The 121,896-nt window shown below is 41.7% G+C and overlaps 2 protein-coding genes and 2 long non-coding RNA genes across 6 annotated transcripts; 2 read left to right on the top strand and 2 right to left on the bottom strand.

Annotated features, from left to right (window-relative positions):
• Positions 1 to 6,764: 6,764 nt before the first annotated feature.
• kdm5c (lysine (K)-specific demethylase 5C) lies at positions 6,765 to 57,736 on the top strand. Of its 2 annotated transcripts, XM_034172980.1 has the most exons (29): positions 6,765 to 7,099; positions 12,991 to 13,138; positions 20,675 to 20,752; positions 20,837 to 20,959; positions 21,097 to 21,267; positions 21,454 to 21,588; positions 37,529 to 37,585; positions 40,772 to 40,895; positions 41,397 to 41,665; positions 42,766 to 42,924; positions 43,030 to 43,149; positions 43,235 to 43,393; positions 43,484 to 43,665; positions 43,773 to 43,935; positions 44,020 to 44,139; positions 44,465 to 44,659; positions 44,833 to 45,014; positions 45,165 to 45,289; positions 46,146 to 46,293; positions 46,368 to 46,458; positions 46,582 to 46,964; positions 47,047 to 47,185; positions 47,346 to 47,525; positions 47,658 to 47,786; positions 47,876 to 48,613; positions 51,537 to 51,579; positions 51,668 to 51,867; positions 56,598 to 56,786; positions 56,874 to 57,736. In XM_034172980.1, coding segments are annotated over exons 1-29 (4,761 nt in total). In that variant the 5' UTR covers positions 6,765 to 7,097; the 3' UTR covers positions 56,883 to 57,736. The 2 variants fall into 2 exon arrangements, with proteins under 2 accessions (XP_034028871.1, XP_034028872.1); XM_034172981.1 differs by lacking the exon at positions 37,529 to 37,585.
• A 366-nt stretch (positions 57,737 to 58,102) lies between these two features.
• LOC117512768 lies at positions 58,103 to 59,098 on the bottom strand. Its single transcript, XR_004561378.1, has 2 exons — positions 59,060 to 59,098; positions 58,103 to 59,012 (listed from the first exon to the last, which is right to left on the bottom strand). It is a non-coding gene; the product is annotated as an uncharacterized LOC117512768 (long non-coding RNA).
• A 1,777-nt stretch (positions 59,099 to 60,875) lies between these two features.
• Positions 60,876 to 103,205, bottom strand: LOC117512766 (PDZ domain-containing protein 4-like). 2 transcript variants are annotated; one of them, XM_034172982.1, is made up of 8 exons: positions 101,415 to 103,205; positions 76,052 to 76,105; positions 75,475 to 75,779; positions 73,596 to 73,683; positions 73,422 to 73,520; positions 73,270 to 73,332; positions 64,784 to 64,885; positions 60,876 to 63,066 (listed from the first exon to the last, which is right to left on the bottom strand). In XM_034172982.1, exons 1-8 carry the CDS (start codon positions 101,472 to 101,474, stop codon positions 61,060 to 61,062), a joined length of 2,778 nt encoding a protein of 925 aa, XP_034028873.1. In that variant the 5' UTR covers positions 101,475 to 103,205; the 3' UTR covers positions 60,876 to 61,059. The 2 variants fall into 2 exon arrangements, with proteins under 2 accessions (XP_034028873.1, XP_034028874.1); XM_034172983.1 differs by lacking the exon at positions 76,052 to 76,105 and having other exon boundaries at positions 101,415 to 103,204.
• On the top strand, positions 64,150 to 92,212 carry LOC117512767. The gene is made up of 3 exons (XR_004561377.1): positions 64,150 to 64,443; positions 88,271 to 88,276; positions 92,201 to 92,212. It is a non-coding gene; the product is annotated as an uncharacterized LOC117512767 (long non-coding RNA).
• Positions 103,206 to 121,896: the final 18,691 nt, after the last annotated feature.

Below are 121,896 nucleotides of genomic sequence, written 5' to 3'. Positions count from 1 at the left end.
TCTTTAGCCAGAGGCTAGGAGAAGGTCACTCTGATGTAAAACCTACAGCCTGGTGGTCACCACAGCTGTCTCAGCTTGTCTGTGCCACTGTGGAGTGCCACCTTGCCTAAAGAGTGGAATTGGTGTGCGCGAGCTGATCCCCACTTTAAGCAATAAGCGCAGGTGGGAAGGAAAGCCCTGCAGCGATGGGAAGAGGCGACAACAGCAGGTGCATGATGGCACTGGGAGCTGCAGTCTCGATCCTGCATGCAGGCGGCTCAGGAACTATGGTCATTTGATTGCTGACCCGAGACAACAGCATCATCCGGCAGGGCCCTGGGTGACCAAGCAGCCCTGTTTAGGGATAGCCCTGCTTGCTCCACATGGAGACAGACCTAGAAAAGGTGGTCTAAACATGGCTTGTCTCACTAGACCCAGTTGGTTCACCGCTGCCAACAGGCATCACTACACACGGTGCGAAAAGAAAAACAAAGAACCTGAAAATTGCGTGCTGGAATGTACGCAAAATGATGGACTCAGACAATAGCGATCGTCCTCGAAGATGCTCAGCCTTAGTCGCCAAAGAGCTAGCAAGGCTTGACATAGACATTGCTGCACTCAGCGAGGTGCGCTTTGCAGACCAAGGGTCACTCACCGAGAAAGGCACAGGCTACACACTGTTCTGGTCAGGGAAGGCTAAAGAAGATCGTCGACTCTCAAGGGTCAGGTTCATGATTAAGAGCGCCATAGCACATAGGTTACACAGTTTGCCAGTTGGACATTCTGACCGACTCATGTCACTCCGGCTCCCCATCAACAACAAGGATTTTGCCACTATTGTTAGTGTGTATGCCCCAACCATGCAGAGTTAAGGAGGCTTTCTATAGCGATCTGCACAACCTTCTACAGCGCATCGACACCCAGGACAAGCTCCTCATCATGGGAGATTTCAACGCCAGAGTGGGCCGCGACTCTGATGTATGGAAGGACATGCTAGGGAAACATGGCATAGGCAACTGTAACGACAATGGCCACCTGCTGCTGGAGTTCTGCTCTGCACATGACTTGACGATCACCAACAGCCTGTTCCAACAGAAAGAGAGATTCAAAGCAACCTGGAGACACCCACGCTCCAAACACTGGCACCTTCTGGACGACGTTCTGACGCGACAGCGTGATAGAAGAGACGTACTACATACAAGGGTGATGCCTAGCGTTGATTGCTATACGGAGCATCGCTTGGTCCGTTCCAAGATTGCTTTCACTTTCAAGCCCCCTCCTAAGAAGAAAGGTCCACAGTTTAAGAAGCTACAAGTCCACAAGCTGCACGACATAGACACAAAAAAGGAGTTCCAGGCCAAACTAGAGGAGAGACTGGGTGGAGAAGAAGGCCTGCCTGACGATCCTGAACAACAGTGGATGAGATTAAAGACCATCCTTCAGGAGACGGCAGCAGAAGTAGTGGGCTTCTCAGCCAGGAAAAATAAAGACTGGTTTGATGAGTCTGATGCACAGATCCAGGAACTACTAGAAAAGAAACGTGCATGCCACAAGACTCTTTTAGCTAAACCTGATGACCACTCTGCCAAGACAGCTTACAGAAATGCCTGCTCCACACTGCAAAGCAAGCTCCGCATACTGCAGAACGACTGGTGGCTAGCTTTTGCGGAGAAGACACAACAACATGCCGATGCCGGAGACATGCGCTTCTTTTATGAAGCCCTTAAGACCATCCATGGGCCAGCACATCAAGTGCAAGCACCCCTGCGCTCCTCAGACGGCTCCACCCTTCTGACGGACAAGGAAACCATTATGCAGCGTTGGTCAGAACACTTTGAAAACCTCTTCAGTGACAAGCGCACTGTGCAAGAGTCATCAATCGAGAAGATTCCCCAGGTGGAGGTGAAATGGGAACTTGATGACCCCCCAACACTTGAAGAGATCCGAAAGGCCACCACGCAGCTGAATCCAGGGACGTCTCCTGGCATAGATGGCATCCCAGCAGAGGTTTTGATTTGATAATTTATTTAGTCCCCATGGGGGCAATTCAGGTGCAGTCAGCAGTAAAAATTACATTACATTCATAAAACCACATCATACAAATTCATAAAAAACATAAAAAGATAAAAACACAGCAGAATAAATATACAAAACAAGAGCCCAGAAATAAGGTGCGAGTCAGTGTAAACTTAAGTGCAACAGTGAGTCCTTAGGTGTTATTTAGGAAATCAATGGCTGTGGGAATAAAAGAGTTTTTTAGTCTGTTGGTTCTGCATCTGGGCATTACCAGGCGTCTGCCCGAGGGCAGAAACTTAAATTGTGGGTGCAGAGGGTGTGCAGAATCAGCCATAATTTTCCTGGCTTTTGACACAACACTTGTTTTAAAAAGGTCCATAATGTCCGTGCACTGAGTTCCCATAATTTTACCACATTCCTTGACAATGTTACAAAGACGGTTGCGATTCTTAAGGTTCAATAGGTTAAGCCAACACAGGAAGGAAAAAGTTAACACAGACTCCACAAAGCAACTGTAGAACATTTTCATGAAGACACCATCTACATTATAATTCCTACGTTTTCGCAGAAAGTGCATTCTCTGATGAGCCTTACTGCACACTGCATTAACCTGCAATTCAAAGGATAATTTATTGTCAATTTGGGTGCCCAGATACTTATAATTCTCAACAATATCTATGGGCTTCCCATCAATGGACATATGATTCAGAACAGGTGGTGTTTTCCTGAAATCAATGTGCATTTCTTTGGTTTTATCCACATTTATATGTAGAAAAGATGAATGGCACCACTCTAAAAAGTCCAGCAAGACCAAACTGTGGTCTGTGGAGTCATCACCGTGCAAAAGGGACAGGATGACTGAATCATCTGCATATTTTATGATGTGATGATTATCATGTTGGCTTTGACAGAGATTAGTATAAAAAACAAACAACAAAGGAGATAAAATGCAGCCCTGAGGGACTCCAGTGGATGATACAACAGCATCGGAGAGAGTTTCATTAACTCTGACTCTCTGCGATCTGTTTGTTAAAAAGTCAATAATCCATAAGATTAGGCCAACATCAATATTCATGTCTCTTAATCGCTCTGCCAATACATATGGTTGTATGCAGTTAAAAGCAGAGGAGAAATCAATAAACAACATCCGAATAAAGGTATTTGCACCTTCAAGATGCTGCAAAGCCAGATTGAGTAAAGTGGAGATCGCATCATCCACGCCCCTTCCAGATCTGTATGCGAACTGAAGTGGGTCTAACACTCCCTGTGTTTGTCTTAAAAGCTCCTCTTTAACAATTTTCTCAAAAGTCTTCATAACAAGAGATGTTAATGCTATAGGCCTGTAGTCGTTCAGTTCTTTAGGTGACTTGTTTTTTGGTATTGGAACAATTGTTGAGGATTTCCAAAGGGACGGCACTGTGCAGAGTTCCACTGAACAAGAAAAGATGTGGCAGAATATATCAGCCAATTGCTCTGCACAGTTTTTTAGTACCCTTCCCCCAATACCATCAGGCCCTGAACTTGTCCTTCCTTTCCTTAACACTTTTAAGGTGCTTAAGGACCACACCTCCATCAATGGGTAAGTTAATGTTGCTGGGCTCATCATTCTGAAGGACACACAATTTGTGATTAAAATTTAGGACATTAAATCGATTATAAAAAGTATTCAATTCATTTGCAAAGACCACATCTGAAGGAAACAGGTTAGTGCTCAGAACACCAGAGCTTGATTTTGATTCCATACCTAACATAGATTTCATTCCATTCCAAGATGAACGAAGATTTCCTGAGGTAAAAAGGCTTTGCACTTTGTTCTTATGGTCCAAGGTGTACCAAAATGGAGGTGAGGCAGTCCTCGACAAGCTTCAGATTCCCTTCTCCAGTTGCTGGGAAAAGGGAATGGTTCCACATGACCTTCGGGATGCGGTCATTGTCTCCCTGTACAAGAACAAGGGCGACAAGTCCGACTATTCTAATTACCGGGGCATCACTCTCCTCTCAATAGCAGGTAATATTTTGGCTCGAGTGCTGCTCAACAGGCTTACCCCTACCATAGCGCATGAAAATACTCCTGAGAGTCAGTGCGGATTTTGGGCCAACAGGGGAACCACCGACATGATCTTTGTCCTGAGACAGATCCAGGAGAAGTGCAGAGAACAGAACATGGCCCTTTATGCAGCCTTCATAGACCTAACCAAGGCTTTTGACACGGTCAGTCGTGAGGGTTTGTGGAAGATTCTTGCACGCCTTGGCTGCCCTCCAAAGCTCCTCACCATCATCCGCCAGCTGCATGAAGGCCAGATGGGACAAGTGAAGTACAACGAGACTCTGTCCGGCAGCTTCCCCATCTCAAATGGCGTCAAACAAGGTTTCATCCTCGCGCCCACTCTGTTCTCCATCTTCTTCAGCATGATGCTTCGTGAGGCCAAAGAAGACTTGACAGACGGCATCTATATCCGGTTCAGAACCGACAGAAGTCTGTTTAACTTGCGGCGCCTTCTGTCCCACACTAAGATCACAGAACAGCTAATCATGGAGCTGCTCTTCGCAGATGACTGCGCCCTCGTCGCCCATACGGAGCAAGCCTTGCAGCACATTGTCAACTGTTTTGCTGAAGCAGCAAGAGCCTTTGGCCTCACCATCAGCCTGAGAAAGACAGAAGTGCTATATCAACTGGTCCCCCCATACAGCATATACCCCACCCCAAATCAACATCGAGAGTACCAGCCTGAATGCAGTAGAGCACTTCACGTATCTCGGTAGTGTTATCTCAAATGATGCATCTGTTGCCAAGGACCTAGACAGTCGCCTTGCCAAGGCCAGCAGTTCTTTTGGTCGACTCTCTAAGAAAGTCTGGCAGAATCATGCACTGCGCCTTTCCACAAAAGTGCAGGTCTACAGAGCCATTGTGGTCTCTACCCTCCTGTATGGAGCTGAAACCTGGGTTCTGTATCGCCAGCAGATCAGATTACTGGAACGCTTTCATCAGAGTTGTCTCCGAAACATCTTCGGGATCAAGTGGCAGGACTACGTCTCAAATGAGGACATCCTTACCAGAGCCAAATTGCCCAGCATGGAGTCTATTATACTCAAAGAACAGCTTCGTTGGGCAGGTCACGTAGCCAGGATGGATGATACACGCATGCCGAAATTAATTCTATTTGGCGAGCTCAAGGAAGGGAGACAAAACCAAGGGGCCCCCAAAAAGCGCTATAAGGATCAGCTGAAGAAACAGCTCTCCCTTGCAGGCATTCAGCATCAGTCATGGCAGCATCTAGCTACAGATAGACTCAGCTGGCGTTCCAGCATCAAATCCGCCAGCCTGAAGTTTGAGGCAGAAAGAAGTGAGGCCTCACGCCAGAAGCGTCAAAGACAGAAAGAGCGGGCAGCAGCACAAGCCCAGCCTACTCAAGTGTTCATTTGCCCCAAGTGTAAACAGGTCTTGTGCATCCCGCATCGGACTTTCCAGCCACCAGAGGGCTTGTAGAAAATAAACTAAAAAAAAAAAAAAGAAAAAAAAAAGGCCTTCCCACTATCCTTGCAAGCGAGGAAACTGCCAACAACAATCACGCCATAAAACAAATTAAAACTTTTTTTAGGGAGTGATACACTAATTTAAATAACTTTAAGCTGTGCATCACTCCATAAAAATGTTTACATTTTTTATGGAGTGATACAGGCTCCAGAAAAAACGTTTTGTGAACAAGCAAGAAAATAATCTGTGGGATTGTTCCAACATAACTACAAGCAAAGTTATGAAGCTTGGCATTTTGAAGCCTATAATCCAACCCAACCACTCACTTATGGTGTCAAGTTGTTTCATAATTTAGACATCAAAAACACCTACAGGTAAATTTTTAACAAGATCTAAGAAACTTCAACATGTTCACCACAACAGTAGCATAAAGCATTGCAATCTTCAGAATAAGGATACATTAATTTATCAGTACATTTTACCCAGCTTCTTAGCTCAGTGGAGTTAGATGTTACAAGCACTCCAGATGAGGTTCATGTTGGGCCAGCTAGCGTGCCCATTAGCATCAGTCTACAAACGCCAACAAAATTTCCTGTATATTTGTTTTGTTGATTGTTTTGTCAGTTGTGTCTGTAGCATGGCCCATCAGAGAGTCACCCCTTTGAGTCTGGTCTGCTTGAGGTTTCTTCCTCAAATCATCAGAGGGAGTTTTTCCCTTACCACTGTTGCCTGTGTGCTTAATTGCTCTGGGGGTTGGTAAAGTTCGATCCTACTTGTGTGAAATGCCTTGAGGCAACTTTGTTGTGATTTGGTGCTATATAAATGAAATAAATTAAATTAATTAAATGAAATTCTTTTTAGGGTCTTCTCCTTTCTCTGCAGTGTCTCCAGGCAGCGTCTCTACATCTGGAATTGGTCACCGGGCACTAGACTGTGGCTGCCCACTGCTTCTAGTGGGTGGATTGTGTCGAAATGTAATTAGGATGGGTTAAATGCAGAGGACAAATTTCGTTGTATATACTCGTATATGTGTGTACAATGACAATAAAGGCTCTTCTTCTTCTTTGATTTTTCGATTTCAAAACTCACAGCTGTTTTATGAAGGTAATTTACTGTAAATACCTAGCCAATCTGAATTGTTATTTTTTTTTGTATTTAATTATTCTTACATCGTTCATAAAACACGTTTTTGGTTACTTTTTCTGGTACTACTTTCAGTGGGTTGGGTGGAGGGTGGAACGTGCGCGGAGGCGACACCGTGTAAAGATCTGAGGCTGTTCGTCTGTCGCGAAGAAGAAAAAAAAAATAAAAATAAGATGGCGTCTCGTCAAGAAAGATAGGATGGCCCGAAGACATTGGCGATGTTGGTCATTAAAAATGATTGATAACGATACAACCGATTAAATTCGAGACTGTCGTTTACTGTTAAAACTAACTCTTCAATCAGTGCTTCCGAACGTATGTGTTTGACAGAGCGCAGTTTGTGAACGAGTGAGGGTGAAACGGCCAACTTTGCTAGCGACAGTAGCTAGCCAACTGGACCGAACACAAGTAGCCGACGTTAGTGAGGAAGGAGAGCGGCTGCCAGCCCACTCACAGCCCCCGGGACGTCGGGTTAGTCACGGGAATGTGAAGATACACTAGCAGCTCAACAGTTAGGTGCAAGTGACATTTATTTTTGAGGATTTACAGTTTCGGTAAATAAGCTAGCTGCGTGGAGACTGCAGTGTGGAGGTTAGCTTGTCTTACTTTACGTTGCCAGCACTAGTTAGCTTACAGCTAGATAACATTTGTTAGTTAACGTGACCGTGGGAGGCGATGGGACGAAAGCCGAGGCCTCGAAGCTAATGTTAACTATAAGCGTTATGATTACTTAACCATGATGTTAGCCTAATAGATTTAATGACTACTCGTTATAAAACAGAAATGACACCTGGTTAAGTAATTGTAAAGGTGTGTATTTTTATTGCTCATCTCATGGTACGAGATGGCAGTTGAGGTCACGTACACACGGTTTGTCCCAACTTGACAAGCTTCTTAGTTGTTGGATCGCGGTGGGGTAAAATTGCAAAGCAACGTTAAGCAGATGCAAAATTCTAATGTTGTTTTTGTCTGGAAATCGATGAATTGGCCCGTAAATCCATGTCGCCCTGCCCACCTGCGATTAGTGATGCTGTTGTGGCCTCCACGCCATTGTTTGTTTGAAGGCCCTGGATCATCTTGCTTGTTATTCAAGTCCTGCATCAACTTGTATTTGTTATTACTGTAATTATTGGAAACTTCTACCATGTTATATTTGTACAGTTTGCACAAACCAGTGCTTAGTTGTCAAGCGAATATAGACAATTTATTACATATTTACTTAAATACTTTGGTCAGGCAGTCATGTTACTTACAGCTGGAGTAGACCGTGGGATTTGTTTTTTTGTGTGTGATATTGGGGGAGGGGTTGTGAAAGCGTACAAGAACCCTTTCCTGTTTTTCCTTCGGTCTCTTGCTTAAAATGCCCCGTGTTAATGTTATATGAAGTCTTCAGAAGAGTTCACATAGTCAAAGCTGACATTGTGATGACACAATGCCTTACAAGGCAGGAAGTATTGAGCTGGCATAAGTAAACAAATGCACTGAGGTATTTGCAATGTAGCCAACATGTTAGGTTAAGACTGTTTGAAAGTCTACAACTCTTGTTAATTTCACAGGGGTCTGTGTTTGTATGTTTGCTGAGAATCAGGTCCACTATGTCCAGTTTTATTGTTTTAAGAAAAATTGACTTGAAATTTTGCCGTCAGATGGCCAACATAAAAAGTTGGGTTATCACAAGTCCAACTGATACTTGAAACACCAGCTACAGTGGCTTGCAAAAGTATTCAGCCCTTTGGTATTTCACACATTTTAATTTGTTTATGGCATTTCAGATACAAAAAGTAAATCAGTCTTCTCAATATAAAAAATTTAAAATTATCTTCCTTAGACTCAAACTGAAACTAAATCTCTACAACTTGATATAAATGTAATTAAAAAATATAAAAGCCAAGATGATGGGTTGCATAAGTAATCAGCCCCTTTGGTATAATACCTGTAAATAATCAGTTTAATTGCCACTTTTCTTCAGACAAGTCAGGGGATAGATACATGAACATTTCCAAGTCACTGAATATGTCATGAACTTGATTTACATCCGTTATGAAGAAATACAAACAGTATGGCACTCTGGTAAATCTGTGTGGCTTAGACAGTTCTCAAAAACTGAGTGACTGTACAAGAAGGAGAAGAGTGAGGAAAGTCACCAAGACACCCAGACAACCCAGAAGAAGTTATAGGCTTCTGTGGCTGTGATTGGAGAAATTGTGCATAGTGCATGTTTTGCATTTTGTATCTCCAGTTATACAGCTTCATGATGAAGTGGTATAGAGGAGGATTTTCTTTCACCAAAACATCAAATCTAGGCTTCATATCAAATGTACCTTTTGGCAAATTGTAGCTCAAACTTCAGGTCTTAATAAAATCCTCCTCTGTACCACTTCACCATGAAGCTGTATAACTGGTGATACAAAATGCTAAACATGCCAATCCCTAACCCATCATCTTGACTTTTATATTTTTAATTCATTTATATCAAGTTGTAGAGATTTAGTTTCAGAAACATGCATCATGAAAATAGTAAAGCTGAAGAAGTAGGACCTTTCAAAAGTTAACATGACTTTAATGATTTAGGCCAGACAGCAAAGTCACAAATTGATCTCATTGAATCAGTCTTAAACACCAGTGATGGTCAATAGCGTATTTGGCACAATATCAATAAAACATTTCCCAAAGACATCATTTCAGAATGAAAATAAATGTTAATTTTTTTTATTTTATTTTATTTAAGTAGCTTAGTCCCATTGAGATCGAGATCTCTTTTACAGGGGAAACCTGGCCAAGAGGGCAGGAGGATGGTTACATTAAAAATAATACAGAATAAAATGAACAATATTTAACACTGGGCACAGACCCTTCTGACATGAAACCAAATCCCTTTCAAGATACAGAACTTGTTTCTGTGTGAAATCAGGATCCTTTTATGCTAGGACTGACAACATAGAACTATAATGATTCTACATAATGATTAATGTAATCTAATTAATAGAACCAGTTCATTTTCAGCAGGTTTTAGGTGTCCTTAATTTTTATGGAATTCCTCCAGACCAGGGGTCTTCCGTCCTGCTCCTAGGGTGTGTCGAGTCAGCTCTGGGGAAAAAGCACTGGTACCATGCTTCGTCACATCCATGAAACCACGGAACCACACTGGGTCCTGGATGAAAGACAACCGGGCACACCTGCCATGCATATTTTTCATCTTTCACTGTTCTAATGCTGTGTGTCAGCGCACATGGAACTTATTCAACTTCTGACTTGGAAAAAGTCCTTTGGAATGACATTTGAAATTTATCTTCTGACCGGGAAACTTGGGATATAGTCATATAGCCTGTCTTTTGAGAGGCATCACCAGTATAGTTGCTGTCTATTTTGAAGTACTCTAACTGCAGTGAAACTGATTGTGTTCTTGTCTCAAAATGTTAATGTGACTTATGTGACTCTTCTTATGGCCTCGGACAGTGGACTCATCTCTGTGCTTGTTCTGTTAGACCTCAGTGCTGCTTTTGATACTGTTGACCATAAAATTTTATTACAGAGATTAGAGCATGCCATAGGTATTAAAGGCACTGCGCTGCGGTGGTTTGAATCATATTTGTCTAATAGATTACAATTTGTTCATGTAAATGGGGAATCTTCTTCACAGACTAAAGTTAATTATGGAGTTCCACAAGGTTCTGTGCTAGGACCAATTTTATTCACTTTATATATGCTTCCCTTAGGCAGTATTATTAGACGGTATTGCTTAAATTTTCATTGTTACGCAGATGATACCCAGCTTTATCTATCCATGAAGCCAGAGGACACACACCAATTAGCTAAACTGCAGGATTGTCTTACAGACATAAAGACATGGATGACCTCTAATTTCCTGCTTTTAAACTCAGATAAAACTGAAGTTATTGTTCTTGGCCCCACAAATCTTAGAAACATGGTGTCTAACCAGATCCTTACTCTGGATGGCATTACCCTGACCTCTAGTAATACTGTGAGAAATCTTGGAGTCATTTTTGATCAGGATATGTCATTCAAAGCGCATATTAAACAAATATGTAGGACTGCTTTTTTGCATTTACGCAATATCTCTAAAATCAGAAAGGTCTTGTCTCAGAGTGATGCTGAAAAACTAATTCATGCATTTATTTCCTCTAGGCTGGACTATTGTAATTCATTATTATCAGGTTGTCCTAAAAGTTCCCTAAAAAGCCTTCAGTTAATTCAAAATGCTGCAGCTAGAGTGCTGACGGGGACTAGAAGGAGAGAGCATATCTCACCCATATTGGCCTCTCTTCATTGGCTTCCTGTTAATTCTAGAATAGAATTTAAAATTCTTCTTCTTACTTATAAGGTTTTGAATAATCAGGTCCCATCTTATCTTAGGGACCTCGTAGTACCATATCACCCCAATAGAGCACTTCGCTCTCAGACTGCAGGCTTACTTGTAGTTCCTAGGGTTTGTAAGAGTAGAATGGGAGGCAGAGCCTTCAGCTTTCAGGCTCCTCTCCTGTGGAACCAGCTCCCAATTCAGATCAGGGAGACAGACACCCTCTCTACTTTTAAGATTAGGCTTAAAACTTTCCTTTTTGCTAAAGCTTATAGTTAGGGCTGGATCAGGTGACCCTGAACCATCCCTTAGTTATGCTGCTATAGACGTAGACTGCTGGGGGGTTCCCATGATGCACTGTTTCTTTCTCTTTTTGCTCTGTATGCACCACTCTGCATTTAATCATTAGTGATCGATCTCTGCTCCCCTCCACAGCATGTCTTTTTCCTGGTTCTCTCCCTCAGCCCCAACCAGTCCCAGCAGAAGACTGCCCCTCCCTGAGCCTGGTTCTGCTGGAGGTTTCTTCCTGTTAAAAGGGAGTTTTTCCTTCCCACTGTAGCCAAGTGCTTGCTCACAGGGGGTCGTTTTGACCGTTGGGTTTTTACATCATTATTGTATGGCCTTGCCTTACAATATAAAGCGCCTTGGGGCAACTGTTTGTTGTGATTTGGCGCTATATAAAAAAAAAATTGATTGAATTGATTGACTTATAGTGCATTCACAATGGGGATGTGACAAGAAGTTTTAGCAGTTGACTATGACTAGCTAACTAGCTAGTCGACTTTTTTTTTTATTAGTCGCCTAGTCGAAAGCCATTTATTAAGTTCATTTAACCCTTAAAAGAATAGACCTGTTGGAGCTAGCACTACTCCCTTCACTCAGTGAAGAAAGTGTGTGAACCTTGGCAGGTGACTTAGTCAGCTCAAACAGGTAGTCTGCTCAGTCAGGGCAGGTTAAAAAAAAAAATCAATTTTTTTCTAAAAAGCCATGATTTTTATTTTTTCAATTTAAATCGATTTTGGTCATTCTTATTTATTTCACTCTTCTAAATGAAACTATACAAATAATATAATTAGTTATAATCTTTATTGACATGTTTAAACATAAAGGTGCACATACAACATGTACAAGTACCATTACTTAATGGTACTGATTTCATATTTCAGTGGTGTTTTGAGTACTGATTTCTAAAAAAAAAAGACTTTTTTAGATTTTTTTTTTTTTTTTTTTTTGGACAGTGATTTAAGTCAGCTGATTTAAAACATACCAGCCCTGCCCAGTGGGGTTGTTGACCCACATCCCACCTGCTAAGCCCACTCATCTAAACTGACTTCTGTTTGGATTATTACAACTCCAGCAAAAAAAAAAAAAAAAGACATCTGCAGCTTCTTTTTACCTTTATGTTAATATATTGAGGTGCACATGCACACTGGCTGTGCTGCACTTCTGCACTTTGTTCTTGCCTCAGTAATTAAAACAGGAACATGCGTCGTCATAATGGTGAAACTCTGTGGCACTGTTAATTTGCTGACACTCCAAACTGCAGTACGCGCAACGTCTGTTCTCATCATGTGCGCGCAGCTTTTCCTTTTCCTTTTTAGTTTCAGCAGCTCAGCATGTGCACTCCACCAAAATGTTCTGTCCAGTGCACATTGAAATGAAAATAGTGGTGATTATTTTCGGTGACTAGCCATAATACTAGTTAAATAATATATTTGGAATCTCTCTTTGCCCTTTACGAAACAGAATTGGTTTGTTTTTAGTGGAGCCTTTAACATGCTTACAGACATAAAAGTGAAGATTTTCTGTAATGACAAAACAAGCGCTCCATCCGTAACTGTTTAGTTCTTTTAGATTATGACGTTAACTGTTAAGATGAAGCCAGAACTTTTGCTAAATGGTTCTTATCCTGTGGTGTGTCATATATAGGGCTTCTCTCTTTGTTTAAGCACGCAGAATTACCTAAATTGTGAGCAGATGCTGGATAGTACTTTGTGTCCCATGCTGGTTTCACAGTAATTTATTTATTGTTTTGCATTGTCAAACCTTCTGGTTTCAGGGCAATGGAAACGGAAGAGTTTGTACCCCCTCCGGAGTGTCCAGTATTTGAGCCATCGTGGGAGGAATTTTATGACCCCCTGGGCTACATTGCCAAAATTCGTCCAATTGCAGAGAAGTCTGGAATATGCAAAATTCGGCCTCCACCGGTAAATACAAGCTAATTCTTAGACTAGGTATAAATAATATCTGTATTAATGATGAGTTTATGTTTTAAAAATTTTGAATAGAAATTTCTACAACCACGTTACTTGTAGTTCTATAGTACCACAATAATGGAGCTTAGTGGACACAAGCAGTTTTATTTACAAGCAATACAAAGAACACTGAAGGTAAAGTTGTAACTTCAAAGTTTTGTGTTTTTTGCTTGCTGTGGACTTTAGTAGTTTGATTCAGGTACAGTGCCATGCAAAAGTATTCACCCTCTTCGGGTTTTGCACATTTTAATTTGTTTATGCCGTTTCAAACACACACAGTAATTCTGGCTTCTCTATATTAAAATTTCTAAAATTATCTTATTTAAAGTCAAACTGAAAGCAGATCTCTACATCTTGATATAACTTAAATAAAAATATAAAAAAAAGTGTGCTGGATTGCACAAGTAATGGCAGAAGTGGGTGAATACTTTTGCAAGGCACTGTAAATGCAGTTTCAAACTTGGCACAGAGTGGTATTACATCATCTTCACTGGTATTTTTACAACCCCAAAGCAGAAAACAATAGGATGGGATGGAAAATGCAAATTTATTTAATAAAACACAGTAGTTCTTGCATTTACTTTGACTTGTACTTCATTGGAGGCAATATGAACCAAATATATTTTTTGTTTTGTATGGTCAACTTTATTCCATTTGTTAATATACATTTGTTTCTGAAATTAAGGCCTGCAACATATATATATATATATATATATATATATATATATATATATATATACACACACACACATACAGTAGTGTTCAGAATAATAGTAGTGCTATGTTCTTGCCAGCAGTAGTGCATGGGTGGGTAGAGAGAGTTCCCATGAGATAAAAAAGCTTTTCAACCTACCAACCCTGGTTCTCAAGAACAGGCACCTAAGTGGCTCGACTTTACTCTTTTCTACTCTTCTGTTTTACTCTTCCCTTTTAGATATTTAGATATACCTTAGTACTAGCATAGTTCCACCTTAGAATTGGAATATAATATACAGTAGTGTTCAAAATAATAGTAGTGCTATGTGACTAAAAAGATTAATCCAGGTTTTGAGTATATTTCTTATTGTTATATGGGAAACAAGGTACCAGTAGATTCTCAAGCATTCATGATATGCACACTCGTAAGGCTATGAAATTGGGCTATTAGTAAAAAAAAAAAGTAGAAAAGGGGGTGTTCACAATAATAGTAGTGTGGCATTCAGTCAGTGAGTTCGTCAATTTTGTGGAACAAACAGGTGTGATTCAGGTGTCCCCTATTTAAGGATGAAGCCAGCACCTGTTGAACATGCTTTTCTCTTTGAAAGCCTGAGGAAAATGGGACGTTCAAGACATTGTTCAGAAGAACAGCATAGTTTGATTAAAAAGTTGAATGGAGAATGGAGAGACTCTATCGGCTTTGCTCAAAAAGTAAATGAGTCCACCCACCACTTTAATCATATTTTAGATCTTGTTCTGACTTATGGTATGGAAATAGAAGACTTAACAGTATTCCCTGAAAACTCCCTTTTGTCTGATCATTTTTTAATAACATTTACATTTACCCTGATGGACTACCCTGCAGTGGGGAATAAGTTTCATTACACTAGAAGTCTTTCAGAAAGCGCTGTAACTAGGTTTAAGGATATGATTCCTTCTTTATGTTCTCTAATGTCATATACCAACACAGAGCAGAGTAGCTACCTAAACTCTGTAAGGGAGTTAGAGTATCTTGTCAATAGTTTTACATCCTCATTGAAGACAACTTTGGATGCTGTAGCTCCTCTGAAAAAGAGAGCTTTAAATCAGAAGTGTCTGACTCCGTGGTATAACTCACAAACTCGTAGCTTAAAGCAGATAACCCATAAGTTGGAGAGGAAATGGCGTCTCACTAATTTAGAAGATCTTCACTTAGCCTGGAAAAAGAGTTTGTTGCTCTATAAGAAAGCCCTTCGTGAAGCTAGGACATCTTTCTACTCATCACTAATTGAAGAAAATAAGAACAACCCCAGGTTTCTTTTCAGCACTGTAGCCAGGCTGACAAAGAGTCAGAGCTCTATTGAGCTGAGTATTCCATTAACTTTAACTAGTAATGACTTCATGACTTTCTTTACTAACAAAATTTTGACTATTAGAGAAAAAATTACTCATAACCATCCCAAAGATGTATCGTTATCTTTGGCTGCTTTCAGTGATGCCGGTATTTGGTTAGACTCTTTCTCTCCGATTGTTCTGTCTGAGTTATTTTCATTAGTTACTTCATCCAAACCATCAACATGCTTATTAGACCCCATTCCTGCCAGGCTGCTCAAGGAAGTCCTACCATTATTTAATGCTTCAATCTTAAATATGATCAATCTATCTTTGTTAGTTGGTTATGTACCACAGGCCTTTAAGGTGGCAGTAATTAAACCATTACTTAAAAAGCCATCACCTGACCCAGCTATCTTAGCTAATTATAGGCCAATCTCCAACCTTCCTTTTCTCTCAAAGATTCTTGAGAGGGTAGTTGTAAAACAGCTAACTGATCACCTGCAGAGGAATGGTCTATTTGAAGAGTTTCAGTCAGGTTTTAGAATTCATCATAGTACAGAAACAGCATTAGTGAAGGTTACAAATGATCTTCTTATGGCTTCGGACAGTGGACTTATCTCTGTGCTTGTTCTGTTGGACCTCAGTGCTGCTTTTGATACTGTTGACCATAAAATTTTATTACAGAGATTAGAGCATGTCATAGGTATTAAAGGCATTGCGCTGCGGTGGTTTGAATCATATTTGTCTAATAGATTACAGTTTGTTCATGTAAATGGGGAATCTTCTTCACAGACTAAAGTTAATTATGGAGTTCCACAAGGTTCTGTGCTAGGACCAATTTTATTCACTTTATACATGCTTCCCTTGGGCAGTATTATTAGACGGTATTGCTTAAATTTTCATTGTTACGCAGATGATACCCAGCTTTATCTATCCATGAAGCCAGAGGATACGCACCAATTAGCTAAACTGCAGGATTGTTTTACAGACATAAAGACATGGATGACCTCTAATTTCCTGCTTTTAAACTCAGATAAAACTGAAGTTATTGTACTTGGCCCCACAAATCTTAGAAGCATGGTGTCTAACCAGATCGTTACTCTGGATGGCATTTCCCTGATCTCTAGTAATACTGTGAGAAATCTTGGAGTTATTTTTGATCAGGATATGTCATTCAAAGCGCATATTAAACAAATATGTAGGACTGCCTTTTTGCATTTACGCAATATCTCTAAAATCAGAAAGGTCTTGTCTCAAGAGTGATGCTGAAAAACTAATTCATGCATTTGTTTCCTCTAGGCTGGACTATTGTAATTCATTATTATCAGGTTGTCCTAAAAGTTCCCTAAAAAGCCTTCAGTTGGTTCAGAATGCTGCAGCTAGAGTACTGACGGGGACTAGCAGGAGAGAGCATATCTCACCCGTGTTGGCCTCCCTTCATTGGCTTCCTGTTAATGCTAGAATAGAATTTAAAATTCTTCTTCTTACTTATAAGGTTTTGAATAATCAGGTCCCATCTTATCTTAGGGACCTCGTAGTACCATATTACCCCATTAGAGCGCTTCGCTGTCAGACTGCGGGCTTACTTGTAGTTCCTAGGGTTTGTAAGAGTAGAATGGGAGGCAGAGCCTTCAGCTTTCAGGCTCCTCTCCTGTGGAACCAGCTCCCAATTCAGATCAGGGAGACAGATACCCTCTCTACTTTTAAGATTAGGCTTAAAACTTTCCTTTTCGCTAAGGCTTATAGTTAGGGCTGGATCGGGTGACCCTGGACCATCCCTTGGTTATGTTGCTTTAGACGTAGACTGTGTTTCATAATTATTGTATGGCCTTGCCTTGCAATGTGGAGCGCCTTGGGGCAACTGTTTGTTGTGATTTGTGATTTACAAGAAAAAAGTTGATTGATTGATTGATTGAGAGGGGAAAACTTATACGCAGGTGCAAAAAATTATAGGCTGTTCATCTACAATGATCTCCAATTAGGGATGGGTATTGATAAGATTTTATCTATCGATGCCATTATCGATTCTGCTTATCGATCCGATTCCTTATCAATTCCCTTATTGATACCTCTTGTGAATTTTGTACTAAAAGTAGGGATGAAAGTGGTGAAAAACAAAAAAAAGCTGAAACCCAAAATTACCCCCCAACACCACCTGCACGAAAATGTTTCAATTCTAGAAGCTCTGAAATGCAAACTGGGACTATTACAGATGATAAACTGGAGTGAGTGCGGCATCCATTTAGGTGAGAAAAAAAACAACAACTTTCCTTATTCAGATTCATTCCAGTAGTATTCTGTCTTAGGGGGAAATCACTGAAGAAATTAACAAATTGAAAATATGGTTTGCCCGAAACAAACTGTCATTAAACTTAAATAAGACAGGGATGAAATGGAGGTGTGAGAGTCACTAGGTGTTCATAGGAAGCACTTATTTATTTCTGTATGTATTTATTTATTTATGTATGTTCATTGTTAGTTGCTTTTATATTTTCTGTTGTGTTTCTATTCAGGTTCTTTTTGTCTCTTTCTGTAAAATTGTATATAATAATCATTAGATTATTAATATATAAACAAAAATAAATTTAAGAAATATTACAATTTGAAAACAAATGCACCCGAATGTGATGACAGAGGCAACTGCTTAATGTTAACTTTTAACATTGAAAATGCCATAGACATGCTAACGCGTTAGCATCGCTCCTGTTTTTAAGTTATAAAATACATCTATCAACTGTTTAAGAAGACCATAACAGGTCGGTTTAACATAGAAAAGGTAAATATTACTCACAGAGATATGCTCTTTAGGGTTTTAGCGGGGGAAAATTAAGCGAAAGAAAGAAAGAATAAACGAAGCAATAGATCGAAGCATTGCTTCAATCTGTGAACCACTGCTTCAATTGGTTTAAGGTTCAAAGCAAAGCCGCGCTGCAGAAAAGTTGATTATGGACCCGCTGCAGGGTCTGTAATCAATGTAGAGAAATTATCATTTTCCTGACAAACACCCCCCAAAACAACGGCCACTCTGATGGCCCGATAACAGAATCGCTAAGCACAAAGCTTATTGATGTCGGTGGATCGAATCATTTCTTAACGATACCTGAAAGGAACCGGTTCTCGATACCCATCCCTATCTCCAATGCTTTAAAATGGACAAAAAAACCATAGATGCGTGGAAGAAAACGGAAAACAACCATCAAAATGGATAGAAGAATAACCAGAATGGCAAAGGCTCACCCATTGATCAGCTCCAGGATGATCAAAGACAGTCTGGAGTTACCTGTAAGTGCTGTGACAGTTAAAAGACGGCTGTGTGAAGCTAATTTATTTGCAAGAATCCCCCGCAAAGTCCCTCTGTTAAAGACGTCTAGAAGAGGTTACAATTTGCCAAAGAACACATCAACTGGCCTAAAGAGAAATGGAGGAATATTTTGTGGACTGATGAGAGTAAAATTGTTCTTTTTGAGTCCAGGGGCCGCAGACAGTTTGTGTGACGACCCCAAAACTCTGAATTCAAGCCACAATTCACAGTGAAGACAGTGAAGCATGGTGGTGCAAGCATCATGATATGGGCATGTTTCTCCTGCTATGGTGTTGGGCCTATATATCGCATACCAGGTATTATGGGTCAGTTTGGATATGTCAGAATACTTGGAAGAGGTCATGTTGCCTTATGCTGAAGAGGACATGCCCTTGAAATGGGTGTTTCAACAAGACAATGACCCCAAGCACACTAGTAACCGAGCAAAATCTTGGTTCCAAACCAACAAAATTAATGCCTCACAGATGTGAAGAAATCATGAAAAACTGTGGTTATACAACTAAATACTAGTTTAGTGATTCACAGGATTGCTAAAAAAGCAGTTTGAACATAATAGTTTTGAGTTTGTAGCGTCAACAGCAGATGCTACTATTATTGTGAACACCCCCTTTTCTACTTTTTTTTTACTAATAGCCCAATTTCATAGCCTTAAGAGAGACACAGTGCAAATTAGGGTTAATGATGAGGTACTAATAACCTTATTACTGATAGTAATGAGGTTAAATAAGTAAATTAACACATAATGTTATTCCAAACAGGTGATGTGAATCAGTAACATTTTGTTATTGTTTCATGGCATTTTCTAAAGCACAAATAAACACTGCCACACTGCAACACAAGTTTCTTCCTTTTCTTGTCTTCATGTTGCCAATCGGATGTGTTTAAACAGTACTACCAATCGTGGGCTTGTGGGGCTGGAACACCCTAAGTTTTGCCCTACTGTGGCTACTGCCAAGGTCTCTGTTGTTGTTGTTGTTATTATTAATTTAGTTTAGAAAGTTAATTTACTAAAAAAAAAAAAATACTTTTTCCTGTAATGTAATTGCATGTGTGTAATTCTCACAATATTTTTTTTTGGCCCAGTGTCGACGACCGAATGGTCCCCCCTAAAAATTGGTCCAGCCTGCCGTCACTGCGCATGTGTCATTTCGGATCATCAGCAGCGTTATTTCTGTGCGTTTGCAGTGATTCACAGGTTATCACCTTGTTTCTGCTTAAAACTGCACTCCAGTCATCATCTATCTGAAGGACATATCTGAAGGTTGTACAACAATCATTTCCACATAAAATCAGCATTATTTTATAATAAAAGACGGGACCGATCAGCGCCACAATAGCACGTCTGTGTCTGACGTACTGCTGTGGCACCTATGTCATTTCACAGCGTCGGTAGTGATTCACAGATTATCGCCTTGTTTCTGCATAAATGGCCTCATTTCTGCTTAAAACTGACTTTAGAATGATTTAAGAGGTTTTAATTTGTCATCTGCTGGTTAATAATCACATTATTCCCTTTGATCACGTTGGGTGTAGAGAGTCAGACTCAGTCTTAGACGCATGCGTAGTGAAGGCAGGGTGGACCAATTTGTAGGGGGCATCATTCGGTTGGCGACGCCGGGGCTCTCCATCTGGGTTGATTTGACACTTCAAAGGAAAGAATTTGGACACCTCTGCATTTAAGGGAAAACAGACTATTAAAAAAATCTCTCACAATAAATAAATGCACAATAAATGTTTAATTTCCCTCTGTAATAATATTGTTAATAACAATTTATTCATAGAGCATTTTAACAACATGCATACATGATGCACAACATCGGTAATGTAAAAAAAAATGGCTCAGAAGTATGTTGACGTATTTTGTGAAACATGTCCTAGTTAACATTACAGTATTAGCTGTCATGCACTTGTCATGCAGATGCTTTACCCTTTCAGAAGCACTTATATTGAAATTTGAATACAAACTAATATACAGTTGTGGTCCGTTCTTCCATGATACAAATTTTAGGTTGTACTGCCAGCTGCTGAGGGATGTATATGCAGTGATAAGTCTGGAATACCTGTGTCTGGGTGTGGACCTAGTTGACAATTTGATGTGGCTTCTAGGTTTACAAATATAACCACAGGGCCTTTTTTTTTCCTTTTTTTCTAAATAGGACTGGCAGCCACCGTTTTCAGTGGAGCTGGATAGCTTCCGCTTCACACCCCGCATCCAGAGGCTTAATGAGCTAGAGGTATGTTCTTTACTCCATGTATTTGTACTGTTGATAAATAATTGAATTCATCAGTGATCATGATTGTTGTCCATCTTAATCTAGGCAGAGACTAGAGTGAAGCTTAATTACTTGGACCGCATTGCTAGGTTTTGGGAGATCCAGGGTTCCTCTTTGAAAATTCCACATATTGAAAGACGCATCCTTGATCTTTTCAGTCTGTCCAAGGTACTGTTTCCTGTATAAAATTTCAGTGAACATTTTTTCATTGAAACTGTGTTAAGCAAGTTTGGTATGCATTGAGGTTTTATGTATTTATTGTTCTGTTTTACTAAAACCATCACAAAATTGTTTCTTTTGTGCAGATTGTGACAGATGAAGGAGGTTTTGAAATGATCTGTAAGGAGCGGCGCTGGGCTCGTGTGGCCCAGAGGCTTGGCTACCCTGCTGGCAAGAACATAGGTTCCCTTCTGCGTTCACACTATGAGAGGATTGTTTACCCCTTTGAAATGTTCCAGTCTGGTGCCAGCCTGCCGGTAACATTACATACAGACTGCCATTGTCTTGAGCAATTAGTCGATTTCATTGAAAGGGCCTTAATGGACACTTTGATGTTTAATCTTAATTTATGCAAGTGGTACAAAAAATAACACATTTTTGTTGGAAATTGGGAGGAGGCATGTTCAGTTTTTGAAGTAAATGTCTGTTTTCTTCATTTCTAGCATTATAAGCCAAAGCACTATGATGGTGAGGATGTAGATAAGGAATACAAACCCCACTCCATTCCCCTGCGTCAGTCTGTCCAACCATCTAAAGTGAGCAGTTATGGGCGCAGAGCCAACCGCTGCCAGCCTGACGTGAGTGAAATGACCCTTTTTATTTGTCATTTATTAACTTTGCAAACCTCTGTCACCAGATCATTAGAGTGAACTTGGTTGTACTGTAGTTCCTCAGATTAAATGGTTTTTATTGTCAGAATATCTGCTTGCTTTTTTTTTTTTTTGATTTGCCAGGAACAAGTCATGGCATTTAGCTTGTCATGATTTTTTTAAATTTGTTCTGAGGGTACATGAACAGCCTCCAGGAGAATGGGAAGAGTTTCTGAAATAAGTATAAAGATTAGATTAGCTAGAACTTTATTGATCCCTTGGGAAGACTTCCTCAGGGAAATTGAGGTTCCAGCAGCATTGTATAGCAGCACACATAAGATGTTAGAAACAAAAAAGCTCCACATTTTTTTGCTACGAATAATTTTGTAAATATACAGTATATGAAATATGAAAGTGAAAAAAGTATCAAAATCTGAAATTTATTTTGAACAATGTTTCTGGATTTGTAAATAATGTGACGATAGATAATATTGATAATTTGATAGAGGTCATGGTTGCTGTTATGATAGGTTTACTTCAAGTTGATGTATTTAATTTTAAGGTATGCAACTAAAAAAAGGTTGGCAAACAGTGGGGTAGTGTTATAGCACAATTCTGTCTTCAAACATGGCTAAATTTGAGTAAAACAGCATTGGGGCATATGGCTGGTCTGTAATAGAATCTAACTTGTGTAAAATGTTGGATACAGCTGATCTGTGAGGATGTTGTTTCAGTTGTGGCACTGTATAGTGTTGTAAAATGTTATTGTGAGTGTGAATTCACTGTTTGACATTAAAGCCCCTTTCACACGGGCCCACTTCGAGTTGCATTGTGCGGCGTCATGACAACGCCATGTGGATATGCAACCTAGTGCGGACACGATGTAGCTCAACACCAGAGCACCATGACGGACGCAAAGGACGAAGCGAATCGGACGCCAAAAATTAAACATGTTTAATTTTTTCTGCATCGAGCACAGGACGCAGAAAGGAAATGGTTTCAACGCAAGTCAGGGCAAAGCAACGGTACTCAACGTCACTGGAAGCCACACACTCACAATACAACATTACCTAATGCCAATTTATGATTCCTGCTATGGTCCGTTGTTCTCGAAGTATAAATCACGCAGGATTGTTTTCATACCCTGTACACAATGCAGTAAAACTACACGCTCAAAGAGCTGCAGCTCCTTGCGCTTAAATTCTCTCACAATTGTGTTTAAATAAAGTCCATAAAAGTCTTGCTCACAGACTGATTGCCAGAGACAGGACATGTCCACATCAAGTATAACTCCAGACATCTCCACATTTACTCACGGATGGTTCATTCACGCGTGCACGCAGCTCACGGTCAAAGGAGGAAAGATAAACTATAACAGAAATCAGAGCGCAGACCTGCAGACCTGCAGCCCTGCACAAGAACAAATATGAACTAGAAGAGAAATCAGAGTGCACAGTCTGGCTGCAGCCAAACTGCTTGCAGGTTCTACTCTGCGTTCTCACCTCTTCTCTGCCCCCCTGCTGCGTGCGCCAGACATTCCTGTGTCATCGTGACACCACATGAAGCAACTTGAAGCAGACCCGGTGTGAAAAGGGCTTAAGTCACAGAGGAGCAATGATGGCTCACTTGTAAATCAGGTTGTCCACCAAAGAGTTGGTGAGTTCCAGCTTCTGTTGCGGCTGAGTGTGAAAGTGTCATTTGGGCACATTGCCCCCATCAACTACACACAAAAGAAAGTGCAAAAATCCAGTGAAAGCAGACATTCGACTCTGGATCAAAAAGTCCTTAAGTACCTGCCGTGTCTTTAGGCTCTGTTTTCATATTGTATCTGTACACAAAGATTCTGTTATCAAACTATCAAACTCATTCTCTCTCTCTCACTCACTCACTCACTCACTCTCCCACACACACACACACACACACACACTTCCACCGTTCATTCAAGTTTGGTTTGCAGAGGGCTGGAGCTCACCCCAGCAGTCACAGGGTGTGGGGCACAGTACTCCCTGGACAGGTTGCCAGTCTGTCGCAGGGCTACATATAAACAAACACATCCAGACCCGCACGCACACCTACAGACAGTTTAAAGTTTCCATTTCACCTAACCTGCATGACTGTGGATGTGGGAGGAAGCCGGAGCACCCGGAGAGAACCCATGCAAACACATGGAGAACATGCAAACTCCATACAGAAAGGCCACAGGTGGGAATCGATCTCATAACCTTCTTGCTGTGAGGCACCATTGTGAGCCACTAAGCCACCGTGCTGCCCCAAACACATTCTGTTTTCCATTCAGCTGCTCCCGTTTTGTTCAGGGTTACAGCCAGAGCTGCATTGATATTTGGTACAAGTTTTACGCCGGATGCCCTTCCTGACGCAACTCCAGTGTAACCTGGAGAAACACACACAGCCGCTGGTGTTCCAAAGAGGTCTCCCATCCAAGTCACAAACATATTCTGATTAGTTCAATTATAACATGTTTATATATGAGAGCTGTGAAAACTCAGCGGATCCAAGGAATTCCGCGGATTTCATCATGGGAAGGAGGGGGTGTTAGTGTCGTACTATGTAATTGTGATCATCTCTGGGTTTTTAAAATGCCTTTCACAAAGCGTTCTTTTTTTTCAGACATCATGCAAGTTTTATGAGTTCGTGGATACTGATCTGTATAACAGATACAAATCTGTCCTCTGATCCGAGGAAGTCCGCAGAGAAAAATCCTTCTCTCAAAGCGTGGCTGTTGCGACAGTTGTCTTAAAGTGGGACGAGTTGGTTGCTACAGCGATGCTGTATAGCTGCTCCAAGCTAAATGTAGCATGTGGACATGGTATTCTTTAAGAGCCATCAAGTTTTTAAAAGAAGAATTTTGCAGCATGTCTGTGTCACGGAGCAACGTCAGAGAGAGGGAAGATGGCGATAAACACAGTTTGAAAAAGTTTAATAAGGACAAGAATCCTTGGAATTTGTGCTGGGTTTAATTTAAAGTTTGTTGTCATGAATGCAGATAAAAGAAAAGGGAAACGATCACTGCATCTTGTGCCCTGAAGAAACATGGGTTTCTTCAGCTAATAATGCTACAATATAGTTTTAGAGAGACAAAAAGAACCTGATTAAAACAACAGAAAATATAAAACCACCTAACAATGAACATAAATAAATATATATAATAAATAGATATAAATGTTTCCTGTGATCACCTAGTGACTCTTACACCTCCACTTCATTCCTGTCTTAAGTTTAATGACAATTTGTTTGTCAAACCATATGTTCAGTTTGCTAATTTCTTCAGTGATTTCCCCCAGAACTATCTGCCAAGCTAGAAAACTGCTGCATCCAAGTAAGAGCAGAATACTATTGGAATGATTTTGAATAAGAAATGTTGGGTTTTTTTCTCAACAAAATGGATGCTGCACTCACTGCAGTTTGTCTAGTATAGCCCCAGATTGCATTTCAGAGCTTCTAAAATTCAAGAATTTTTGGGTGGGTGGTGGGGGTAATTTTTTGTTACAGATTTATCTGTTTTTCACCACTTTCATCACTGAATATGTGAATTATGAGTCACTTCTGTGTAGATTAAAGTCACTAACTGGGACTCTTGTCTTGTTGCGAGAAAAAAATGAGAATCGTCCTCCGTTCTGTTCACACAGCTCTAAACACTGCATGACTCTCTGTAGAGTCAAGTTAGAATGATAGAGTCCAATCGGAATTAATAACTTCAAAGCGAAATGCCATTAAAATCAATTGACACCTTTTTCCAAATGTTGTAATACAAACAAACTGCAATCAATCAAAACGTTTTTTCCTCCCAAAACGAGATGTCCTGTGCTGACGTGCAGCAGCCGGCTGATCTCAGCTTAGAGGTATGGAGAGACATTCATGCCAAAATGTCTGAAAGGAAATGCTTTTGACAGTGACAAAAACTACAGATTTTATTTATTTTATTTATGTCCAGAGATCAAGTATCCAGTGACCAATTTAAAATGTTGACATAGAAAACCTGAAAAGCCTACTTTTAGTACACAGAAAATTCACCTGAGGTATCAATAAGGGAATCGAAAAGGAATTGGCTCGATAAGCAGAATCGATAATGGCATCGATATCGATAAAATTTTATCAATACCCATCCCTGTCCATGACCAGAGATCTCAACAGCTGCTGCTGTGTGGAGACACGTCCTCCTGTCTGTTCAGCGAACAGACCAAAGTGTCACACTCTGTTTCTGTGTTATATGATCATTCATTTAGTTATTTGGCATGTAATTGTCAAGCCCCGTAGGGCTTGGTGCCCGGTTGTGGTACCCCAGTCACACTCGCCCTGCAAACTGTGAATCGGTTCTCCCTCTTGGAATTGCCTGATGTGAATTCTCTGAGCCCACAAGTGACTTCCACTCTTGTCTCCAGGCCGAAACACCGGATTTTAGTGATAGGGGATTCTATCACCCGCAAAGTCAGGTTACAGATGCCGGCTGACGTTAAATGTATTCCTGGGACCAGAGCTCCCGACATTACATCCCATCTTAGGGTGCTGACGCTGCAGAACGGAAGACAGACTAAGGAACATGACATGAGATGTAGTCACATAGTTATTCACGTCGGCACCAATGATGTCAGGATGAAGCACTCGGAGGTCGCAACAATTGACATAGAGAGGACTTGTGACCTTGCCAGAAAGATTTGTTAGCATCAATTAATAGTCTCTGGTCCCATCCCCTCCCGGGGTATTGATGAGGCATTTAGCAGGCTCACATCATTAAATAGGTGGCTGGTGCAATTTTGTAGACAGCAAGGCTTTAGCTTTATTGATAACTGGCCTTCGTTCTGGGGCCGCCGTTGCTTGCTGATGCTGGACAGCCTCCACCCTACTGGGGCTGCCATCTTGTCTGCGAACATAGATAGAGCTCTACAGGGAGGGTAACATTAGGAATCTACAGCAGGCCACGGAGCAGGTGATGAGAGACCCTGCAAGGCTTTTAACAGATGTGGGTGTGGAATCCATTATCTTAGCGGGGAAATTAGTACAGAAAATCCACTATAGTGATAGGAAATTCAACAAGTTGAGACTGTGGCCTGCTTCCGTAGATGTGTCCATAAAAATCATAGAGGGATATGCTTTGAAAACTTAATACCCATTACTACATTGTATGATGTTGAGATTGAGGATGGCCCAGTGGTTGTTCCAGCAATAGCAAAGATTTCGTGTCTGCTCCCTACAACGCGCGTGGAATGTCAAACCTTAACCTACTTCTAGGCATCTTATATATGCTACTCTGGAACCACCCCTAAATCCAAACAGTTCAACTGTCAACCCCACTGATGTCCTTATTCTGGGTCTCATTAACATAAGATCATTGTCCTCAAAATCACTGTTGATTAATGATCTAATTATTGATCATCACTTAGATATGATTGGGTTATGTGAAACCTGGCTTAAACCAACACCTGTCCTCCTGTTAAATGAGGCCTGCCCACCAGCATATACATTTAGTCACGTCCCTCGTGATGCGAAGCAAGGCGGGGGTGTTGCTCTTATTTATAAATCTAGGTTTAGTTTATTAGCTGTTAGGGGTCACAAATATCGCTCGTTTGAGCATCTGATTCTCCGCTCTGCTCAGGATATTATGCATTGCCAAGGTCAGAAGAATAATCAGCCTATATACTTTGTCACTGTATATAGGCTTCCTGGCCCATACTCTGAATTTTTAGATGAATTTGGTGCGTTCATCTCTAACTTGTCAACTAGTGCAGATAACATTCTGATCATTGGTGACTTTAACATTCATATAAATAAGCCTTCTGATCCCCTCTGTGAATCATTTATAGAAATTGTGGCTGCATTAGGATTTCAGCAATGCATTTGGGACTCGACGCACATTAGTGGAAATACCCTGGATTTGGTTCTCGCACTTGGTATTACTGTCACGAATTTTGACATCAATGGATCAGTGGTCTCTGATCACTCACTTATTAAGTTTACAGTTTCGCTGCCGTGTTTAGTGGAACAACAACCTTTATATATCACTACGGCAATGCATCAACTCCTCAACTAAGACTGAACTCGAAGCTAGACTGCCTGATGTCTTAGCTTCACATTTGGCTAATACCCAATCTGTAGACAGACTTGTGGATAGTTTAAACTCAGTGCTCAAAACTACACTCGACATGATTGCACCACCTGTGTTAAAACCACGCTCCCCCAAATCACAGTCACCTTGGTTCAGTGATTACCTGCGTGACCTCAAGCATAAGGCAAGAGGTCTAGAACGGAAATGGTGCCATTCAAAATTAGAAGTATTCCACCTTGCATGGCATGATGCTATCTTAGACTGTAAGCATGCATTATTGGCTACAAAGCAGACCTATTACTCTGATTTGATCAACAAAAACGAGCATAACTCAAAGTTCTTGTTCGACACGGTGGCAACACAAATTCATGGACAACCACCTGTAGTTCGCTCTCCTTTTACAGCACAAGATTTCCTGGATTACTTTGAGAAGAAAATAGAAGACATTAGGTTAAACATATCCCAGCATGCCTTAACCCAGCCTCTACGCCCTGCTATTGAGGTGGGCGCCATTACTGAGGTGTTACCTAGATTTACAGAATTTGATAGTATCTCACTAGGCATGCTGACTAAGCTCATAACCTCAACAAAAAGCACAACCTGTTTATTTGATCCTATACCAACAAAACTCTTTAAGGACCTGTGCCCACTCTTGGGCTGACTGTGCTGGAAATTATTCATCTTTCTTTAACTTCCGGATCTATTCCTAAATGTTTCAAATCTGCAGTGATTAAACCATTACTTAAGAAACCTAATCTTGACCCTAGTGTATTGAAAAACTATCGGCCGATATCAAATCTATCATTTTGCTCTAAAACTCTGGAAAAAGTGGTGTCACAGCAGCTCGTGGACTGTCTTACTGAGAATAATCTCTGAGCCACTGCAGTCTGCTTTTAGAAAAGATCAATCCACAGAGACAGTTCTCACTAAAGTGGTGAATGATCTTCTGCTTACAATGGATTCGGACACCACTACGGTTCTGGTGCTGTTAGATCTCAGTGCTGCTTTTGATACCGTGGATCATCATATTCTACTTGATAGGCTGGAGAATCATTTTGGGATTACTGGGAGTGCCCTTGCATGGCTGTGTTTTGTACAGTAACACTACCTCTAACTTTAGTGACATGAAATTTGGGGTTCCACAGGGGTCCGTCTTAGGCCCCCTGCTTTTCTCCCTTTATATAGCACCCCTTGGGTACATTTTGCTGCGTTTTGGGGTTAACTATCACTGCTATGCAGATGATACTCAGTTATACATGCCGATAACTGGTGGTAATCTCGTTCACATAAAATCCTTAGAAGATTGCCTTGCATCAGTGAGAAATTGGATGTCTAGAAACTTCCTACTTTTAAACTCTGATAAGACTGAAATGATGGTTCTTGGTCCAGTGAGACATCGGCATCAATTTCTTAAAATGTATTGAAATTATTTGTGGGACATAATCGTCCAATCATATTATTGTGACAACCTTATTCGTGAGTGCTTTTGCTTTCCTGTGTAGGAAAGCAGCTCATAATTACTGTATTTTTCGGACTATAAGTCGCACTTTTTTACATGTGTTGGCCGGGGGTGCAACCTATACTCCAGAGCGACTTATAAATGAAAAATATACCGGTAGATTCTCAATTAATTTACTGTAATAAAACAATTTTACGTGACAGAGTCGCTCTATGTTTTAAAATGGCCACCCTAAACGGAATTGCAATGCATCATGGGCACTGTAGTATGGTGGCCGCTCTATAGGTCACGCTGGTCGCGATAACCAATCAGAGAACAGAACATTGGACGCGTATTCCTCACCTCACCCAGGCAATGATTGTGAAACAGCGTGTGAAGCAGATGAACACGGTGCTTGCTGTTATTCCGGGAGGGCTAACAAAACAGCTTCAATCCTTGGATATCAGTGTGAGCAGAGTGTTTAAGTTGACGCTGAGGGCTGCGTGGGAGGGCTGCGTGGGAGGACTGGGTGAGCGACGGCAGAGGATTAGCGTCTGCACTTGGAAGGAGCTGGCGTCGACACCACGGGGAGGTCATGAGCTGCGCAGGTAGGTGCTGCACGAACATCGGCAGCTGACACCTGGTGTGTACTATGGTCCACAGCGGGTAATATGTTAGAAAAGAACCATTCAGTGATGGTGCGTGTTATGGTTCGGCTCGCAATGTGGTCCGCAAAATACAAACATATCCGTAGGTAAAATGCAGTTCACGAGAGGGCACTCAAGGCTTGTGTGACTGTTCCTGCGACTTCTGACTGCCATAGAAAAATAAAAATTTCAACATTACTGATAACTTAACAAGACAACGGAGAAGGCCCGAAAAAATGCCACCAAAAAGTAAATCATACTCTGCAGATTACAAGTTGCGACTGGTGAAATATGCATCCAAAAATGGTAGCTGTCACAATATTATCATCTGAACTTTCATGTTACGTTAACATACCTGTATGTCCATGCGACTTATAGTCCAGTGCGACTTATTTATGGTTTATTTTTCTTTATAAAGGATAAAGTGGCTGGTGCGACTTATACTCCGGTGCGACTTATAGTCTGGAAAATGTTTTTTTTCAATATTAAGCTCTCTATTTGTTTTTAATTACTAATACTTTCATATGCTTTTATTGCGTGATCACTGAAATGTCACAGAAACAAAACTGCACATCTCCATTTTCCAAAAGTAAAGAAGACTTATTAGATGTACTTATTCAATTTGAACCACATTCTCAGTTAAAATAAATAAATACATTAATAATAGGAAGGAGAACAATTCTGACTGTTCTTGATAAGATGATAGTAACAGTTTATAATGGTCTGTGGTACGTATGATTGACTTTATGAGTAGGATTTGTTGATGGCAGCAGACATTTTTGACATGTCACAACAACAAATGCATACATGTAATTATTAATATCATGAATCGTGTTTACGCTTTCTTTGGGTGTGGCAGTTCAAGAATCCTGTGGAACGTGTTTAGTTCGCATCATAGTTTTACAGGAACTCACTTTGAACTCATTCAATCAAGTTTAGTGATGCCTGTATTTTACCCACTGTAACATGTTAAAATGTTCTTTCAAAAAGGCTGTACAGCGACTGTCCATAGTTGCCCAGGTTTTTTGTTGTTTTTTGTTGTTTTTTTTTCCTCCAATCAATCCAGAATTCCTGTTGTCAACATAATTGTTTATGATCTTGTATTTTGTTTTTATGGTTGCCGGTCACATGACTTGCACCCACGTTGACAATCTTAAAGTGTGTGCTCATGTAATTTACGTTTGCCTCTGTACGCTTCAGTTAGAATGTAGTGGTTTTGGAACATGTGACAATGCACTCAGAGTACATGCTAGCTGGCTTGTGCACTCTCCCTCCTTGTGCTGCTTTGCTGAGCTCTGCTGTGATTCCTTCACTCCATGGCTTATTTTGTCACCTTTTCCATCTCTCAAATGTTACCATAGATGCTTCTTTCTTTCATAACTTATCATAATATACAGTGCATCTGGAAAGTATTCACAGCACTGCACTTTTTCCACATTTTATGTTTCAGTCTTACTCCAAAATGGATGAAATTTATTTTCTCTCAGTTCTACACACAATACCCCATAATGGCAGTGTGAATTGTTTTTAGTTCCTTCCTTCCTTCGTGCTCTCACCTATGATCATGAGGGTGGGGTCATGACCGAAAGTACTAGATCACAAGTACAAGCGGCTGAAATGGGCTTCCTCAGGAGGGTGGCTGGTGTCTCCCTTAGAGATAGGGTGAGAAGTTCAGTCATCCGTGGGGAGCACGGAGTAGAGTTGCTGCTCCTTCACGTTGAAAGGAGCCAGCTGAGGTGGTTTGGGCATGTGGTAAGGATGCCTCCTGGGCGCCTCCCTAGGGAGGTGTTCCAGGCACGTCCATCTGGGAGGAGAACCCAGGGAAGACCCAGGACTAGGTGGATAGATTATATCTCCACTCTGGCCTGGGAACGCCTCGGGATCCCCCAGTCAGAGGGGGGCAATGTGGCACAGGAAAGGGAAGTCTGGGGTCCCCTGCTGGAGCTGTTGCCCCCGAGACCTTAACCCGGAACAGTGGTTGAAGATGATGATGAGGATGAAGATGAATTTCTTTTAGATTTTTGCAAACTTATTAAAAATACCAAACTAAGAACTCTCGTGGACATTCAAAGCATGTAGGATGGATGATGGCATGTTAAGTCCAAAGGAAATAAAATAAGTACATATATACAAGCCAATGCAAAACAATCAGATGAAAGAAAATAACAGCACTGATCATGCAATTGGTTCTGAATTCACAATATTCTCTGATTCAGGTAAATGTCCCATTTCTTCCAATACTTCACACATTTGTCCACCGCAAGTCTTATTGAAAAAGTCGGTCTCTCCATTATGTAAATCTCCTTGACAACCTGTATCCAGTCCAGCGATAGAGATTTTTATGAAAAAATTATTAAAGATTAAAAAAGACATCACGTGTCCATACAGTTGTATGTAAAAGTTTGGGCATCCCTGATGATTTCCATGATTTTCCTTTATAAATCATTGATTGTTTGGATCAGCAATTTCAGTTAAATACATCATGTAGTAGACAAAGACAGTGATATTTGAGAAGTGAAATGAAGTTTATAAGATTTACAGAACATGCGCAATAATTCTTTAAACAAAATAAGGCAGGTGCATAAATTTGGGCACCCCAACAGAAAAAATATATCAGTATTTAGTAGATCCTCCGTTTGCAGAAATAACAGCCTCTATACGCTTCCTATAGCTTCCAATGAGAGTCTGGATTCTGGTTGAAGATATTTTGGACCATTCTTCTTTACAAAACATCTCAGGTCTTCATCTTGGTTTTCGATCATGGACAGCCCGCTTAAAATCACACCACAGATTTTCAATAATATTCAGGTCTGGGGACTGAGATGGCAATTCCAGAACATTGTACTTGTTTCTCTGCATGAATGCCTTAGTAGATTTTGAGCAGTGTTTAGGGTCGTTGTCTTGTTGAAAGATCCAGCCCTGGCACAACTTCAACTTTGTCACTGATTCATGAACATTGTTCTCAAGAATCTGCTGATATTGACTAGAATCCATGTGACCCTCAACTTTAAAGGGATACTCCACTCATTAAAATAGCAGTTTCTAAAAGATAAAGATAATGATCGTATCAACCTTGAAATACAGTTTCTGATAATTATTGGAATTTTTTTTTTTTTTGAGAATTTTTCCTCCAGTGCTATGACATCACAAATGCTCTTAACACACTGTTGAATGTAAACACATGTATAGAGATATCAGTAAAACGTCTTGCAAAATCTCAAAAATAGGCTAATGATTTGACTAATATTCATAAATAAGAGCAAGAAATATAATTTGGTACTTTCTGATGTCACAATAAGTGACATCAGAAAGTGTAAGATAAGTGTGAGATTTTCAGGTGTTTTACTGCAGTATCTTTACATGTGTACACCAGGCTGTGCAAAAACAGCACTTGTGACTTCATACATGTAGCACATGGAAGGCTGGTCAGTTTTTTAAAAATCATAAAAATTAAGCTAATCTATTGCAAATCTTGTTTTTATTTAAAATGTCACTGTTTCAATATATAATCTCTTATTTTAGGGGTTAACATTGATGAATAAAGTGTCCCTTTAAAAAGATTCCCAGTACCTGCACTGGCCACACAGCCCCACAAAATGATGGAACCATCTCCAAATTTTAATGTAGGTAGCAAGCGTTTTTCTTGGAATGCTGTATTCTTTTTCAGCCATGCATACCGCCCCTTGTTATGTCCAAATAACTCAATTTTAGTTTCATCAGTCCACAGGACCTTATTCCAAACCAAAGCTGGCTTGTCCAAATGTGCAGGTCTGGTCAGGTGGGTTGACTATGACTGTTCTCACCATCCTTTGCTTCAGTTTATGAGATTTTTCTTGGCTTGCCACTTCGGGCCTTAACTAGTACTGTGCCTGCAGTCTTCCATTTCCTCATTATGTTCCTCACATTGGAAACTGACAGCTGAAATCTCTGAGATAGCTTTTTGTATCTAAAAGCTTTTTGTATCTTTTTGTATCTAAAGTACCATGATGTTGAGCAATCTTTGTTTTCAGGTCATTTGAGAGTTGTTTAGAGGTTCCCATGTTGCCACTCATTAGAAAAGATGCAAAGAGGGGAAACAATTGCAAATGGCCTCCTTAAATGCCCTTTCTCATGATTGGATTCACCTGTGTAAGGAGTTCAAGGGTCAATGACTTTACCAAACCAATTTTGTGTTCCAATAATTAGTGCTAAATGTGTTCAAATCAATAAAATGACAAGGGTGCCAAAATTTATTCACCTGCCTAATTTTGTTTAAATAATTATTGCACACTTTCTGTAAATACTAGAAACTTCATTTCACTTCTCAAATATCACTGTGTTTGTCTGCTATATGATATATTTAACTGAAATTTCTGATCCAGACAACCAATGATTTATAAAGGAAAATCATGAAAATTATCAGGGGTGCCCAAACTTTTACGTACAACTGTACGTATTCACAGCCTTTCCCATGAAGCTTAAAACTGAGCTCAGGTGCATCTTGTTTCCGCTGTTAATTCTTGATGTTTCTACATCTTAATTGGAGTCCACCTGGGGTAAATTCAGTTGATTGGACATGAATTGCAAAGGTACACACCTACATGTAAGGTCCCACAGTTGACAGTACATGTCAGAGCACAAACCAAGCATGAACTCAAATGAGTTGTCTGTAGACCTCCGAGACAGGATTGTCTTGAGGCACAAATCTGGAGAAGGGTACAGAAACATTTCTGCTGCTTTGAAGCTCCCAATGAGTACAGTGGCCTCCATCATTTATAAATAGAAAAAGCTTGGATCCACCAGGACTCTTCCTAGAGCTGGATGCCTGTCTAAACTGACCGATTGGGGCTGAAGGGCCTTTAGTCAGGGAGGTGACAGTGAACCTGATGGTCACTCTGTCAGAGCTCCAGCATTCCTCTGTGAAGAGAGGAAAACCTTCCAGAAGGATAACCATCTCTGCTGCAATCCACCAATCAGGCCTGTATGGTAGAGTGCCCAGACGGAAGCCACTCCTTAGTAAAAGGCACATGGCAGCCCACCTGGAGTTTGCCAAAATACACCTGAAGAATGAATGCCAGACATCATGTTTGGAGGAAACCAGACAGTGAAGCATGGTGGTGGCAGCATCATGCTATGGGGATGTTTTTAAGCGGCAGGAACTGGGAGACTAGTCAGGATTGAGGGAAAGATGAATGCTGCAATGTACAGAGACATCCTGGATGAAGACCTGCTCGAGAGCGCTCTTGACCTCAGACTGGGGTGACAGTTCATCTTTCAGTAGGACAATTACCCTAAGCACACAGCCAAGATATCAAAGGAGTGGCTTCAGGACAACTCTGTGAATGTCCTTGAGTGGCGCAGCCAGAGCCCAGACCTGAATCCAATTGAACATCTCTGCAGAGATCTGAAAATGACTGTGCATGGACACTCCCCATTCAACCTGATGGAGCTTGAGAGGTGCTGCAAAGAGGAATGGGAAAACTGCTCAAAGATAGGTGCACCAAGCTTGTGGCATCATATTCAAGAAGACCTGAGGCTGTAATTACTGGCAAAGGTGCATCAACAAAGTACTGAGCACAGGCTGTGAATACTTATGAACTTGTGATTTCTTAGGTTTTTATTTTTAATAAATTTGCAAAAATTAAAAAAATAATTTTTTCCATGAGGTATTGTGAGTAGAATTTTGAGGGGAAAAATGAATTCACTGCATTTTGGAATAAGGCTGTAACACAATGTGGAAAAATGAAGTGCTGTGATTACTTTCCGAATGCACTGTATTTTGAAATGAAGCCTTGGTCCAGCATGAATGTTCATTCTATTACCTCATGCTTGTAAAATGTGTGCTTGATTTTGGTAAATACCCCTCCACTGTTGATGACCAACCCATTGGGGCTACAGTATACTTCATTTGACCGTCTGCTCAGGTTTTGGTCAAAAGACATTGTTTTGCAGGTGAAAATAAAGGGAGGACTGCCAGACAAATATTGTAACTTTTTGGCTCAGTTTGTCAGGTGAGCCAGTCTCGTGTTTTCATTGGCCAGGTATGCAGTGGACTCAGGAGACCTGGGATTCCTTCCAAAAATGTCACATTCACCTTCTTCTTATGCTTGCTGAAGAAACAATGACAAGGACAAAAACATTGCAGTAGCCAAAGTTGTCCACCAGTATTACCATTTAATATGACCTTTCAGTGAAGAAACTTTGTGTCGCATCTACGTCTATGTAAGAAGTAGACATACAGGGTTTTTTTTTTTTATATAAATACGTCGGTCAGCATTGGGGCAACTGTTTGTTGTGATTTGGCGCTATACAAGAAAAAAGTTGATTGATTGATTGATATGAGTGTGCCCAAATGAAGTATGTTGTCTAAATTTGAGTATGTATTACTCATTTAGCTATGTTTATTTGTGTTAGAGTTGAATGATTTGAGAACAGAATTTTAAATGATATGTTCCCCTTTTCTGCAAACAACTAAAATTACCTTTATAAGATGATGTTTTTTTTTAACTCACTCCCAACTTACATTGCTGGTCAAAAGAGCTAGGTAATGAAAGGCTAACTGCAAAGATTAGCTCGCGTTGATTTAAGTTAACAGTATGTGTTTTTATGCGGTTCAGAATGGGTAATAGAGCGATGCATCTTTTAAGATAAGCGAAAGTGTCATTTTTTTTCCCGAGGAGTCGCCAGTAGCAACTTTGGCTGTGGAGTCGAGATCTGCAACAGGTAGTGGATAATAAACATAGTTGTGTGAACCTTCCAGCTTACCGCATCACATCTCTGCCTTGAACAAAGCATTGATGTAATTTATTCTCTAAATGCATCGATTTGCATGGAACAGCTCACCCCCCCCCCCCCAATTCACTTGTGTAACCTGTTCGACCCAGTGCCGGGCTGAGCTACACAAATACACACACCTGAGCACAGAGAAGCCAAATGGCACAAAACGCTTGGGGCTGCATTTGCAAGACTATGTTTGGTTTAATATTTGAAGTTATTATCATCATAGGCAGTACATTTTAGACCACCATTATAAGAAACAAGTTGTTTCAGAAGTAACAAGCAATTAGTAGTGGTCAGAAGCTTTTGCATTTCAATAATTTCCTCAAGTCTTTTATTTAAAAAAACATGTATGCAGTTTTAATAATTGCATACATTATTATGTATTGCATTATGTAGCAAGCATCTATGTGATACTGTCCTTGATAACACAACTCGTTGCCCAATAAAAGGCATCCACAGTATCTGGCAAGACACAAGATGACAAAATCTGATCATGTGTATATATGTGTGTGTATATATATATATATATATATATATATATATATATATATATATATATGCGCACACACACAAAGTTGAGATAAAGTTTCCATTCTAAGCCAAACAAAGCTTGTGCATACTTCATTCAATATGGACCTGTGCTTATTGGGAATGTTTTGTTGCTACACATCAATGGTGTTATGACATTCAGAAACCAGTATTAAAAAAAATAAATTCACTAATTAAAAACTTGTCACATTGATGTGGTTCTTCAGAACATTAACTTGATACTCTCAAAGTAAAACCTTAAATCTTAGATTTCTCATGACATTTTTCATATTCATATTTGGCCTCTGCAAGTATATCTATGCTGCTTGATATTGAACCTCTTACAGTAGGTTCAACAGTAAATGTGATACATCTTATAATGTGTCTCAGTGATATTTCTCTCCAGCTATTGGCTCTGTCGGGCTTTCTTCCTCCCTCCTTCGTTCTTCTCTTGTCCTCTTAGTTTATTATTGCTGTTATTGTCTCCCTTTGCAGGGTCCAGAGGATCTGGCCCCCCATCCTCTCACCACTGGCTCTCCACTCATCCCTGCGGTACTGCCTTTCGAGCACATTGGTCCACCTTCTGTCTCTCTCTCTCTCTCTCTCTCTCTCTCTCTGTCTCTCAAGACCAGCTCACCCTTTATGATGATGGTTTCTGGGTGTTTTGGTGTTTTTGTATAATCCAATCACAGAAATATATATATTTATTTATTAATTACATACACTCATACTGTTTTTGTAAATTATACTCAATATGGTCATAAATAGGATCACAAGACTCTTGATGTTCAAGAAAATCCTACTAATTTTGTAACAGTATGGGCAGATCCTTAAAAGACATTGAAAGTTGATCTAAAAATTTGGCCTTAATTGGTATTAAAATGTCTCAAATTTTTCAAAAGGCTTAAAAATGTCAAAACAGTAACTAGTTTTCTTCTGACATTACAATTAAATTTATCAAATTTTTATTTATTCACTTATTTTAGAATAATTCAGTGAAAGCCTCTCGTAACCCCTAATCTTAGTTTGTTGTTTGGACACTCAGATTGGACACACTTTCAGCTAGCTTGTTGTAACGTGATGACATGGGGAAGTATAAATTTAATGAAAATTGGCTTTTCAAGGAAGATTTTGTGGCGAGACTTAAACCATTACCTGGGAATGTGTTTGAGGCATGGTGCTTTTTATGCAGGAAATGCTTCAAACGCTGCACTGTGAGAACCACACAGCACTGGAAACCCACATGCAAAGAGAGACAAACAAAACTGCAAACTCTGAGTGCCAACAGGCACCAGTTATATCTTAGTTCTTCTCTGGTTCCGTCTTGGCCTTGACTACAACTCTACCTCAGATACTGGCACCGGTGCCAGCAGTTCTTTGAACAGCACTTGTCAGTGATGTTTGTCTTAAATTTAATTTAAACAAGTCTTAAATCTATTTTGCTTCAAGATGTAAGAACTGTGTGTAAGTAAAGTTTATTTATATAGCACTTTTTAAGATAAAATCACAAAGTGCTTCACATAAGAACAAAGAAATTAAAACAGCAGATACATAAATCTAGGTAAAAGCCAGCTTTCCAAGTGTCTCTTGAGCTTCACTTTAAACATTTCGATCGAGTCCACAGAACGTAGGCCCAAAGGCAGTGTATTCCACATTTTAGGAGCCACCTCCTTGAAAGCACAGTCTCCCCTGGTGTGTATAAGGGGTGATGGGGGGAAATATCTATTTACATCAGAATCACAATTCTTATCCTTAAAGATTCACAATCGATTTACAAGTTTCAAAAATGGATTTCTATTAAAATAATGTTTCTGTTTTGATTTAGTTTCTCGTCACTGTCATAAATGTAGAGTTGCTGTTGCACATGCTTCCTGGTGTCCCTACAACAGCTTTCTCCGTGTTAGCCTTAGATTGATTTATTAGCATGGAGCAGCAACAAATTCAGCCTGTCTGTCAGCATTAAAAGCAAGCGTTTGGGCACAATTCAAGCTGTGCAAAAAATGAATGTCAAGCATTTTGGAAACATCAAATCCTCAGGCGCTTTTAGTACGTCATCTCCTGAGTTGAAAGAAGTTGAACAGCTGCAGCGGCAACACCAGCAGCCGACTAGTGTGCACTGTATCACTTTAACAAATTTCCAGCCAGTTCTGAATGTGTAAAAAATAAATGGCTCTATCATCTGTTTGATTTGTGCCCCTACAGTGTTGTGGAAAACAAATACCTTTTATTCATTGATTTGCATTTGTTTACATTGCCTTTTTCAAATGTAAAACTACGTAATCTTAGACACACTTTACTTTGATGGCATCATTTTCTACACTACCTTTCTTAGCACACTTGAGTAGATCCTGAAATTAGCTGCTCTATGTACTGAATTGATTTAGAATCGAAAATTGATTTTGAATTGAATCATGCAATACTGAAAGAGTCATTCCCTTATATAAACCTGTATGTGCGCACACATAGGACAGTGCATAAAATTGTAACTAACACTTGATAAAAACAAACTTTGCATTGTCAGTTACCAGGAACTTATTAAATGGTACAAGGAAATAAAGGGTTTCTTTCATTAGGAAAAAATATTTATTCAACTTTTTGGGTCACGAATGTCCCTATTTAAAAAAAAAAAAAAAAAAAAAATCTGGATGCCAGTGGCAATGGCATTGCCAAACTCATACGTCATCTGTTCTCAATGGTTCAGGTTCTATTTACCTAAGACATTTTTTTTTGTGTGTTGTAAGTCTTGCATTTCTGGTGATCTCTCTGGTGTTCACTCGTGCTGTTTCTCTTTGCTTGTACGTGGCTCTGTTGCTGTCCTGGCTATCTTGCTTTGCACTATGTTGTCTGCTTTGCTGTCTGTTCAGTGTAGCAGCTAGCCGTGTGGCTGCATGCTTTCTCTTTGATTGTACTTGCACTGAAGAAACTAGGATGGCTGATTTAATGTGTTCATTATCACAGCAACATCGCTGAGTGAAAAAGCCAGGAAACTTCCATCCTAAACCTCTAAAATGCCTGTTAAGCTGTGAATATGTATATGTTGTTTTAGCCTCATAATGTCTGATAATGCTCACATATTTGGTGTAATTTGGCACAGTTCATTGCTTATCAAAGTCTTTTGCACATAAATGTTAGTGTCGCAGTTAGTTTTGATTTTTGCTAACTTAAGGTGTTCTGGATTAACTAAATCACTTGGTTTACAAACCGGCTTCTTCCAGGCTGATTTGTTGATTCTGGTTTCTGCAACATTTACAGTAGCAGCATGGAAGTGATGTCACAGGCGCTGGAGGCAGATGTAGCAGTGTTGCGACATGTGGTTTGACATCAAATGGTCGCTCATTTGTGTTGCCTGTGTCATTGTATTGACTCCACAACCTCAAATTAGTAGAGATGTTGACGTGGAGTGCTGGTGCAACTATGAATCAGCTGCAGATCCAAAGTAGAATGAACAAAATCTCTCATACCCAACCTGAACTTTGTGGTTGACTGTGATCGTGTGTTGTGTTGTGGATCATAGACTTTAACCTGACACTGTGCTGCCTGCAGGCTAACATTCTGTTTCTTTCTAACCTAGCACAATGCCTTCTTGTGATGCATTATGCTCTCATAGTGACTGTTTTATTTTTTGTTGGGGGTCCCCCCCCCACTACATTTGGCTTAGACCCTTGCTTTGCTCTGTGTGCTACAGGGAGTAAATGTATTCCCTCTGGCTTCATGCTCAATGTTTATTGTCCTCTGCAGCCTGAACCTACAGAGGAAGACATAGAAAAGAACCCAGAGCTGAAGAAACTTCAAATCTATGGAGCAGGGCCAAAGATGATGGGACTTGGACTGGTTGCAAGGGACAAAGGGGTCAGAAAAAAAGGCAAGTTGCCATGACATCATCATGCCACCAGTGTTCATGTATATATAATTGGCATGCATGTGGCATACCATTTAAAGAAAAGAATGAGTTTCAAAGCACTTTAACTGCTTTCTGAGTCCCCTTGGTTTCAGTTTTTTTTTTTTTTTTTAAGCTCCTGTTTTTGGTTCTTTGTATAATTTTTCAACTGAGGATTGAGATGACCAGGAAGTATTTGCTGATGATGCATTCATGTGCGGTCATGAAAAGCAAACTTTATTTTCAGATGCATTGTAATTGTTAGGTATATGAACATAGATTAGAAATTTAAAACAAAACAAAACAAAAAAAAAAAACCTTGCCAGTCATTACAAAAAGATGTATGCCCTCTATTTTTTAGCCCAACATGAAGGTGCCAGATGGTTCTGATGTAGACATGACAAGCCCTCCAAGTTTCAGTCTTGCGTTGTGAAAATAAGTCTGATTGCTGATTGGAACTTCCTGAATTCTTGTTCTTCTTTTTAGATGAGCCGCTTCAAAGTGTTACAATCAAAGAGGATGTATCTACTCCTCCTGGCGGAACATCAGCGGAGCCGCTGGAGCCGCAGAAGAAGCAGTGTGACGAGAGCAGTTTGAGTCCACTCCCTCCACCCTCAAGTATCACCGTTAAGGCAGAAGTGAAGAAAGAACCAAAGGAAGATGATGTGAAGAGTCATGAAACTGGGGAAGATGTTACAAGTGGAACCTGCACCAAGATGACCATGAGACTAAGACGCAACTCAACTAACTCTCATGTAAGCAAAACAGAGGATTTACTTTGGAAAATGTACTTCCACTGGTGGGCAAAGTGAAAGATGAAAGCTCAAATACATTTTACAACAAAGTGGCTTCTGACTGTGTTAGTTGATTGGAATAAACTATTTGTTTTCATTGGATCCTTTATACATTTGATGGTCTTGAGCCTGCTGGCCTTGCTTTACAGGTACTGGGGTTTTTTCGCCTTGTCCAGTTAAAAATTGGTGCGCTGTGAGGAGGGTTGGGTACCGAAACCTGCTTTCTATAATGCACCAGTTCCTGTACCATCTGCAACTGCAGCGCTGTCTCAGAAAGCAGATTTTGGTACTGCCAAAATGAGGACTGAGCACTGAGAATGCAAACCGAACCAAGTACAGCTGCAATAATTATTCAATTATGAAAGTAATTGTCAGTTATTTTGGTAATTTATTAACCATTTTTAGTCTTTTTTTAATGTTCAAATTCCCTGGTTTTGGCTTCCTAGATGTGAATATTTTGTGATTTCTTTGCTCTTCTTTGACAGTAAACTGAATATCTTTGGGTTGTGGACAAAAGACATCTGAGGACATCATCTTGTGTCTTGAGAAACAGTGATTGATTTTTTTCACCATTTTGTAACATTTTCAGCTGCCCCCATTTTTGGTCAGGGTTGCCAAAACGGATCCAATACAGATCCGAATTGGGGTTTAGCATAAGTTTTACACCGGTTGCCCTTCCTGACACATCTCCACTTCTACCTGGACAAACACACACAGCACCTGCTTCCTAAGAGGTCTCCCATCCAAATACTAACAAGAACCTACTCTGCTTAGCTTCTGAGGTGTGCGTGTGCGTGCGAGAGAGAGAGAGAGAGAGAGAAATATTTGAATGCAGAGTTGAAAGACACTGGTAAAGTTTATGGTGGTGAATTAGCAAAAGAAAAATCACCTAATGTAAAAATAATCAGTTGTCCAATAAAAAAAATGAATGAATTAATAATAATAATAAAGTAATTGTTAGCTATGTGACTGAAGTGGATTTACTGTCATCCGTGCCACTCCTTCAGATGTGGATCCAAACTTTACTATAAACATTTTCTGTGTTTTTTCCCTTTTTTAAGTTGGAGTCCTTCGTGTGTCGTATGTGTGGTCGGGGAGATGATGATGAGAAGCTCCTGCTCTGTGATGGCTGTGATGACAACTATCACACATTCTGTCTGCTGCCTCCACTCGCTGAGCCTCCTAAGGGCAATTGGCGGTGCCCCAAATGTGTGGTGGAAGTAAGAAAAAACTAGATTTGATTTCTAATAAACTCAGCTTTTTTTTATTTATTTTTCTTCATCTATAATATTCTTTGTTTTCTGTGCTCTCCTCCTCATTTTCAGGAGTGTAAGAAACCTGCAGAAGCATTTGGTTTTGAACAGGCTACTCGGGAATACACTCTGCAGAGTTTTGGGGAAATGGCAGACTCCTTCAAAGCAGATTACTTCAACATGCCTGTCCATGTAAGTGCAGTCGCACAAGACCACAACTGTTCATTCCGTTTCCTGGCTCGGAGTCTGATGTGGACATTATGGTTTTTCTGCGTAGATGGTTCCCACTGAGCTTGTGGAGAGAGAGTTCTGGAGGTTAGTCAGCAGCATTGAAGAAGATGTTACCGTTGAATATGGAGCAGACATACACTCCAAAGAATTTGGTAGTGGCTTCCCGATGAACAACGGCAAGAAAATCCTTACAACAGAAGAGGAGGTATGCATATCCCCCCCCACCCACCCACTGGCTTACTTTTCAGTCAGTATGTTTAGTCAGCACTTTATTTTTTGCCTCTCTCTTTGTTAGGAATATGCTCTCTCTGGTTGGAACTTGAATGTGATGCCTCTGCTGGAGCAGTCACTTCTGTGCCATATTAATGGAGACATTTCTGGGATGAAAGTTCCCTGGCTTTACGTAGGCATGGTGTTCTCAGCTTTCTGTTGGCACATTGAGGACCACTGGAGTTACTCCATCAACTATCTGCACTGGTACAGAAAACTTTGTGTGGACGCTGTGATCATGTTGAAGGTTATTTTGAGAAAAGCCTGTAAACGGCCCCCTCTGCTGATCACCTTCCTTTAATCTATCATTGCAGGGGTGAGCCAAAGACATGGTATGGCGTTCCGTCTATGGCAGCAGAGCACCTTGAAGAAGTGATGAAGAAACTGACGCCAGAGCTCTTTGAATTCCAGCCCGACCTCCTCCACCAGCTTGTAACCATCATGAACCCCAATATCCTCATGGCTCACGGTGTACCGGTCAGTCTCACCAAAAATATAAATGGCAGAAATATGGATTTGGTGTTTTGTTTTATGGTTGACTTTGATGTATTTCATTGTCAGGTTGTACGTACCAACCAGTGTGCTGGTGAGTTTGTCATCACTTTCCCCAGAGCCTACCACAGTGGCTTCAATCAGGGATATAACTTTGCTGAGGCAGTCAACTTCTGCACTGCTGACTGGGTAAGTCTGTTAATGTAGCCCCAGACTTTCATTTCAAAGCAATCCATGGGCTCACAAATTATCACAAGGAGGTTTCAGTTACCCTCCAAATTGCATAATTTGAATATCTGCTTAATGGAAATGCGCAAATTGCGGAGAAAAACAAAACACAAATATCGCAAAAGTTTTAGTTTTCCGCAAGTCCCACAACATACAGGAAGAGTCGTATGACATTCTAAAATACATGACATTGTTTGTTTGTTGTCTTTTTTTTTGAGATTCTGTCACTTTTGTGCCAAACTGTAGTGTAAACCCAGCTACAGTCACTTGTGTCTCTCCTTGGTAGCTGCCGGCCGGTCGTTCCTGTATTGAACACTACAGACGTCTGAGGAGGTACTGTGTGTTCTCCCACGAGGAGCTCACCTGTAAAATGGCGACTTGTCCAGAAAAGTTGGACCTAAATCTGGCAGCAGCCACACACAGAGAAATGTTCATTATTGTTCAGGAGGAAAGGAAGCTGCGGAAGAGTCTGATGGAAAGGGTGAGACACTGAGGAAAAGGCACCATATTTTTTGTCTTTACCTTGTGGTATAGCAATAGGATCAAAATGTTTGTGCTTTTTGTTTGTGTATGTAATTTAACAGGAGTTCATTTTGGAATGGTAGCATTAGAAGAGGAATTGCTGAATGTAAATCTGTGTTGTTTTCTCTCCAGGGCATAACTGAAGCAGAGAGAGAAGCATTTGAGCTGTTGCCTGATGATGAGAGACAGTGTGATAAATGTAAGACCACTTGTTTCCTCTCCGCTTTGGCCTGTTCAAACTGTCCCGAGTGTCTGGTGTGTCTTTACCACACACAGGACCTGTGCAACTGCCCCACTGATAAACTCTACCTCAGGTATTTTTTTTTCCCTTATTTATGTTGGTTTCTGTTAAAGTGGTTTGTTATGACCTGTAACATTGACAAGGGTTTTTTTTTTTGTTTTGTTTTTTTTATTTCCATGCTTTGTGATGATGTTTTGTTCCACACAATCCGTCCTGTCTACAGGTACAGATATACCCTGGATGAGTTGTTATCCATGCTACACCGGTTAAAGGTCCGGTCTGAGTCTTTTGATTCCTGGGCCAATAGAGTAAAAGAGGCACTCGAGCAGGAGGAGGGTAACAAGATAGGTAAGAAATCACAATTAAATATGGCCTAGTTCAAAAATGATGAAGCCAAAGTGTGATATAACTGTCTTTTTTTTTGTGAAATGTTATCATTTTAGCTATGGTTATATATCACAGTTTCAATATTTCTATTGGTCTCGGTTCAGTCATTGCTAGAAATTATCAGTGCATATATACTATGATGTGCTAGAGCGTAACACTTGCGACAACAGTTGGGGGTATCTTCTTTAGTCTGCAGAAGCCTGAAACAAAGAAATTCTGTCCATTAGTTCCTGGTATTATTGAATAAGTAATATAATTATTCTATTGAAGCAGAGTATGAGAAATAGCTAAGGTTTTCAAACAAATAAATCAAGGACTTATTCTCAGTGTTATGCTTGTGACAGTTTTACCTTGCTTTAGAAACATGTTTTTTCTAGGAAACGACATTTCTACCTTCACAAAAATGTATTACTGTGTGTTAGTATGAAGCACAAACAAACAAACTGACAAAATACAAGGTTATTTCTTTAACATTCAACTTTAAATGATAATGCTAAATATCAATGTCACACAAAATTGATGGAAAAAAGTGCTATTTTTGGGGTAAATTTTGTGCATATCTCTGGAACCGTGAAGAATCTTTCCTTGAAATTTTCAGTACCTGTCAACGAGATTATAGGCAACTCACAGATAAATCTGGATGGTGCTAAATAAAATAATGGCTTGTCCATGACAAATGCAGTGCAATTCAGCAGTTCGGCTTTATTATTTTTGAACTAGGCCATATTGTTCAATTGCCTTGGTGTTTTCAGATTATTTCACAATGACACATGATTTGAATTCAGTGTGGTGAAACCAAATCAAATGTGTGTTATAGGAATCAGTGACCTAGAGGTGCTAAAATTGGAAGCAGTAGAAAAGAAGTTTCCTGACAATGAACTTCTTCGGAAGCTCAACACTGTTTTCAAAGACATAGAGCACTGCCAGCGGACAAGCACTGAACTCCTCAGTAACTCAAAAACCAGGTAACACTGAAAACAATTTTTTGTTATCGGCTGTTCTGTTGCACACACTTAACCATAAAAATGGTGCCTTTTAGTGAGGAAAAGATGACTTTAGCGGCGCTAAAATCTTTGGTCGAGACGATGCAAAACCTGCCCTGTGTCATGAGCCAGCTGTGGGAAGTACAGGTAAGAACTGCTTTCATGTCCCATACCAAATCATGTAGCTTGTTTGTTTTTGTGTGTGAGAGATGTCCTTCAAATGTTGGTATGCGGTTTACTTGTGGTTGACCTATTTCTGTATACTTCAAGGCGGTTCTGAAGACAGTTGAGGAATTTCAGAGTCGGGCAGAAGCTCTGGTCAATGAACGAGACTGGAGGAGGGAATCTCCACCACCTGAACATTTGCAGGCCCTGTTGGACCAGGGGGCCAAACTACCAGCTGAGGTGCCAGAGTGCACTTTACTCCGCGGTCTGCAGGAGCAGGGCCACTGGCTAGAAGAGGTGAGGCGGACTCTGGGCACGGGAGGAGAGGAGAGACCAGATGTGACGTTGGCTGTATTGAGGAATCTAATGGAAGCGGGCTGCAACGTGCCACAGAGTGCATCTGTGGAGACGGCCATGGCGGAGCTTCAGGAGCTTCTCACAATTGCAGAACGTTGGGAAGAGAAGGCGCAGATCTGTTTGGAACAAAAGTAAGAGCTGTCAGAATGCTGTACCAGCTCCTGACGGTACAGATGTCATTTTCAGTATTTCATCATGCTTTTGTAATTCCAGACAAAAACACCCTCTCTCTACACTGGAGGCCATAGTGAATGAAGCCCAACTCATCCCGGTCAAGTTGCCCAACATCCTGGCTCTTCAGGGCTGCCTGAACAGAGCGCGGGCCTGGGTGACAGACCTGGAGGAAATCCAGGTAATAAAAGAATGTTTTCATTTGTTTTCTGTTTTGTTTCAAATTGCCCACAGTTCGTTTCCCCAAGTGAATCTGAATTCAACAATAATGACTGTGATATAAAAACACATTGTCTATTACATCATTAAAGTGTTTGTTAAAAACAAAACACTTGTTGCAGAATGGGGAGCATTACCCATGTCTGGATGATCTCGAGGGCTTGGTAGCTATCGGAAGGGACTTGCCCGTCTTCATGGAAGAGCTGAGGCAGCTGGAACTGCAGGTGGCCAGCGCTCACTCCTGGAGAGATAAAGCCAGCAAGACCTTCTTGAAGAAGAGCAGTCAGCACAGTCTGTTAGAAGTGAGGAACTGGATGGAAATGCAGTAAAAATCCTGAGTTTTGTCAAAAAAAAAAGCTACTTTGTAATACAGCTATTTTTTTCTAAGGCAGCCTTCACTAGAACTTGCAGTGAATTCTGGTGGTGTCCTGCAGGTACTGTGTCCATGTGTTAAAAGGAGAGAGCGGCGAGATGAAACTGCATCTTTTGATGATCCATTGGAGGACTCTGACACTAACACTCTAGGACTCTCTGCTCAGGACTTAAGGGACCCTGCAGCTATTGTAAGTTTAATGTCATAGCCTGTTATTAAGACCCGTGTTTTTGTGAGGCGTCTGTTTCATGCCTTTTGTTTTCTGTGCCTCATCTCCAGGTGATAGCCTTCAAGGAAGGAGAACACCAGGAGAAGGAGGCTCTACTGAGGTTACAGAAATGGAACCTGTGTAAATCTGGACTTGCGACTTATAGTGAGGACAAGGAGAACGGGAGATGGGGCGACGCGATGGACACAACCAGTAACTCAGAGAACCCTGTAAAGGAGAACGGTAACAGTAACCACGGCTGCACCACCCGCCCTCAGTCAGTTTGTGTGTGTGCTGGAGAGCCTCGCTCTCCACAGCTGCGCTGCCACCTCTGCAGGGACTGGTTCCATGGTGGGTGTGTTCCTTTCCCTACTCTTCTACCTTCCTCCACAACACAAGTGAACCCACTCTGCTGGTGGGACTGGGACTCGTGCTTCTTATGTCCGCAGTGCCTGCGGTCACGGCGCCCTCGCCTGGAAACCATCCTGGCATTACTCGTGGCCCTGCAGAGGCTGCCAGTGCGTCTGCCCGAGGGAGAGGCACTGCAGTGTCTTACAGAGAGGGCCATCACCTGGCAAGGCCGGGCCAAGGAGGCGCTCGAGACGCCCGAGCTGCAGGCAGCACTGCAGAGGTTGCAGGAACTCAATGAGACTCTTCAGTATGAGCCAGAGAAGAAGGAAGGTGGGAAAAAAGACACAGACATAAGCTCTGTGATTGTTTTGTCAGACTCTGACGGAGGAGAAGACGGAGTCATTGATTTGACAGAGGATAGTCCAAAGAAGACGACGCAGGAAAAGAACCGCACTCAGGTTATCATCTTTTTCTTCTTCCTTCTTCATGAACTGTTTTTTGTTGGTATATTTTCATTATATTAGAAATGCACATATATCAGATGACACACTTTCAAGTCAGTGAAATCCAGGTACAGAACACACCATATTTTTTTCAATAAATCAAAGCAACATAAGTATATGTAACTGTGCAAAATAAATTCATAATCAAGTTTTCTGGTCCCCTCCACAATTTGTGTTTTCAGCGTTTGCGCTTACGGCGTCCTGACAAAAAATCAACAAACTGGACACAGTATACAGTATAATTGCATTATATAATCACATTTGCACATCCAGGGAGTAACACACATTCAAGAATTTGCCTGGACATTCGGCACGTTGACGACGTTCAATAAATCAGCTTTAAAATAACGTCTCTTTTTAATGCAGCAGATAACTGAAACAATCCTGCAAATGGTGATAGAAGCAACAAATTCAGGACAAGTACTCCTTAGACATTACTCTTTTGAAAAAGCTGATTGGCCATTTTCAATAGGCAGCCAGGTAGGGGTCAATTGAAGAATTACACAGGGATCAAAATTAAAAGATGCTCCAATCATATTGAAAAATACACCACATTATTTGTCTGAGCATGAATATTCTAAAAGGGTATAGTTTGGACTGTTTGTGACTGAATGTTAGAGTTATGGGGTAACAACGATCAATTTCAGTTTGTACAGGGGTTGAAAGTTAAAGTTGCTCTAATTTTGGTAAAAAGTGGTGCAAATTATTGGTTAAGCTAATAGGATTAATAAATGGAATAGTTTTGATTGTCGAATGTTTGGTTTGCAAAGTAAAGGTCAGATAAGTTTAACGTTCATTGGATTCTATGACGTGACATATCTTAACACATAACATGATGACTAAAAACAAGGTAGATATTCTTCTAAGAAGTATTTATCTAACTAACTTACAGCAAAGCTAACCACACTAGTCAACAAACCCATGTGACCAGATTCATGACGTCACAGGAAGTATCGCTGTTACATCATACCACTGCATATATGTTTATGAAGAGGTCATCACCAACAGTCTGAAGCACTTGTTTGCTAATTGAGCACATAACCCCACCCTCCCTGTAACAGGTGGCTTGCTCAAAATGACACTGACAGAACTAGTACACAGTGCCCCTTGTGGATAAACATGGAAATATGTCATCTCGAAGCATTCTTTACATCTTGAAGCCACACTGCTCTGTGTGCACCTGATTTCATCAGATCTCTGAAGTGAAGCAGAGTAGGTCCTGATTAGTACTTGGCAGGGAAACCGTTTTGGAAGACCAGGGGCTGTGTTTGTGTGTTTCTCCGTGTACAGCTGGAGTTGCATCATGAAGGGCATCCGATCTTAAACTTGTCACAAATCCCAGTGGGAATCTTTACTGGATCCGCTGTGGTGACTCTGAGAAACTGGGAGCAGACAAAAGACAAACTTGCTAATTTCATGTTACAACACTTTCTACAGAATGTCTTTCTACAGAATGTTTTGTAGTGTGATAATTTTATCTTGTAAAATTTAGTGTGTTGTCTCATACCTTATCAAAATCCAGGTGTGTTTTTGGCCGTCGGTGTGACAACAAGACAATTAATAAAACCATCAGTGATTTCACTAAAATAATCACCAAAACTTTAACATAAAAGTAAGACCCTTGGCTGCTCCCTTGTTTACACTCTGCGTCGCCAGATAGTGAAGCAGATAAGTATGATTTCTGGCCAGAATTGTTCACTTGGTGATGCAAGCATCAAATTTGACATGAATATTCTTCATAAATCAGTGTTTGAGAAAAAAGTGCTAGCCACTTAAAAATCCAATATGTCGGCCAGGTAGGGGTCAATGAAGAATTACACAGGGGTCAAAATCTATAAATGATCCAATCATATTGAAAAGTATAACATTATTTGGCTGATCATAAATATTATAAAAAGGTATAGTTTGGACTATCTATGACTAACTGTTATGGAGTTATGGGGTACAAACAGCAAGAATGGTGACAAAGGTCAGTTTCAGTTTGTACAGGGGTCAAAAGATAAAGTAGCATCAATTTTTGTAAAATTGTGATGCATATTATTGTTTGAGTTAATAGGGTTTTAAAAAGGAATAGTTTGCACCATGTCATGCTCAGTTGTCACATTACAGGGTAACATCTGTCACATGCCATAGAATCCAATGGACGTTGAGCTTGTTTGACCTTTACTTTGCAAACCAAGCATTCAACACAGTCAAAACTATTCCATTTATTAATCCTATTAGTTCAACCAATAATTTGCACACGTTTTACCAAAATTGAGGCAACTTTAACTTTTGACTCCTGTGCAAACTGAAATTGACCTTTGTCACCATTCTTGCTGTTTTTAATCCCATAACTCCATAACGTTCAGTCATAGATAGTCCAAACTATACCTTTTTGCAATCTTTGTGACCAGACACATAATGTGGTATAGCTTTCAATATGATTGGAGCATTTGTAGATTTTGACCCCTGTGCAATTCTTTATTGACCCCTACCTGGCCGCCATATTGGATTTTCAAGTGGCCAGCACTTTTTCCTCACTGATTTATGAAGAACATTCATGTCAAATCTGATGCTTTCATCACCAAGTGAAGGATTGTTTCAGTTATCTGCTGCACTAAGAGCTGATCAGAGGTGGATCTGCATGTTGAATTGGCACAGGTTTTACACCGGATGCCCTTCCTGACGCAACTCCAAATTACATGGAGAAATGTGGAAGGGGTGGGGTTTGAACCACGGCCCTTTGACTCTGAAACCAAGTGCACTAACCACTTGGCCACCACTTTGACATATTTTCAGTAATTTGACTGATTTGACTTCAGCTTTTCTGTTTAATTCTGTGTCCAAAACATCATGTCTATTGTGTCCAACTCATCTGTTTCTTGTTCTTCTACAGACTGACTGTGTAAATGGCATCAACAAGAAGTCAACGGTTACAGGTTTGGTGTTTTATTTATATATAAGCAAATGTTAAAAAAGGAATTTTGTCCACACACACTTGACTCTGCTGTTTCCACATTTTTTCAGCTGTGGGGTCTTTGCTCCCTCTGCTGCCTTTACTGCAAGGCGAGGTGGTGGAGCTTTCCCCAGACACGGAGCGCCGTCTGAAAGAGCTGCAGCTGGAAGGAGATCTGCTGGAGGTGTCTTTAGACCAGACACACACCATCCACAGGGTTCTGCAAGCTGCATCCTCTCCACCCAGAGAGAGACTGCAAACACTCATCCAGGTCAGAGAGACTGAACATGGGGGGGGAGATAATGGTGGACCACAAAAAATTTCCCGGAGATGAAATTGAGCAGTGATAATGATGTACACTCTAGTTCCCTGAGTGAGGTGCTGTGATATGACTATTAAGCAGTGATGGAAGTTTCCCGGGAATTCCCAGAAATCCAGGTTTTTACTTCCGTGGCGAAAGTTTCCGGGTTATTTTTGTTTTCCTGGCCTGCGTTGGATTTATTTAGTCTGTGGTCTGACTTCATGATGTTTGTTTGTAAAATTATTGGGAAGCATTTCTGAGACGCCACAGTGGCGAGTAACTCTCACATTTTCACATCCTGATTTGAGACTGAAGGGTAAATGTAATGTGCTGCCGGCTCAACCACACGGTAGCAAATAAGAGACGATGTTACAGATTTTAAAATGAGCTCTGTGTCACGTTGAAACTACAAAGAAACGCAGGGTTCTCACCAGCATTATAACAGCGTAACAGCCCACTACTAGATTTTTACATTTATAACCCTCTGAAACACTATTGCCTGCATTTTGAGTGCCAAATTGTGTGAAGTAAAGCCATAGTTTTTTAGGTTTTTATTTTTAAATCTTTGTTCCAGCCTTACTTTAAAGCCAAAAGAAACAAGACATCAGGCCAAAATACAAAACAGTGTTAGATGTGTGTCACAAACATCAGAACTGCTAATTTATACCTAGCAGTTTATTCAAGAAAATCCTTATGTGTTTCTTTTTTTCTTACATTGAATAACTTGTAATTAAAATAGTTTAAAGTAAAAAAATAATAATCTTTTAATCTGTAAATTAAAACCATGATGATTGATTCATTCATTTGGTACGTCTTTGATTTTAGTATCCTGTTTTTGGCTGAATTTGTTGTCAGCTAACATTATTTAAGTTATTTCACACAAATCAAACGCTGTCTTTGGGATAAATTTACATCAAACGGTTTCCATGCAAACGTGATATATTAACCTGCTAAATCTGCATTTTAAGGTTTCTTCTCTTACAGGAACATGAAATATTCATGTGGAGGAAAATATGATAAACATTAAACATGCTCGAGCCGTAGAAGTCAAATATTGATGTGAAAATCGTTTGCGTGTCGTTTTGCAAAACACGTAAGTTGTGAGTATGCCAGAAATTTTGACGTCAGCACTGGAGGAAAAAATCCATGTTATTGCTTTTCTCATTTATAGAATTGAATAAGAATCTAATTTAAACCCAAAGCAGTGCTCCTGAGAACTAAAAGTGATATTGGTGACTTAATGAACAGTAGATGCAGCTTTAATTGAGTCAATTTTTATTGTAGTTTATTTTAAGACACTATCAGTTGTTATAAAAGCACAAATTGCTGAAGTCAAATGTTTAGATAAATGTAGAGACAGAACAGTAACAGTCTAATGCAAATCTGTGATTTTATGGAACAGTACAGACTGTGTATATGTGTTATACAAGGTCTGTTAGAAAAGTATCCGACCTTTTTATTTTTTGCAAAAACCATATGGATTTGAATCACGTGTGATTGCATCAGCCAAGCTTGAACCTTCGTGCGCATGCGTGAGTTTTTTCACACCTGTCGGTTGCGTCATTCGCCTGTGAGCAGGCTTTGTGTGAGCAGTGGTCCACCCCTCTCGTCGGATTTTTATTGTGAATAAATGTCTGAACGATTTGGAGCTTTGCTGCATCAAATATTTCCTGAAACTGTGAGAGACCTCCAGGTGGACACCATTCGGAAAATTCATATGGCTTTCATGGACGATTTTATGGTGATTACACAGATTAAGGAGTGATCCAGCTGGTTTAAAGACCGCCCACAGCGTCTGAGAGCGCGGTGCACTCCGAGCACGATCGACAGGCTGAATCAACCAGATCATTTCCAACGTGAAGGTTTTATTGAGCCGGGACGTCGTCTGACTTCCACAAAAAAAGGCAGAAGGCGTGGACATCAGCACTTTTTCGGCACATTCCACTGTTTCAGGAGTTTTTTTCATGGAAAGAGGAGTGGAGGGATGCGCCACCGTGCCGCTCATGGCGCGGGACAAAACCACCTCTGTGTTGGTCTCACAGGACGGTTTTCAGATGGCTCAGGCGGTTTTCGGTGGCTTTTCAGTCGTGTGACTATCTGAGAAATTGTGCATGAGCTGGACATGCCCCAACATGTCCTGTGAGGCTTCATCCCGGCGTTGCTTTGTGCCATGCGGCTCTGCCGTGACACGCGGAATTCCTCCGCTCTTCTTTCCATGACAAAAACTCCTGTAACAGTGGAATGTGCCGTTCATTTCTAAACTGGACGCTGTGTTTTATCCGGGACGTCGTCTGACTACCACAGAAATTGTGGAAGACGTGGACATCAGCACTTTTTCGGCACATTGAGACAGACGTGTGGAGGAATTCCGTGCGTTGGGACGTTTCCGCATGGCGCAAAGCAACACAGTGATGAAGCCTTACAGGACATGTTCTGGCATGTCCAGCTCATGCACAATTTCTCGGATAGTCACACGACTGAAAAACAACCGAAAGCCGTCTGAGCCATCTGAAAGCCGTCCTGTGAGACCAACACGGAGGTGGTTTTGTGCCGCGCCATGAGCGGCACGGTGGCGCATCCCTCCGCTCCTCTTTCCATGAAAAAAACTCCTGTAACAGTAGATTGTGCTGAAAAAGTGCTGATGTCCACGCCTTCTGCCTTTTTTTGTGGAAGTCAGATGACGTCCCGGATCAACAAAGCCTTCACATTGGAAATGATCTGGTTGTTTCAGCGGGGTGTCAGCCTGTCGATCGGCGCTCAGAGTGCGCTGCACTCTCAGACGCTGTGGGCGGTCTTTAAATCGGCTGGAGCACTCCTTAATCTGTGTAATCCCCATAAAATCGTCCCTGAAAGCCATATGAAATTTCCGAATGGTGTCCACCTGGAGGTCTCTCACAGTTTCTGGAAAAATTTGATGCAGCAAAGCTCCAAATCGTTCAGACATTAATTCGCAATAAAAATCCGAAGAGAGGGGTGGAACACTGCTCACACAAAGCCTGCTCACAGGCGAATGACGCAACTGACAGGCGTGAAAAAACTCACGCATGCGCATGAAGGTTCAAGCTTGGCTGATGCAATCACACGTGATTCAAATCCATATGGTTTTTGCAAAAAATAAAAAGGTCGGATACTTTTTGGACAGACCTCGTAGTTCTGTCATCTTGCCAATATGGGAAAATATGTTTGTTTGTTTTTGTTTTTTTTTTTTTTTGTTTTTTTTTTACTAAAATGAGCAAGAAAATGGGACTAAGAAATAGCTCTCATTTAGCTTATTAATCGCACTAGATTGCATCAAATTGGATGTAGTATTTCAAAATTTTCTGTGGGAGGTCCCCAAGATCTCCCCACTGAGTGTTATAGCCCCGACATCATTTTTTTTCCCCAAGGACAACTCACATCACTGATTAAGTAAACATTGCCCAGTCTGGAAAAAAAAACAACTTTTTACCACTTTCCATACAGCCCATTTTCATGGGGTTTAAACATAGACAGTATGTATGCTGAACAAATCCTGCTTGATGTCACCCATAGGTTTTCTGTAGAGACCCGGAAAAAAATACATTTTTAAGGCCAAAAGTTGCCACTCTGGGTGCCGCTATGTTGGCAGCGTTTACTCCGCCTATGTTGCGACCGACCTAGAAATAAATAAGTCAACGTGATGAGTATCTGTGTAAATGTAATATCACCTGAACAGGCCGACGGATGGTTATCATTTTGCTGTCAGACACGCGTGTTGAGATGGACCAGAAGCCGGATGAAGACTGATGGGGGTTTAATCCACTTTATATTGGTCGCTATTCATTCACCAATCATGTAGTACTGCACATCAGTCGAGGTGTGCCGAGTGCTAAAGGTTGTATTTTGTAGTTAACCCAGCGATGGTTACTGCTGTGTTTCCAGTTCTACAGTTTCTCTTGGGAATGAATTCCCAAGAGTGGAGTCAGTCATGTCACTTCCCACCCCATTGCAGCACCTGGGCTCCTCTGCCACACTGTAGCTCTGAATGCTGCTCAGATTTTATACAGTGCTGTGCAAAGATTTTTGATTAACCTGAGAATAATGACAGTGTAGTGTCTCCACCCCCCACCCCATTTTAAAGAAATGAATGAATTTTTAATCTGGAAAACCTTTGATTTCTTTGGTGTACCTCGTGGTGCCTGATGTCACAGAGACAAACGGCAGTGATGATGCAACAATAACATAACGTGCGCTTGTGTTTAGAACCTCAAATGAACACCTGCTGTCTTAGGTCATTACAGAGACTTCTGGTCCGTCCCAACGTGCAACACTGACGTCAAAATGTGACAATGTGTTCGTGTCGTCGTGTGGACAGACTGATGATAACAAGAACCGTTTGGCTGACAGGCGAGAATGCAAAAAAAAAAAACACAAAAAAAAAACTAGAAACATGATTACATATAAACAGTTTATTTTACAAATTACACGAGATGACCTGAAATAAATTATTCATGAAGGTGGAGAGTGTGCACACACTTATGTTTTATTTGTAGTGTTCCACTTTATTTCTCTTTGCATTTGCGTCGCATCACAGTAAATTTAATGTTGGTGTTTTAGACACAGTGAAACTCCATCACAGTATTTGTGCTCTTTATTGAAATTGAAATGTATAAACGTGTGGTAGCGTGCTGCTTTTGTCCAGCTCAGATGTGGCGTTTCTAAAGAACTCGTCTCGTTGTCAGATTGAGCTTGAAGAACAGAGACGGAGCAGCCGTGGGCGAAGCAAGGATTCTAAAAGGAAGAGGAAGAGCCACAGAGGTGACAGTCGGGACGGGACGGGAGCCGCGTCACAGCACGTCTCAGAGTCAAAGAAAACTTGCCCTCACAGTCCCAGTTCTTCCACCCACGTACCCATCCACATCCATCCAGAGGTAACACTGCCCCCTTCTGTTTAATGGAAATAACATTTAAATCAAAACAAGAACAAAATATATTGTAATTGTTTTTACTTTTGACAGATTTTGTGATAGGTGACGCTGGATTTGTTGGAGGATCAGAGGGGGCGGAGTGTTCGTGCCAGAAGACAGTGTCAAGTTCAAGAAAGATGCAGGACATCAGCCCGTCCTCCATCCGTTCATCCACACTCCATCTCCTCCCTCACTCCCATCCCACCTATCCCTACTTCTTTTCATCATTTCTTTATGTTCCAGCTTTTCTCCACGCATTTTCCCGGTCAACAGATTTGGACTTTCTGGGACTGACGTAGGACTTGGCTTCTTTTGGCGTTCCGTGGTCTCTGAGCTACGTTATCCGACTGTATTAAATACTGGTTCAGCTGTAGCCTCTGACTGGCTCTTTAAAGCGGCACGCTGACACTGAGGTGCAGCACTTTCACAGCACCGCTCTCACTTTTTTCTTTTCTTTTTTTTGTATTGAAGCTTGTTTGTTTTTTGAACGGCTACAAATGTTGAATAAACTGATAGAACATTTAGGGAAATGTTTAAAAACAGGCGTTCTTGTTTTGGTGCTACTTTCCCAAAATAAATGGATCTGTACTGCTTTCACTTTATCCTCCCCTCGTTCCCTGTCATGTTTTTTTTCCCCCCACGTTTTTTTTAAGGTCCTCAACTCCATCTTTTATTCCCTTTGACTTGCTTTCTCCCCCTCTATTCTTATCTCTGTGTAAACTAAGAAAACTTCACTGTAACTCACTTTGTCACATTTTATTTTATGTGCCGGGGTTAAATGATATAATATTATTATTGTTATTATTGATATTCGGACACACAGTTGTGCATTTGTGTACAAACTTTTCATTTTATTGTTGCCTTTGTTTCTTTTCACTCTTGTTAGAAAAATAAAGGTTTAGAATTGTTTAGGACATGTTGCATCATAATTTGTCATCTTAAAATGCAAACGCTTTTCTCCTGGACAATAGATATGGGTAGGGACATGAAATACTGAGAGATTAATTCAGGATGTTCACTTCAAATGTGAATAGCACAAGAATCGATACAGCGTTCAGTTTGTTCCTTGGTTAAATCTAGTCGAGCTCAAATTTGAACATGTTTGACAGGCGCGTGTTTGGGATGCCCAGTTCAAATTTAATAAAATAAATTATCATGGGCACAGTGAAAGTGTAATGCTCAGGACGACTGCATTTCTTCAGCCCCTTTGTGGTCTTGCAGCCAGCTGGGGATAAACATTTTACTTGAATGAACAGGTAAAGTTTTGACAAATGAGCCTGTTTTTCATGATCACTGCATTTATTAAAAATGAACCAAAAAAACACTAAAATCACACTGAACATCACAATATTGAACACGTACACTTTCCCCCCCTACATTTAGTCATAGACACCCACAATAACTATGAAAAGCATTTAGTCATAAAAACATGCATGCAAATCAAATGGAAAAAAACCAGCTCTTCATTCTAATCACAGTTCGACCTGAAGTTAAATTGTAATATCCACAGGCTGGATCTGATGGCACAAATAAGGTGTGGAAAAAGATTTATTATTATTATTATTAACTAATGTGCCCTGCTTATATTAAATATTTTGTGCTTTGGTGCAATGAGCCTTTTTTTAATCTTGCTCTGTGCTTCTGTGTTCAGGTTACAGTATATTAAAAAGAAAAAAGCTGTACATATAAGACTGCCTGGGGGGAAAAGGCACTGCTCACCATTTTATCAAAACCACTGTGTGCTTAGAGCATGATGCTGCAGAAACAAAATGATGTGCACAAGCTGTAAGGATGAATGGAAAAAGTCACATTCTGTGGCACAGAAATATGTCCTCTTGTGGACACAGATTTGTCCACGTATCTGTTCTTGAGTTTCTCACATTCACAGAAATGCAGAAACCTTCCACCGACTCCAAAGACTGTTTTCTGCTCTTCATCTTTGCAGCAGGCGACTAACAACTAATTGAACTAAACAGCATCCGGAGCACCGCCTACACCTAAAACTGAGGTTTTCCTTCAATAATTTCATTACAAAAACCATTCATCATCTGTGTGAAAACCCACTTTAAACCACTCACTACAAATTCAGGTTTCAAATATGAAAAGCTGGAACAAGCTGCAATTTTGGTACAAATTAATTTGGTGCATTAGGAGTTTTTGCTTAAATGACCAACTGAAGAAGTTGAATAGCTGTCAACTCTTCTGATACATAATCCTTTGCAGTCCTGTAAGAAAACAGTCAGTCTGATCCATGTTTGAAAAAAAATAGCAAAATAGGATCTACTTAGTTGGGAAAGCAAGAATTTTTACAGGAAGAAAAAAATGATACTCTTGTAATCATATTTTTTTTTTTTGTCACCGAAGAAATTCTAATGCCGTTTTTACAGCAGTAATGTGATGAAACAAATACATGCAGGAAATGTGTGCTGCTTCACATTACTTTGATTAAATTCTACATATTCTTTAAAGCTGCAATGTGTAGGGTTTAGTGTTATCTAGTGGCAAAGTTGCAGATTGCATTTTACCATTGCTGGTGACAGTTTGGTTTTCCTTTACGTTTTCACTTCTGGCAACAAGGTTTCACTCTCCCTTATGATAATATATATTTCATTATAAAATCATGGTTTCAGACTTGTTAGCTACACTAGTAACCAGTAGACTGTATAGGAGAGCAACCACTAATTCTGCTTTTTTCTTCAGTCATCCTGTCTTGTTGCAAAATGCAGCATAACTATGTCCCTTATGGGCTACTGTATGAACATGGCGGTCCAACATGGCAGCCTTTGTGAGGGGGGGGTCCACTTCCATGTAGATATGAAGGGCACATTCTAGGCTTATGAAAGGACATCGATTTATTGTTGCAAATAATTATGCACTAAAGAATTGATGGTTATGAATGTTATATTTAATTTATGCTAATAAACAGTTTCTACACAAACATAAATTAGGGTGATGTGAGTGATACGTTTACTTTAGAAACGTGTGGTTCAGGTTCAGAAATCAAAAATCATTAACGTTCCAACTTCTCAGATATGATTTTCTGCTGTTTCTCTGTTTTAAGTCAACAAAAATTAATTTTTTTGAGTTAAAGATGTTTCCTCATTTGTTTTCTCCCTTTTTTTTCTAAAAAATGAATCATATAAAAGCAACAGATTCCAACTCCTATTTGTACGACTGAGTAGCATGTATGCTAATCTGTGAATCATTCAAAAAGTATTTTAAATACAGAAACAATGTTAGCTTTGAAAGCATGTCTGAAAAAATCATTTCTGAATATCTTCATTTATGAAATGCATTCATAAATCCATTTTTGACAGCCACAATATTTTCATTTTGAGATAACTACAGCAGCATGTGCATTAGCGGACACATTAGCCACAACAGACTGCCCTGACACTTGCACATACTTTATTATGACAATCCCACCCACTGTGTTCCCAACTGGATGCCATGGTTTGTTCCACTGGACGCTGCACTTTAGTGCGCTGGACGCTGCTTATATGAAATAATTATGTTGTAGGAGATTAATCATTTTCTATCTGAGTTGGCTGTTGAAAATGCCTCTAATCGCTTCCAGAATCACAGAGGAATCTACAGCTGCAGCTTTTCTCTCTCGTGCGTGCACTTAATGAGGTGGAGAACGCATTTGGAACTGTTTAAAAAGGTAATTACTTGTAATGTTTATATTGTAATAGCTTGGTAAAACAGTTGCATGTTCATTCCTTGTTATGAGGAGCTGTAAAAGTACGTTTATGATAGATTTAGAACCTCAATCATTCAGATGAGCTGTGCTGTGTGCGGTGACACAGTCACTCTCACTCACACAGTGTTTTTGAATTGTTTGCGCGATGTTCACTTGAAGTTCACGTAATTAATGCATGATGGAGATTTTGAACATTTAAAAATTTTCTTTGCGCAATTGCGTGAAGCCATGCACAGTTTACAACGGTTTACAACAAGTTTGAGATGTTTGCTCTCCTGCATGGCAGAGTGTGTGCAAGTGTACGGATCAAAGTCGTGCAAGTGTCAGGGCACCTTTAGCATTAACTTTTCTCCATTTAAACACATTAGCATGCAGCTTGCCTCAGATATGCTACATTGTTCTGCCGTTAACATTACTAAAGAACTTAGTGTTGCTGCTTCGACATTTGAACATCAAGCCAAAGTTAACTGAAATAGGCCTAATCCAACTAGTATGGCTTGCCCTTCTCTCTTTACCGCCCTTTCCTTACCTGTCTCAGACTGTGGTAACAGACAGAAGAGGGTTATAGATTTTCTTTCCATCAGGAGACCTGGTCCCATGTGCTAGCAACTCCTGTATCGTGATCCAGTTGTCTAAGATCTTGCGACTGCGCTTCTTCATGCTCCTGCGATGGCACAGCTCCAGGATGGATGGTGGTTCCTGCTGTTGTGTCATCCCCTGCTGCCCACCACCACCACTGCTGCCCTGCTCCCGTTCCCGCTCTCGCAGAAAGTCCAGGCGGCTCTGCATCATGAACTCCCTGCGCCGCCTCTGCTCTCGGGCTCTGAGCAGTTGCTGTTTGCGTTCCTCTTTGCTCCAGTAACGGCCCATCTTCATTTCACTCACCGCATCATCATCCGTTGTCATCCCACTGCGCTCCTCTCTGATCTTCATGGCACGTGCCTTCAGGAGGCGATCCCTCACAGGTCGTTTGGCCACGTAGCGAGAGCCATCGCTGCGGATCTTTACCTTCCACTCCATGCGAGGGGAGGAAGGTAGCAACGGAGGAGACAAGGGTAAAGGCAGCCCCTCGTTAACATCTTTACATGTGCTACCCAGGCTCATCGGACTAATGTCACTCCCGGTTTCCACATTCGCCTCCCTAGGAGCATCTCTGAAACCTATTAGGCGATCAGAAGTGGAGGAAGACCTCAGCTGCATACAGCTGAGGTATCGTTGTGGAGGACTGGTTTCAGTCTGACGACGGGACAAGTACGGGCTGTTGTCAGCACTGTGCCCACCGGCCCTCTCAGCTGTCCCTCCAAATTTGGGGTTATGTCTCATCCCTCCATCTGAACCCCCCCTGGTTCCTCCATCTCGGGACAGTGACCTAACTTTAGCTCCTGGACTAGATGTTTTAGCCCCAGCTCCTCTCCTGTGAGAGTGGGGAGAGTAATTTTGGTTGAGGTTACCTTGAACCCCGTCCCCTCTTTCAGACTTGGTTCCTCTCTCTCTCTGCCTTGTAGAAGTTGTAAGATGCATACCTGCTGAAAGAGGAGACTCTCCTCCCAAAATCTGTTCATTGGCCAGAGGAGTGCTCCTGCAACTTTCTCCTCCAGTGTTGTAGGCACTCGTACTATCCTTATCTGAGCGCTCCCTCTCTGGGAGCTCGTTGATGTCAGAGAGGGCATGGTGACAGGATTCCTCACTGACCAAATTGGCCCCTGATCCATTAACATCAGTGCATCCGGCTCCTATTCCAACTCCTACAACATTCTTGTCCTCTGGAGGCCAAGCTTTCAGACAACGCTCCCTCAGCTGCTGCATCTTCTGTGCTCTCAGGATGTTACGAAACTTGAACTCCAAGTGGCGCAGTTCCTCTTCCAGAAGAGCCATTTCATGCTGCGACAGGTTTTCATTCCTATTCACATCCAGTGAGACATCCCCTTCTTCCTGTGCAACTCCCTGCTCTCCCATCAGGGTGTTACTGTTTTTCTCATAGTAGCACTTTATCTCCAGGAGCTCTTTATACCTCTCGCACTCCTCTTCTGTCAGCCCCGGGATCATCATTCTCACTGGATCTGCCATGTAGACCCTCTCCAATCGCTCCAACGGCTCCATTACTCCTCCATTGACACAGTCCAGCCCCAGGAGGGAGTCGGTGCTGAACTTGAAGTCCTGGGAGTGCAGCAAAGGGGGAGTGTCACAGCGGCCAGAGAAGAACTTGCGCATACTGCCAGGTGTATTTGTGGTGTTGGTATTAGAGGCACTCGTGTGGTCATCACCCAGAAGGTCATGTTCTGAAGACTCCTCGTAGCGTGTGCTTTCATCAGTTCGGCCAACTCCACTGTCCAGTTCCTGACTGTTACTCAGCACCGTCTGGAGCAAAACAGGGGAATCCTGGCCCAGGGAGCAGCCATTTAGTGCGCCTCCACCGGAAATGCTGCTGGCCCCGGCGCCCAGGATGGAAGTGCTGTTCCTCGATCTGTGGCAGCTGGGCAGATGGACAGCATTGTCCAGGGTCTCCAGTTCTAGTTCCTCTGGGTCCAGGTGGTTGTCATTCTGGTGGGTAAAGTGTTGGATTTATGGTATTGTCATTGACAACAGAAAAACAAGAAAAAGGAAAATGCATTAGAATCAAGGCTTTGAAATGGTTCAAAGAATGAAAATGAAAACAGGAAACAATTCATATAGTGCTGAGAGCAAAAAAGAAAATCAAACATTTTATTTTTAGTTGTGTTTTGAAGCTGAAACATTTATTTGGAATAAAGCTAGCTGGTTCCTACATTGTTTTTGTTTGGTTTGTTTGTTTTTTTTATTACAAACTAAAATATTTTCTGCTTGCAATAACTTGTAAATTAAATCTCCAGTTTCCCTGTTTGCAACCAGAAAAGGTAAATACTGAAGTATGCACTTTAAATGTTGGTCTTGGACATCAATTCCATCAATGTTTGATGCTAGTTAGCCTAGCTTAACTGTGGCAGCAGCGATAGACAACTGAGTCAAGTATAGCATATATATATCAACAGCCATATTTATAACTTCTGAAAAATACATATTATTATGTCATCCCACTGCCTTAAATGGAACGTTAATTGGTATTTTATTTGGTTACAAGTTATGGAATGATCATTTTAAGGTGGAATTCAAAACTGAACAAACTGACTTGTGGGGGCGGGGGGGTGATCTGTTTTGAAACCTTGATTATAACATTATTAAACCAGTTTTTATGCTCAATCTGACAATATTCATTTAGAAAAAAGGCATGATTAAATCTTCAACGCTGCATTTTTTTTAGAAAGTAGTAATACCCCTGTCTTACAGCAGATGGCACCAGAGCAGCAGCATTTTTTCTTTTATTTCCAGCTGCTGCAGAAGTAACCGTTGCATTTTGTGTGTTGTAGTTGGTGGGTGGAGATATTTTATACTTTATGTTTCATAAGACGTCAGTTGTGAATCTGTTTTCATAGTGTGATTGTCATCCTGGGAGAAGCTGATCAGCTGCAATACTTTGTTGTCAACAGCTGGGCTCTCAGTCTGCAGCAGATTAGCCCCTAATTGGTTTGACTATGAGACAAATTATTGATCGCCTTCATCTTCATTCTTATTCTTCAGCACCCCACTCCCCCACCCCCGCCTTGCCTTTAATCTGGGTTTGTGATCTGCCTCCTCTCCTGCATGAATCTTAATGTGGTGACCCCGTCTCTGCAAGCTAAATTTCATCAGCCTTTTGCAGCTTGTGCTCATCTTTCCAAATACCAAAGGTTATTTTGTCCGCGTGACTTTCACCATTTTCATTAGCTCCTATTAAATCTGCCCTCTAACTCGTTCTGATTAGATGTGACCAGCATACTGATGTTCTTTGCATGTACACAGTCTATTTCTGTCTGCGGCCCATTTTTTGCACATCAGGCTGTGTTTGCAGGTAATCCTGCAGATGTTCTTCTGACCTTGAGGGAAACATTGGCACCACGATGACAATCACTAATTTGTCTTTGGCTTCACACCGTCTGTGGTCTCATCGTGCTTCATATATGTGTTTCTACACTTCATCACAATAGAAAAACCCCACTTTACTCCTCCTCTTGTCCTTGATTCGTATCTCACCTTCACAATCTGATGATAACAACTGAACGTTAAAGCTGCATATTTCCACACGTGCAAACTCATTTCTGCAGCATAAAGACTGAGCTAAACGTCGAGGAATGAATTTGTATGTCAGTATTCACGCTGAGGCCTGCAGCTCGGTCCCCTGAGAGTGCAGATCCAATTTCCTCACCTCCAGCTCAGGTCGTGCGAGCAGCAGTGAGACGTTCGTGCTGTCCTCTCTGGTGAGAATGGCCACTGCCTCCTCTCTGTTCTGGATGTCCACTCCATTTATCTGACACACAAAAGAGAAAGATGGAGGGAAGAAGAACAGAAGTGAGCTCATGTTAGTGTCAGAACCATTTGGGGTCAATATGATTCTGCTCAATGCACTTTTTCTCCCCTGCAAAATGCCAGTACAGAGAAAAATAAATAAAATTTGAGCAACATCTATTAAGAATGATGCGCCAAATTTATTATTTCTTCCAAAGATTTTATATTTTTTACTTGTTTTTAGCAGGAAATCTTAAAAAAAAGTTTGCCTTGGCACACCTGCCAACATCCACATGTGGCCACGAGCGCCAACAGCGTAAAACGTAACTAGGAGGATCTGGGCTGCATGCCCGAATGCACACAACTGCGGGACTGTGGCCGTCCCACACACATTCATGTGGGACGCAGGACACGGGGGTAAATAGTGCCCAATGTGGGACAGTTGGCAGCTCTGCCTTGGGGAGAGAAACAGGTGTTTTGAGGGTGATCTGGGTAAAGGTACAGCTAAAGGCCTTTTTTTCACCACTGTTTAAAACATAGCAAGATACTTGTCAGTTTTGAAAGAATAATAGATATTAAATGGATGTGGAGATTCAAATAATGATCACATCTGCATAATTGTAAGGGGGATTAAATTTATCCAATGACTGTTTACCGACAAAAGTCATGGATTTAACACTGTGTAGCTGAGATGATGAGAAATCAGTAACAAATAAACCATTCTGTCACGTGTGCTTGCATGAGCAAACCTTTAACCTTCGTGCGCATGCGTGAATTTTTCCACGCCTGTCGATTGTATCATTTTCTGGTAAGCAGCCTTTGTGTGGGACGTGTGTCATGCGCTCGGCGTTTTTTCATTCCAAGGAAAATGGTGGAACGACTGGAGCAGCGCCGCATCAAATTTTGCCAGAAAATGGGCGACAGCCAGGTGGAAACCATTCGGAAGATTCAGACGGCTTTCGGTGACTTTTCAGTCGTGTGACTATCCGAGAAATTGTGGAAGAGGTGGGCATGTCACAACATGTCCTGTGAGACTTCAACACGGAGGCGCTTCTGCTCCGCCGTCAGAAGCTTCAGGAAAGAATTTCGCCGCCACTCTTTTCATGGCAAAATCTTCTTTCACAGTGGAATGTACCAAAAATGTGCTGATGTCCACCTCTTTCGCAATTTTCGGATAGTCACACGACGGTCCCGCATCACCACAGCGTTCACTTTGGAAATGATCTGGGCATTTCAGCATGTTGATGGCTGACCGGAGCATGGCTCACTCTCCACCGTTGTGCGGACGTCTTTAAACCAGTTGTACCGCTCCTTAATCTGTGTGATGCCCATAGGATCGTCACCGAAAGCCGCCTGAATCATCTGAATGGTTTCCACCTGGCTGTCGCCCAGTTTCTGGCTAAATGTGATGCGGCACTGCTCCAGTCGTTCCGTCTTTTTCCTTGGAATGAAAAACCGCAGAGCGCACGACACACACCTCACACAAAGGCTGCTTACCAGAAAATGATGCAATCGACAGGCATGGAAAAGTTCACGCATGCGCACAAAGGTTCAAGGTTTGCTCATGCAAGCACACGTGATTCAAATCCATCAGGTTTTTGAAAAAAATAAAAAGCTCCAATACTTTTCTAACAGACCTCGGATATCAATCCATCTGTTCCACTCCACCAAATAACCAGTGATGCAACAGACAAAAGTTTCACCACACAAACCTATCCGTGAGATCCAAGACATATGTTGGATGAGCGGATGGATCCATGTTCATGTGGCTAGTCTGAAGAAAACTGGCTGTAAAAATGATATAAATTAAATTTCGTTTGTCCAATTACTGATGAAATAGGGGAGCTGTGTATAAAAATGGCGGTAATTCTTAAATGGTTAATGCAATATTTTTGTGAAACCGCTTGAAATGAAGACAAAAGTTGACACTACAAGCAAATTGTGATGATTTCATTTCAGTTCCAAGGTTACTGTGTACAGAGGCAAAATTAGAAACATTTGTGTCACTGTCCAAATACTTGTGCACCCATCTCATTCAAATCAAATCAAATCAAATCAATTTTATTTATATAGCGCCAAATCACAACAAACCGTTGCCCCAAGGCGCTTTATATTGTAAGGCAAAGCCATACAATAATTACGGAAAAACCCCAACGGTCAAAACGACCCCCTGTGAGCAAGCACTTGGCGACAGTGGGAAGGAAAAACTCCCTTTTAACAGGAAGAAACCTCCAGCAGAACCAGATTCAGGGAGGGGCAGTCTTCTGCTGGGACTGGTTGGGGCTGAGGGAGAGAACCAGGAAAAAGACATGCTGTGGAGGGGAGCAGAGATCAATCACTAATGATTAAATGCAGAGTGGTGCATACAGAGCAAAAAGAGAAAGAAACACTCAGTGCATCATGGGAACCCCCCAGCAGTCTAAGTCTATAGCAGCATAACTAAGGGATGGTTCAGGGTCACCTGATCCAGCCCTAACTATAAGCTTTAGCAAAAAGGAAAGTTTTAAGCCTAATCTTAAAAGTAGAGAGGGTGTCTGTCTCCCTGATCCGAATTGGGAGCTGGTTCCAGAGGAGAGGAGCCTGAAAGCTGAAGGCTCTGCCTCCCATTCTACTCTTAAAAACCCTAGGAACTACAAGTAAGCCTGCAGTCTGAGAGCGAAGTGCTCTATTGGGGTGATATGGTACTATGAGGTCCCTAAGATAAGATGGGACCTGATTATTCAAAACCTTATAAGTAAGAAGAAGAATTTTAAATTCTATTCTAGAATTAACAGGAAGCCAATGAAGAGAAGCCAATATGGGTGAGATATGCTCTCTCCTTCTAGTCCCTGTCAGTAATCTAGCTGCAGCATTTTGAATTAACGGAAGGCTTTTCAGGGAACTTTTAGGACAACCTGATAATAATGAATTACAATAGTCCAGCCTAGAGGAAATAAATGTATGAATTAGTTTTTCAGCATCACTCTGAGACAAGACCTTTCTAATTTTAGAGATATTGCGCAAATGCAAAAAAGCAGTCCTACATATTTGTTTAATATGCGCATTGAATGACATATCCTGATCAAAAATGACTCCAAGATTTCTCACAGTATTACTAGAGGTCAGGGTAATGCCATCCAGAGTAAGGATCTGGTTAGACACCATGTTTCTAAGATTTGTGGGGCCAAGTACAATAACTTCAGTTTTATCTGAGTTTAAAAGCAGGAAATTAGAGGTCATCCATGTCTTTATGTCTGTAAGACAATCCTGCAGTTTAGCTAATTGGTGTGTGTCCTCTGGCTTCATGGATAGATAAAGCTGGGTATCATCTGCGTAACAATGAAAATTTAAGCAATGCTGTCTAATAATACTGCCTAAGCAGAGGTGTCAAGTAACAAAGTACAAATACTTCGTTACTGTACTTAAGTACACTTTTTAGGTATCTATACTTTACTCCATTACTTATTTTTCTGCCTACTTCTGACTTCTACTCATTACATTTTCACACAAGTATCTGTACTTTCTATTCCTTACATTTTTAAAACAAACAGCCTCGTTACTCTTGGCTTCAGTTTAATGTTTATATATATATATATATATATATATATATATATATATATATATATATATATATATATATATATATATTTCACGTCATGTGTGCCTGTAGTCAACTTTTCTGCAGCACGGCTTTGCTTTGAACCTTGAACCAATCGAAGCAGTGGTTCGCAGATTGAGGCAATGCTTCGACCTATTGCTTCGTTTATTCTTTCTTTCTTTCGCATATAAAAACACCCCATTTTATTGAATCCCTTTTATCAAGCGGGGCAATACAAGTATCATCCGTCCGTTCCTCTGTAGATGACCCATGGTCACAGATGTACAGTCATGAAATGACATGAATGAGAAGCAGGGCGTTCTTATCTTGTTCACATCTGTTGGTGGCATGTCCAAATGGCTCCATGCGCGTGTCAGGAAAATGATTATTTCACTACATTGATTACAGACCATGCAGGGGGTCTGTAATCAACTGTTTCTGCAGTGCGGCTTTACTTTGAACCAATCGAAGCAGTGCTTCCTTGGTTAATTGTTTTATTTCACTTTATATTAATTTCCCCCGCTAAAACCCTAAAGCGCATACTTCTGTGAGTATTATTTACCTTTTCTATGTAAAACCGACCTGTTATGGTCTTCTGAAACGGTTGATAGATGTATTTTATAACTTAAAAACGGGAGCGATGCTAACGCGTTAGCATGTCTATGGCATTTTCTATGTTAAAAGTTAGCATTAAGCAATTGCAGCTCTCATCACGTTCGGGTGTATTTGTTTTCAAATTGTAATATTTCTTAAATTTATTTTTGTTTATATATTAATAATCTAATGATTATTATATACAATTTTAGAGAAAGAGGCAAAAAGAACCTGAATAGAAACACAAAAGAAAATATAAAAGCAACTAACAATGAACATACATAAATAAATAAATACATACATAAATAAGTGTTTCCTGTGAACACCTAGTGACTCTTACACCTCCACTTCACCCCTGTCTTATTTAATGACAGTTTGTTTCGGTCAAACCATATTTTCAGTGTGTTAATTTCTTCAGTGATTTCCTCCAGAACTATCTGCCAAACTAGAAAACTGCTGCATCCTAGTAAGAGCAGAATACTACTGGAATGAATTTGAACAAGGAAAGTTGTGGGGTTTTTTTTGTTTTTCTTTTCCTTCACTAAATGGATGCTGCACTCACTGCAGTTTATTGTCTGGAATAGTCCCAGATTGCATTTCAGAGCTTCTAGAATTGAAACATTTTCCTGCAGGTGGTTTTGGGGGAATTTGGGGTTTTTGGGTCTTGGGCCACATGTAGAACAAATCAGTTTTTAAATTAAGCTTTCAATTCATATAGTGGCATCTACCTTTTTTTTTTCTTTTTTTTTAAAGGTTACTTTATACTTTTATACTTTAAGTAGGTTTTGGAGCACATACTTTTCACTTTTACTTGAGTAAAGAGGTCAAGTTGATACTTCAACTTTTACCAGTGTTTTTAAACTGCAGTATCTATACTTCTACTTAAGTAACAAATGTGTGTACTTTTGACACCACTGTGCCTAAGGGAAGCATGTATAAAGTGAATAAAATTGGTCCTAGCACAGAACCTTGTGGAACTCCATAATTAACCTTAGTCTGTGAAGAAGATTCCCCATTTACATGAACAAATTGTAATCTATTAGATAAATATGATTCAAACCACCGCAGCGCAGTGCCTTTAATACCTATGGCATGCTCTAATCTCTGTAATAAAATTTTATGGTCAACAGTATCAAAAGCAGCACTGAGGTCTAACAGAACAAGCACAGAGATGAGTCCACTGTCTGAGGCCATAAGAAGATCATTTGTAACCTTCACTAATGCTGTTTCTGTACTATGATGAATTCTAAAACCTGACTGAAACTCTTCAAATAGACCATTCCTCTGCAGATGATCAGTTAGCTGTTTTACAACTACCCTTTCAAGAATTTTTGAGAGAAAAGGAAGGCTGGAGATTGGCCTATAATTAGCTAAGATAGCTGGGTCAAGTGATGGCTTTTTAAGTAATGGTTTAATTACTGCCACCTTAAAAGCCTGTGGTACATAGCCAACTAATAAAGATAGATTGATCATATTTAAGATCGAAGCATTAATTAATGGTAGGGCTTCCTTGAGCAGCCTGGTAGGAATGGGGTCTAATAAACATGTTGATGGTTTGGAGGAAGTAACTAATGAAAATAACTCAGACAGAACAATCGGAGAGAAAGAGTCTAACCAAATACCGGCATCACTGAAAGCAGCCAAAGAGAACGATATGTCTTTGGGATGGTTATGAGTAATTTTTTCTCTAATAGTTAAAATTTTATTAGCAAAGAAAGTCATGAAGTCATTACTAGTTAAAGTTAAAGGAATACTCGGCTCAATAGAGCTCTGACTCTTAGTCAGCCTGGCTACAGTGCTGAAAAGAAACCTGAGGTTGTTCTTATTTTCTTCAATTAGTGATGAGTAGTAAGATGTCCTAGCTTTACGGAGGGCTTTTTTTTATAGAGCAACAAACTCTTTTTCCAGGCTAAGTGAAGATCTTCTAAATTAGTGAGACGCCATTTCCTCTCCAACTTACGGGTTATCTGCTTTAAGCTGTGAGTTTATGAGTTATACCACGGAGTCAGGCACTTCTGATTTAAGGCTCTCTTTTTCAGAGGAGCTACAGCATCCAAAGTTGTCCTCAATGAGGATATAAAACTATTGACGAGATAATCTATCTCACTCACAGAGTTTAGGTAGCTACTCTGCCCTGTGTTGTTATATGGCGTTGGAGAACATAAAGTAGGAATCATATCCTTAAACCTAGTTACTGCGCTTTCTGAAAGACTTCTAAGGTAATGAAACTTATTCCCCACTGCTGGGTAGTCCATCAGAGTAAATGTAAATGTTATTAAGAAATAATCAGACAGAAGGGGGTGTTCAGGGAATACTGTTAAGTCTTCATTTTCCATACCATAAGTCAGAACAAGATCTAAGGTATGATTAAAGTGGTGGGTGGACTCATTTACATTTTGAGCAAAGCCAATCGAGTCTAACAATAGAATAAATGCAGTGTTGAGGCTGTCATTCTCAGCATCTGTGTGAATGTTAAAATCGCCCACTATAATTATCTTATCTGAGCTAAGCACTAAGTCAGACAAAAGGTCTGAAAATTCACAGAGAAACTCACAGTAACGACCAGGTGGACGATAGATAACAACAAATAAAACTGGTTTTTGGGACTTCCAATTTGGATGGACAAGACTAAGAGTCAAGCTTTCAAATGAATTAAAGCTCTGTCTGGGTTTTTGATTAATTAATAAGCTGGAGTGGAAGGTTGCTGCTAATCCTCCACCTCGGCCCGTGCTACGAGCGTTCTGGCAGTTAGTGTGACTTGGGGGTGTTGACTCATTTAAACTAACATATTCATCCTGCTGTAACCAGGTTTCTGTAAGGCAGAATAAATCAATATGTTGATCAATTATTATATCATTTACTAACAGGGACTTAGAAGAGAGAGACCTAATGTTTAATAGACCACATTTAACTGTTTTAGTCTGTGGTGCAGTTGAAGGTGCTATATTATTTTTTCTTTTTGAATTTTTATGCTTAAATAGATTTTTGCTGGTTATTGGTGGTCTGGGAGCAGGCACCGTCTCTACGGGGATGGGCTAATGAGGGGATGGCAGGGGGAGAGAAGCTGCAGAGAGGTGTGTAAGACTACAACTCTGCTTCCTGGTCCCAACTCTGGATAGTCACGGTTTGGAGGATTTAAGAAAATTGGCCAGATTTCTAGAAATGAGAGCTGCTCCATCCAAAGTGGGATGGATGCCGTCTCTCCTAACAAGACCAGGTTTTCCCCAGAAGCTTTGCCAATTATCTATGAAGCCCACCTCATTTTTTGGACACCACTCAGACAGCCAGCAATTCAAGGAGAACATGCGGTTAAACATGTCACTCCCGGTCCGATTGGGGAGGGGCCCAGAGAAAACTACAGAGTCCGACATTGTTTTTGCAAAGTTACACACCGATTCAATGTTAATTTTAGTGACCTCCGATTGGCGTAACCGGGTGTCATTACAGCCGACGTGAATTACAATCTTACCAAATTTACGCTTAGCCTTAGCCAGCAGTTTCAAATTTCCTTCAATGTCGCCTGTTCTGGCCTCCGGAAGACATTTGACTATGGTTGCTGGTGTCGCTAACTTCACATTTCTCAAAACAGAGTCGCCAATAATCAGAGTTTGTTCCTCGGCGGGTGTGTCGCCGAGTGGGGAAAAACGGTTAGAGATGTGAACGGGTTGGCGGTGTACACGGGGCTTCTGTTTAGGACTACGTTTCCTCCTCACAGTCACCCAGCCGGCCTGCTTTCCCGGTTGCTCAGGATCTGCTGGAGGGGAACTAATGGCGGCTAAGCTACCTTGGTCCGCACCGACTACAGGGGCCTGGCTAGCTGTAGGATTTTCCAAGGTGCGGAGCCGAGTCTCCAATTCGCCCAGCCTGGCCTCCAAAGCTACAAATAAGCTACACTTATTACTTAGAGGTGATTCAGCAGAGGGAGTGCTTTAGTTAAGCATGTGAAGATTACACTGTGAAACAAATCGTTATCTAGTTAACTAGATCAATCTAACTGCGCAGATTAAACAGCTAACAGATACAGCAAAACACCGCTGTGCTCCAGAACAGGAAGTGATACAATACCGCAGTGAGCCAACCACCAGTAGAGGCCTGGTGGTTTCACTGGCGAAGTTGCAGGCACATTATTATATCCTGAAGATATAGTAAGTATGATGATGCCGATGGACAAAGTATGAAGAGTAGACTAACAGGAAGATGTTAAAATTAAAGTATCTAGAAACAACATGGCGTACCTGTAATATTCTGTCCCCCTTGCGGATGCGACCATCTATTGCAGCGATACTGTTTGGGTTCACCTGGAGTTAAAAAAAACAGCACTTGTTGAAAATAAATAGCTGTTAAAAACAGCACTGACTGATTTGTATTTTCATGGAGGTATCTTCACCTCTCCTACGTAGATCCCCAGATCCTCCTCATCATCGGTTCTGTAGCAGACTGTCAGTCCCAGCTTGTCCTGTTGATGAGATTTATACAACTCCACCTCCTGGTGCAGATAGGAAGAAAAAAAAATTACAGGATGTCAGACTGAGGACATTTTATATATCTCACAGGTTCTCACCTCATATTCCAGCTCATCCTGTCGGTCCACTTCATGCTGCGTGATGTCGAAGTAGTCGGTGGGGTCGTAGTATTCGGGCTCTATGAGGCTGAGAATTCAAGAAATAATGTTTGACAGACGTTCAAAACGTGGCAAAAAAGGACTACTACACTTTCTTAGTCGACAGCCCAACATTATCGGTGTAGTCACCATTTCACATCGACGCTAAACTTGTAGATTAGCCGTTTTACGTTAGTCAATGATTTTCACAGACATAACAGCCTCGCGAGTGCCGTTGCCAAGAAATGCCTCCAATGGGTGAGAGTTTTGTTTACTTCTGGGTCATTGGTCATTGTTATGAACTATCCCGCCTTTGTTTCATTAACTGGCTTTTAATGGGGGAGTTGATGGTCTAGTGGTTAAGCATTGGGCTTGAGACCAGAGGATCCTGGGTTCAAATCCCAGCCTGACCAGAAAATCAGTAAAGGCCCTTGCGCAAAGTCCTTAATCCCCCAGTTGCTCCCGGTGTGTTGTGAGCACCGTATGGCAGCATCCTGACATCGATGTGAATGTGAGGCATTATTGAAAGTGCTTTGAGCGTCTGATGCAGATGGAAAAGCACTATATAAATGCAGTCCATTTACCATTTATTAACATAACTAGCAGTTCTTCTTCTACATTCTTTCAGAACTTCTGTTTTTTGTACACAATGCTGCTCAGCGTACCAGCTACACCCAGTGGCTAATGTGAGAACTATCACAAACATGTCACATGCCAGTCGCATGCTATTACCATGGCTAAAAGCGGAGAAAGCTTTCCTTTTGGAAGAATTAGAGTGACGTAGGGGTGCTCTTGAGCGTTCCATCAACTGGTGGTACATGAAAGCCACCATTTTTTTGAGGTAAGACACTGAGTTTTGTCAACTAAAGTAAGATTAGCCTCCTATGTACCAAGATAAAAATTTTAGTCGGGTAACGCAGAACTTTAGTCGGCTAAGCACTGTGCAACAACTAACCTCAAAAAATTAGTCAACTAAGTGAGTTTATTCGACTAAACAAGATTAGACTGCTTTATGAAACAGGGCCCTGGTTAAAGCTGATGCACCAGATCAATTCAAAAAGGTACTTTTTTCTTTTCTAATACATGTGTCCACATCCTTCTTGATAGTTAGTGGATGTTTGATTGATGGTGGATTAGGAGCAGGTGTGGCAGTATTCACACAAAAATGTACTAAATCAGAGAAGTAAATTCTTGGTGTCTGATTGTTTCACAGCAGTTACATTGAAAAGATTTGGTATTTTTTCTGGCTGTGCAAGACAAAGAGAATAAGAGAGATGATCCAGAGATGATCAAAAGAGGTATGCAGTGAATGGGGTGCATGTGCAAGAGAGAGAGGGGGGAGGTTCCACAGGAATTCACTCAATACTAAACAATTATTTTCTGATTGTTTGACAGCATTTACGTACTAAAACATATGTAACACAGAAGCAATTCCACACAACCCTCTGGAAAGGATTTAGCATGCATGTAGCCAAAGCAGACACTTCTTTCTTCTCTCTCTGTCTCTCTCAACATCATGTTTCTTTAATATACTTACTGATATTGTTTGGATGACTCACTGCCACTCGGTCACTTGGCCAGTGGTGAGAAACTATAAGAACTAACCTGCTAGGAACCTAATATGATAAAATTTACAAGCACAAAGTTACTACCTACCTACCAATGGAAGGTTATTTTATGGCCTAAACCATCTGATGGCTTTTTACTAGTTTGCAACCTACTGCTACACAATGTGCAGGCTTCTGCCTGGGGTGTGCCACACACAAGATGGCAGCAAGCTCTATGTATTATTTTGTCTCTCATCTCTGCCTGTATTTACTGTAATTACTGTCCCACTCACAGTTCATTGAGCAGATAGGGCGGCAGCAGGGGTGGCAGCGGAGGGGATGGCGGTGGGTCAGGTGGGGGCGGTGCACTGCAGGGATGCTGGCTGTTCTTTCCTAGAGTCAACATATGCTGGAAGCTAATGTCCGTCTGGGTGCAGCTATCCACGCAGTCGGCCACGCCCATGGTAACAGGCCCGAACCCAGCGGGTGCTCCAGCTGGGCCCGTCCGTCTGCGGGGTCCCCTCTTCAGTATGGTGGACAGCACGGGGTCATCCAGCATGGGATCTCCAGAAAGGTGGGACAGTTCCTTCCCATTCACCTGGAAAACACAAACAGTCAAGAAAACCACGAGGAGTGAAGACAGAAAGAAACATTGCGCTTGACCTGCGTGTAAAATCCAAAACATACGTGGAAAAAGAGTGACACCAACACATGTAAGAGGAAAGGATGACAAGATGATGGACAGTTTTAGGGTTCACAGACACGCCTACAACAAAAGCAACAATTGGTCGTGTTTGTTGGAAAACAGAAAAGATGAGAGCACGTAGTGTTTTTTACAAAACGTAAAAGCACAAAGCGAAATACTGAGACCTTCAATCGACCGTCAGCATCAAAAGAACACAGCATGCTGCTTATGTGACCCTTCTGTGGAGACAAGAAAGCAGGAAAACACTGGAGTTAGAAAACAAGTGTGCAGATCTCCAAAGATCTCCAGAGAAAGACAGGACAATACCAACTTAGAGGAAATGTCCTTTGTTTGGGGAGAAATTTTTTTTTTACTTATTTAAATGGTTTATGTGGGTCAGGGGTCACCAACCCTGCTCCTGGAGATCACCTGAGTGTCCTTGTGTACCTGCTGCAACCACAGCTGATTAGTCACGTCTGATGTTTCCGAGCTCGACTGGCTGAGTGCGCCTGACTTCATTAGCAGTGGCTGGAGCAGAAAGAGTTGGAAAACATGCAGGGCAGGTGACGTCAAAAGGAGACCCCTGTTGTAGTGTTAAAAGTCAGTGAATCAGAACATCCTTATTGTAGACACGGTGTATTCCAGGGTGACAGCAGAAGACCTGTGGATCCACCAAATGACTTCATGTGCATGAAACTAAATTTCACATTGTGGCCTGTGCAGGAACCAAAAGTCAACCCAAACATTAAAAGCCCCCCCTCCAACCCACCCACTTAAATAAAAGGGAGAACATGTTTGGAAATTAAGGTAAATTGGAATAGTTTATTTTCTTACTTACACTTTTCTACATTATAGTTACAGTGTGTAGGATTTTGCAACCCAGTCTCACGCCAATAACTGCAACAATGAATTAATGTGTTTTCATAAGCTTAGAATGAGGCCTTCATATGGGAATTGACCCCCCTCATGGAGGCCGCCGTGTTGCACCGCTGTGTTGATGCAGTAGCACTGGGTGTCAAAATCCAATCCTTTGTCCGCGTCGTGCCGCCCAGATAACGGATCAAGTAGAGGATTGACTGATTGGGTGAAATATGGTGGAACCTTGTGTGCCCCGTGGAGACCCAACAGGAACCCTGAACATGAGACGGCTAAGGGGTTTCTAGTGAAACAACAACTCCTCAACAGGGGATCAGGCGATGGCTTGTAACCCAACAGTTGTGAAGGCGGATGAAGGCTGCAGCAGGTCCTCAGACCCGATCGTCTGGAATTTCCAAGCCATCGGACCAGACTAAGGCCTCACTCTCACTGCCTTTGATGCACTTACCAAGTCTGCGGGCTCAGTAAGCACCGCAGCAGGCAACTCACACCGCTCCCCCCCCCGCCCCCCCCCCCCCCCCGCCCCCCGTCTGCTGTGCGAAGCTGCGGCCAACTCCGGCAACAGGGCCAGAGACTACGTTCGCTGTTTTGATGCTGAGCACTCCAGCAGCCAGCAAGGATAGACTTCATACGGAAAAATCCGCAGTGCCGCAGGGTTTCGGTAACCGCAGCTGCAGAACTCCGTGGCCACTGAGAGAGGTTTGTTTCTTTTAATGACTTGGATTCTCCGTGGGTCCCGCATCCGTACCCCGCAACGGTAACACTGGAGGCAGTGTGAGCGAGGGGTAAAGATCTGTCAAGGAATGTGTGTTTGTCAGCATGCAACAACATTCCCACGTTAAACAAACCCACAAACAGGTGTCTCTAGATCTCCATCCAAGAATCAAGAGATGATCTTCCTTGACACGATGACGATGATGCAGTAGCACATTATTCCACCTTTCGCATTTTGCAGCAGTGCCAGAAGACTGAAGTAAAATCAACAGGAATCTGTAGCTGCTCCTCTATACATTGTTTACTAGTTGTTGAAGGCTAACAAGTTTGAGAACCTTCATTTTGGTGAAATAAAAGAAGATACATGCAGAGGTGGGTAAACCCGGCTTCAGTTTGTAAAAGTCCAACCACATATTTGTTCCATCCACCCACTAAACCAGCTGATTCTCAACTCTTCAGGCAGGTAGACGGGTTAATCAGTAAAATCACCTGTTTTAGGTGCACAGGTAGAAACAGTACATGGGCTGAACCTTTTCTCATTGAAGCCGGGGTTACCCATCTCTGGACACATAACAGAATGAAAGGGACTCAGGACTATCGGTCGGCCTCGAAGAGATTCTGGCAAACCGTCCGACGCCTCAGGAGGCGGAAGCAGCTCTCCACCAGCACTGTTTACGGTGCGGGTGGGGAGTTGTTGACCCTGACTGGGGATGTTGTCGGGCGGTGGAAGGAGTACTTTGAGGATCTCCTCAATCCCATCGTCACGTCTTCCGAAGAGGAAGCAGAGACTGGGGACTCAGAGGCGGACTCATCCATTACCCAGGCCGAAGTCACCGAGGTGGTTAGAAAGCTCCTCGGTGGCAAGGCTCCTGGGGTGGATGAAATCCGTCCTGAGTACCTTAAGTCTCTGGATGTTGTGGGGCTGTCTTGGCTGACATGCCTCTGCAACATCATGTGGTGATCGGGGACAGTGCCTCTGGATTGGCAGACCGGGGTGGTGGTCCCTCTGTTTAAGAAGGGGGACCGGAGGGTGTGTTCCAACTATAGGGGGATCACACTCCTCAGCCTCCCCGGTAAGGTCTATTCCAGAGTACTGGAGAGGAGAATTCGAACGATGGTCGAACCTTGGATTCAGGAGGAGCAGTGTGGTTTTTGTCCTGGTCGCGGCACACTGGACCAGCTCTACACGCTCCATTGGGTGCTCGAGGGTTCATGGGAGTTTGCCCCACCAGTCCACATGTGTTTTGTGGATCTGGAGAAGGCATTCGACTGTGTCCCTCGGGGCACCCTGTGGGGAGTGCTCCGGGAGTACGGGGTCCGGGGTCCTTTGCTAAGGGCTATCCGGTCCCTGTACGACCGCAGCAGGAGCTTGGTTCACATTGCCGGTAGTAAGTCAAACCTGTTTCCAGTGCACGTTGGCCTCCGCCAGGGCTGCCCTTTGTCACCGGTTCTGTTCATTATCTTTATGGACAGAATTTTTAGGCGCAGCCAGGGTGTAGAGGGGGTCTGGTTTGGGAACCACAGAATCTCGTCTCTGCTGTTTGCGGACGATGTGGTTCTGTTGGCTTCGTCAAATCAAGACCTTCAGCGTGCACTGAGGCGGTTTGCAGCCGAGTGTGAAGCGTCCGGGATGAAAATCAGCACCTCCAAATCCGAGGCCATGGTTCTCGACCGGAAAAAGGTGCTTTGCCCTCTTCAGGTCGGTGGAGTGTCCTTGCCTCAAGTGGAGGAGTTTAAGTATCTCGGGGTCTTGTTCACGAGTGAGGGACGGATGGAACGTGAGATTGATAGACGGATTGGTGCAGCGTCTGCAGTGATGCGGTCGCTGTATCGGACCGTCATGGTGAAGAGAGAGCTGAGTAGGGGGGCAAAGCTCTCGATTTACCGATCGATCTATGTTCCGATCCTCACCTATGGTCATGAGATTTGGCTCATGACCAAAAGAACGAGATCGCGAGTACAAGCGGCTGAGATGAGTTTCCTCCGCAGGGTGGCTGGGCGCTCCCTTAGAGATAGGGTGAGGAGCTCGGTCACTCGGGAGGAGCTCGGAGTCGAACCGCTGCTCCTCCACGTCGAAAGGAGTCAGCTGAGGTGGCTCGGGCATCTTTTTCGGATGCCCCCTGGACGCCTCACTGGAGAGGTGTTCCGTGCACATCCCACTGGGAGGAGGCCCCGGGGAAGACCCAGGACACGCTGGAGGGACTACATCTCTCGGCTGGCTTGGGAACGCCTTGGGGTTCCCCCGGAGGAGCTGGAGGAGGTGTGTGTGGATCGGGAGGTCTGGGCGGCTTTGCTTGAGCTGCTGCCCCCGCGACCCGACTCCGGATAAAGCGGAAGAAAATGGATGGATGGATGGATGGATGATTGTAATGCTTTGTTTTCTGGTTTACCGCACTCCAGCATCAAGAGTCTTCAACTGGTTCAAAATGCTGCTGCCACACGTCTGACACGAAGCAGAAGGTTTGACCACATTACGCTGGTTCTGGCATCCCTTCACTGGCTTCCGGTCTCTCTGAGATTGGATTTTAAAGTCTTATTATTGGCCTATAAAATTATGCACGGACTCGCACCCCCCTACCTGGCCGGCCTGGTTGAGTATTATATATCGGCTCGGGCCCTGCGTTCACAGGACTACTTTGTGTCCCTAGGGTGAAAAAAAATCAGTGGGTTACAGAGCCTTCTCTCACCGTGCCCCAACTCTGTGGAATGATCTGCCTGTGCAGTCGGACTCAGTGGAGACTTTTAAGGCCAGACTGAAGACAACACTTTTTTCCCTGTTTTATCATTGGTATTTTATACGATTGTGTGTCTTCTTTTATTCTTTTTATTTATTCCTTTAACTTATTTATGTTTTAATTTTTTTATTGTTTTTAATCTTAATTCATTTTATTCTGCCTCTTATATGATGTTTGTGAAGAGCCTTGAGCTGACTAGTCATGATTTGGTGCTACATAAATTAATACATTTGATTATGCCCCACGCGGCGCTTGCACCACGAGGTGGGACATATAGCATCCGGGTTGTCCATCAGTCCTTCCATCCGTCTGTCTGTCTGTCCGTCTGTCCGGGCCCAATTCGTTCGCCGCAACATAGCTTGGCACCTATTGCTCGCAGAAACTTCATATTTGGTGGGTACATGCCTTGGAGGAGTACTTCATATGGGTTCAAAGGCCAGTGACCTTGACTTACTTTTGAAGGTCACCAGTGGTCACAACTGTCAAATCCTTTGCCACAGCATAGCATGGCACCTATTGCTCGCAGAAACTTAATATTTGGTGGGTACATGCCTTGGAGGAGTACTTCACATGGGTTCGAAGGCCAGTGACCTTGACATGGTTTTCAAGGTCACAAGTGATCACAACGGTCAAATCCTTCGCCACAATGTAGCTCGGCACCTATTGCTTGCAGAAACTAAATATTTGGTGGGTACATGCTTTGGAGGAGTTCTTTGCATGGGTTTGAAGGGCAGTGACCTTGACCTGCTTTCCAAGGTCACCACTGGTCACAACTGTCAAATCCTTTGCCACAACGTAGCTTGTGCCGTTGTGGCTTTTGCTCATAGAAACTTCATACTTGGTGGGTACATGCCTTGGAGAAGTACTTCGCACGGGTTCGAAAGCCGGTGACCTTGACCTCTGTTTCAAGGTCACCAGTGGTTGCATTTGTTTTGAAGGCTGGCGACCGTGACCGACTTTATAGTCACTGTTTGTCACACATCCTCTAAATAAATATTATGCCAATCTCCAATTTTTTTCATTGTACATATATCCCAGTTTACATCAATGACATAAGGCTTCAGTCAAATACCCACCCCATACAAGTACATATTACTGCACTTTGCATGGAAAATAATACTGCGCATGGGGCATTGTGTGATGAATGTCTCTAGTTTGATTTGATTTAGCAGCTGGTCTGCTCTGTGTCAGCCTGATCCTGTCAGATCTCAGGAGCTAAGCAGTACAGGACCTGGTTAGTACTTGGATGGGAAACCTCATTGGAATACAAGCGGCTGTCTGTGTCTCTCCAGGTAAAACTGGAGCTGCGTCAGGAAGGGCATCCGACGTAAAACCTGTGCCAAATACCAATGCGGATCTGGCTGTATCCGCTGTGGTGACGCGAACCAAAAAAAATGGGAGCAGCCGAAAGTACAACATTTGTTAATTTTCTATACCTGCTTTCTGCTTATCCCAACCAAGTGCCAGAGGGGAGCTGGAGCCTATGTCAGCAGTAACTGGGCAAGAGGCGGGGTCCATGCTGGACAGACCGCCAATTCATCACAAGGCCATACACAGTAGATCGTAAAACCAGTTTACACACCGGATCGGTCGAGGCCTGGGTTAACAACTGGCACTGGTGCTATGGTCCAACAGGATGCTGCTGTTGGGCTATTGTTTAGTGCAGTTAGTAACACTGAATATCCTACACACAGTAGCTTTAAGAATTAAGTGATGAAATTAAGTGTAAAGCCGTCCAAAAACTAAAAGAGCTCTCAATAAAATGTGCAGCGACATCAAGACAAATTGTCTGGCAAAATGCGAATTGTTTCTACTTTTCATTTTTGTTCCTTGAACCAGTTCAAAGTTTTGAATTGTACACAGCTGTGTTCCACTCACACTCGACAGTTCATGATTAATAATAATCCAAACATAATCTGAAGGCAGTTCTGTTTGCAGATGATACAAACCTGTTTTGTTCAGGAGAAAATCTGTAGCAATTATTGTCAGATTCACATATTGGAATGATAAAGTTAAAGAGATGGTTTGATATTAATAAATTATCACAAAATTTGTCTAAAACTAAAATAATGTTATTTGGTAATTACAATAAAGACATACAGTGAGGAAAAAAGTATTTGAAAACCCTGCGATTTTGCCAGTTCTCCCACTTAGAAATCATGGAGGGGTCTGAAATTTTCATCTTAGGTGCATGTCCACTGTGAGAGACATAATCTAAAAAAAAAATAATTCCGGAAATCACAATGTATGATTTTTTAATAATTTATTTGTATGTTACTGCTGCAAATAAGTATTTGAACACCTGTGAAAATCAATGTTAATATTTGGTACAGTAGCCTTTGTTTGCAATTACAGAGGTCAAACGTTTCCTGTAGTTCTTGACCAGGTTTGCACACACTGCAGCAGGGATTTTGGTCCACTTCTCCATACAGATCTTCTCTAGAGCTTTCAGGTTTGGAGTTTCAGCTCCCTCCAAAGATTTTCTATTGAGTTCAGGTCTGGAGACTGGCCAGGCCACTCCAGGACCTTGAAATGCTTCTTACGGAGCCCCTCCTTAGTTGCCCTGGCTGTGTGTTTGGGGTCAATGTCATGCTGGAAGACCCAGCCATGACCCATCTTCAACGCTCTTACTGAGGGAAGGAGGTTGTTTGCCAAAATCTCACAATACATGACCCCATCCATCCTCCCTTCAATATGGTGCAGTCGTCCTGTCCCCTTTGCAGAAGAGCACCCCCAGAGTATGATGTTTCCACCCCCATGCTTCACGGTTGGGATGGTTTTCTTGGGGTTCTCATCCTATAAACATGATAAGTGGAGTTGATTCCAAAAAGCTTTATTCTGGTCTCATCTGACCACATGACCTTCTCCCATGCCTCCTCTGGATCATCCAGATGGTCACTGGTGAACTTCAAACGGGCCTGGACATGTGCTGGCTTGAACAGGGGGACCTTGCTGCCCTGCAGGATTTTAAACCATGACAGCATCATGTGTTACTAATGTAATCTTTGTGACTGTGGTCCCAGCTCTCTTCAGGTCATTGACCAGGTCCTCCTGTGTAGTTCTGAGCTTTCTCAGAATCATTCTTACCCCACAAAGTGAGATCTTGCATGGAATCCCAGACCGAGGGAGATTGACAGTCATCTTGTGTTTCTTCCACTTTCTAATAAATAATCATAACAGTAGTTGTCTTCTACCCAGCTGTTTGCCTGTTGTCCTGTAGTCCATCCCAGCCTTGTGCAGGTCTGCAGTTTTGTCCCTGGTGTCCTTAGACAGCTCTTTGGTCTTGGCTATGGTGGACAGGTTGGTGTGTGATTGATTGAGTGTGTGAACAGGTGTCTTTTATACAGGTAACAAGTTCAAACAGGTGCAATTAATACAGGTAAAGAGTGCAGAATAAGAGGGCTTCTTAAAGAAAAATTAACAGGTCTGTGAGAGCCAGAATTCTTGCTGGTTGGTAGGTGTTCACATACTTATTTGCAGCAGTAACATACAAATAAATTATTAAAAAATCATACATTGTGATTCCTGTATTTTTTTTTTTAGATTATGTTTCTCATAGTGGACATGCACCTAAGATGAAAATTTCAGACCCCTCCATCATTTCTAAATGGGAGAAATTCCAAAATCGCAGGGTGTTCAAATACTTATTTTCCTCACTGTACAAATAGAGTTAAATATACAAGGGGTAATCATAGTGCGTGTCAAAGAAAATAAGTTCTTAGGTGTTATTATTGATGAAAGAATTAATTGGAAAGCTCATATTCAACATATTCAAAAGAAAGTGTCAAAAAGTATTGCAGTACTAAATAAGGTAAGGCATGTTCTTGATTGCAAAGCACTTCATACTCTGTATTGTTCATTGGTTGCTCCCTATCTGAATTACTGTGCTGAAGTTTGGGGCAATAATTATAAAACCACACTGCAATCATTATTTATTTTTCAAAAAAGAGCATTAAGAACAATTCACAATGTAGGTTATTGAGACCACACCAATTCATTGTTTATTAAATCTAAAATATTAAAACTTCATGATATGATTACGTTTAAAACTGTGCAATTAATGTATAAAGTGAAAAATAAACAACTGCCCCTCAGAATTCAAGAATTTTTTTTAAGGAGAGAGAGGGAAAATAGAATTTAAGGGGCTTGTATCATTTTAAAATTGCTGGTGCTTGGACAACCAGGAAAGGTTTCTGTGTTTCTACTTGTGGCCATAAAATATGCAATAATCTGTTGAAGGAACTCAAGCGATGTCCAAATGTCAATCAGTTTAAACGTCACTAAAGGAACTGATGTTTTCTGAATATGTGAAAACTGTCTAAATTCTCTGAAAATTCAATTCATGGTTGAAAGACTATATAGCTGTTGGTTAAAGTATGAACAATTAAGTTATTAATTTTGTATTATTTATTTATTTTTTGGATTATGAGATGTGTGCTGTTATTGGTGTGGATATGATGAGGAATTTGAGTTCATTGATTATTTTAAGATGTTTGAGTTTTGCTGTTCTGCTCACTGTGCTTTGTTTTGGTTTTGTTGTGATAAGTAAAAGTTGCTGAGGTAAAAGGGGTAGGTGTATATACGTTTGCTTCTACGTACACCCTTTCAGTTGCATTGGTTGACTGGCTGAGAAATCAGTTTTATTTTGTTTTATTTTATTGCAAAGTGCTGAAAACTTGAATATCCTTGAATAATAACCTTCCTGTATGTAAAGCAGCATATAAATTATGAATAGTAAGTCCCTTCGGCTGCTCCCTTGTTTGCACTCGGGGTGGCCACAGCAAATCCAAGGTGGATCTGCATGTTGAATTGGCACAAGTTTTACATTGGGTGCCCTTCCTGACACAACTCCACATTACATGGAGAAATGTGGCAGGGGTGGGACTTGAACCGGGAACCTTCCGCACTGAAACCAAGTGCATTAATCACTTGGCCACCACCCCTGCCACATATAATTTATTTAAATCTAATTGAATTAAATTGATTGAAATCAGATAGATTCACATTTTCAAGTGGTTTTCCTGATTGCATGTGTTATGGTTCACGTCCCAGCAGCCTCACTTGTGCTGCGCTGACCCTCTCCACCTCTCCACCACCCTCCTTCATCCTCTCCCTGTCTCTTCTTGTCCCCACCAGTAATTGCATGTCAAATCAATGTTCCTCTGTGCAGCCAAACACGAAAACCTTCCCTCCACACCCAGCTCCTGTTCCCTTTTTAAAAATTCTGTCACTGATTTTTATTCCTCTCGTGCTCCTCACGGCCTCTCCTCTCCCACCATCTCCTCCCTGTTCTATCATCCCTTCTTCTGTCTTTGTCTTTCCCCTCTCTCTCCTCCTTTTCTTCCACCTCGTGCTGCCTCAGCACTTGTGTCCGTTGGTTGCTTCCCCCGGAGATGAGAACACACTCCTCTATTTCAGCATGTCCTCTCCTCATGGGTTTGTGCGAGCCCACATTAATGATCCTTCATAAATCTTGCTGTCTCTCCTCCTGCCTCTTAATGAGCTCCTTCACTTGGAAACAAATAAGATCCTTCCTCTCCAGCGTGCAGGCTGATGTGGCCGCGTTCGTAGAGAGACAACTACCCCTCACCAAAGTGCATTTTTATTTCAGTTCTCAAGTCTTGGACTGTCTTTCTCCTCCAGTAGGAGGTGTCTCTATTGTGCCAGGGCTCTGCTACTGAGACCAGAAGGTGCTGTTTGCCAGAATCAGAGAGATGAAGGCAGGCAGCAGCTCTGTAGTGGTGACTGACAGGTGGTCAGCAGCTCCTCATTCATTATCAATGAAAACGCTTTGAAGATGATGACTTCATACAGGCTGACGTAGGCCTGACTTACCCTCTTATCTCTGGATTAGTAGGTCATTACACATAAAGCTGCAAAAACACACATGCAAATGAGTTAGCCTGGGGTGCACACAATGCATGCACTATATGTTTGTGTTTAAAATGGGACAGAAATTTATTTTGAAAAAAAAAAAGGCACCAATAAGTCAGCGTTGCATAGCAGAGCGCGGGCAGGGATGAAGATGAAAGAGATGCAAAGTGGGAACTGAAAAAGCGAAGGAGGAGGAGGTGAGGCGTGGGTAATGATGGAGGAGAAATGAGGAAAAACAAGCTTTCCAGGAAAGTAAATAGCGAGTAAGTTTGGGTTTTGTATGCAAAAGCTGGCGTGATGGAATCTCATGGGAACAACAAAGTGGTTGATGCATAATTAGTTTTTATCAGGTTGAAATAAAATAAGAAGGTGGGGGGGCAAAGAATGAGACAGAAAACATGGAAAACACCACACAACATGGAGTGTGAGTTTTCCAGCATGATGTAAATCCTCCAATCTGATACCTGCTCCTGTACATGTTGAATTCCACTCGCTCTGTAATTGATTTTTCTCATCTCCCATGCTTTGAAGGTCTGAACACCAGCCTCCTCAGAAAAATCAATTAACATGGAGCTGGAGGTGACCTGCTGTAGCTCTGAACCCTGCTGTTAGATATTATAGGGCCTCGAAATTTAAATACAACCAGCAGGGACTGGGAGGCAATTTTTAAAAAAGCGATAACAAGGCATATCTATTGATTTAAAAGGCATTCATCATGATAGCAATGAAGCTAGCAAGCCTCAGAGGGAATAGGGAGTGTATAAATATGCAGAATTCCTCAGCGTGTTCAGCGCTTAAAACAAAAGGTGAATTATGAGCTGAGTGTGTTTTGCTGAAGGTGGAAGAAAGACGACGGCGAGCGTGTGAACTTTACAGATTAGAAAAACTGAAGCGTATAAAACCTCAGTGATCCTCAAGCAGAAACAGCAACACGCCACAGATAATAAAATGATAATAAAACATTAGAATTCCCCTTCCACACTCAGTGTTATGGTTTTCCAGGTGAAAAACAACCCAGGATCCCAGTTTGCACATTAACCTACACTTCTCTCAAACACACACACACACACACACACACACACACACACACACACACACACACACACACACACACACACACACACACACACACACACACACACACACACACACACACACACACACACACACACACACAAACATGCAGAGAAGTCAGAAAGTAATAAGCAGGCTGACAAGTCATCTAATTACTCGTTGTTAATCATTTGCTATATTTGTAATGAATTAAAAAAGAAAATTGAAAATATGACATTTTATGCAAAATACGAATATATTTAAAAAAAATACTCAACAAAAATATAAATGAAACTTCTTTTTGTTACAGTTTTTCATGCATTAAACCTATAAATCTAAACTTTTTTCGTGCACACAAAACCCTTATTTATTTGAAATTTTGTCGACAAATGGGTTCAAACCTGCCTTAGTGATCACTTGACCTTTCCCAAGATAATTCTTCCACATGGCATGTGTGGCATATCAAGATGCTGATTAAACAACATGATTATTGCACAGATGTGCCTCGGACTGTTCCACATTAAAATCACAGCACAATGTCACAGGTGTCACAAGATCTTAAGAAGCATGCACTTAGCATGTTGACTGCAGGGATGTCCGCCACAGCTCTTGCTATGATCTACAGTAAGCTACCACCAGTGTTGTTTCTGAGAATTTGGCAATACATCCAACAGGCCTCACAACTAACCACACAGATCAACTGCACATTTTAACATGGGCTTTTACTGTGACCAATCTGAGGCACATATGTGCAATAATCATGCTGTTTAATCAGCATCACAATGTGCAACACCAGTCAGGTGGATGGATTATCTGTGCTTCGATGGCATACAGTGTCTTTCATGTTGCTGCTCTCATATAAAAGCAATTTAAGCAGTGGCAGCTCTAGAGGTTTTCTCTCGGGGGGCTAGGTGTGTGTGTGTGTGTGTGTGTGTGTGTGTGTGTGTGTGTGTCTGTGTTTGGGGGGAGCAGTGGCTGTTTAGTGGTGGAGCAACAGAACTTGTAGTAAATAATGTTCAGTCAGAAGCTGCCCCTTGTGGCTATAGACCTCAACTTTTCATATGAAATATCAAACCCACACCTGCTCCTAATGCCCATCATGAATGTGATGATAGGATTATTCTTTACAACATTCCCAGACATGTTCAGTAGGTGGCAGTGTTCAGCAAGTGGCAGCTACATTTAAGTTCAGCCACACCTGCTCCTAATTTCCATCACCCAGCAAACATTCATCAACTCTCCAGCTGGTGGCAGTGTGGAGCAGGTGGTAGACAGGTCCACTGGATCTTACATAAGCAAAGCAGTATTGCTTTTTGGATTGATTTGATGTGTCAAAGTTCACCAAATTTCAAACAGCACACAACAGAGAGATGTATCAATAGCAACAATTACCTTTCTAACAGAACACAAATGCAACATTTCCAAATTATGACATCTCCTGCAAATGAAGAAAACATTTACTGACGAGCCGTTCACTGTATCGTGACGTTGGCCTGGACGGCAAAGCTGAGTCCGTTTATTTACTTTATTGATGATTTTACTCTTAAACTAGCAATATTTTTACATTTTATGTTATTTGTTATGAACTAAAGGTCCGCCAAGCAGAAATACTTTTGTTACGTTGTGGCCATTTGCAATGCGTCTATGTTTTTGCATGAATCACGTGAATCTGGAGCAGATACGTTCCCACTCTACATTGTTGTATCTGTTGTACGTTATATTTGTTTGTGTTCTTTGTGTTTGCACACATTTTCTCACGTTTTTTTTTTTTTTTTTTGGTGGAGCTATCTGTTGCAGAATTGATCCAAAAGCTTTTCCATTTTTTTTTAGCATTTTCCGCATTTACTAGCGTTGTCTTGCTTTGGAAGTGTTATGGCCTCTCTCAGCCACCGTACATACCCAATGAGGACAGGAAGTAAGAGAAACACAATAAATTAGGACTGCAAGCAGTCATATACGGGCCCTCGTGACCAAATGTGGGCATGTGCATACAGGGGCAACCACTCATCACATAGTTCAAATTTCAAGCAATGGATGAAGGAGTTATGACATGTTGATGGTTCATCCACTAGGGGGCGCTCAGTGTACAAACAGAGGGGCCAGTTGTGTTCAGGGGCCAACCGTCATCACACATGTGAAGTTTCAATTCAATGAGGTAATGCATGAAGGAGTTATGACATGTTGATAGTTTATCCACTAGGGGGCGCTCAGAGCACAAACAGAGGGGCCAGGTATGTTCAGGGGCCAACTGTCATCACACACGTGAAGTTTCAGTTCAATCAGGCAAAGCATGAAGGAGTTATCATGACTTGATGTTCCATAGCGAAGGATCAAAATGGCGACGCCATAGCGGCCAGACCCTTTGACATAGAGAAAAGCTTTTAATAATTTTGATCAGTATCATCTCTGGATGCTCTGAAAGAAATTTGAAGTGCATTGGACAAAATCCCTAGGAGGAGTTCGTTCAAATACGTGTGGAAATTACGCCAAAATGAGAAGAAAATTCAAAATGGCCGACTTCCTGTTTGGAGTAGACCCATGGTGCAAGAGACTTTTTTGTACGTCTATGCAAGTCACACATGTGTACCAATTTTCATCTCCCTACTCCAAAAAACCCCTATGGGGAGGGGTTTTTAAACAATTCAAGGGGGTGCTATTGAGGCATTTTGCCCCACCCATGGGTGACGCCCCTATGAATCGTAAGAGGTTGTCATGCTTGACATGTGTATCAATTTTCATGATGATATGGCAAAATTAAAGCCATTAAAAGGAAGAACGTAATTTCCTGGCGAAGGGGTGATATCCTGTTCAAATGTAAGTAGTAGAAATGGCCAAAAATGGCAAAAAATTACCTCAAAATCGAAAATTAAAATCAAAATGGCCGACTTCCTCTCGACATTTCACCATGCCGTCAAGAGAATTTTTTGTGCGTCCCAGCACGGTAAATATGTGTACCGAATTTCATGAGGCTACGACAAAAAAAAAACCAATGTGGAGGGGTTTTTGAACGTTTCTAGGGGGCGCTATTTCGCCATTTCGCTACGATTATGTGCGATACCCCCAGAAAATCGAACATCGCAGACGGCCGGCTGACTTTGCAAAGTTTGGTGAGTTTTTGAGCATGGGAAAAGGCCGAAATTTGGATGCAAAAGTCGGAATAATAATAATAATAATAATAAACAGCGCAATTACAATAGGGTCCTCGTAGGACTTTTTCCTACTCGGGCCTTAACTAATGTAACACTACAGAAATTCCTCTCTATTGTCTTGCTCAGAGACGAGCTTGCTGCTTGGCATTACAGTGTTATTATCAACTGCTTATTCCACACAGTGTGCGTTCAAATGCACAAAGGCGATAATGTAACTGTGCGTTCGCCCAGCTAACATCAGCTGCTCGTTGGTATGTATCGATCACCATCAGTGCACCTCTTGTGACCGTCAGCATGTTTGTTCGTGTCATTGTGAATAAAGAAGACATTGGGCTTTTTTAATGAGTTTGGTTGCCATGGAAACAGCCTCCCTTTCCTTGATTGGCGAGAAAAGAGAGTGCAGCGGGAGAGCTCAGGGGCAGCGGATTAATGTGCGTGTGCAGTTCAGGTACTGTGTCAAATGTATGTAAAATCCGCAACCTTGCTTTTAATCAGTCCAGCTGGTTCTGTAACTCTCTGTCTGAACTTGCAATCTGCTTCATTTCTTGGCGGTTACAGGAGTCAAAATTGATCAGAAATATGCCAGCGGGTGCTGCCCAGCCACCACACTGCAGCGCGTGTATCGCATAATTATATTCCTTTGACAAGAACACCAAGAATGGAGTTTAAAAGGCCGGTTTTCCAACCTGATGTAGCTGTGAGCTGTTTGGCGGTATATTTATTGTTTAAAGAACACCAGTTACTCAGTGGCCTGCATCTAATTTGAAAGTGTAATTAAACATGTTCATTAAAGGAGCAAACACAAAGCCTGAAGCCTCTAAAGAGAAAATACAGGAAGCTGGTAAATGTGATTTGTAATTATGGCTTTGGTCTTATGATGACTTTTTAAGATGGTCCACTTTATATTCCCTTTTTTCCATCTGTTTTATTCTTTTGGCGCTCATTAATCAGCCATCTGCACAGCAAAAAAAAAAAAAAAATGTTTGTAATTATTCCAGTTAATAACAGCTATTAAAATTTCCAGGGAGGGGAAAAAAAACCTAATTACATCTTTGATTTATGTTAAGAAGTTTCAACTAACTTTTATATTTTGGATGGTTTTGGCAGCCATATTTGTTAAAAGTTATTTTTTTATGTTCTTTTATTTTTTATCTGTCTGTTATTTGTTCTGTCTAATCCAAACCAACTTGTACAAAACAAACCCCACACAGTTTTCTGCTGCACCATTCCTCAATATCTGTCGGACTGCACACAGCACAAAAACCTTCACGTAAATTCAGGAAAGACACGGCATGTATTTTAAAGCAACACTTTCATCTCTCTGCAGCTGCTTTCATTCCTACACCGTCTGATTGGAACTTTTGGTTTGATTCAAGAGACTGTGAAAGCTGCTCTGGACCATGGTCCATGACAAACAGCCAATTTTTGGTTCAACCAAAGCAGGTGGTGTCGGTTCCGATCTAAGTGCACCATGGTTCAATTGAGTTACAGCGTGATTTTTTTATTTATTTATTTGTTTATTATGGATGGTTCACACATTGGGATGCAGCAACCTCCGGTGATGAAAAATGAAGCCAGCACAGAAGTGCCAAGAAAAAGTGTGAGGGGGGGGGAAAAAAAAGAAGCAGCAATTCTTTGAATAGCTACTTGAGCTGGCTTCATTTTATTTGACCTTTATTTAACTAGGAAAGTCCCATTGAGAGTAAAAACCTTTTTCAAGGGAGTCCTGGCCAAGAGGCAGCAAAAGTTACAATTACAAATGCACAGGTAAAATTACATATGAAAAACAATGTTGTATGGCTGGGGGGGCCTGGCTGCTGGTTTGTTTGCCTTTTGTTTCCTCCCAGGTGGCATGCATTTGGGACTGAGTGGCTGTGTTGCTGAGGCTGTTAGGACTTCACCCTGATCACCTGCGACTCGTCAGGACTCACAGCTGAGGTGCATCTGGAGGGATTGGAGTATGTTGGCATTTAAGACTGAAGTGCACAGTGTGCATTTGCCAGAGACTCGACCTTGTGACCAGACGGGTGAGATCGTCGTCTTGGGAGCCATCTCATCAGCAGCGGACGCTGAGAATGTCCAGGTTTGATGCACGGTCTGTGAAAGAGGAGAGGGTGAGGTCTCACGCTCGTCAGCACACTTCCTGAGGTACGTTGGATTTTGTGACTAACAGTTATACAGTCAGTAAATGTGGTGTCCCTCACACCTTATTGTATTGAGCTGTATGTTAGTCATGTATCAGCTTCCACTGCGGTGGTGATTTGTGAACGGGATGTTCCATGCCTGCAGGTTGGAAGCTGATCAGTAATCAAGCCAGGAAGTGTTTGCTGTTTGTACACCTTTAAGTGTTCTGTGTGTAGAGTGTGGACTCACATAATGGTTCCTTCTTTCACAGACTCGGTTGTTGCGGCCACCTGGGGGGTGTCGGCGGGGTCCTTGGGTCCGAAACAGCTTCTGGCTCCGGACCGTTAGCGCTGCTGGGAGCGCACCACGCCAGACCGCACCTTTTATTATTATTATGATCACTGTTATGTATTAAATTCAGTTAGCCTTTGAACCGTGCTCTGCTTATTTCATACTGGGTCCTTCAAACGCTGGTCGGTTCTCCGAGCTGCGTCCGACACATAACAAACAATTGCAGTTTGATAACGTTGTCTCAAGTGCTCTCAGCCTGGACTTAAAGTTGTTCAATGAAATAAGTTCGGTCAGTTTCCAGTCTTTTTGCAACATGTTCTGTGTTAAAGGTGCAGTGGGAAAAAAGCCCTTTTTTGCAGATCAGTGTGGGCAAATGGAACAGAGAGCAACAGATCAAAAATGAGTCAATCCCCATAGAACCCCATGTTAAAATCACCAACTTGATTTTGGTGTCTATAGCTATTTTCCTCATTCTTGACAACTGTAGGGGTGTGAATTTTTATATAGCACATCAGTTCAAGATCTTTTAAATGATAACTTGGTGCATATTTAGGGATCTGGCCAATCTGACTGACAGCTAGCCCGTGCACCAAACTATCGGTAGCTTCTTTCTAAGCATCTTCATACAAGTATGAGATGCTGTGTGGTTAATGAACCATCTGTATCTTGGGTGAGTAAAAAATTAGCATGATTTAATTTGTATGATAGGACCATTAGCATTAGTTAGAAGGTATTATTACCTGGGCAACGTTAACTACCCTGTTAGTTTCACAGTTACAGTATCTATTGGATGGTCAAAGTTCTTAAAACCTGCACCTAAGCTATTATTAAAAGCCACTGCCCAGCCCGCAAAATAGCTTTAATCAATCACCCAAACCCAGTTTAAGGCTTTGTAGCCTTAGCTAACTTGGCAACATTGATATAAATGGGCATGTTCAGGCTTCATTCGTCTTGCTTAGTTTAGCATTGGTCTTCCCTACGCTCCCCCCTTTTACCCAATTATGGGTTAGCTGGGAATTACATGGAGTCAGGCACTGCCAAAGTGGTGACATCTAGCACAGCCCCATTTCAGCTTCAAACTCGCTCTTCAAAAAACCTATGTGTGATGTCACAGAGGGTTTGTACAGTATATGGTGGTTGTTATATATACGATGTGGTGTTCTCTCATAGTTTTTGCAAAGCCAGGTTGTCCATTTGGAGAAAATGAACCAGTGTTGTGTGTTGCACCTTAAGTTGTTGCCAACGGGAGTAACGGTATCATAATACACCCATCAAAGGGCTGGAATAAATCTGCACATTTTTCCTCTTGATCTGGACTACACCCTAAATTAATGCCTCACATGTATAGGGAACTCAACAAAAATATAAACGCAACACTTTTTCCCATTTTGTATGAGATGAACTCAAAGATCTAAAACTTTTTCCACATACACAATATCACCATTTCCCTCAAATACTGTTCACAAACCAGTCTAAATCTGTGATAGTGAGCACTTCTCCTTTGCTGAGATAATCCATCCCACCTCACAGGTGTGCCATATCAAGATGCTGATTAGACACCATGATTAGTGCACAGGTGTGCCTTAGATTGTCCACAATAAAAGGCCACTCTGAAAGGTTCAGTTTTATCACACAGCACAATGCCACAGATGTCGCAAGATTTGAAGGAGCATGCAATTGGCATGCTGAGAGCAGGAATGTCAACCAGAGCTGTTGCTCGTGTATTGAATGTTCATTTCTCTACCATAAGACGTCTCCGAAGGCGTTTCAGAGAATTTGGCAGTACATCCAACCAGCCTAACAACCGCAGACCACGTGTAACCACACCAGCCCAGGACCTCCACATCCAGCATGCATCGGTTTGCATAACCAAAGAATTTCTGCACAAACTGTCAGAAACCGTCTCAGGGAAGCTCATCTGCATGCTCGTCATCCTCATCGGGGTCTCGACCTGACTCCAGTTCGTCATCATAACTGACTTGAGTGGGCAAATGCTCACATTCGCTGGCGTTTGGCACGTTGGAGAGGTGTTCTCTTCACGGATGAATCCCGGTTCACACTGTCCAGGGCAGATGGCAGACAGCGTGTGTGGCGTCGTGTGGGTGAGCGGTTTTCTGATGTCAATGTTGTGGATCGAGAGGCCCATGGTGGCGGTGGGGTTATGGTATGGGCAGGCGTCTGTTATGGACGAAGAACACAGGTGCATTTTATTGATGGCATTTTGAATGCACAGAGATACCGTGACGAGATCCTGAGGCCCATTGTTGTGCCATACATCCAAGAACATCACCTCATGTTGCAGCAGGATAATGCACGGCCCCATGTTGCAAGGATCTGTACACAATTCTTGGAAGCTGAAAATGTCCCAGTTCTTGCATGGCCGGCATACTCACCGGACATGTCACCCATTGAGCATGTTTGGGATGCTCTGGACCGGCGTATATGACAGCGTGTACCAGTTCCTGCCAATATCCAGCAACTTCACACAGCCATTGAAGAGGAGTGGACGAACATTCCACAGGCCACAATTGATAACCTGATCAACTCTATGCGAAGGAGATGTGTTGCACTGCATGAGGCAAATGGTGGTCACACCAGATACTGACTGGTATCCCCCCCCCAGTAAAACAAAACTGCACCTTTCAGAGTGGCCTTTTATTGTGGACAGTCTAAGGCACACCTGTGCACTAATCATGGTGTCTAATCAGCATCTTGATATGGCACACCTGTGAGGTGGGATGGATTATCTCAGCAAAGGAGAAGTGCTCACTATCACAGATTTAGACTGGTTTGTGAACAATATTTGAGGGAAATGGTGATATTGTGTATGTGGAAAAAGTTTTAGATCTTTGAGTTCATCTCATACAAAATGGGAGCAAAACCAAAAGTGTTGCGTTTATATTTTTGTTGAGTTCCCTATACATGTGAGGCATTAATTTAGGGTGTAGTCCAGATCAAGAGGAAAAATGTGCAGATTTATTCCAGCCCTTTGATGGGTGTATTATGATACCGTTACTCCCGTTGGCAACAACAACACACAACACTGGTTCATATATATATATATATATATATATATATATATATATATATATATATATATATATATATATATATAATTATTATTATTATTGTAAGGAACTGATTCTGGTGTCACTGACCGAACAGCTCCCACTAAAAATCGGTCCCCACTGCCTTCTCTGCACGTGTCATTTTGATAATTGGCTGACGCAGTAATTCGCCGATTATCGCCTCATTTCTGGTTAAAACTGCACTCCAGTCATCATCTATCTCAGCAACAGATATCTGAAGCTTTTGTACAACAATCATTTCCACATAAATTCAGCATTATTTCAAAATAAAAGACAGAGGGTGATCAGAGGGTGATCAGAGGGCGATCAGAGGGCGATCAGAGGGCGATCAGAGGGCGATCAGAGGGCGACAGCAGCGCATCTGAGTCTAACTCTCTGAGTCTGACTTTCTACACCCAAAGCGATCAGAGGGAATAATGTGATTATTAACCATCAGGTGACAAAGTAAAACCTCTTAAATCAGTCAGTTTTAAGCAGAAATGAGGCGATAATCGGTGAATCGCTGCTGATGCTCTGAAATGACATATGCACAGTGAAGGCATGGGGGACTGATTTTTAGGGGAGACCGTTCAGTTGGTGACACTGGACTTGTGTTATGAATGTAACATAGAATTGTAAACATTTTCTGCAGGGCCCCCTTTTGTAGATATGAATATTTCCAAACACACACACACACACACACACACACACACACACACACACACACACACACACACACACACACACACACACACACACACACACACACACACACACACACACACACACACACATGCATGTCTTTTGTTTCCAACTCCACTGATTATTTGGAACAAACTGCATTCATTTGCCTTTCTAATCACTCCCCCACCGCTCCAATTTGAGAATCACTGATGGAACAAAAGTCTAAAATAAGCTCTTTCAGGCCTAAAAAGTTCTTAGAGCAGATCCATTTTCCACATATTGTCAAACAATTATTGGACTTTGGGGAGCATATTTAACTTTTTAATGTAGGTCAAAACTGATTTTGCACAATATGACCCCTTTAAAAGCACATGCAGGTGTTGCAGCTGTCTGACTGGAACCTTCAGACACAGCTGACTTCACGGTGACAGATCAGTGGATTTATTTGATTTTTCACTTTCAAAGACTTTGACCTGCAACGCGGTCGGTGTCATTACTGCTGACCCCTGTTATAAGAGGTCCCTGAAGGCACCGCTCCCAATCTGGTTTTATCTCACGCACCGCCTCAGTAGCTCTGTAGCTCTCCAATCAGGCAATCTACAGTGTTACTCAACGCTTTCTGTTCACCTCTGCTCCACGAAATGCTCAAATCAATTTACTTCTGACAGTTGGTAGCAGAAAAGAAAAACAACATGGTTGTTCTTCCTGTTTTTTTTTCCCCAATTTGATTTTCCTCCTCCGTTCATTTTTGTGCTGCTATCTGAGCTCTGTGTTTTCATTTCTCTTGGCACTGCCTTTGATACCAGATGCAGCCCGGTCAACCAGCCCAAACCCCACGCCTGCATGCAACAAAGACACAGGCTTGTGGTGACACCGATAGTGCACCTCTGATGCGCTACATAGCATTTTTGCTGAGCACATTTCATGCCACGTAAGCGTAGAACTTATTTTGTCACTGCATGTGTCATCAGGTTGCCGAACAAGCGCTTCCTTCGGCCAGATGATCTTACTCACACTCAGCCTGCGGTCCCAGTTGGCAGGTGGTGCTGAGGCTGTAACCGTGGCAACATCCCTCTCCCATAACATTTTAGCCCTTTTTATAACAAGCCATCCATCCTTCTGGCTGTGTGGATCTGAGCCTCTCTGCTCTGTGTTTTACAGGATGGTTCTGTGGTTATTATTGTTAGAATTCCTGTGATGTATGGTCAGAATTCACACTAGTATCTTTACTGAATGACTATTAAACTACAGAACTCAAGAGGATGAAGACGCTCAAAGTGATTTTCTTGCTGTAAGCCATGTCAATTTATGGATAATTTAACATACGCACTAAACAAAATGTGTATTCCACTTAAAAAAAAAAGATTTCAGCAGAGACGCTGATATTAAAGCTACAGTGTGTTGAAATTAGTTGTGTTTTTTGTTTGTTTGCGTTTTAGCAGAAATGAAACACAGCACTTATAATCATCTGTTTGTGCATAACCTGCAACAACAAATCAAAAGCTTCATATACACATAGGAGTGGCCCCCTTATGGAGGCTGCCATTTTGCACCAATATGTTAATGCAGTAGCCCAAAAGGGCCACTCACTCTGGACTTCCTCTGTCTTTCACATTTGGAAGACTGAAGGGAAAAAGAAGAGGAATCAGTGATTTCTCCCCTATACACTGTCTACTGGTTGCTATAGTGCAAGCCAACAACGAGAGGCTCATACATATATTACTTATCAAAAAGGCGAGGGAGCATGAATCCCCGTCATCAAAGAAGCAAAATCATGAAGGGAAACAAAATCATGGCTGGTGATGGCCTAGTGCAGTCTGAAACATCACCAATAGATGGCACTATATCTGACACACCGTACTTTTAAATCTGTCATATTCATCCATTTACTCTTAATGAAGCCACAGGGGTGGTGGCCAAGTGGTTAATGCATTTGGTTTCAGTGCAGTAGGTTCCGGGTTCAAATCCCACCCCTGCCACATTTCTCCATGTAATGTGGAGTTGCGTCAGGAAGGGCATCTGGCGTAAAACCTGTGCCAATTCAACATGCAGATCCACCTTGGATTTGCTGTGGCGACCCCGAGTGCAAACAAGGGAGCTGCCGAAGGGACTTACTTTTTTACTCTTAATGAAGCCGAGGTGCATGAGTGAAAAGTAAATGATTGAATGAGTGATCTCATACAAGGGAACATCAGTGAGCAGAGCGGATCTCTCCATGAGATGAGGAGTTACGCTACCAATACGTAGACCTGGGATGGATTCGCAGTCATGCTTAATTAATTAATTAATTAATAATTAATTCATTTTATTAGGAAACGGAGCGTGCCACGGCCTCAACTTTACCTAAATTCTGGGTCTGTTAGTGAAGCCTAGGGCTAGTGGCCGGCGATCACCTTAATATTTCCTGTTTTTCTTGTTGATTAATGCTGACAAATTATACAGTTTTCTTGTCTTTCTGATGCCTGATTCTGTTTTGTTCTCTCTTTTTAAGGTGCAGCTCCATCCAGAGATGGGTGTGGTATTTGTGCTGGAGACCCTCCTGTCCTGTGCACCAACAGCATTTCCTGTATATTCATTTTGTGAATTGTTCTATAATTTATGTCTGTAGCATGGCCCAAGGAGAGGGTCACCCCTTTGAGTCTGGTCTGCTTGATGTTTCTTCCTCAGAGGGAGTTTTTCCTTACCACTGTTGCTCTGGGGGTTAGTAAGGTTAGACCTTACTTGTGTGAAGCACCTTGAAGCAACTCTGTTGTGATTTGGCGCTATATAAATGAAAATAAATTGAAATTAAAAAATGCTTCCCGTCTGTGTCCTTTATTTGGGTTAATTTCAGTCCAATCACCTCCACATGAGTAGTGGCGTTGGCTTGTGAAGTAACTTGTGATAGATTGGCATCACATTTCAGGGGATGTTGTAGACTCTCAAACGCCTCATGCTATGGTATCCGGGGATACGTACCGGTACCATTGGGCCTCAGGGCCGAAATAGGATTTACAATGTAATGTCAGTAATATTATTACTGTACTTTACAATTTGTCTGCTGTTCATATATTTCTTGTCTTCTTCATATCTCCTTTGCCGCCGCAGGTCCCAGTTTGCTTATGCAGGATTGTTTAACTTTTGTGGGGTGTGCTAAATGTTCAAAGCTTTGAAACTCAAAGCATCCTTTAAAAAATACTTCAGCACAAAATTATTAGAAAATGTGGCAGTTTTGCCTGATTTAAAAAAAAAATATTGTTAATTAATTTTCTGACGCTTATCCAGGTAGTGGTAGCATCAGAACAGCTTCAGGTCACACTTCTTCATCCCTGGCCAAATCCTCTAACTCCTGGGGCATTCCCTAGCTATCTGGGAAATATGATCCCTTCAGCCTGCTTTGGGTCTTTCCCAGGGCCTCTTCCCAGATGGACATGCCAGCAACACCTCCCTAAGGCATGAAGGGCCGAGCCGATGCAGGTTTTCCTTACTACGGATCACATCAGCTGCTGAGTTCACACGTGTTCACGTTTGTAAGTTGAAAGGAGGACCTCATCGTAAAAACTCCTGCTGACGTGATTGGTTACAAGGAAAACCTGATCAACCTTGGCCTGTCAGAGCACACTTTTGCCCTAGGGAGACAACCGGGGGCACCTTCACAAGATACCCAAACCACCTGCTGGCTGCTTTCGATGACAAGGAGCAGAGGCTGTATCCTCCCAGATATTCAAGCTTTTTGCTCTTTCCCTGGGTGTAAGTCCAGATACCCAATGGAACCTCATGCCTGCCACTTCTAATAACCTTGTTATTTTGGCCATTACCCAAAATTCAAGACCATAGGTGAGGACAGGAGCATAAATCATTTGTTAAATCAAGGCCCTCACCTTCTGGGTTAGCTCTTTCTTTACCACAATGGTCCCTTACAGCACCTCTAATGCAGCCCCTGATCTGTCTGTCGATCTCCCACATCTTACGACTACTCGTGAACTAGACCCCCAGGTACTTGAACTCTTCCACTTGGTGCAATAACTTCCCCCTGACCGAAAGAGGACAATCCTCCCTTTTCCGACAGAGGACCATGATCTCATATTTGGAGGTGCTGATTCTCATCCCAGTTGCTTCACACTCAGCCTCAAACCTGTCCAGTGCACATTGGAGGTCACTGACTGATGAAGCCAACAGAACCATATCATCTGCAAAAGTAGAGATGTAATTCTGAGGTCCTCAAACTGGACACCTAATCCTAGACTGCACCTTGAAATCCTGTCAGTGGAAATCATGAACATGATTGGTGGAACGGGGCAGCCCTGGTGGAGTGCTGCATTAAGATATACAGGGAAGGGAAAGAAATGCATGTGGCAGTGATACAAATATAACAAAAATTCCAGGAGGGACACAGATTTACAGCACAATTTATGATTCAACAAAGATAACACATGGGATAATAATTAATGATTAATGAAATGATGAACCTGATGTCCTTGTGAAAGCATGTTCACCCAAAATAATTTAGGTAATTGCATGAAATATTTAATTTCATTAGTGCAGAACACTCCATAGAAGATTCTGATATTTAGATGTTTTTAATTATTTTTACACCTTTGGTATGTGAAAAATGTAGTTGTGTAGTGCTGCATGTATTTAATTTGACTACATTATCTTCAATGTCCTGAACTGACTGATGAATTGCAGAGAACTGTGGTTTGAATTGCATATTTGTTCTTAAGTTTTGTTTTCATTCCTTCGAGATTCACTTAATGTTTTACTTTTACATTTCCATCGATACAATTACTCAACACGTGCAGAAACGAGCTTGATCGAATACATTAGTGATAAATGAATGAGTCGATCGATTTAAATGATGTTCAGCTGATTTCTGCTCATTGCTGCAGAAAGAGAAGAGTGGCACTCTCCTTACAAGGACTTTTAAAGTGAACAATAGAGGAGAAATGCTTGAAAATTAAAAAACAGAATATACGCTGAGAGAAGAGACCAAGTGCTCACCTGGAACATGACCCTGTATTGTTCCTCGGGCTTTTGAACCACACACATGTTGCACCCCATTGTGAGATTTATTTTTTGACACAGTGCCTGAATGTGCAGGTCCAAAACCACCTCAGATGATCAGTTCTCACACCAGCACTGTCAGGGTCTTTGTCTATGGCGGCAGTGAGAGCCCCACCCTCACTCGCGGGATTGTTGAATACAAGACTGCTCCTACTCGGAGCCACACACAGCACAGCAACTCGGAGAAGATGCCCAGTTTTTAATTGGCTGCTGTGTTGTTGTCCTTTTCTGCAGGGTTGCATTCACACTTCAAGTGTAATAATCCAGAAAGAAGTCACACATGGAGGAAATACTTTGTGCAAAAACTGTCTTTAACTGAGTTTCTGTGCTGGTTGTTGATAATGCAGTTTATGCATCAACTGTCACTAATCTTTCACCATACGACAAGCTTTCTCAGCGGAGTTGAAAAATTGCTGAGTGTGGCCGGTGAGATAGCGTCTCTTCTCTTCTCTTCCACCTCCACCACTTCAGGATCAATGCTTTGTTAAACGGATTTCCTAATTTAACTCCTTTGAAATTGGCCAAGTGGGGAAATGGTAGCAGCGCAGCAGTGAAAGGTAGTGGCGATAGCTGCCCATAATACAATTACCCGGGATATTTAAGGCCTTACTGTGGAGCGAAGATAAGCCGTGTGCCGGGGATACAAGTCCCAAAAAAACCCACACACCTGCACAAGCATCGACGGGAAACAGCACATCTTTCAACTACAAGCTTCACTGCACACAAATTCATTGTAAACTGTCAGCAGAACTGCCGTCACAGCAAGTGCATACAGACGAGAGGCAGCGGGAAGTGCATCGGTTTTACCTGATCTGTTGTCAGTTACCACAACAAATATTAGATCTCTGATTCGCCACAGCAGCTGCTGGAGGGTGAGACTAAATGACAGATTATAATTACATTAGAGATCGTCTAAGCAGCGATCAGACAAGCCTGTATCCTGGCCTTGCAGACGAATCAATATCGCAGCAGCTCATAGATCAACTGGATTTAGTGCTTGGCAGATTATCGAGTGAATCGAGATTGTTCATCATCAGCACCATGGCTGTGTACTTTGGAAGTCTATTGATGAGTCTGCGAGGCTTGGATGTATTTATTGGACTTTAGGCTCACTTTGCATCCCCCATGGATAACCTTCGAAGGTGAACCTTTCTCCTGCTGCTTCCCTGCCCTTGCAGTCAAATCATGCCGGTTAAACCTTTATCTTTAATCCTCCAGCGCAAACTCTCGGTGCGGTCGTAGCTTGAGAGTCTTGTCTGAAAGGTCTGTTACTCTGCGTGTATCACAGCCACTAATCCTCATGCTACACGTGCACCTGTTCTGCAAGCAGCGTAATCCCTGACACCGGCCACGGGAACCATCGCGGTTGCAAACAGACCAACAGAAACTTATCGAAACACTCGAGCCTACGGCGCAGCGGCAGACACTCTCAGCAGGTGTGTTAACCGTTCCATCTGCTCCTCTTCTGCCTCCATCTCCACCTCCTGTCCATCAACACGTGCATCTATCTACTTAGTATCCCTACATGGTTATCGTGGAGGACTGAACCCTCCCTGCTCTCCATGGTTGCAGAATATGAGCTGTGTAGAAATGCCTAATAATCCTTTGAAAAACCTGTTCTTGGAGCGACAGAAGGATTTCCACACTCAGGCACCAAAATGAAAAAGTTAGTCCACCTTCAGAAGGCGATGTAGGAGATTGGTCTTTGTTTATCCTTGTATTTGGTGCATCGACATGAGAGGACTTGTGCTGAAGGAAAAGAGCAAAAATAATAGGTGGTGAGTATTCCACTTGGTCGTAGTGTTGAGCGGAGGGAAGCGTCTGTCTCAGATCAGTGATGAATCACCATCAGCATCCCTCGCTGAATGAGAGAAATCACCGGTGGCTGATTGGAGGATGCTTCCCAGTTTCTCTCTTCGGGTGCGATGTTAAATGTGCTCCCCCACTGCAGCGGGGGAACACAAAAGGCGGCTGTTCCCCAGCGATGAGGAGCCTGCAGTTCAGTACATCGCACTTCTACTACTACTACTGCCTACTACTACTCAAGCTGAATTCTTCTGGATTTTCCACTGTATAATTTCCTCCCCCCACCCTCTCTCTCTTTCCGTTTCCAGGGCTGGGCTGCTGCTCTCTGCTCACCCCCCCCCCCCCCCCCCACCACCACCACCATCATTTTTACCCACACCTCATTTGCCTCTCCCTCCTCCTTCTCCTCTCCTCTGCCTTTTTCTTCCCCTTATGCTGGTAGCAGCATTGGGAAAACCTGAAGATGCAGAGTGGGCAAAGCTCCATAAAAGTGAAAGGAATATCAAGGTGGTCCTACAGTCATCAGAAGGTGACAAAGAGGCTTCATACCTCACATGGAAGCAATTCAGTGTCACCTTGAGGTGTTGTGAGACGGCGTGAGAAAGAAAAGGATGATTGCACTCTTTCATAGCGGGAGAAAAGCCCAAAGCAGGTATGGAGCTCCTGACTGGCTCTGCATTTTTATGAGGAGCGGAGCTGCCACAAAGAAGGGGGGGGCGACAAGTGCATAACAGGTGTGACAGGATGAATTGAAAGGTATGGAAGAGAGCCAAGAGAGGAAATGCAAATGAGTGTGTGGGAGAGCGGCGGAGAGGCATAGCTGGGGCGGGACCACGCTTCTCTGCAGCGATGAGAAGGACCAGCTGAGGGGCGGCAGGACGGAGGCTGCGGGTTGACTACGTGTCCAGCTCGGGTGATGTTTGTGTGGAACAGTCTTCAATCTCCTCCTCGCATGTGCGACTCGACTCACTCAAGAACACAAAGCTTGAGTTCATTTTCAATTGAAAAGTCTTTGGTGGCACAGGTACTGCGTCGCTCTGCAGCGCTGAGATTAGTCACCGGTAGCAACCATCTTAGAAAATGTTTACAGTCCATGACACCATTCATGGTTGACCTTTCTGTGGAGATACTGTGATTTTCTACCTGTCAGTTTTCTTTTTTTTCTCTTTTTATCAGCTCTGATTCTCTCTGGGCTTCAGAGGGTCATTCATCAGCTGCCAAGAAAAAAAAAAAGTCTACATAAATGCTACGCGGCACGCGCTATCAGACACACCAAATACGGAACTGGGATTGCACTGTTGAGCAGCCTTAAAACTATCTTCCATAAGACATGCAATATATTTTGGATAGTAATTGGTTCAGGGTGAGGGTTCGTGTTTGTGGAATGAGACCATGTGTGGGGTTGTTTCATGGCATTGCCTCCTTTGGATTTACGCACTTCTTCCAACACTGCTGCAGCACATGAACCCCTGTCATGAAGAAGCTTTCGTCCTGATTGTCATCAACAGCAGTTAAGATACCATTATATCACTAATATTTCTTCCCAGCTATATTCCTCTTTGGAAACAGATGAAAATCAAATTCTGATAAATTAGAACAGCAATGAATGAATAAATTAATTTATTCAGCACACACAGATAACAAGAAAAACTCATAAAGAAAACAATTTAATAATGCACCCATGTGCCCGAAAGGGTGTAGGCAGAAGCAAAAGCATACAAGCGCCCAACTCTTTAACCAAAAAAATAAAAATGCATACATATGTATATAAAAATATACATATACCCATGATAACAAATACAAAATATAAATGAATGGTTAGAGGTCCGTGTGGGACCGAACCGTTGCAGGTAATGGACCCAAATGCAGGGAGCTGGACACGGAGAAGAGTGCAAGGAAAATATATTTATTTATAATAAATAAAAAAAGGTGCTGCGCTGTTGTGCCTGCAGTGTGGAGAGATGGCTCAGGAACTATGGAGAATAAAGACACACAGGGTGAGTGAATGCAACACTGGAGCCTCAAAACAGTCACAGTTCATAAAAAGTTTAACACAGGTTGTTTCAGAGGTCAGGAAATAAAGTTCTCTTCTTAAGTTGTATCCAAAGGTCAGAGGTCAAGTGCTGTGTGTTGGAATGCAGTTCCAATTAAGCAGGAATTTAAACAGGTGGGTTCTCAATTGTTGATATCAGAATTCATGCGGTTCTTAGGAAGAGTTCTTGGAACAGTTGTTCATCATAACACAGTCACAAACAGGAACGAGTGAGAATGGGATCTCACTGAGAGGAGGAGGAACATAACTGGCGCATACTCAAGACACGCTCAGCACCAAGAGCCGAGGCATTCCAAAGTGACATTGCTGTGCAGGTTGTCAGAGCCAGGATCCAAGTACGCTTGGGAGCTGTACTGAAATCGTCTGGAACATCAAGAAAAGACAGTTTGCTCTAATATTGGAATTAGAGGGGAGGCCAGGTTACCAGAGCTTTTGCTGCGGGATGCTTTGGCATCTTAAGCACACAGCTGGAAGACACAGTCAAGGTAACAGGGCGGCATTCAGGTCTGATCCTCTTGAAGACTGCCTGGATCATCGAAGGTGGCTCTGAAAGCTGGCGAGGCAAAATGAGGCAAGCAAGGCAACAGACAAACATGGCACACAAGTATCTAGCAACACATGAACAGAAAGTCAGGGTTTAAATAGTCCATCAATAATCAGTCACTCATCTGATCCACGTGTGAAACAAAACTGAAGGCGCCATCTAGTGCAAAAACTAACACATGCCACTGGTAAAACAAAGAGTTAAAACCAGGCTCTGAGGAAAATCCGGACAGTATCACTGAACTAAAATTTTAAACACAAACGTGCAAATAGCAGTGCACCATGCACAAACCCAAAAATAAAACAAAATTGATAAACCCAATTCATCATGCTATAACAAGTAATTAAATAATTTTTATAAAGCCTTTTAAAGCCAACCAAGTTACCAAATGTTTTAATGTTATCAGGGCATTTATTCCAAATAGTAGAAACACAATGACTTTTTACAGTAGCTTCAATCTTTGATTTCTAAAATAATAATGTTCCTTGCAAATTATAACTGGAGTCCCTCATTTTAAACAGGTCCTGGACATGTTGTGGTTAAAGTTTATTTTTTACTTTAAACATAATTTGTATTATGATATACTCAATGAAGTCCCAAAATTTAAAAAATATGTAAACAGACAAATAACGGATTTGTTGGCTCACGATATGATTTATTTCTAATAATTCTTATGGCTTTCTTTTGTAGTAAAAATACTGGATTTGTATTAGTTTTGTAGGTGGTTCCGCAAACTTCGATACAGGGTCATATATGGAACACGTAATGGATGATATAAGGTAGTTAAGGAAGGGAGAGGTTTTTGACATTTTAGATTTAACATAATTTATGTGTTTTCCAATTTAATTTATAGTCAATAAAAACCCCAAGAAATTTATTTTCATTCAAGTTCAGTTTCAATATCATGAACTAATAAATTTCTGCATAAATTGCTGGGCTTATTTCCAAATATGATACACTTTGCTTTACCAAAATGAAATGATAATTTATTTGAAGTGAAGGGCAACCAAGTTGGAAGTCAGTCACAATCAGTAGCCATGGCCTCCACTGACTTGTGAGCTGGAGCATAGACCTGATGAAAAGCCATCCCATTTGTTAACGTTCCTGGGCTTTTGGTCTTGATCACCTCATGTAGCTGTTTCAGCAAGCTGAAATTTGATTCTCCATTTATGTTTCGACCATTTGTAAGATAGTCCACCTGAAAGAATGCCCTTTCCTTCTCAAAAGACAGAGGCCCTTCCTTTAGTGGACAAAACAACCTTTGGAGGTATGAAAATATCTTTTCACTGCATGTGTTGTCTCTCAAATAACAGATGCAGCATTCATCCTAAGTTTGGACATGTTCAATTAAATGACTTGATTTAGTTCACACAATCATCTCTAGGGTTTAAAGCGTATGGTCAAAAAAGAGAAGATTTCAGTGAGTGGCAGTTGTGTCGACGAAAATGCCTTGGTGATGGGCAGGCTGGTTGAATGGGCGACTGTGTGATGCCATCATGTCAGTATGGACCAACATCTCTGAGGAATGTTTCCAACACCTTGTTGAATCTATGCCATGAAGAATAAAGGCAGTTCTGAAGGCAAAATGGGGTCCAACCAAGTACTAGCAAGGTGTACCTCATAAAGTGGCCGGTGAGTGTAGATTCCCAACAACTTTTAATATGTTCTTTGAACCAACAAACAAGGTGGATACACATCTGTTTGAAAATGAGTGGGTTTCAATTTGTGTTTACTGTTGCTGATGATACTGAAGTTAATTTCCGAACCCGACAGTGTCATAAACCACAGCTTTGTGACCATATCAATTATTGCAGACATTTTTGTAAAATCTATGCTGGCAACTTCATGAATATATATAAAGAATGCAGTCACATCACAGACAAAAGTAAACTAGCATACTACCTGTGGGGATCCACAGGGTCTAGATTGGGTAGTGTTTATAAAATAGGTACCTGACAGTTTTCAAGGGTGGGAATAAATTATGCAAAGTTTCTATAATGAGCTGAATGTATGTGAATCCAGAATGTTTTTAGAACCTTAGAGCTCAACAGTATTTTGAAGAACTCATTCCTTTTATTTCCTTTTATTTTTTATTTTATTTTATTTATTTATTTTCCTTTTATTTCCTGTTAATTACATCATTTTTAATGTTAATGTACTGTCTTAATGTCATCATCTGCCCCGGGCCTGGGTTTTCATCTTGGTTATGTCTGTGTTCACGTCCCCCTGTCTTTGATTTTCAGTTTAGGATTACTTAGTCACTGGTTTTATTTTGCATTTTACCACTATAGTCATTGCTTGTAATTTCTGTTTGTTATGCTTTTGCCACATGTTAGTTCTGTTTTAGTTTCAGCCCCAGCCTTTAATTCTCTTGTTGATCTGAAAAGTCAAAGCGACTTTGACTTTTCAGTTCTCACCTTTGTTTTCCTGATTTTTTTTTCTTTGCTCCTACCAGGTGTAGATTTTTCTTTCTTTATGTTTGAGACTCACCTTCCACTTTCTTTCTGTCTGTTTAGTGTTTACTTTACTGCACTCTCTGGCACCTGTTCGCTTTATCTTTGTCTCTTTCTTCCACGCCTCTATTTCTGTCTGCTTAGTGTTTGTTATATTGCACTCTCTTGCTCTTGCTTGTCTCAGCTTTGTCTCCTTCCTGAACTTTCGCACACAGCTTTCACTTTCCTTAATCACACCTTGTTATTTAAGCCTTGCATTTTTCTCTGTTCTCTGCCAGTTCATTTGATTTTGTCTGCATTCCAGCCTAGTGTTAGTCCTTGATCATCTGCTCTTCTGTGTATGACCTTGCTCTGTGTTTGAGCTCGTTTTTTTGCCTCTGCCTCTTGATTTTGGACTCACTGTGTTTTTGAACCTTGCTTGTTTTTTTGGACTAAGGGCCCTGTCCCACTGGCGTTTAGGAGGATTTGCGTATGGATTGCGCACAAAATTGGCCCATATTCACCAAACATCCGCAATATCCATGTAACATGCCTGTATGAGTCGGCCGTCATCCGAACACGTCCGGGATCATCCGCAGAGGCACACATGTCCACAGCCAGGATTCATACACAATACATACTCACTCTATGCTCTGTATATCTGCTGATATCCGCAACTGACGGGGATTTGTGGCTTGGCAGCAGACTGTGACAGTGTGTAAAACAGATATATATCGTGCCTATCATGTCCACATCACAAACTAAAATATGTTGTAGCAACTGCATACAAATTGGCCACGAATAAAGCATTTTTATTACATCTGCTTTGCAGCTGATTTGCCGACAATCTGTGAATGCATAACAAACACGTCACGCAAACCCAAAGTACTATATGTGGCAGAAAGCGACATACCTGCCAGTCAGTGCCGGTCCGGCTGTGTAGATCCACAAAGACATAGCTGCTGCAAACGGGTCTCCTCCAGGACTATTATTTAACACCAACAGAAGGAAGAATTGCTGTTTAGCCACAACTCACGCTGAAGTCTGTTTTCTGTGACACTCTAAAAAAAAAAAAAAAACACCATCTCACACCCCGAGTGGCTTTCCCCCTCCAACTCCCCAAACTCATGAACAGTTAACCCTCGCATGACAACATGATCAATAACTCTGTGATCAACTTGTCCAAGTCCAGCACTTGCTCCAGAGGCTGTATTGTTGGTGTGAATAGTGATGCCGAAAGGAGCGAGTGCGCTTATTTTATGACCGCAATGCAAATGCCGTGCACGCGCAACACGTGCGCGATGCATTCACAATACACCCGTAATACTGCCGTGATAATCTCAATGTGTCAGATCAGTTTCCTTACTACATGCGTTATATAATATATATATATAATATATCCGTAATTCATGCTCGGACATTTGTCATTTTTGGCCATTTTTGTTGAGGATGACAACAAACGCCCACAATTTGTATACTCAATTCATGCGCAATTAATCCTCTCTCCAGTGGGACAGGGCCCTTAGATTTTGCCTCAGCTCTGACAACCTTGTTTCTCCTTGCCTCTGAACCCAGCTTGTTTTTGACATTTGCCTCTGCCTTACGTCTGCTGGTTACTTTTGCCACACTGACTGATCACCTGTTTACCGAATCTGTGCCTGTTTTCTATATAAAGCCTTTAAATACTCAACCTTCTGAGTCTGAGTCTGCATATTGTGTCCAGCATACTGTTCGTTCCATGCCATGAATCCTTTCACTTAATGTATTTATAAATTGTTTAGGCTCTTGTTATCATATACACACTATTACAACCCCAATTCCAATGAAGTTGGGACGTTATGTAAAATGTAAATAAAAACAGAATACAATGATTTGCAAATCCTCTTCAACCTATATTCAATTGAATACACCACAAAGACAAGATATTTAATGTTCAAACTGATAGACTTTAGACATGATATGTGATGCCCCATACCATCACAAATCCTAGCTTTTGAACTTTGCACTGGTAACAATCTGGTTGGTCTTTTTCCTCTTTTGTCCAGACTCTTTTGTCCTCCATGATTTCCAAAAACAAGTTGAAATGTGGACTCATCAGACCACAGCACAGTTTTCCACTTTGGATCTGGGCCCAGAGAAGGCGACGTTTCTGGATGTTGTTGATGTATGAATTTCACTTTGCATTGTAGAGTTTTAACTTGCACTTGTAGATGTAGCGACGGACTGTGTTAACTGACAATGGTTTTCTGAAGTGTTCCTGAGCCCACGCGGTAAGATCCTTTACATGATGATGTCGGTTTTTAATGCAGTGCTGCCTGAGGGGTCGAAGGTCACAGGCATTCAGTGTTGGTTTTCGGCCTTGTTGCTTACGTGTAGAAAGTTCTCCAGATTCTCTGAATCTTTTGATTATATGATGGACTGTAGATGATGGAATCAGTAAATTCCTTGCAATTGAATGTTGAGAAACATTGTTGTTAAACTGTTGGACTATTTTTTCATGCATTTGTTCACAAAGTGGTGATCCTCACCCAATCTTTGCTTGTGAACGGTTGAGCCCTTTGGGGATGCTCCTTTTGTGCCCAATTATGACACTCACAATTAGTGTCTTCAGTTCCCAAACACTTATTGAGTGTTGTTCAGAAGGAAAGGTGATGCAACACAGTGGTAAACATACCACTGTCCCAGCTTTTTTGAAACGTGTTGCAAGCATCCATTTCAAAATGAGCAAATATTTGCACAAAAACAATAAAGGTTATCAATTTGAACATTAAATATCTTGTCTTTGTGGTGCATTCAATTGAATATAGGTTGAAGAGGATTTGTAAATCATTGTATTCTAAACCTAACCTAAACCTAAGCCTAATCATAACCTTGGAGTAAACCACTGTAACATGTACAAGTTACAGGGTTATTTTTATGTGTGTTGACCACTGACCTTTTGAAATCTGATGAATGAAAACACAGAGTAGGATCCATTTAAATACCAGGTTGAATCATCTTCATGGAAATCTAAGTGATGGCAGAGTGTTTTCCAAATGAAACGGAAAGAACAGTTGTCGTGCTTATTGGTGAAGTGGTACACCATTTCAAGGTTGACACACATGGCACATGCCTCTGGACTCCATGTAACTAAACCTCAACACCTCCCTCATATCCACCTCCAGCACCTCCAACATCAGAGTGCTGCACAAACCGGAGCACGTCACAACAGAATCAGTGTCAGACAGGTTGCGTGCAAATATGAAATATGGCTGTGCAACAGTTATGCTTCTCAAATGTTTCAAGCGATACATATATGTACATCATTTTCACAAAGACACCACTGTAATGTTGTGTTGCCAGTTTTGCAGATCATCTGTTCTAGTCTATTTCAGAATATATCAGCTCCTTTGATAATGAATACAGACACATACACATTTCACTTATGTAACTTTGGCCCCAACATGTCAACGCAAATGTCAGAAAAACTGATTTATAATGCAATTACGTTTGTTACGCAAATCCGATTGGTTAATCGTATGAGATTTCAGACCATAAAATATTGAGTAGATGGTCACACAATATTACTCCGAACCCTGACCGCTTTGCTACGCAGTTGTCAGTAATGGCGCTGTCACCTGAGAGCGACAGAAACTAGCAACGAGAATGCCGAAAAAAAGTGGATTTAATGCATTTAACTGGATTGATTGATGGATTTACCGTGGATTTAACTCAATGCAGCTGATGAGACGGAGAAATCTGTGGGTCTGCTCATAGAATTTCCAGTTTGGCATGAAGACGCTGCTGCTACGGTAAGCTTTGACGAGCCAACCACACCCTTTCACCGACCGAATTACTCACAGAAAAATAAACTGTGCAAATGATGGAATTGTATTAGAATGGGAATAACTGTTGTGTCTGATGTTGTGTCGCAAATATCCGTTTTGCTCAGTTTGCGACTGTAAAATCCAGCATGAACGTCCGCAAATCATCAGACACAACAGGGTTATTCCCTAAATATCAACTGCCTCTCCCTCCATCTGCTGCTTGGGGTTGGGCCTCATGTGTCACACCCTTTTAATGCACTTCACCAGGTTAGCACCTGCACGCACATCATATTGGATTGTAAATAGCACATTGTAGGGTTCACATGATTTGCCGTAGGGTGTTGGGGATGGGTTTGCAGGGCAGTTTATGGCGCAGCTGTGCGCTGCAGCCTTCCACTGCAGCCTTCCACTGCAATCTCCATCTGCCACTCCTGCCTTGCAATTTTAATGCACACACCTTACTTCTACACGTTTAATAAACACCTTCACCAATTTAGAGTTGGGGTCACTAGGCGGTGGTGGGTTTGCAGGGCAGGCTGTGGCACAGCGGTGTGCCGTGGCCACCCACGGCAGTCTGCCACCTGCCATCTCTTGCCCTGCTTTTAATGCAACATTTTATGTTTGCACACTTAGTGTTGTGTGTTGCCCTGGTTTCTGCTCCTCTGCTCTCTCTCTCTCTTCCAGGTGGCATTCCTTGTGGAGCTGATGAGCACACCTGTCTACAATCAATCTGCCTCCATAAAAACCCTGGTCCAACAGCTCATCGGTGCCAGAGACTCAGTGTTCAGGACCTGGTACCTGGCCGCTCTATTTCTGGATAGATTCAACTATTTGCATTCCGTCGCAGTTACTCCTGGACTCAGTGAATGTTATCAATCTGATTTTTGACTCTTGTGCTATTTTTGGTTCTTAGCTCTTGCACACTGCCACCCTCATACTGTTTCTCCATCTCTATAGTGACACCTCCCTCCATCAGCTCCACTGGAGGCCACCTGGACCCCGGACCTCGCACCATTCCACACCTGGGAACCCTATCTGCACACCAGATCCACTTGGGGCTGCGACCTCCGGTTTCCACCGCAACGCGGGCCGGGTCTTCACTCGGCTAACCTCCAAGACTGAACTCACCATTCCCACAGCATTTGTTCCTGTACAATAAATCTGGTTTTCTTTTTCCGTTTAGCCTCCCTGCTTTGGAGTCTAACTCAGGCTTTTGGGGATCAAATTCATAACACTTAGGGGGTCATACACAGCAAGGGAGATTAATTGTAACAACTATGGTGGGGTTGGTAGGTAGGGTGAGTGTGGCACGTGGGGTTGGCCCTGGGTGGCTGTGGATGTCTGGGGCTCTGGGGTAGGGGGTCTGCCTCGCCGGTTCTGCCGTGGTCCCCTGGCCCTGCTCTGGGCCTGTGGGGCCCGGGGTGCCGCGGCCCTTTGTGGGGGTGGGTGGTGGTGGTGGGTCGCAGGTGTTGGCACTGGGGGGCGGCTGCTGCTGGGGGGCGATGGGGGGTCGTGGTCTCCGCAGGATGGGTCTCGCTCGGGTGGTCTATGGTCATGGGCTTTGGTGTCTGGGGCGGGATCCGGGCTGGGGGGTAGGTTGGGGGTGGGGGCGCTTGGGGGGCACTGCTGGCTGCGCTGGGGGGCCTGGCTGTCTGGGCGCCTTGTGCGCTTCCTGGCCCCAGGGTCGGGCCCCGCCCTCGTGTGGCTCGGTGGTCCCTACCTTGTGCTTTGGATTTGGCTGTGGTGGCTCCTTGGCTCCCTGTCCTTGCCGCCAATCGCTCCTGCCCTTGGGGGCTGTGGCTTGGGTGGCGTGGTTCTAGGGCTCCCCCTATTGGTGGGCCCATGCCGGCGCCCTGTGTGCTTCCCTCGGGTTTGGTGCAGCTCCCTGTGACCCCGTGGGGGTGGGGGTGTTGTCGGGGGTGCGTTCCGGCGCCGTCGGGCCACTCCCCTGTTGGTTTGCTGTGCTGCCCAGTGGCTAAGGGGGCTGCCTTTCCTGGCCCCCGTGCCATTCCGCTGCGCCTTTTCTCCTGGTTCTCCTGGCCCTTCCTGATAGAAGCTGTCGGTTGGCTCTGAGTAGGATGTTGTAGGGTGATCGGGAAGGGCAGATGGGGGTCACACACACACCACATTCACTCATGCACTACATACCTTGTGTCTTGCAAGAATAAATTGCATATATGCGTATTAATGTTCATAAATGGTTCTGCCAGTGTGGCATTTATCATTACTATATATGCAGACAGGGGGAAAATAAAAATAAAAATAAATAAATAAATATCAACTGCCTGTTCCCCAAGACAAAAGAAGTCAGACACCCTCACATTTAACCGGACAGCGCCACGCTGTACAGCTCACATCCTCCACCTTTTCCACCTTAAATACAAACACTTGGCATTTCACATAATTCACTCTCGTTTCTTTCTCTTATTTTACTCCGAGCAAATCAAACGGCGTGCCACTCAAATGTCACTGGCTTTCTTTGTTACGCCATGTTTGAAGTCACTTTTGCTCATTTCTGCATTAGCGTCAGAACTCAAAGCAGGAATTTTCACAGAAATGGAAGCTTTTGTCTCTCAAACCGTTAATGCATGCATGAGAAATAAAAATCAAGGCAGCAAGACCAACATTCGACTGAGGCTTTGCAGATAAGTTTTGTGTTTAAGAAAAGGGAGAGAGAGAGAGAGAAAATGAGTTGAGTGCCGGCTATACAGGAAGGTAGATTAAAGTGCAAAGAATACAGATATGTAGAAACAGAAAGATGGAAAAGAGAAAAACAGCATCTGTTTGTCCTGAGAGACCTGTGTTTCTTTGGAGAGGCGCCGAGCGGGAACACGTAGACCTGATAGCAGTTGAGCAACAGAATACTGACAGAATATTAACAGAGTTCTCATTATTTATTTACTGCTCTGAGGAATACGCTGCCAGCGCACAACACACTGCAGCCACAGGCATACAGCATGCCTTTTTTCCACACGTGCATGCACGTACGTGTGCATGTGGCACGATTGCTGTGCAGCAGTAAGAGGCAAAGTGAGTGACAGGTGGAAACAATGCAGCAGCTTCATTCACATTCTGCAGAAGTCAAAGCTGTTCGTGCAGAGGAAGGCGAGCCAGGTGCTGATGGCGTGATATCAGAACTGTGGAGAGGGGAAAATGAAAGTGTGAAATCACCAGGTTTATGAATAAGCAGACTAATATTGCAAGAATGAAAGGAAATTTGTTGAGAAAGAGCAGGCACTAATTACATGCATTAAGAAAATTGAAGGCAATCGACTGTGATGTGGATGATCAGAAAGCTTGAAGCAAACAGTTGTGTAGCAGAATGTTTCTTGCTGAAATACTCTTATAAAAATTATATCCTGAATAGTATTAAGAAAGTAGAAAGTGTTCAGTAAAGATTCAGACGTTAGCATCCCAATGTTCCACCCACAGCTAGAGGTCTAGCAAAAACATGAAGTTTAAGTATGTGCAATTGGTACCCCATGGGCCAGATACAACCCTCACTTTTAATTGATCTGGCCCTCAGATACATTTTAAGTTTGTCAAAACTGAAATGTAGTTAGTAGGGCTGGGCGATATGACCTAAAATTCATATTGCAGTATAAATTGAATTGCTTCACGTTAACGGTGAACATCATAATATAAACTGAAGTGTAAAAATTATAATGTAAGGTTTCTGAATGGGTCCCTTAACAAACGTAAATTGCTAAAAATAAATAAATAATTACAAAAAAAACAAACAAGAACAGATATAATGTAATTTTGAGAACATTTATTGTGCAGATCTAAAAACTATTGTACAGCTACAGTTTGCCAGAAGGTACATCTAAGATGCAAGCCTATAGATTTGATGTTTTGGTGAAAGAATTAAATACATTTCTTTATTGTTGGGTCAGTGGCTGTAGTTTCATCTCTTGAACACTAGATGGCAAACCCATTCTGCATACATGAACCGTTTTCCAGACAGTCACGGAGCACTTTAACTCATTTACAAAGCTCAACATGAAACGACCAAAAACATTAATGAAAATACTTCATTTACTCAGTGGCAGGTACAGCTAATGGTGCGTTGACACATAACCAAGACGCGTTACGAATGTCATTTTTCTGTCATTCGTGACACATTTCTGACATTCTTAATGTGACAACGCATCTGAATAGGTTTCTTAATAGTGCGTGTTGGTGCGTGATATTCTTGGAGCATGTTTTTGCCTGTCAAAAAATCTTCCACGCATGTCACACACACCTTCATTTCGTCTCATGTCGTGGAAGTCGCAACTGAGTGTATTGATCCGTCTTGATGAGTAGTGATCCTTAATAGAACGTGACAACGTTCGTAGTGGTTCCTGTGATGGTTCTTGGAGCCCAAACCTGGTGACCAGAGAGAAAGGAAAGAGGGACAAAAGATAATTTCTTTTCACACCATACAGATCTGCTGGTCATTTCACTGGAGTCTTTCATAGGCAGATAGTTTTGACTTATGTTTATAATTTTAAACAAACTAATTCTGGACAAGATGTTGAAATTAACTTTTCAACTTTTACAAAGTGAAAATATCAGCTATATGTTTTAGTTTTAAAGTAATGCACTAATTTTGAAGGTTTTAGCGTTTAGACACACATGCCACATTGCATTATCGGTACATTAGTTTCCTGATGTTAGTGGTTGGCTGGCCGGTATAATACACAGTTACTGAAACGTGTGGTGGCTTTTACAAATAAATCTGTATTTGTAAATGTCATTTTTTTTTCACTTGTAAAAAAGGTCATTTAAAAACTGAAAATTCAGTTTAAGTCCATCACTTTTAGCGAATGTGTGGCTGCTCACACTGCCATCTATTGACAGTAGATGGCAGTGTTTTCAGTTTTCAGTTGAAATGACCGGCTGGTCTGTATGGTTTGAAGATAAATTATCTTTTTTTCTTCTCTCCCTCTTCCTTTCTCTCTGGTAGTCAGCTCTCCTCTGCCTGCAGAGGATAGAGCTCTACCATTCATGGCTCTCTGTCTGCTACAAAACATGTAGCAGACAGGCACTAAAATCTTTGATTTCCAACTTGACAAATGTTTTTAACTGTTAAGCTTTATTCACTATTAGGGGTGTAATGATACACAAAAATCACGGTTTGATACGTACCTCAGTTTTGAGGTCAGGATTCGGTTCATTTTCGGTACAGTATGGGAACAAAATGCAAAACCTAAATTTGCTTGTTGTTTAAACCGACAATTTATTGTAACATTATACAAACAGGAAAATAAAATAATTGCAAAGTGCTGCCTGATAAGATGTTAAATAAAATGTTCTCGAATAAACAACAAATATGTCAGTTGATGCTGTCAATTGATTTCCTGAAAGCTGCGCTCCTCATGCAGTGTGAATTCACACACACTGTAAATATAAGGTCTTACCTGTGCGTTTTAGTGAAGAAAAGTCACTCTACGGCACTTTGCGCCGTCAGATCAGTTAGCGGAGCGGAGACTTCTCCCCCTTCCTTCCCCACAGGTTTTCTGACTTGGCGCAACAAGTCAAAAAAGTCACAGTGCCTCAATAACGTTTCATTTACCACAGCCTTCATGCAATCCTGGCTGCACACGCGATGAAATCTCAAGAAAAAGTTATAAAATTACTTAGGTCTGGATGACGTGCGCATCAATAGTTACAAAACTTCAAGGAAAAAAAGCATTTACAGTACGTATTTAATTAAGAGTTAAAAAATCTTTCTGTCTAACATTTTTCTGTGTAAATATCTCATGTTACAACGTGGAGACCCGCGGCTTATAGGCAAGTGTGGCTTATTTATGTACAATTTCTTTTTCTTTTTAAAATTGGTGGGTGCGGCTAATATTCAGGTGTGCTCTATAGTCCAGAAATTACGGTAAACACACACAACGCGAACTCACCCGTGCACAGCCCTGTACCGAACCGAACGTCCCGTACCGAAACGGTTCAATACAAATACATGTATTGTTACACCCTTATTCACTATGCCCACAAAAATGTTATTGGTCTAAAAGTTATAGGAACTAAATTTATTGGTCCGCTGATGGTTTTCAAAGTTATCTAGAAAGCTAATCCACTAATGTAAATGTTAGCTTCGATAATTAGCGGATTAGTGGAACTGTGCCCACCACTGGCACTGCACTCATATTTGAAGTCAGTCTGGGTAAATAGTTGTTGCCTGGCTGATTTTGTTTTTCTAATCTGATTTTTAAAATCCTTGCATTATTTAAAGGGTCCCTGCCATGCCTTGACATTTTTACATATTATTGAAGAATAAAAAAAGCTTTTTCCACATGTTGTCTTACCATAAAATTACACTGAACAAGGATGTAGAGGTTTTGTTGCCCATAAGAGAATTTGTATTTACTGCTTCCGAGTTGAGCTACTTTATCGCTGCGACGGATGTGATGTCATGTGAGTAAATGTGTCGAAGCGATGCTCTGTTTACCAGTACGGCAGACACGGACAGCGAAGGCATAGTGAGCAATTATAACGAAGATTTAAATGACATATTGATTGTTTTTGAAGAAGATGAGGAAGTTTCTGATGAACGAAGCGACGGTGAAAATAATGAGGGGCTCCAACTGTATATGTTTGAGCTGTATGCAACAGAAGACGAGGATGAAGCACAGCTGTCAGGGGATGACAACAACAACAAAGGCGCTGTGGAGGAGGATATAAACCGCTGACAAAACACAGAATGGTTTGTTCACTCACCACCTTTTCTTATAAATGATCATTCATTCCTGGGTAATAAACAGTTCCACCTGCATTTTGATCAATTTGGACCTAGACTGCGGTGTGTTTGTATGTATGAAAAAATTATTTCAGCAGCACAGCATGCTTAAATTCAGGAGTTTGTTCTAAAATCACTGAAAATAAAGTTTCTGTACATTCTCTATATATTTAATCATTTACAAGTCAGTTTCTTGTGATTGCTAATTCTTCACATTTTATTCAAAGCAAATGATTGCAAATCTTTATCTGAAAAGCTGTAGACCCACATGGGATGGGGGAAAAAGATTTCTAAATAAAAGAAAATTTTACTTCTATATCTGTTGTCAACTTTTATCAGGCATAATATTATAGAAAAAAGTTTATGCTAAATGGAGACTTTCCTGTCTAAAATACACATTCAGAACATCTGTAATCAAATTGTATCACATCTGATCTACTTTGAATGAACAGACGTCTGAACAAAAAACAGGCTGTTCAGTTTACATGCATATGTATATATGGAAAACACAAAAATGTCAATGTTCTGGGTTTTTTTCAGGTGCTCATGTGAACACAGTCAGTCGATGCCACTCGAGTCTTGCTGTTGCAGGGAAATTTCTGCAGTCTTGGCGGAGATGCAACGTGGTGGCAAAAATCCTCAATGTGTCACACAGCTGGCTAGTTTCTCAATTGTGTGTTTGGATGCAGATGTCCTCGGAGTGGCACACTATGCCTACATGATGCTCCACAGTACGAATAAGCACATTCAGCCATCCCGGAATGAATTACAATGAATTTGTGCTGCCGTGATAAAAATGAGGTGCTTTTTGTCACAATATCACGAACCAATAGATTAATGTATATTTCGTGCTTCTGAATCACGACTTGCCGTGAGACTGGGTTTGCCTCATCACAATCACCACACGTCTCTCATGTCTCCTCTTGCTGCATGTCACTATTTAAGTTTGTCACTGTTCTGCTCTCACTTTGCTGGGTTATTCTAGCTTGTTCTGCACATGTTTGGTAAACGTTTATGTGTTTGTTTGACTCCCCTTGTCCTGGTGCTGCTGCCTACTCACTTTCTTTGTTCCCATTCATTCCTCAGTTTTGGATTCTCGATAGCAACTGCAGCTTTTCTTCACTTTTTAATCCTGCTGGTCTCTGTCTGCAGTTTTGGTTTCAAACCTGCTGAAATCATAACATAATTGGGTTAGTGTCTCCAGATAATTAACATATGGAACACTCCCAATTAAAAGAAAACATGTTTACCATACAATCTGCACTACTAATCAGGCTACAAATTTAATCAAAAACTCATACAGATCAGTAATATGTGTTCAAGTCAAGTTTGGGAGAATACGCTGATGCCATGATTCAGCCATCCACAACACCACAGAACCTCCTTGGGTCATGTATGGCAACCACCCAGGCAGACAACTGGTCCAAACCCGCATATATAAAATATCCCATCTGGAAATGATCTGTGCAGGATTTCATCTCAAGGCGACCGTTACATCTGGTTGAGAAGAGCTGCATTTTGAAATCATTGAGTCATTTTGACTGCTAGGTTCCTCCTGTCCAGTAGTTGGTGCTGTGTACCACAAAAAGTTCTAATCCATCTTAGTAGAAGAGGAAAAATGTTTGCCTCAGCTTTGAACTGAACACGTCATTTGAACCATGGATAATAATGACACCAAAGTTAAATTGGAGAGTAAACGACCATATTTTATCCCAAAAATGAGATACAGGTTATTAAAAGCGGCATTTCTCCTTTAATTCAGGTTGTCTTATATCGTATGCATGTGTCTCCAGTGATTTTTAAATGAGCAGGCAGCTGCTGATTAAATAACCTATTAATTTTGCTGTCTGAAGGACTTAAATAACCTCTTAATTTTGCACTCTGAGTGACACCAGGATGATCAATCAATCAATCAATCAATTTTTTTATATAGCGCCAAATCACAACAAACAGTTGCCCCAAGGCGCTTTATATTGTAAGGCAAGGCCATACAATAATTATGTAAAACCCCAACGGTCAAAACGACCCCCTGTGAGCAAGCACTTGGCTACAGTGGGAAGGAAAAACTCCCTTTTAACAGGAAGAAACCTCCAGCAGAACCAGGCTCAGGGAGGGGCAGTCTTCTGCTGGGACTGGTTGGGGCTGAGGGAGAGAACCAAGAAAAAGACATGCTGTGGAGGGGAGCAGAGATCAATCACTAATGATTAAATGCAGAGTGGTGCATACAGAGCAAAAAGAGAAAGAAACAGTGCATCATGGGAACCCCCCAGCAGTCTACGTCTATAGCAGCATAACTAAGGGATGGTTCAGGGTCACCTGATCCAGCCCTAACTATAAGCTTTAGCAAAAAGGAAAGTTTTAAGCCTAATCTTAAAAGTAGAGAGGGTGTCTGTCTCCCTGATCTGAATTGGGAGCTGGTTCCACAGGAGAGGAGCCTGAAAGCTGAAGGCTCTGCCTCCCATTCTACTCTTACAAACCCTAGGAACTACAAGTAAGCCTGCAGTCTGAGAGCGAAGCGCTCTATTGGGGTGATATGGTACTACGAGGTCCCTAAGATAAGACGGGACCTGATTATTCAAAACCTTATAAGTAAGAAGAAGAATTTTAAATTCTATTCTAGAATTAACAGGAAGCCAATGAAGAGAGGCCAATATGGGTGAGATATGCTCTCTCCTTCTAGTCCCCGTCAGTACTCTAGCTGCAGCATTTTGAATTAACTGAAGGCTTTTTAGGGAACTTTTAGGACAACCTGATAATAATGAATTACAATAGTCCAGCCTAGAGGAAATAAATGCATGAATTAGTTTTTCAGCATCACTCTGAGACAAGACCTTTCTGATTTTAGAGATATTGCGTAAATGCAAAAAAGCAGTCCTACATATTTGTTTAATATGCGCTTTGAATGACATATCCTGATCAAAAATGACTCCAAGATTTCTCACAGTATTACTAGAGGTCAGGGTAATGCCATCCAGAGTAAGGATCTGGTTAGACACCATGTTTCTAAGATTTGTGGGGCCAAGTACAATAACTTCAGTTTTATCT

This window comes from Thalassophryne amazonica, chromosome 6 (genome assembly GCF_902500255.1).
Source record: "Thalassophryne amazonica chromosome 6, fThaAma1.1, whole genome shotgun sequence".
Classification (NCBI taxonomy): domain Eukaryota; kingdom Metazoa; phylum Chordata; class Actinopteri; order Batrachoidiformes; family Batrachoididae; genus Thalassophryne; species Thalassophryne amazonica.
The sequence above is the reverse complement of the archived record's forward strand: the minus strand, read 5'-3'. Positions and strand labels throughout refer to the sequence as shown.

Bases quoted from the DNA above. Each gene is read 5' to 3' on its own strand.
- LOC117512766 (XM_034172982.1), bottom strand. From the start codon at position 101,474: ATGGGGTGCAACATGTGTGTGGTTCAAAAGCCCGAGGAACAATACAGG. The intron at 73,684-75,474 runs GTGAGTGGGACA...TTGAATTCTCAG, and splicing joins CCCTATCTGCTCAATGAACT to CCTCATAGAGCCCGAATACT. The intron at 63,067-64,783 runs GTGAGGAAATTG...TTTACCCACCAG, and splicing joins TCGCACGACCTGAGCTGGAG to AATGACAACCACCTGGACCC.
- kdm5c (XM_034172980.1), top strand. The intron at 44,140-44,464 runs GTAAGTCTGTTA...TCTCCTTGGTAG, and splicing joins ACTTCTGCACTGCTGACTGG to CTGCCGGCCGGTCGTTCCTG. The intron at 44,660-44,832 runs GTGAGACACTGA...TTTTCTCTCCAG, and splicing joins GGAAGAGTCTGATGGAAAGG to GGCATAACTGAAGCAGAGAG.